This window comes from Thamnophis elegans, chromosome 6, assembly GCF_009769535.1.
Source record: "Thamnophis elegans isolate rThaEle1 chromosome 6, rThaEle1.pri, whole genome shotgun sequence".
In the NCBI taxonomy this organism is placed as follows: domain Eukaryota; kingdom Metazoa; phylum Chordata; class Lepidosauria; order Squamata; family Colubridae; genus Thamnophis; species Thamnophis elegans.
This window is the reverse complement of record NC_045546.1, coordinates 18,946,653-19,090,831: the sequence shown is the minus strand read 5'-3', so window position 1 is coordinate 19,090,831 and position 144,179 is coordinate 18,946,653. Positions and strand designations below refer to the sequence as shown.

Here is a 144,179-nt window from a genome sequence, read left to right as displayed (position 1 = left end):
AGACAGTTTAAGGTTGAATCTGGGGGGGTTTGAGGACGTAACAATGGAGTCAGATAGAGCATTACAGGCATTGATTGCTTTGCTGTTGAGTCATATTTTCTGCAATCCAGTTTGAAGCGGTTTATCTTGAGTTTGTATCGATTGTTTGCCCGTGTATTATTGAGGGTGAAGCTGAAGTAGTCGTTGACAGGTAGGACATTGTAGAAGAAAATTTTGTGTACTATGCTTAGGTCAGACTGTAGGTGATGTAGTTCCAGGTTGTCCAAGCCCAAAAATTTGGAACCTGGTGACATAAGGGATTCTACTGTGAGCAGAGGAGTGGAGGACTCTTCTCGTGAAGAGTACTTATTTCACTCCAAAAGGTGGGAAGGACACTCATACACACACAAAAAAGAAATCTTAAATCGAACATTTGGCCTTAAGAAACATAAGGTCAAATTTAATGGTCATTTTAATTTTATTAATGTGAAATTAAATTTAGTAAAGACAATTAACTGCCTTGTTTTTCCTATGGTTAGAATCAAATTTACAATTTGTTTCCCCCCACCCTTATCTATAACATCTTCCCCCTTGGAGAAGACTGACTGGAACTGTTCACCATATTCTCAATAAGTCAGCACTGTAGATTTAAATAAATCTTTGAATCATACAATATGTGAGACACTCAAACCTTATCCTTTTAATTTCCCATGTTGTACCCTTTTAAAAATGCACACACTTGTTAGATGTCATTCCAGATTCCATTCAGCATTTCTTTATGGTTTCAATTAAATATTTAACACTTAGATTGCACCATAATCCAAGTGGCAACCATTAATTTACTGGTTTTACTACACTGGAGAGAAGGCTCCACATTATTGTTGGACTGAAATTCAGCCAGTGAACGAAGTGACTGCCTTGTAACATCCATTTAGTCTGCCAGAAAGACAGCAAGGGAAAGGACTAGTGGAGGGGGGAAAACCCCACTAATTTTGGATTTCCTAATTAGCGAACAACTGTACAATAAAGATACAAAACATCTGAAATGTAATCCATTTGTTTAAATGAAAAGCAAAACATGATACTTTCTTTTTAATAGTCTTGCATCCTCAGTGCACTAATAACACTCTGAAAAGCTGCCTTGGCAGTTAGAACAGTAAAGATGCCACAATCCCTCCAGAAGAGTCTGGTATTTCAAAATATTTTACATAATTCATTTGGGGGAATTAAAGGCCATTCATTGACTTATAGACACAACAGGATTGATTCGAGAGGTTTTGCTCCTGAACTGGAAATTCTCCCCACTCCTTCATCTCAAAGCACACCAGTTCTCTGAGCCCCTGACACAAGAAGGCAAATCTCTTTCCTGGCAATACATGTGCAAAAATAACCAATTAAATAACTAATGTTTACTATCCTTGGCGACACCCCAAATCTGCTCTCTAAGGTGGGGCTTCATCCTCTTTCCTGGCAAATCTGTGCCTCACACAAACATACAGCTTTCTATAAAAATAGTGGTGGTGGGGGAATAGATAAACCTGTGCTATTGTAGTGGGCTGTGAGAATAACTTTGAGGGACACAAGAAAGATCCACAGCCTAGATCAGGGGTCAGCAACCCATGGCTCTGGAGCTGCATCTGGCTCTTTCATCCCTCTTCTGTGGCTCTCTGTCACCAGTTGGCACCACAGGTTTGAGAGGAGCTTGTTTGGGCTGGAGGAAGCATGGCGCACCAGGAGGAGACTCTATGGCATGGGGTAGATTTTCCGGTCAGCTCCACAATTGATAGGGCTTTTGGTTAGGACAGGTAGTGGAAAAAGGACTTCGTGCTGGGAAGAAAGCGGACTTCCGGTCGGCTCCAGAATTGGTGGGGAAAACAGACCACCAATGGTGGGGAAAGCGGACTTCCGGTCGGCTCCAGAATTGAATGGGGCCATCCGGTTAGGACCTTTGTGGCTCTTTGAGTGTTTAAGGTTGCCAACCCTTGGCCTAGACAATGGTTAGAAAAGAGATACCTTAGCCCACAGAAGAAATGGGGCTGGAGAAAGGATCTCCACCTGTTCCCTGGAAAAAGAAGGGGCAAGGGAGGGAAGAAGTGCTTTCAGGCTTGCATGATAATCTTACTGTAACCTTGTATATTTTTATGTATTTATTGCATTCATATGCCATCTTACTATTGACTGACTCTGGGCAACTATAAGGGCAGCTACCTTATAATAAAGGCAGTGGAGCACTCATTATTTTGACTTCCTACTTTGAAGAACCAATAACTGCTTACCCACAATACCTTTTTATTGGGTTTATTTATCTCCAAATGCCATTGGCTTGATATTGGCTAATAAAGGCAGGATTTTTCTTAGTTATTATGGAGGGAAACCTGTTTTTTTTTTAAAGATACTCGGCACTATTTCTTCAGTAGAAAGCTCATGATTGACTTTTTTTGTCAAATCTTTTCTTTCCCCCCAGGTTATGACAGGAGACAAACTAAGACTGACAACCGTAAACCGATGGTAAACTCAAGCTTGTCTTCTCTTTTTCATCAGAGCTAAGAGCTTTTTTCTTAGCGAGGTTTGTTGAAAGGATACTTGGAGCTGGGCATTTGTATGAGAATCCCCTTGGTGATAAAATGGCGATTACAAAATCTTAAGAAAGGAGGCCAAGGGGATGCAGACAGATTTTATTTTTGGAACTAAATGCATTTCCAGCTTACAAAAATATATAACAAGAAAGAGCAGTGTTAGATGGGCATTTACCAAACCCATGAAAACTTTGCCCCCAACAAGATACACAAACATACATGTATACCATTCTTTCATGTGCATTCCCAAGGCGTGTCTGCGGGGTGGTAAATATGATCAATATGGCCACAATCATGTGATTGAAATGCCACCAGTCTTTTACATGTCTTGTAATGCACCTAAAAGAAAGTGGACTTCAATCACATAGCTTGATTATCATCATGACTCATTTGCTACATGGACACTCCTGAATGCATAACTTTCTTTATTTGTTAACTTCTAGCTCACCTCTCACTATACATATATAATGCTTATGTATGGACTAGTAAGGAGATCCAGGGTAAAGGTCACCACATTCTTGGGTGACTTTGGGTCAGCCACTCATGATAGTCCAAGTGTTGTGGCTCCCATCAGCCAGTAGAGCTGGTTCAGACAGTGAGGAGGTTGGGGCCAGTTTTGGAGTCTGGGAAAGGCTCTGATGAGTGCTCTGCATTGGAGGCAGAGATGGGGCCAGGGCCATCCAACAGTTATCAGCAGCCTATGGACTAGTGCTAAGGAGTGCCAAGGAGTGGGGCAGAAGAACATCTGGAGCCAATGTGCACATGTGCAGAGCAGCCAGGACAAGGGAACAGTTAAGGAACAAGGGCTGATTCGGGAGGTGGACGGTGAATGGCCCCTCCCATAGGGAATAAAGAGGAGCGAAAGGGGAGGGGAGTTTGCAGGAGACAATTAGTTCAATTCATTAGGGTGAAGATCTGTTCCTGATTTCTTGCCAAGTAATTGCTGCTACAGTGTGGTGTTTGGATGATATCAGCCTGGCAGCTCTCCAAGCTTGATAAAGGTTTATAGTTGTGAAATCTCACGAAAGACTCTTTGCCGGGACTTTGCTGGAGAGGAATTCCCTTTAACTTAATTAAAAGAGGTTTTATGAGGACGAGGAGTCTGCTTCATGATCTTGGGAAGCCTAGGTCAGAACACCAACTTACCTCATAGGGTTATTGGTTGGGTGGAGGGGGAAGGAAGAAAGAACAATGCTGAGTTCCTGTACAAAAAGTAAGATTTTTTTATTTTATTTTATTTTATCAATTTCATATATACATTCACAATTATATGATCTCATAGCTGTTATTAATAATATGTATTTATAACAATTTTTCCCTACTGTTGACAATATACTTGAAGATTGCTTTTTTATCATCCCATAGATCCATCTTATCTTACAACGGTCCTACTTCTTCTTCCCTCCCTCCCTCTTTCCTTCCCTCGTTTCTTCTCTCCTACTCCCCTTCCTTCCCTCCCTCCTTCTCTCCTTCCCTCCTTCCTTCCCTCCTTTCTTTTCTCCTTCTCTCCTTCCTTTCCCCCTTCCTTTCCCCCTTCCTTCCCCCCTTCCTTCTCTCCTACATTCCCTCCTTCCTTCCCTCCTTTCTTCTCTCCTTTCTTCCCTCCTTCCTTCCCTCCTTTCTTCTCTCCTTCTCTCCTTCCTTCCCTCCTTCAAAAAGTAAGATTTAATCTAGCAAATAAATGTGTGGGATTTGGAGGCTTTTTAAAAGGAGGTCAACATGCATTAATGCCGAGAATGAAATATATGCAAAGATACACACAATTTCCAGTGGAAAAGAAATGAACTAGTATGAGAATAAAACAAACTGAACTTATGAACTGAAATAACCGTGAGAAACCTTGTTACATATTTAAACATTACACATATTCTGGTAATCTATATAAATTATATTCTGAATGTTTATTTTAATATTGCAGGCTCAGTGGCAAGAAAAATATCAATACAACAGGCATGTGTTCAAAATACAAACAAGCATCCATTATCTGAAAAATCTTCCAGATATACTAAACATCAAATGTGATAAAAGACAAATGCAAAACGAATACGTTAGAATTAAAAGCAGCAGCTCTCTGGTCATTATTCAAGATAGAGGCTAATTTAATTGAAAAGAAAAGATTGACTAAATTGACTGAGGTCACTACTGGAAAATTGCAAGTGCACATAAAATGCCTAACATAGTGAAATTCAAAGAAGTCTTCAGCTTTAATTTGTTATACCCAATGCTGAGGTGGAAAATTGGTCCTTCTCCAGGGTGCTGAATTTTTCTTAAGTTTTTAGTACTTTAGTGGGCTACAACTTTTCGTTTGTTTGACTGGTAAAAATTTGCCCACAAAGACTTTGTGCTAATATACTGTACATTAGGTGCACTGCAGCCATAGAAGGCCAACAAAAATTTTATTTATTTATATCTTGCTATTTTCATCTTTATCATGCTGTTTTTCTTTTCAATTCTATCACCTAATGCAGGGGTGTTCAACTCGATTTCATTGAGGGCTGTATCAGGATTGTGGTTGGTCTTGGGAAGATGGGTGGATGTGGCCTGGTGGTCACAGCCAATTGGGTGGATGTGGGTGGGGTGGACGTGGCCAGCTCGATGTCACTCACATCAGGGGCGCCTGTGGTGGTTCAGGCGGGGCTGGGGAATCCATTGTCTACAGCATATACCCGGTGGGCAGGGCAGAGGTAGCCCCTTGCTAGCTCCAGGGTGGCCCTGTGTATCTAAGGCTAACTACATTCTTGCCTGGAAGGCCACCACCAAGTTGTGGTTCAGTGCCCAGCTGAATTGGGGCTGAGGTGCTAGAGGCCGGTCCTTCGCTATTTCGAGGGCAGGCCAATGGGCCAGATCTAACCACATTGCAGGCCGGATCTGGCCCGTGGGCCTTCAGCTTGACACCCCTGACGTAATGCTACCTTATCTGAACACTTTTCAATGCAGATTTTTTCTGTTAAATTACTGATGATCCTGCAGTTAAATCTTAAGTGCTAAACTAAATAACTATTCATAAAAATCAGATTGCCCAGAACTGCGATGATATATTGATTCTTTGCCAAGTCTCATCTTTCTCTTCGTTTGAATAATTAAAAACTAGGATATGGCAGCAGGGATTATATTCCTTGCTTTAATAGGGAAAACTCAATATTAGAAAATAGAAAAGAAAAGAAAGGGAAAATAAGGTGGTGTTACAACAGGAGGAAGGGATGGTAAACAAAGCAACCCAAACTGTATATTATAACCTATTAAATGAAATAATAAATGTATAAGAATGATAAATGTAAAGAAGAATTATGTGAATGTATACTTAAAACGGTATGTAAGAGAATAAAAGAAATAAAAATTTTCTGAAAAAAAGAAAGAAAATATAGTATGTTTTATAAAATGATTCAGAATTAAAATATAGTACTTCTTTGGATTATTGGATATCACGTTCATGGAATTTTAATTCAAGAAGGAGTGGGCTTTTTTTTTATTGATGAAGTGCCATCAAGTCAGTGCTGACTCTCAGAGACCACACGGATAGACCTTGTCAAGGATGATTTGTCCCCAACTGAACCTTTCACGACTTCCAATGGTGCACCATTACCATTGTAATTAAGTTCATCTATCCTATTATTGGTTGTCCTATGCTTCTTTTTTCCTTTTATCTTTTCCAGCATGAATAGAATAGAATTAGTTATTGGCCAAGTGTGATAGGACACACAAGGAATTTGTCTTTGGTGCATAGGCTCTCAGCATACATAAAAAGTCACGATTAAAGACTTCTAAAGAGAATTCAGTCTTTAAATAATATGTTCAAAATATAATAATTTAACCCTGGTCATTTAGGTAAAAGAAGGTAGAAGGATAACATTACTCTCTCACCATTGAATGTTTCATCCTAAGCTATTAGAAGTTGTGGTGGTGCAGTGGTTAGAATGCAGTAGTGCAGGTTAACTCTACCCACAGCCAGGAGTTCCACCCTGATGAGTTGAAGATTGATTCAATCTGCCATCTTTCTGAGGTTGGTAGAATGAGGACTCAGATTGTTGGGGGCAATATGCTGATATTGTAAACCCAAAGAGTATTGTAAAGCACTATGGTGTGGTACAGAATTGTAAGTGTTATTGCTATTAGAACATACATCGAGGAAGTTAAACAGCATTTTGAATCAAACTCTTTCTATTCAAAAGGCATAGATGCAGATATATTAATATATAGATATAAATAAAAGCATTCTTGGATGGTATACATCTGGCATGTGGGTGTTATGATATATTCTAGGCCACTTGAAATGTTGTAATTAGTCTGATAAAAGTACTTCCTCTTTTATTCAATTTTTCTCATGTCCAAGATTATTTATCTCCCCCTCTCTTTACAGGCATATGAAAACTCACTACAAACTAGAATTATATATCAGTTTTATCTAGTCATTTTTAGTTTTGCATGGGGTCAGTCATAAACCTGTTCAATTAATTGGTGTCACTATTCTGTAATCTCAAAAAGAGGCACAAAAATTTGAATTTCTGTAAATCTAATTTTATATTCTGTGAGCAAGAAAGTTATTGCAAAACCAGAAATATTTGGGATCAAAGGGTAACTGTGTCCCAATCTTTGTATTTGTCGAGGAACACAAATTAGCTTAATTGGCTTAAGAAAGAGGACTGGACAAAATTCTTCAACATCTGTAATATGTAATCTAAGGTAATATCTATTTTTCCAGATGCTAGTTCATCTAGTAAAAGTCAAATGCTAAGGCATTGAAATAATGAGCTATGCTGACTCTTTTTAGGAACCATCTCCAGAGTAAATGCCACCGGAAAAGCACACAGCTCCACTGAATTGTTGTAAGAGCAACTGACAAATCCTCCAATGTATTCTATGGCCATCTTATGAAGGAGAAAGGTCTTTTGCTCTGAGACAATGTGTTATCACAACTCTGAGAGTGAAATGCCTCTTTTCCAGTTACAGTGCATTATGTGCCCAACCGATTAAACTGTTGATTTGTTGGACTGTCGATGACACACATTCCCCAAAATCAAGGGAGACAATGAAGGTATTGGACCAAGGTCTGGAAATTGTAATAGGATGGTAATGACGATAAACTGAAGCTGAATCATGCTCAAGACAAAGGTAAGGTGGGACTGGTATCTCATGGAAATGGGACCTGGTAAGTCTTCAGTCCTGGATACAGTGGTGGGCTATGACCAGTATGCCCCGGTACGGGCATACTGATGCCTGCTGGGAGCACCGGCTACTGTTCAGGTACGGTGCTCTGGAGGGCCCACCTGCCCACCCGCTGTCTTTACCTGTATTTGAGCTGTTCAGGGCTCGAATACAGCATGAGCACGGAGCGTACGGTGCCTATGAGACACTCTGCCGAGCAGCTGGAGCATCGTGGAGGCATCGTGGAATGTCACAGACAGTAAGTACTCATGCGCTGAGCCCCGTTGCACTGTACTGGTTGCAATGGGATCTGGAACCCACTACTGCCTGGATAGCACTTTCCTTTGAGGTAAGGAGACATGGTGTTTGTGGATATTTCTGCATTCTTCTCTGTGATTTGAGATTTAGTAGCATTGGTGGCTTAGAGTGCATCAGTCTGCTTTGTTTGGTCTAGCAATTCCAACTCTGTATGGATAGAGAACGCCTAGCCTCAGTAAACCCTTTGGTAAAGCCTCTAAATATGTACGTCCTTGAAGAACCTGGAAATTACAATTAGTACAGAACATGGCAATAAGGCTGTTGACCAGAACACCTTCCAGAAACTATGCAACATCAATCTAAATGGATTTCATTGGTTCTCTACCAATAGTTTGAGTAACAAAAGTGTCAACCCTGAAGCCATCTTGTAGCTTCAGTGTTGCCATACTGGAGCTGAGAAATAGGGGGGGGGACACTAGAGCTAGCTGTGGTTTTGTTGCCAAAATAAAATACTTTCTCTTGAGGTCCAAGGACGTTTTCACATCTGGCCAGAGGAAGGAGGAGGAGTGATGTCAATGGGCAACCAGACAGTGCCTTGATTGGACCATGTAACTGATTGTTTGGGGCTTGAGGGAATACTTTGACTTTTAATTAGGTGAAAACTCTGGAAACCTTCAGAATCGGTTTACACCAGATCTGTGACAATATGATATATCCAATAAAGCTATTCCTTGAGGAATCTACCTGCCTTGGAGTTTTGCTTGCTATGGGTCTATTTCTTGGAACCCTGACAAAAAGGGTTCCACCACAAAACTGCGCTCGACTAAACCGCGTCCGACTAAACCGCGTAGCTGACGTCATCAACAGGGCGACAACAGCGCCGAGACAGAAGCACGCTGTAAACCCTAAACCTAAAATTAACCCCTAAACCTAAACCTAACCCCCCTAAACCTAATCCTAAACCTAACCCTAAACCTAACCCTTAATCTAACCCTAAACTTAACCCTAAACCTAACCCTTAACCTAACCCTAAACCTAACCCTAACCCTTAACCTAACTCTAAACCTAACCCTAACCCTTAACCTAACCCTAAACCTAACCCTAAACTTAACCCTAAACCTAACCCTTACCTTACGTTGAATCGGCTTGCTTTCAAAGCACTATTTAAAGCACCCTTCTTTCTCCGCGCTGGTTGTTGTCGCCCTGTTGATGACGTCAGCGATGCGGTTTAATCGGGCGCGGCTTAGTCGAGCGCAGTTTTGACGGGTCACGGACAAAAAGTCCTTAAAATCCTGCCATCCCCACTAGGTATACCACATCAGAAAATCAACTTCACAGGAAGATCAGAAATAAACATCATTGGAATAGGCTATAATAATAGAATCTTGCAAGTCTGGTGTGCTTTACTCCCCTCCTTCTTATACTCAGTGAATTAAGGAAGTAATTTGCCTGAGCCATTTCCAAATATTATCTTGCTTCCAATGATTTATAGTTTCCACTCTTTTTGCCTTGGTAATAGTTCTTGCACTGTTCTGTCCCTTATTCTCTGTACTTCCTGATCACATATTCTGTTAGAATATTCATGACTGGGAGAGACATGGTAACAAGGTCAGCCAATGAATAGGCATAGCAACTAAGTCAGCCAATAGGAGCTTAAACAGATCGAAGTCTGTGTTGAGAATCGAAACTGAAACTGATCTGTCTGCTCTGAACTCTGAGATGAAACTGTTCTCTCCTGCTTGGGTTCTGTTTGGAACTTCTGCCATGTTGAAAGAGTCTACTATAGGGATTGTACATTTATTCATTTGTTATTAGGTATATAAAGAAGTTAATGAATCCAGCTGAATCAGTTATCTCTGTGTGCCTTCTGGATTTGATTTTTCTGCAACAAACTCTTGACATATTCTTTGAATATGCACTTGCTGCAACATTAAGAATTTGGTGGCTTGGGGATCCCTCAATACTCATTGATGAAACAGGTATAATATATTGGAATATCGAAGGGATCTGTGTTACCTGGGTTTGGACTTCCCTTCCATGGAAGCTAAAGTAGCATCAACATTACCTGTCTTTTGGTGCCAAAGTCTTGCATCTTTAATCATTGCTACATTTGAAAATTAGCATCCTTACTTTGACTGTGTCTTTTGACCCTTAAGTGTTCCTTTGTCAAGGTTGTTTTTATCATATGTATTTTAAATTAGTTTATTGTTTTACTTAGTTGTATTCTTTTATTTGGATTTAGGCATTGTAGCTTGCCACAAGATACAATCTCTTATTTTAGAGGACCTGGATCGTGGACAGGCTATAGATACTCTAAATAAGCATTATTTAAATTATTTACTTAATTATTTATTATTTAATAAAAAAATAGATCCTGGCCAATGCTTAAAAGTCTAGAAATGCTTATTTCCCCCAATTTAGTTCAATTGGCTGTATTAGCAACAATCATATAAATCAAGCTCTTTATGTGAACCTATAATTATAAAAATTCACGACACATAACCATAAAAAGCAAACTAGGCAACAGAATATTTGATAAATTCAGCCCAATATTGCCAAGTCAAGGTCACGAGACATGAGTATAATAACTAATAAAAACATAGGATGCTTAATCTTCAGTGACAATTCCTTCAATTTCACAGTGAAGGCACTAGGACTCGGCTTGTGTTAGATTTCCCCACTCCTTGCTGTGAGTCGAGTTATATCAACTAAAACATGAAAAGGTAAGATAGAAAAGGGGCAGGAAAAAAAAGCACTGGTTTTTCCTTAAATCTACAATCTTTTGCATCTTCCTATTTTACCACCATCCTCCCAACATGGTAAAGCCCTTTATCAGAATATAGTGAGTTGTCTTATTGTAGCTGGTAGATTCAGAGCCACCAGGCATGCAAATACACTGGGAGACACGAAGTAAATATTAGAGCCTGCAAATAAATTGATATATAAAAGTAGTTTTTGTCCAATACAAAAGCCTTGTCAGGCATCAAGCCATTAAGGAACTCTGTTGTCGCCACTTTATTCCCCTTTATAGTTGATCAATTTTACTGACTTAATTATCTAAGCATTCTCTCTCTCCCCCCTCTCTCTCCCTCTCCCCCTCTCTCTCCCTCCCCCCTCTCTTTCTCCACACACACACACACACACACACACACACACACACACACACACACAAATCCTTTCCCTCCCACATACACAAAGTTACAAAAGAAAGATGAGTAATGGCTTTAAGAAAGCAAGCTTCAGAGAAAAAAAGGTGTTAAGATTATAGTGCAGCTGTTTTATAGGTTAACTAAATGAAATACATGTTATTAAGAATAGTACATTTATATCAATGCAGTATATATTTTAGAACCAATGTTTAATGCATCACAAACTGCAACAGCTGTATAAAAAAAGTCAAAGTCTGATTTATAACTAAATTTAGCAGCCTGTCATTAAACTGGTTCACATGCATGAAAATGGTGTGCATTTTCTACCCATCATTCTTAATTCTGAACTTTATAATATCAAAATTAATGTGCTCATTCTAAAATTAGCAGAAGAATTAGTTGCTGTTTATTATCTACTGCTGTGATCTCCCACTTGTCAACTTCCAGTATTCTACAAAATAGGTCAGGCACAATGACAGAATTCCATATCAGCTATAAAACAATTGACTTGATTGTTACAAGGTGTTCATGGCAAGGGAAATTAAAACTAAATTTGAATAAGCAAATATATATGAAAAGGGAGTTATCCCAGTCTAATGTACGCAAAGTAAAATAAAAAACCATAAAACTTGTTAGTAATGCAAAGAATAGAAAAAATTGTACTAGTACTTTCACTTTGAACCTGCAATTCCTTGGCTATTTCACTTGGAAATAAAACACAATAAAGATGCCAATTTTGATGCCCTAAGGATTTGGTCAATTAAACACATCTTGAGAGCACCAGTTTGGGAGAAGCTATAAGAAAACCTATTGTTGAGTAAATATGCATAGGCTTTGGCTGTGTGAAAATCTGCAAATTTCCCAAACTTCTCAACATATACATTTAAGATGGTCTATAAGATTTCTACCAACTTTGGTGTACATGTTTTGTTAGGAATGTAATTCTAACAGTTGGGTTGGCAATATATAAACCATGTAACAATGCAATACCTGTTTCTTTAAAGCATACTGTAAAATGTGATTGGGTGCTGTTTTCCTCAATCGGCCATAAGAGGGAGCCAGAATGACTGTTAGCTCTCTCTGTTTCATTAGATGCTGGACTGATCTGATCTGAGTGCGGTGAGCTATTGTAAGTTTTGCAACTGTTAGCAAACTTTGTGTACTGGACTGATTATATGATTTTGGACTATGTAACTGGACTATCCCTTAACTGAAAGACATTGATGACTGGCTAAATTATCCCTGTATGACTTGGACTGTTTGATGGACTCTGATACCTCTATTTCCATGAAAGTAAAAGCTTATTTAAACTGCAGTGTCTCTGTATGCTGGTTTGTGTGTTCTCCAACACAACTCTCACCATGCTTCGCTGAACGTACTCGCTCTCCCAACGGGGAGCTTACCTAACATGTTTCATGAATAATTTCTAAATCCACAGAATACTATACTCTTACATTTCAAAAATATGAAAAGGGAAACCTTTCCGCATGGTATTGCACTATTAACAATGTAGGAATATATTTAGGAAGTAAACTTTTGTTGCCCCATCCATGCATTTCTAAGACTAGAATCTGAGTGTAGAAATCCCACTAAGGCTTGATAGAAATACCCGGATCCTCTGTTGTTGGAACACAGTGGATTTCCACAAGAGTGTAGCATCCTAAACTTTAACTACCCATCCTTGGATATACCCATATGCAAAAGTGAGATAGTTAGGAACCGTGGCACGACAAAACCGCGCTCGACTAAAGCGCGCCCAATTAAACCGCGTCGCTGACGTCATCAGCAGGGCGACAACAGCGAGCGCGGAGAAAGAAGGGGGCTTTAAATAGCACTTTGAAAGCAAGCCGATTCAAGTTAAGGTAAGGGTTAGGTTTAGGGTTAGGGTTAGGGTTAGGTTAAGGGTTAGGGTTAGGTTTAGGGTTAGGTTAAGGGTTAGGATTAGGTTAAGGGTTAGGATTAGGTTAAGGGTTAGGTTTAGGGTTAGGTTTAGGGTTAGGTTAAGAGTTAGGTATAGGGTTAGGTTTAGAATTAGGTTTAGGGGGGTTAGGTTTAGGTTTAGGGGTTAATTTTAGGTTTAGCGTTTACAGCGTGCTTTTTTCTCCGCGCTGTTGTCGCGCTGTGATGACGTCAGCTACGCGGTTTCATCGAGCGCCCTTTAGTCGAACGCGGTTTTGTGGTGGAACCGTTAGGAACATGCCAGCCATTTTGCTATTTGACAAAAAGTCAAAGGATAGCATTTTATCTGTACACCCACTTCCTATGAGGGAGATATGCAGGTTTTAACCAATAAACTAAATACATCTGCAAATAACACTTGTTTGCAATGTAGTGGTAAAAGACTTACGTTATAATTGAATTATCATTTTAGCCTTAGTGACTTTAGGTTTTTTTAAGGGATATTTGCTTCACTGTCCTGATGTGTCATCTTAAATAGATTTGTGTTTTCATTTTAAACCAAAATTACTCTCTACATCAGTAAATTTTATTTGTAGTGTTGCTGATCTGTAATTATTCTGCCAAAATTAAGACAACAACAACAAATGCTTATTGTTGAATAATTCTAAATTCAGTTAAACCAGGGGTGTCAAACTTGATTTCATTGAGGGCTGCATCAGGGTTATATTTGACCTCGGGGGGGTGGGGGTGGGGGTGGTAGTGGTTAGGCATGGCCCGCTCAATATGATTCGTGTTGGGGGAACAGTGGTGATCAGAGTGCTCTCCCAGCGAAAAGAGGTGCCCAAGCTCTGTTTTCGACTGTGACGGCCTTCTGCAACCCTCTGCCAGGTAAAAATGGAGCTCTGTGCAGCCCACCCAAGCTCTGTTTTTGCTGGCAGAGGCACCACGGGACGGTCCTTCGCTGTTTCCAGGGTGGCCCCATGGGCCATATCCAAGCACTTGCATTTGACACCCCTGAGTTAACTCTGATATTATACAGTATATGTCCAAGCACTATTTTAGTTAACATATTCAACCCAACTCATTGGAATCCAGTGCAATTTATGCTTTGGAGTCCTTCTTGATTCTCACTGACTGCTTGCAAAAAGTCCCTGCAGTTTTCTTGTCAACATTTCTGAAGTGATTGCCTTGTTCTTCCTAGGGGTGAAAAAGAAGGAATCATCCAGTTGTCTTTGTGCCCAAGGCATGACTAGGATACATAGTCTCCTGGTTCTAACTTCGTCCCTTTCATCACTATCCCATCTGAAGCTGAAGGCTTCAAGTAAAAACTGAATAGATTCTGCAAATTCTAAAGTGCTACATTTAGCACTCACACAAAAGGCTTCAGCAGCGGTTAATCTAAAAAGAAAATGAGTAACAAAAATTGAATATTATGGAAAGAGAAAGAAAGCATAAAAATTATTTACACCTCTGTTTTCCTATTTACTATACTGGAGTTATAGGGACACGATGGCTCAGTGACTAAGACACTGAGCTTGTCAATCAGAAAGGTCGGCAGTTCAGCGGTTTGAATCCCTAGCACTGCGTATTGGAGTGAGTTCCCATCCCAGCTTCTGCCAACCTAGCAGTTTGAAAGCATGTAAAAATGCAAGTAGAAAAATAAGGACCACCTTTGGTGGGAAGGTAACAGTGTTCCGTGCACTTTTGGCATTTAGTCATGCCAGCCACATGACCACGGAGACGTCTTTGGACAGCGCTGGCTCTTCGGTTTTGAAACGGGGATGAGCACTGCCCCCTAGAGTCAGGAATGACTAGCACATATGTGCGAGGGGAACCTTTACCTTTATACTGGAGTTACATTTTGGTTCGCTTCATTTCTATAATTGGGGCGAACCTTAATTCTTTTCATTAATCCATTCTTTTCATTAATTTTTTTCTTTGTATAACTGGCATTGTGGTATTAGTTCAGATTCTCATGAGGAATAAATATGTCAGGGTTTTTTTTTTAAAAAAGCAAACCTTTTTTAGTTTAGGGAGTCAAGATGACAAGATTTCTCATTTCGGTTCATAGAGATATCTCTGAAAATAACAGAATATAATTTTACCCAAAGTCTTGTCTGAACCCAAACATTATTGAAATTTTCTTAACAGATATGACTTTCAACAGAATATCTCCCATACTGATGCTATATCAGTATTTTGATGGATTACAATACAGGCAAAACTGCATTACTGAAATCATTCCCTTTAAGATAAATAAAATGAATTTCAAGAGAATGAAAGCTGAGGGGGAGGGGGGGAATAAAAATTAAAAATAGACACTTTCTTCCAAAAACAACATAATGAAATATCAAAACTCTGTTGTGGAAGAAAAATGGAAAATGAGGCACAGGAGATACAATACTTATTCATTCATGCAGTTTCTAATATCCGGTAGGAAACCATAGTGAGATTAAAGCATATCAATTCGGTGTCTTGTGTTAAACCTTATGGGAAATGCCTACTGAAAAAGAAGAAAAAAGATAGCATACTGTTTAACAGGGATATAGTTTAGTCTTCCAGTCCTATCATAATGAAAGCCAGCATGATGTAGTAGTTAAACAACTAAGCTTATCTCAGGGAACTCAAAATCATTTTGCCTTCATGCAACACGCTTATGCCTAAATCCAGATTAACAAAATAGGATTGCTGTGTTCGCATATCATGTTGTGGCCAAACAAAACATCAATTTCATGTTAACCTTGCCTAGTCAAGAATCTTGCTCTTATCTAACATATCTAGGACAATGTGTAGATACAAGCAGAGAAGCTGTGTAAACTACTAGTTTTCTATGGAGAAGAAATAACAAAACTGCATGCAGCTATGTTAACTACAAAATCTGATAATTGCCTTGATGATACTTGATAAACAGCATTATCTCCATATAAACAAATTGAAATTAATATCCATAATATGAATTGTCATGAAAACAAAAATCTACGTATTTTTTAGGGTAAACCTAAGTCTTGAAGCCTAAACTTTCCTCCTGCTAAATTCATGTAGTAGCCAAAATTAACTGGTATATATATTTAAAAAAAATGGGGAGGAATGCCAGTTCTCAAGTCCACATATCTCAGATCTTGGCAAATTTCTAATCCTGTTTCTCATAACTGAGAAGACTCTAGCTAATTGCCATTGTAAACGTGTTAAGCTTTAGATCCCAAAAGATAATTCTGAAAAATGACCTTGCTAAAACTGTGGAAGTAGAAACAGGCAATTAATAGCACACATATACTACAAGCCCTTCTGAATGTGTACCCTAATAACTTTTTTCATACCTTACAAACAATGAAATTGAAACCATTGTAAGGTTCACACATATTACGCCGTGACGATGCTAGACACAGAATTCTTATCGGTTCTGAGTCAAATTACTAAAATGGAAAGATGAATTGTTCTACTCCAGACTACAAATGAAATATCACATTCATGGGATTTAAAGCTAAGCCCACGGTCCCCACAATTGGGGGGGGGAGATACCCTGGAATAGCCTCGGTTCAGTGAACCCCAACAATTTCACCATGCAGGTTTCACCATGCCATTGGATGCTAAAAACTATTACTTTTCTTTGATAGATACTCCACCGTCAGTATTTATTCAACATTCAAAAATCAAAATAAAGAAAGGTATATTTGCAATTAGATAATATTATAGATAATATGAACAAGTAACTTTCTCTCAGGGGATAAATTACTTTTACTGCTTCTGATATAGTGGGGATCCACCACTTTTTTTTGTGTGGGGGTCACTCTATATAAGCTGTGTGCAGCTTTGTGCAGCTTTGTGTAGCTCACTAAGCCATCTATTAAGATCTGCCAAGATTCTGATAAACCTAATAGATTTTTCTCCCCATTCAGGCATTGCAAAAAATTTTTTGCCAAGCAGCTGGTGCACCAAAATACACAGCCACTAATTGGACACTTTGCTGGTTCCAGTTTTGCTTGTTGCTTTGCAAACATTAAACAGAGAAGGAAAAGTGACTACGAAGTCTGAATGTGAGATGGAAATGTATTTGGTTCATTTTTCTCCTTGTAACCTCACCCTTTTTGCTAACCAGTCAACTTTATGGTGAATTAATCATAAAGGCAAGGAAATTTTTATTCTTGAAGGGAGGAATTGTTTTTAAGCAATATATAGTTTTGAAATCACTGAGAAAAAGTCAGCGATAGCCACAATCAATCCCAGAGGCTCTATTGCTTCTAAGTTAATCAAAACATACCTCTTTTCTGTAGTTTCTCAAAACAGCAGTAAAGGCAGCTGAAAGTACTTCTCTGTTTCTTTTCTTTCATCAAATTAGGCTTTGACTACATGTGTGAATATACTGCCATTTTCCCCACATTCATTACCACATTATTTTTCTCTATTTCCAAGATACGGTAATTATTAACTGGATTTAGATATCATGCTTAGCCATGTTTAACTATAATTTCTTGAGTAACAATAAGTACAATAAGCTAACCATTAGGGGGAAAATTCTAATATTAAAAGTAGCTTCCTGGACAGAGGGGTGAATGGCAAAATGTAACATAATGGAAACCATGTGATTTTGAACTTTAAGCGATGGTTGGATTAGAAGACCACCAAGGTCCCTTTCAGCTCTGGTATTCTGTTATTCAGATGTCACAACATACACTGAATTTTCAAGCCAGTGCAGTTTGTGAGTGGACAATGATCTTACATCATGGTTTAAACTGAGCAAGTGGTTGGATTTAATGATTTATACAGAGTCAGTTCCAATTCTATGATAAACCAAACAAATGATGATTAAATAAATGTAAACCCAGTCACTAACATTGGGTATCTTACACATCAAAGGGACTGCATAAAATCTGGTCACACCTCTAAGGGTTTGGCTTGGCTTTTATGAAACCTTCTGAACAAAACAAGTGTCCCTGTGCAATGCAGTTTAACCGAAACAGACAAATTTTGAATGTGCTATGCAACCTTCTCTATAAAGACAATTCTCAGAGCTAAACATCATTAATTTATACAGGTTCATTGCAAACTTAGCTTCTTCAAGCTTCTTCAAAAATGTTTGTTTCATAATAGTACAGTCCAGTCTCTAGGAATATTGAAAAGGTAGCTCAGTGGTATGTGCTCCTGGGTAAATGTGTCTATAATGGCAAAAATTTATATTATAATCCTCTATAGATTTATGAAGAGTAAACCTAATTTTTAAAAAAGAGGGCATCCTCATGAATTAACACATCCAGCACTGAAAATTCCTAAGTAGTGAATAATAAGGATTTCTCCCCCGCCCTAACTTCTGATTCAGGTAAAAAGAATCATCAGTTTCACTAAGACAGATGATAAATCAAGAAGAGCAATTGTATTTGTAAAACTTGAAACAGGGATGTAACAAAATAGCTGTCTCAAATCCCTTTGGGAAGGGGGAAAAAAAACATTTCTAGTTTCAGGCCATTCTGCAATAAAACCAAAAGAAATCCTACACATTCTGAGTGTTATTGCTTTTGCCTGGGTTGTTTATGTCAGCCAGGATTTGAAAATTTGTTCAATTAATTTTAAGTGGAAAACCTCATTAACCTTCATAACACTTCACTAATAACAATAGTTTATGTGCTGCTCATGCTGAAGTATAAATAAAATATATCCCAGCTTTGCAAAATAAGTTAATTTCAAACTATGGGTTTTTACGCAAATGTTTCTTTAAAAAAAAACAACTATTGCTAAGTAAAAACAGACAGCTTTGCAAACGGATTGATGCTATTATTATTTGCATTCCAAATATAAAGGTCTTTCAAATTTCTTGACACATTCCATTTATACTTCGTCATAACCGTCAGTAGATCTATAGAAGGTACCACAAAAGAAAAAAAATATTAATTTCTGACATTGGAGAAGAATCCTTATTCCTTCATTACATTAGCATGAACTGCAACCTCATACCATTTGGCAACATGAGTTAAGAATTTGCTCATAACAAGTTCAATCCAGTTAAGCTGCTATCACTCTCATTGCTTCCAATGAAAGGAAATTAAATAAATCTTTTTAATATTGGGTTAAGGTACAACCTACTGAGCAGTTAAATCCCTTTGAGTTTAATTGGCTTTTCCCTCAGGTGCAGTGTGTAGTTTTAGAGCTTAAAATACTTGAACTTATATCAGCGGGCTTGTGGCACAATAGGGTTAATTTGGGGTAGATTGTGTCAAATCATTCTGCTCAAAACATAATTCACCAATAAATCAATACCGAACTCAATGAAATTTCAGTGCTAAAAGCCTAACTCTTGTTAAAGCAATAGAACCTAGTCTTCACATTTTTGACACATAGTCTCCTTAAATATGTCCCTGCCTTTTCAACTGCCAGTGAGGGGTCTCGTTTATTTTTATTATTATTTATTTAGTTAGTTTGTCAAACATATAAAAGGTAACAGGTGTAAGTATAAACATGGACATGAACACAGGAAATGGGGACGAATAAATGGGGACAATAGGACAGAGACGGTAGGCACACTGGTGCGCTTATGCATGTTCCCTACAAACCTCTTAGGAAAGGAGTGAGGTCCACGTTAGACAGTTTTAGGTTAAAGTTACGAGGGTTTGAGGATGTTACAACAGAGTCAGGTAAAGCATTCCGGGCATTGACCACTCTGTTGCTGAAGTTGTAGTTTCTGCAATCGAGTTTGGAGCAGTTTTACCTTTAGTTTGTATCTATTGGTGATGAGACAAACCTTTAGTGGATCAACAAATGGTCCATTTTTCTTTTTTTCCCCCTCTGTTATATATTTAATAGACACAACAATAAAATAAAATTAAAAAGAAAAAAAAAAGAAAAGAAAAATGGTTCATTTTTCAAACACCATCATTAACTAAAAAAAATTAGTTAATTTTTTAACTAAAAATTAAAACTAGACATTGGAAAATTTACTCCTTGCTACAGAATCTACTTTTCTATGTATAGCATATATGGTAATTAATTTAAATGGAAGCACATCATATATGGGTCCCTACCAGCACCCTGGAATGGAAAACAGCCAATTTCCAATATGTCCAACTAAAGTAAAATCTTACTGAGATCATTACAGGACAAGTCAGTCATAGATACTGATTTCAGCAAGACTGTGGTCTACCTTTGCAGAGATGGTAAACTTATTTCTACAGCATTTTACTTCTGCCTTCAAAGAATTCAAAGGAAAAACAAAGAAAGAAGAACTAAAAAGGGATGGATACCAGTAAATAAAAATGCCAGAAAGAAGATGTAGCATCATAAGCTTCTGAATTATTTTCACTGAGGATAGATAAGTTGCATAAAAAGAACCATATCCTTCAACAGTCTTGAATTTTATGGACACTTTAAGCTACTACAAAAGACCTGTGACATATAGGAATAGGTTCAGGGAATGGTAATAGCAAGAATAAAGAATAGCCGCCCGGAGTCCTCCGGGATTGGGCGGCCTATAAATTTAACAAATAAATAAATAATAAATAAATAAGAACAAGGAGATATTATGGCAAAGTTTAGCTTTGAGAAAAGATAACCAACAACTCTAACTGCCTTGTAATACCTAAAAAGGAGTCACACCAAGGATCTCCATGATCCTTTCCTATAGTAAGCTTAAATTATAGAAAGGCAGATTTCCATGAAATGCCAGCAAAACTTTTGAACTGTACTGTTTGACACTAGAACTAATTTCAGAAAGAGTGGTGGGCTTCCTTTCATCGGATATATTCAAGATAAACACCTGTCAAGCACAGTTTAATTGGGATTTCTGCAGGAGTTGGGCTCAGTTATCTGAATGGCTCCTTCTAGTTTTATGATTCTAAGCACTAGAAAGAGATTTCACTCAGCAGCAGTTTTTCAGTCTAATTGGTCAAGAGCGAAAGGAAAATCCAAGAAGCAAAGAAAAATAAGCGATAGATACTGAATCCCTTGCATTTTGATGCCCCAATGTCACTGCAGATATTATATGTTTAGACTTGTGCTATTATTCTCTGATAATTCTACCCACCAATGATCTTCTAAAGTATTACAATGATATTATCGAAATGTACATAATCTTGCTTTTAAAACAATTAGTTTCAATCACCATAGGGGAAAGACAGAGCCGGCAGAGCAATATTAAAGATAGAACATTGTATCGTATTAGTTTTTATTTCTGAATGTTTGTCTATGAAACGGCTCTTCTATTCTTTTGCAGTATATTCAATATTATCCACTTAGCTGGATATCATACAGAAGAGATTTTAGGAGTGTTAGTTCACCCACTTATGGAATTACTGATCAAATAATAGCTACTTATGTATTAAATACACAACGGGTGGCTATGGAAATCAAATAAATAAATATTTAATCAAGTAAAATTTATTATTGAAGCAACTTTTTAATTAAAAGGAAAGGTTCATTTTTAAAAAAAAAAAAGAAAATAAAAGTCACTCAGCTTAAGTACAGTTATGTAAAGTTAAACCTATTTAAATATTGTTATTTATTGCATTATGTTCTTTTTTTTTCTAGGAGTTCAAGGTTCATCTTGGCAGATCTCCCCTAAAGTTATCCCTACAACAACCATGGGAGAGAATGAATGGTCCAATATCATCCAGGTAAACTCTACGGTTGGTTGAGAACTGAAGTATAGTTATGAATATTTAGGATTAGATAGTCACAGCATAGTCCTGTGAAAGTTTCCTTTGCAATCTTTCAATGCAAATTCTTCGTTCCACATCTATGAATGGAAGATTGTGCCCTAAGGTTAAGTCTCGTCAACTGAAATTAATGGCACTTCAAAGGGTTTAATGGAAGCAGAATTGTTCTCCTTGTTATTAATATTAACAAACATACAGCACAAACCACTCATTCAGTTTCCACAAGCAATGAAGGATTATTTATCCAGGGGTGGGTGGATGGGGTAAAAACACAGCAGTCTTTTTTTTAAATGCTTTCCTGTTTTTTTAATAGATGGTACCTTAACACCAAACCTCTATAGTCCAGATTCACAAGAGAGATCCGTGAGGAGGGAAAAGAGTTATGCTGCCATTGCATTGTGTTCATTTAAAGGTTGGGTGGGGGGAACAAATATATCGTCTAATCAGGACAGTAGAAGACAGCTAAATATTACATCAATGCTGAAGTCATTTTTCAATAGGGCAAAATGTAAGTTTGGTTGGACCAGAATATATCGTAGAAGACAGTTCACAAGATGTATCAGGTGGGCGTCCCAGAGTGCCAACATCGGATGGTAAAATATATTACTGTACATCACCTTGGTGTTAGTCATTGAAAAGGTATCTTGATCCAGATTTAATGTAAGAAAAAGGCTGATACATTAAAAAAAAACAAAGCCTTAAAGAGAGACAGATACATCCCAAAACATTCCTATGAAGTAATACCTCCATTCTCTCTTATCGATATAGATACACAAGAAAAGCTCAACTGTTCTGCATTCACAATTTGCAAGACCTAGGGTATATAATACTGCAGAGAAAGAGAAAAAAAGTCATTGCCCCCCACAAAAAAAAGAGGATTGTGGAGATCGTTGGAGGGCGGAGATTGTTTCTAAACTTAGATATTGATCCTACAAAAGGGAAAACCAAAGCTAATCTCTAAAATTGAGAGTGGAAGAGTTGGAAAAGCAGAGGAGGAAGAGAGAACGATGACAGATTTCACAAAAAAAGGTTAATGCATTCTTGATTGTGTCAAATTGTACTAACCACTATTGTCCCCCATTGTCAAGTCCCAGGACAGGGTTTCAGATGCACCCTTAGAAACAGGCCTTCCTTTGCATCTTGCCAAAGTCTCCCTCAAGCTTTTCATTATTGTCAATAGATTTAAACCCAGTCCTTTCAATACCATTATAGGTTTGTGTAACCCACCCATCCCAAAAGAATTAATGTAAATTTGCTGTAATATATCACAGGAAACATTTCTGTATGTACATCCCAATAGGACAGCCCGAACCATTGATTTCAAGGAATATTGTTTTATATTTGGTAGCACTGGGCAGTTTTTCCTCGTCTTCTCCACTTGGGAAAGAAAAAAAGACCCATCCTTCTGTTTGCAAGAACAAAAAAAAAAGTAATTGAAGAACACAATTTAATTTGACATGCGTTTGAATACTGATGGGTTGGTTAGTTCTTTCATATATATTATCAATAATCATCATTATCTTCAAGATTATAATAATAGCCACTCAAATATATACAAACACCAAAAAAAAAAAGTCTTTTGGTGAGGTCCCCACAAACAGAAGTCAACAAAATCAAGACAATACCACTGTTTGCAAGAGCCCAGGAGTATCTGTTCCCAATTCCAATCTTTCCGGATGGGGATTCTGGGCTTCCGGGCCAGAAGGAGAAGGGATATTAGAATCCTGGGTGATTTTCCCTGGACTGGATGGTTCTTTTCCTTGGGGTATTTCATACGGATCCCCCACCTGGGTGCTGGTGCTGCAGTGGTCCCGCTCATACTCTTCTTGTGCCTTCTGCATTTTCCGCTTCTTCATCTTCCTCTTGTGGATGTGGAAAGTGATCAGGGAGAGAAGAATCAGGCAGCAGATGAGGGCGACCAAGACAATCAAGACAAAAGTGGAGGAGAAGGACTGGAAGAACTGCCCCATTGGCGTGATGCAGGTGCCGCTGGCGTTGGAAAAGCCAGATGTTCTATTCAAAAGGCAGGGGGGCAGGGAGTAGCCGGACCCTTTGGACAGCTCCGCCGCACTCATTGAGGAGGGTCTCGGGTTGATTTTTTTTGGGGGGGGGTTGCTTGCTTTTCCTTCCCCTGGAAAAGATCCCGCTGCAGATTTCTCCACCGAGAAGGATGCTCGCCACCTTACGCTAAGGGAGGGAATGCCTTGCCCAGCCCTTCACACCTCCCTCATTTTTCTTTGCTGGAGAAAAGGAAGATGGAAAATAAATATAAATAATCATTGTTCCCTGCCTTAAAACAAACCAAATAGACCACCCGGGAGGCAAGGGGAGGAGGGGGAAAAAAAACACCAAACCCAAACCCTTTCATCACCATTTTTTTAAAATCCTTTCAGCCACAGTATGATTCCACCCCCCAAAAAAGCACCATCTGCGAGAGGCGAGATTTTTCAAAGGTGAGAAACGCAGGACTGCATTGTATTCCTCCCGGCTGTCCCTCCACACCCGAGAGAGAGAGAAAAAGCTCTTTGTGCAAATTCGTGGGTCACGATTGCTGAGTGTCACGGAGATCCACACTGATACACCCCAGCCATCACGCCCCACATCCCCCCCACACACCCCACCCCCAATTACTCAGCAGCCCTAGTGAGCTCGCCTTACCTGACCATTCCAGAACCTCAAGTTCTGGAGGCTGAGAAAGTTTCGACGTTGGGCAGCTGGTGGGGTTTTTCTCTTTCGCCCTCCCACCGACTCCCCTTCCCCGGCACACCCGGCCCCTCTCCTGCATGACAGCTATATAACGCCCCCCTCCCTCCGCCGGCGCCTTCGGAAGAAACCCCCGCTGCAGCCTTTGTAGGAAAGGAAAGAAAGAAAAAAGAAAGGAAGGAAGGTAAAAAAGAAGGGAAAAAAAGAAGAGGGATGGCTTTAGCTCACCTGCTCCTTGGTGTCTGCGGAACGGGAAAGGAGGGGAAGGAAGATGGCAAGGACGCCCCCCGACCACGGGCTGCGGAAAGCGCTGAATGAAAGGGGCAAAGCCGCCGCCGCCGCCGCTTCTCGCCAAAAAGTGGCCTCTCAGCCTATAGCCAGCCCGGGCGGTGACGTCACGCAGGCAAGGTCTCCGACTGGCTGTGCTTCCCGCCGGTGTCGCCTCGCCGACACAACGGGGGGCTCCTTTGCGCCCCCCACCCCCACCCGCTTCCCCTCCCCTCTCCCGACGCGGTCTTTCTATCCACGCGCGCCCCCTTTCCCCCCTCCGTGATAGCGCGGCATAGAAGTGAGGGGAAAACCAAGCCAGCTTCAGTTCGAGATCTAGTCTTAAGCACTTCGGGCAAGTTAGCGCGGTCCCTGACTTTTGAAGTGAAGGAGGATCAGCCAAGCGACAGGCAGTCCTCGGTTTACGACCGCACTTGAGCCTCACATTTGTGTTGCTAGGGGAGACAAAAGTCCGCGTTTCGACTTTTCTTGCCTTTTCAAGGTACAACGACCGTCAAGGGCACTGAAAGAAGTGGCTTGTGATGGAGTTTTTCACACTTACGACCACTGCAGCATCCCCATGATCGCCTGATCAAAATTCAGCCGCTTGCCGACTGATCCGTAGTTATGATGCTTGCAATGTCCCAGGGTTATGGCAAGCAAAGTCAGCGAAGAAGCCACTTAGTAGCTTAACAATTGCCCCATTCCCTTAACAACTGTAGCAAGGGAAGTTGTAAAACGGGACAAAATCCACTTCAAAAACGTTTTGCTTAGTGACAGAAACTTTGGGCTCAATTGTGGTCTTAAGTCAAGAATTACCTGTACCGGAAACACATTGCCTTTTATGTTTTCCTGTCTCAATACGGCCTAGCAAATAAGATGCATGTAGATCTGCCTCAAGAGTCATCATCAGGAAGAACATTTAGGAAGAAATATTCCAAGAAGCAGACAATAATAAAACATGGGCGCGTAGATGAGATGGACTGGGCCTCACTGGCTCCCATGAGAAGGCTTTAAACCAGTGTTCCCCAACCTTTTTTTGGTCATTCCCCACCTAAGCATCTCTAAAATCCTGATCCTCCTCCCCCCCCCCCCCCCGGTGACATATAATATAATTCCTTACTTTACTCAAAAAGTGAACTCTACTCACCCGGAGGAAGCCTAAAAGGCCATTAACTTGGTTTAAACAAGGTTCAAATTGCCCCCATTAAAAATCAAATTGCCCCACTATGAGGCATGGGCTCCAAGCTGGGAACCACTGCTCTAAACTCGCAACCCTATTGTGCCACACCCAAGTTGCCTCACTAATGATGTCACCAACCTTTTCTCCCTGGATAAATCCCTTTCTGTTGGGAAGAGGCAAATGGCAATCCTCCTTCCATCTCTACCTTGACCAGAATTAAAAACCTTGCCTTAAAGACTTTCCTCAAAATATTCAAATAATGCATATAAATAATGAATTATACCTAATTAATTATATTGGCAATGAAGATATCAAAGTGGTAGAGGACACCTGCCTTTTGGGATCATCCGTCAACAGTAAAGGAGCAAGTAGTCAAAAGTGGACACTAGTACTTAATACAGCCCAAAGTACTTAATAGAGCCCAAAGTGCTTTTTTTCAAAAGGCAACTGGACTTTCTGGTTTTTCTTTGAAGACATCTCGCTTCTATGAAGACATTTCTCTGAAGCTTCTTGTGTCAGCATTCCAAATATCATCCAGATTTAAATCAGAATTCAAGGCATAGCTTTCATCAAAGTTCTAATTCAATAAGAGAGACATGTTGGTACAAACCAGTGGTGGGATTCAAATAATTTAACAACCAGTTCTCTGCCCTAATGACCAGTTGGATAAGTGGGGCTTGGTGGTCATGTGACTGGGTGGGCATGGCCAACTCAATGTCACTCACGTCAATGGGCACTTTGCCTTAGCTGTTATAATGTAATAAGGGTTAATGGGAGAGGCAGTTTCTGTAAGCAGGGCAATAAAGATGAGGCTAGAAACAACACTAAAATGTTTCCTTCCTGCCTTCCTTACAGGATTAGCCCTGTAAAGTGGAAAAAAACAAGAGGAGTTTTCTTCCAACAACCAGTTCTCTGAGCTGCTTAGAAAGTTAACAACCGGTTCTCCCAAATAGGTGTGAACTGGCCGAATCCCACTATGGAAACCCGAACTCAGATTTGGGTTTCCACAGTTTGTACCAACATATCTCTCTTACTGAATTAGAACTTTGATGAAAGCTATGCCTTGAATTCTGATTTAATTCTGGATGATATTTGGAACACTGACACTAACCTGAATCTCAAATTAAAATAAATTACCAGCAACCCCAGCACGGGGTGCTGGAGAGGGGTACTGACTCCAACACTGACCTGACCCAGTCAGCGTAGAATATCAGCAAATAATTAAGAGAAAGCCTTTTGAGAAAAATAAGCTAACAATGAATTGCTTCTCTGAAATTCTTCCGAAGTTCAAAGGAATTGGTGTGGGAGAGTAAATTTTCAGATAAATAGAATCTGGAAAGATGCAGCTGGAGGAGGGGGGAAGACATCTTGGATGAGAAGCAAAACATCTTCAAAGAAAAACCAGAAAGTCCAGTTGCCTTTTGAAAAAAGCACCTTTGGGAGAACCATGACCTGGATGACTGAGAATCCCCATAGATATTTACTTAATAGAGCAGCCATGAAGATCTTGGAAAATATATTCAAATGTTGTGTTGAATCATGCAAGCCATGGTATTCCCTATGACACTCTAGGGGAGCAAAAGTTGGACTTTGAAGAAGCAAATAAAACTTTGAACTTTGGTGTTGGGGAAAAAAAAGTTCCTGAGAATACCATGGATAGCCAAGAATGCAAACTGATGGACCATTAAATAAATAAATCCAGAGTTTTCACTTAAGGCACAAATGACCAGGCTCAAATTATTCTACTTTGAACACATCACACAAATACTTTGGAGATGATTCTAATGAGGGGGGAGAATAACCATCAGCATGATGGATGGATTTGGTTACAATGGTGATATATGCATCATTGAAAAACCTAAAAAAGCAGGTATGAATTCCTGATCTCAAGTCTAAACTCAATGAATCAAAATTTCTTTCTTTTTTTTTTTGTCTGCCTCTCAACAACAGGGAAAGAGCTCAAACAGGAACAAAAATAAAAGGAATCAAAATAAGCTAAACCCTCCTCTTTTAAAAAGCTTGCATGACAAGGGAAAACTACTAACCTTAGCTCCTTAACTGAATTGTTCCTTAATTTTGATTTTTTTTTTTTAAAAAGGGCTTTCATTATGTATGTATGCACTACTGTATTTAGACTGAGCTAATTTTCCTTTAATTGCTTAAGTGTATTGACTTCTTAGAAAAATGCTGGGGATCTAGATCTAGCAGTTGTGCTAAGCCTACAACGGACTTTAAATTGCCTTCCTGGGAGCCAGTAAACTCTAATACGGATCAAGATCTTCACATATTTTTTAAGAATGCTGCCGCCAACCTTAGGCCAAATTCAAGAAGATGGAGAGATGCAATAGTGCTTGGCTAAATTGAAAAGCTAGACTGGGCTACTGGAGAATAATCTAAACAACCTGTCCAATTGTGCTTGTGTGGGACCACATGATTCTGGTATACAGGTACTGTAAATTGGGCACAGCAATGGTTGCTTGAACTATATCAGTCAACGATGGCCATTCATGATGTCTAGCTTGACAGAATTGAGCTTCTGACTAACTGTAATGTACACTTTACTTTGCAATCAAAGCCAAAATAGCTTAATGACTGATTAAACAAGCATTGTATGCCTAGCAAACCAACTTATGATTGAACAGTGCTCCAAGTAGATGTAGATGCAAATGTAATTGTAGGACGCAACATAAAAGCCCACTCTTCTACACACGTGGATCTCCACAGCAGTGCTGATAAACTGCTTCAGTTTTATCCCTAGAGTGCTCTGAAATGCTTAAGTAAATATTACTTTGCATTTATTACTGTGCACATTGCTACACAAAAACATATGGCCCCCTAAATGAAGATGTAAAAGAACAAAAACGGGAAACTAGGAACGAACAATAGAATAGAATAGAACAGAACAGAATTCTTTATTGGCCAAATGAGATTGGACACACAAGGAATTTGTCTTTGGTGCATATACTCTCAGTGTACGTAAAGAAAAATAAAATAGAATACATTAATCAAGAATCATAAGATGCAACACTTAGCGATAGTCATAGATTACTAATAAGCATTTAAATTATACTAGGAAACAAAACAATACAAATGTTAAAGATACAAGCAATATGCATATAAGTGGAAAGAGATAGGTACTAGGAATGAGATAGGTACTAGGAAGGAAGAGAATATTAGTAATACAGTTTTAGTAGATAATTTGACAGTGTTGTAGGGATTAGTTGTTTAGCAGAGTGATGGCATTCGGGAAAAAACTGTCCTTGTGTCTAGTTCTTCTGTTGTGCAGTGCCCTAGAGCATCATTTTGAAGGTAGAAGTTGAAACAATTTATGTCCAGGATGTGAGGATGCGAGGGGTCTGTAGATATTTTCACAACAAGGAAATTAATTTGAATAAGAACATAGTAGAAGATGAGATTACTGTTGTCTTGCATAAGTATTTATATGTCCTCTTTATGGGCAGTGCATAGCAACGTTTAGTTCCAGGAAAGTGAACACTGCTGCACTGTTGCCATTTCCATTTTTTGAACTTTCCATAAATGCTTTTGTAAAAATCTTTGACTGCTTCCAGCCTTATATCTCTCCAGACTAGTACAATTTGTGTTATGCAGATAACACATACTGAAATCATAGCTCTTAGCCCTCTACAAATGGAGAGAGGAGGGCAAAAATGAGATGGCACAATTTCTAGTACAATATGATATGTGTATTAATATTCAGGGCAAAAGGTCACTTCTCTGATGATCACTTTCAGAGCAGTGATTGTGCCTTAAGAAGAGAATCCACTTGATTCTCAGCTGCATCACACATTAGCAGGGTTATCCAGTGTTTGTGGATATTGACCCAAAGGAGAAGAAAATAGAGATGTTAAGAAATACGCATATATACATGTCCATCATGCTATTCTATTTTAGAATAAATTCTTAAACTTGCCTAAAACGTCTTTCTCCAAGGATAGAGGGAAACTCAGTGTAATGAAACTTAACCTTTTCAAAGGTTCTTAAAGCCATTGAAAATCAATTTTGAGAAGTGATTAAGAAAAGATATATGTGAGTTGAAGGCTCCTAACTACGTCTTGGGCAAATATGGCTTTCCCTTGAACCCCAAAACCACTAGACACTGCTGCCTTTTCTCATGGAAAGTCACTGTATGGAGCACTTGTGGGCAATCACAGATCCTTTCCCTGCTCCAGATAGGATATCTAAGGCGCTGACTTGCTCCTCATTCTGCTGCAGTTGTTGGCTCTGCTCCCCATGGAGACATTTTCAATCCACCATTGTTTCTTCATTCATTCTTTCTAAGGCAAAGCAACTTTAACATACTCTTTCTATTCTGATCAATAACTATGCATTCAGTCCACATTCCTTTGACACCTATTTATTCTTGAATCAACCACCTTTTGTTTTAACACACGCATTTCTTAAGTAATCCATCCCCACTGCATTCAACACCCTTTTACATTTCTCCTGGCTTGCTAAATGTCCTTTCCACATGACAAACTGGCAAGTAGCATGCTCATACATATAATTTATCTTCTTTCGACATTCATACCGAAGAACAAACCATATTCTAACCACTACCTTTCTATTCATTCTACTTTCATGACTTAATATTTTTTCCATCCATTTGTACATGAATTCATATATTTACTCTAATTTTTCATAATTTATATCTAACTTGCAATCATTCACTCATTCTTTCTTTTCAAATACAAATACCTTATCTTTGATACATTAATTTTCAGAGCCCTACTCTTACAGCATCATACAGTCTGCATAACTCTCATTACAAATCATTCAGTTTCATAGCCAACCACACAGCATCATCTGCATAAAAATGCAATATTATCTGCATTCATGTTGACAAACAACACATTTTTCCCATCACCACAAGCATTATGCATTTATCCATAAATAAAACAAGGAGACATCACACAACCTTGTCTTACTGTTAGTTCAGTTTTGAAGCACAAGCGAAGCATGCCATGCTTTTATTCCTATGTATTTGTTACTTACATTGTGCATCAATTTTATCCCATTTAGCAACCAAACTTCAATTCCATATTTGTGCAAAGCAATTCATAACTCAAGCGCAATTTGAATTATGCCTCAAAACATCTACAATTGCGCCTTTTGTTGGACTGCGAGGCCCTGTGCTCAATCACTCACACCCTGGTCATCTTCCACTTGGTTTATTGCAACACACTCCACATGGAGTTACTCTTGAAGAGTATCTGGAAGCTACAATCGGTCCAGAATGCAGCAGCACAGTTTTGCAAGCTTCTAGGATGGCGCATAATGCAAGCCAGCTGCACTGGCTTCTGATCTGCTTCTGAGTGCATTTCAAGGTGTTAGTTATTACCTTTAAAGCCCTTTATGGCAGGAGTCCAGGATATCTGCAGAACCATCTTTCTCCAATGGAATTGGCCCATTCCACTCATGCTGGCAGAGATGGCCTATTGCGGATCCCATCAACCAAGGAATTTTGGATGGTCAGATCCAGGAGAAGAGCCTTTTCTGTCATGTTCTTTGCCTTTTGGAACATCTTCTCACAGGAGTTAAGATCTGCCCCTGTAGCATCCTGAGAAATGGAGTGAAGCATCCTGAGGAATGGTCTCGTAGCACAACATCTTGTCACCCTTGACTATTAGTAATCAGCTGTATAGTGCCTCTCAGCTCTAAGTTTAGTGACTTAGCTCGATCGGTTGTCTCAGCCCTAACATCCCATCCTTGTCGCCAGTATTCTATTCTTGGAACAGAGTGGGAAGGAACTGAGGCAAGACAGAATAACTTTAATGCTAACCATTTATTTCTAACAATTGCCGCTAACCAGTGATCAGCAACACCTGAATTCCCGTCTGACAGCTCTTTATATAGTCAGCTGTCAGACGGGGCAACCAATCAGGAGGCATCTCTTTCCCCGCTCACAAAGAGCGGACCAGAATGAAGCCTCAGGGAGCTACATTCCCCTTCTCTTTTAACCTTCAGGAAAAGCCAATATTATTTTAATTGTCATTAAATTAATTAGACATTTTTAGACATGTATTAATCAAATTGCACAACCAAGCCATAAGCAAATCAGATTCATATTTTAACATTTTTTTCTAGTGGTTCTGTACTATAGCAACCAACAAATATTCACATAGTACTTACAATTTACTTTTAATTCCACCCCCCTCTGGTTGCTAATGTTTATAGGATTCATTTCAATTTCACTTTTTAAAAGTATTTGTGACAGTCAGTGTCTTGGAATAGAAGAGCATAATAAACAAAAGTATTTTTTAAAACCAATTCCTTCTGCTCTTTGACTATAATAGTTGCAATTATTGCTTTCTGTTTCTCTATTACACAATGTTTCTGCCTTGTCTTTATTTTTGCAGCAATCAAAAAAAACTTTTTCTCATCCTCTTTTGCTTTTATTTTAACATTAAATAACAATATAATTCCAAACTCTTCTATGGCACTTTGGAACATAATTCATTTAATTCTGTTCCAAGCTTCCAAGTTTCTATATCAAACTTCCAATGCCAATTTTCTACCTGTTAGGTTTGGAGATTAATTTGTTTTCCAATGTTGTTTCTTTCTCCCCATGCACGATTTTTTTCCAATTCTTTCCCCCCCCTGAAAAATGCACTTTTCCCAAGTTCTGACACTACCAAATAATGTTATGTGCCACATTCAGAATCTCTGATTAGCCTTTTATCCTTCACTACTTCTTGCAGTCTTTCATCTAGACAGTCAAATAAATCAGACTATTTGATTTATTCCTTTTCCGTGTATATGTTTTGATGCATATGAATTAATTCATTAAATATGCTATAGAGAATGCGGAGATGGCCTTGATGAAAGTTTTCAACTGCCATGATACAAACACCAATTTAGCCTTGAAAGGAAGGTTGGTATCAGTAAGAGGACAAGAGAGTCTCTGTTATGCTTTCAAGATTCTGTTGTATCCTATACTAGCTGGATACCTGTGCTCCGCTATGAAATTATGTGTTTGGGATTGATAAATTGACACTTACAGCTTGAAAATTAATGAGTAGTTACAATTTGCCTCTCCTCTCCCCTTCTCTCCCTCAGGTTTGCCCAACAGAATCCTCCCCTATCCTATCCCCTCCCTCCCTCAGGCTTGCCCCACAGATGCCTCTCCTATCCTATCCACCTTCTCTCCCCCAGGCTGGCCCCATTGATCCTCTCCTATCCCCTTCTCTCCCTCTCAGGCTTGCCCCACAGAGGCCTCTCCTATCTTATCCCCTTCTCTCCCTCAGTCTAGCTCCTTAGCATCAGAGTGTTTTTCAGGTGGGGAGGGGGAGTAGAATGTCTAAACTCGCAGCCCGCAGGCCAGATGAGCCATGCGCTGGCCTCACCCATGCTCAAATGGCAGTTGGAACAGAATTCTTTTCAGGTGGGGAGGGGGGGCATCAGAGCATGTTCATAATAATATATGAAATACTAATGATCTAATGTACATCTCCAAAAATCCTTTCTTAGAGAGCACCTAGAAGCCAAGAGGGACATACAGTATGTGCCAAATTTCAAGTTTGTTGGCTTTATGGTTCTGGAGATTTTATAATGACGTGTGAGTGGTATTTCACACACACACACACATAAAGTGTGTGTGTGTGTGTGTGTGTGTAATATATATGATATATATATATATATATATATATATATATATATATATATATATATATATATATATATATATAACATATATAACATATATATTACATATATATATATATTACATATATATATATATATTACATATATATATTACATATATATGTAATATATATATATATATATATATATATATATATATATATATATATATATATATATATATATATATATATGAAATGGAGTTCCAGCATTATATATATGGAGTTCCAGCATTCCTTGTGGAATCTGTCTCCTCACTTGGCTTACCTTGAAGAGCTGACATATGAATAGACTTTTTCATGCAAAAAGAATCTATTTGGAATGCAATTCAATTTTTCTCACAGCAAATTGCTGGGTTTTTTATTACCATCATTCACCTGAGTATTAGTCCTATAGTTTCTGCACATCCTACCCAAAGAACTAGGGAGTGCCTGGTGACTGACCCTCCAACTACCCCAAGTACAGTATGAGGAGCCTTAGTTGCAAGCATTTTCTGTAACAACTCCCCATCTCCCCTCATGGAATATTTTGCTCCCTGAAGTACAGGTGGCCTCCTTCCTCACGGCCCCTCAGAAAGAGGTGAAAACATGGCGTTTCTGAAGGGCTTTGGGCATTAGCTACATAGTGTGGCCTCATTTTCTATCTCTCCATAATTGTAGTCTTTCACCTCTAGTTGCTATTTTAATTAACATTATTTACAATTTGAATTCTGTTTTCTAGTATATAAATTCTGTACACTTCCTAAAGTCTGGCTGGTTTGAGATGGTCAGATAAACTTTATATACAAACAAACATGCAGCTATTACAGTCTGGTTATTTCCTACTTTCTTTCTCATTTACAACTTTGTTGTTGTTGTTGTTGTTGTTGCTAGTCATGAAGTTGTGTCTGACCAATTGCAAACCCATGGACAACATTTGTCCAGGCCTTCCTGTCCTCTACCATCCCCCAGATTCTATTTAAATTCACGCCGACTGCTTCGATGACTCCATCCAGCCACCTTATTCTCTGTCGTCCCCTCCTTCTTTTGCCCTCAATCGTTCATAGCATTAGGCTCTTCTCCAGTGAGTCCATTTACAACTTAGATGATATCAATTCTTATTTTCTGACACGTATTTTAGCTCATTCGTAATGAAATTCATAATCTCATTTCCATCTCTATATTTATTACCTTCAGTCTGTAAGAACCGGTTATCTTCACTCAGGAATTTATATTCTTCTCAAAACATTTAACACACCCCTCCCCTCCCCTTCACCCCTCCCTCCCCTCCCCTCCCCAAATGCGAACTCTTACCATATAGATCTCTTACATTTCAGGTTGCAATTTTCTTGATGCCATGTGTCAACAGACAGCCTCATCATGGCTTTGGTCCCCTAAAGCCTTCTTTAGTAGTAAAAGTAATTTTTTGACTCAATTATTAACCTTTGCTCCATCCCTGCAACATGCAATATACCTGCTAATAGCAAGAGACCAATATCTTTTGCAGAAGAGTTTTGCAAAATTTGGGTCACAATGATGCAAAGCCCTCCATTGCTGCAAATATCTTCATACTTTTTTTTTTAAGGAAAACTAGTATTTCTTAATCTAAAAACTGCTTCTGCCAGGAAGCATACGATCCGCTGCATCCAAGCATATTCTAGGAGATAACATTCACTGCCCTGTCAAACTCAAGAATAATGAAATATACCTGGTGTGAAGGGCAAATGATGTGAAGTATAACAAGTAAGCCAGGTATCCATCCATGATATTCATGATAACATAATCACCCAATTTTTCTCGGAGGTTCTTGCAAAATCTGTTTGACTGATGGCAATGCTTTTCAAACTGGGAAGGGGTGGGGGAATAGCAAGCCAATTTGAGAGAGGTTATAGATTTCTGGGTGGTGAGAGGGCTTAAAAAGTGGTGGGTAGGAAGCAGAATATCTACTAATTCCTGACTCCATCAAAAGCAGAAGGAAATGGACCTCTGCTGCCCATGGTACATGGCCAATGAGTGATGAGTGATAGCAGCCCGGCTGCTTTTTGTAACCTCCAGGTTTTATTCACAATGGGAAATTAACACTGGAGCCAGGATAACCCCACATGCTAAGCCCCAAACAAATTTGCCGTGTTTTATGTGGACACAGCCAAAGTGCAAAACGTATCTCCAACTCTAGATTGCTAGAAGGATAGGCAAACAGGGATTTTAAAAAAAAACAGGGAGAAGAGAATCTGCATAGTTTTTTTTTATATATGACAGGTTTATTTCTCCTCAAATCTCCTTTTTTTATTGAAAAGTTTTAATAAATTTTACAGATATTTCCCTTCCCCCTTCCCTCCCTCCACCCCAACCCTGCCACTCCTCCAACCCTCCCTCCCCCCAAGTTCCCAGAGCAAAATACAGGATATAAACATTTAACAACCATACACTAACATAAGCTAACTAACTATAACATCTTATCTCCCTCTTGTACTTTAACTCCCCTTTTATTAAGCTAAATTTAGATAAATTATAACATTCCTTGTTCATTCGTAAGCTAATTGAAGTTCCTTAGTCCAATGTTTATTTTGAATGTAGTCAATCCATCTTCTCCATTCCAACCTGTATTTCTCATCTGGATAATGTTTCCAATATGCTGAAATTTTAGCCATCTCTGCTAAGTTTACTACTTTTAACGTCCATTCTTGAATAATAAGCAATTCTTCCTTCTTCCAGCAATCTTGTTGCCGTTATTAAATTCAGAATCAAATTAGTCTCTATAACTGTACAGTCTGTAATTATACCTAGTAAAAACAACTGGGGAGTGAACTTTATCCTCTTTTTAAGAATATTTTAAATAACCCACCATATTTTTATCCAAAATGCTTTAGCTTTTTTACAAATCCACCATACATGATAATACATAGCATCAACACAATCACACCTCCAAGATTTAAATTATAAATTCAGATACATACAAGCTAATTTTTTTTGGATCTAAATACCATCTATAAAACATTTGCATAGTTTTGAATTCCAGGGAAGGAGGTGGGAAGGAGCCCTTGCCATACATGGTAACTTGGCCAAAGGGGAGGAGTGGGCCAGGCCCAGACTGGGGCACCAGAGGCAAGGACCAGAGATTTCACCAGTAACTCTCCATGACCCTTGTATCACTGTTTTGGTAGCTGAAGCATCTCTCTCCCTCCCCCTCCCTCCCTTCAGTTTCTGTCTTTCTGTGTGAACAACACAGTACTGTGAGGCAGCAGCCAAAAGAGCCAACATGATCCTAGCTTGCATTAACAAAGGAATCTTTCTTTCTCTCTCTCTCCCCCTCCCTCTCCCTCTCTCCCTCTATCCCATCTGTTTCTGTCTTTTTGTGTGCACAACGCAACACTGTGAATCAGCAGCCAAAATACCCAACACAACTGTAGGTTGCATTAACAAAGGAATAGAATCCAGATCATGTGAAGTATTAGTCCTGTTTTATAAAGCCTTAGTAAGACCACGCTTGGAATACTGTACCCAATTTTGGTCACCATATTATAAAAAAGATATCGAAACTCTGGAAAGATTTTAGATAGGGACTAAAACATATGAAGAATGGTTCCAAGAATTGGGTTTGTCTAGTCTAGTGAAAAGAAGCATTAGGTGTGACATGAAAGCAGTTGTTGGAAGAAATGTCCTTCTGGGTTCGGCTCCAAGTGGGGAAAAAGACACTGGAGACATGGAGGCTGCTTGGAAAGATGGTTTTAATGGTGAACAGGACCACATGGCTTGAGCCCTGAACAGAAAAGGTGAACACATGCTTCAATGTTGGTGGAGAAGAGAAGAGAGAAGGCAAGGGGAAGCAAGGAAAGAAGAGAAGCTGAGTCCCTGGTTTTATGCCCTCTCTGGCCTTTGATCTTGAGATTGTATTCTGATTGGTTGTCAGACTCCCATGTGCCCATGCAGGGGCAACTCTCTAGGCTGTGTTTTGAATCCAGGTTTGGTTGAGTTCTCAGATGCCATGTGGCATGTTGGGTTATGCCTTAATCCCATCACTCTGGAACTGAAGGGGAGAACTCTTTTTATTATTTAAAGTGGACTAGCTCAGCTTTAATGGCTCATTGACAAAGGGGCATGGCCAGGAAGCTACAGGCAGCTATTCTGTCTTTTAAAACATGTTTCTTTCTTTTCACATCCAGATAAATATTCTGCCCTTTCAATATTTCCTAGAATATTTCATTTTTCTGGAAGAGGGCTGGGTGAAAACTTCCTACACGGTGTTGCAATATTTGAGGGGCTACCCCCCAAAAGAGGGGGTCAACCTATTTTTCAAAGCACCAGAAGGCAAGCTAAGAAACCATGGATGGAAATTAATCAATGAGAGAAGCAAACATAAAACTAAGGAGATATTTCTTAACAGTGAGAACAATTAACCAGTTAAACAGCTTCCCTTCAGAAGTTGTGGATACTCCGTCACTGATGGCTTTTAAGAATAGCAATAGCAATAGCAGTTAGACTTATATACTGCTTCATAGGGCTTTCAGCCCTCTTTAAGCTGTTTACAGAGTCAGCATATTGCCCCCACAGTCTGGGTCCTCATTTCACCCATCTCGGAAGGATGGAAGGCTGAGTCAACCTTGAGCCGGTAGATAGCAGTCAGCTGAAGTGGCCTGCAGTACTGCACCCTAACCACTGAGCCACCTTGGCTCTTAGAAGAGATTGGACAGCCGCTTGTCTGGAATGGTATAGGACAGAGGTGTCAAACTCAAGGCCTGCAGCAGAGGTGGGTTTCTGCTGGTTCACCCCAGATCGGGTGAACCGGTAGTGGTGGTGGCAGCGGGAGGCTCCACGCACCCACCCAGACGCTTCCACATGTACACAAGGGAAACAATAGTAAAATAAGCTAAAACCCACCACTGGCCTGCAGGCCGAATACAGCAAGCGGGGTGCTTAGATCTGGCCTGTGGGGCAATCCTGAAAAGAGAAAAGGACCGGCCTGCAGTGCCTTTGCAGTGAAAACAGAGCTCCGTTTTAGCTGGCAGAGCATTGCAGGAGGCCATCGTAGCTGAAAACGGAGCTTGTGAGGGCCCATTTTTGCTGACAGAGCACTCAGGCCACCACAGGCACCTCCGAAATGAGTGACATGCCCACTCTGGCCACACCCACTCAAGGACCCCAAGGTCAAACACAACCCTGATGTGTCCCTCAATGAAATCTAGCATGACACCCTTAAACTAGCATCTCCAGATTGAGCAGGGGGTTGGACTAGAAGACCTCCAAGATCCCTTCCAACGTCTTTTAATCTGCCTGCCTGCCTGCCTGCCCCTCTCCCTCTCCCCCCCCTCTCTCTCTTAAAAGTCAGTCTTGATTCTGGAAACTACATGGCCTACATGTTCTTCCCTCAACTGAAAGAGTGTAAGTCACCCAAAGTCACCCAGTCTCAGGTCTGGAGGCCATCTTTTGCATTAGGCCTTCATGTCTGCCACATTTTCTACTATGGAAAAATGGGAGGGGGGATTATATGGAGTATGGGAGATACACAGTCCAAATAACATCCCTTTCTCAGAGAGTCAAGGACATCTTGCCCTGTATCTGGAGTAGCGTGACTGGGAGGCATCTCCAGGTTGGGATAGTGCCTGATTGGACCACGTGATGGACATGTGGATGCTGGGCAGGGACTTGAACTTTCACTTGGGTGGGGGAAACCTGGAAACTTTCAGATTTGGGTTTTCCCAGTTGTGCCGATATGACATCTCTAATAAAATGGAACATTGGGGAAACTCAAGTCTCGGAGTCTTCTTTCATTGGGGGTCTTACTTGGAACCCTAACACCCAGCTGACTGCAATGAAGGCACGACCAGAATTCATGGTCCCCAGTTTCTAGTCTGGTGCCTTAACCAATACAGTCTAACTTAGTTCCTTATGCTGCCAATAATATCATTAATTAACATAAATTCATGTATAATTTAAGGAGCCATAAGTCATAGTGTCAGGGTACCAAGTAACACCCCCAATGAAATAATCACCATAGGTTTTTGAGTTATATTGGTTTAGAGTTCTGTTATCCCAGTCGTTATGATTTGTAATCTGCGGGATTTCACAAACAATGTATGAAGCAAACCAATTGTGAATATTCAATTAAACATTATTAAGCAACACAAGGGTTAACTCAGTGTATGAACCCAATCATAAAACCAAGAAAACAGAGTAGAACTGACTATTTCACGCTGAAATATCCCCATGAAATTCTTTATCTGGACAATGAGTACAATCAGAATAAATGCAAAACAATTTGAAAAACTGTAATGTTTTCCCTGCAGTTTTCAGAATGTCATGATTATTGATGATGGGATGGTGGTGGTTTGCATATATTTTCTGTGTAGAGATTTATTTACTTGTCCCAGAAAGGTCTTACTGGCTGATGAACTTCTGCACCTTGGAAAAGGAATAAATAAATCAAATTTTATTGTCTGTAATGTTGCTTGTCCTATTATAATGATCTTATTAAATCTAGGAACAAAGCAGGAATCTGAATTTGTTGCAAGGTTTAATCTTCACTTGAAAATATATTACTTTTCCAAGTACTTTTATGCTTCTTCAACCAAGCAGATCTAAGCAGCTTTAAAATAAAATGAAACATATAATTATAAATAACATTGGGAGATCAATTAAACTATAATTCAATAATCCTCAATATCTTTGTAGAACTTCTGAAGCATCAGTCACATCCTGGGTATTTATTTATCACATTCTTAATCCCCCAAATGCCCATTTTAAAGAGCCATGTTTTAACAGCTTTTTAAGTATCAATAGTGGAGAGGCAGTTCTTCTTATTAAAAGTCAATGAATCCACTGGAGTGTTAGCCGAGAAGTCTTGTTCCCAAATCTCCACTCACACTAACTCAGAAAGGTTGGGATTCTTAGCAAATATTCTCTTCCAGGTAGGCAAATGCTGTTAAAACAAGCAGCTTTGGAAACTCCGGTCTTTACAGGTATTTTGAATTGCACCTGGATACAGGTGGGAAAAATTGAACAGCCTTCAACTTTTTTTTCCATTTTTAAAAAAAAATGGTACCAGTAGTAGTTGAGAGATGCAGCCACTGTACCAGTATGGTGGCTCTTTTGGCCCACCTGCCCGCCCATGTTTCATACCTGTTTTTAAGGCAACCGGGCCAATTGCGCATGCACACCTCTGACACCTCCAACGAGCAGCTGGGCATCTCAGGGATGGTGGAGGAACATCCATGAACAGACCACAAGTAGTGTACTAGTAGCAAAGATAAGAGCAACCCACCACTGCTTTGTAGCATCCCTGTGATCATGTGATCAAAATTCAGATGCTTGGCAACTGACTCATATTTATGACGGTTGCAGTGTCCTGGAGTCATATTCCCCTTTGCGACCTTCTGATGAGCCAAGTCAATAGAGAAACCAAATTCACTTAATAGCCGTGTTAACTGCATTGATTCAGGTTATCTGAGGGACCGTCTCGTGCTGGTCACATCTACTCGACCCATCAGAGCAGGGAGGCAAGTAATGTTGTGGGTCCTGTCCCTAGGGAGATACATCTGGTGGGACCCAGAAGAAAGGCCTTCCCCGTGGTGGCTCCTTCTCTCTGGAACATCATTCCCCTGGAGATTAGACTGGCCCCGTCTCTAACACTCTTCAGGAAGATGCAGAAGACGTGGTTCTGCCAGTGGGCCTGGGGAACCCAGGAGCCTATGAAATGGCTTGTGTGATGTGGTGTTGCTGAGGTGGGGGGGCTATTATTTTAATTATTTTATTATTTTATTTTATTATTTTTATATGTGATGTTTTTATATTCATCCAAGTCCCCTTGAGTCGCCATGAGCAAATAGGCTGCAATACAAAAATGTCCCAAAACAAATAAATTCATTTAACAACTGTGACAAGAAGTTGCCCTAAATGGGGTGCAAAACTCACTTAACAAATGTCTCGTTTAGCAACAAATATTTTGGACTCAAACGTGGTTGTAAGTCGAGGACTAGCTGTATTACAATAGAATCTCTGAAAAGGTGACGTCATTTGCCAGATGGTCGAGCCACACACTAAACATCTGAGTGATGAGATGCTGATACACAGCCGCCCAGGTGACTTCACACCATTTACCAGAAAGCAGTTCCTGATGCCTGAAGGAGCCCTCACTTGACGTGAAACCAAATCATTTGGTAATGGCCTGTAAATCAAAAACTGTCGTGTACAATAGAGTTACTTGCAAACAAAGTCACAATTATTGCTAGAGGGTGACTAGCAACTAAGGCAAGGCTATTTGGTTAGGCCATAATAGTTAGGGAAGACCCCCCCGGGTCATTTCTCTAAATTTTCAGCTTGCATTTTTAAATATATGTCCCTTTTCTTCATTGTTTATATTCTTATATATGAATCATGGTCGTGTCTTTTATATTTTTATTGTTCCAGCCTTCCCGTAATACATAATTTTTATTGTTTTTAAGAGTTTTGTTTAATGTGTAATGTTGTAAATAACCGCAGGTCCTAGGGAATTGTGATTATCGGAAGCATTCAAAAATAATCAAGGATATATATAAAAAAATATCTCCAAGTTAAATTCTACCGTAGGTGATTTCCTGGATATTTCATGCAGCTTTCCTGGCCACTGTGCAGACATGGTTTGTCACTGCTTTTTAAAAAATGTATTTTTTTCAATATCCTCGTCTGAATTAAAAATGGATATTTCCTGATGGATGACCATCTACTGTAAGTGTCAGGGTTCCAAATAGCATCCAAAATTAAATCAGAGTAAAAGGCAAAGTAATGCTCAAAGTTCCAATTTATTAAGAGAGCTATGTTGGCACATCTGGGAAAACCCGAATTTGAAAGCTTCCTGGTTTTCCCCACCTAATTGATAGTTCATGATCTTGCCCCCATGCCTACAAGTCTATCACATGGTCCAATCTTCCACTGCCATGCTGGCAGTTCCACTCATCCAGTTCCAGTCAGGTGCAGAGGTGCAGAAACAAAGAATGACCTTGGCTTTCTAGAAAGGAATTTTATTTTAGCTACATAGCATCTACCTCCCTAAAATCCCCCCTTTCATTTTCCCACAATAGAAAAGGCATAGTACAATAATAGAAAGTGTGGCAGGCCAAAGATCCAAAAGGAATATGGCTGCAGGCACACACACACACACACACACACCGTGTTACATTATGTAGGTGCAATAAAACAGGCTATCTGAGGATTTGCTATTTTACCTTGATTATGTGATCTGAGTTCCTCACATTCACACAGCAAAAATATCTGCCATAATTTTCAAACAGGCCACAGGGGAATTTATGTAGGCAGGAGTGGGAATTAAATCAGTTAGGTTACATGACCACAGAATTGAATCCTCCTTTTTTGCATGTATAAGTATCCTCGAGTTATGATGGTAAATCAGCCTGGAGTTAGTCATAGGTTGAGGTGGTTGTTACATGGGTCTTCACCAGTGGTGGGATTCAAAAAATGTTTCTAACAATTCTGTGGGCATGGCTTGGTGGGCATGGCAGGGGAAGGATACTGTAAAATCTCCATTCCCTCCCCACTCCCGGGGAAGGTTACTACAAAATCCTCATTTCCTCCTGATCAGCTGGGATTTGGGAGGCAAAGAATAGATGGGGATGGGGCCAGTCAGAGGTGGTATTTAACTGTTCTCCGAACTACTCAAAATTTCTGCTACCTGGAAAACCCTCCCCTTGCCAAAGAGTCTTCTCCTGATGCACTGTGCTTCTCTCCCCCATCACCGGAGGCTCCTCTCAAAATTATAGTGCCGAGGGGTGACAGAGCCGCAGCAGAGGGAGGAAAGAGCCACATGCAGCTCCAGAGCCGCAGTTTGCTGACCCCAGGCCTATCTAAACCATTTATAGGATTAGCCAATTTGGCAAATACCAGAAACTGCTGACGTTAGAAGAGGTACCGTAAGTTTTCAATAATAGGGGTTAAGTTCTCATTTAAAACAGCTCTGGGTTAGCCAAAATAAGAGTGTTAATGATGGATTAATCATCACTTTCTGTGAAGAACTGAAACATTATTTATCTATCAGATTTATATGGCTGCCCATCTCACAGAAATGACTGGGTGGTGTATAAGGAACAGCTCTGCAGAACTAGACTGACTGACTAGACTGTATGAGTTCCTACAAGGTGTATAGAACTCCTTGCTGGTCATGTTTCTTCATTTTTGAGGTGGAAAACGTGGGAAGGAAACAATTTTGGCTTTTAAAAAAAGCAGGAAAAAATGAAGGCCCTCATGACACTTTTATGGCCATTCCCTGTTAAATGAGACCGAGTGTAGCAATAGGCTGGATGAGCTCTGTTTTACAATCACAATAGGGGGTGAATCATCATGATCCCAGCTGAGCTCGTTGTGTTTTTCATGAGTGATAAAGTTTGGCTCCCTTCTAAGAAACCCAAGTTTCTTTTTAATTGCAAGATTTCTTTCGTTAGACCAGCTGCATGGTCTGTGATGGCCCTTATACTCTTTGCAAAGTGGGCAATCCGGGACATTGAGAATGTTGTGGTAGACTACATTAGAGGACAGAGGGCAGGATGCAAGTGAATGTGGACATTGAATGATACTGTTATTCTCTGCTGAACTGGATTTAGGGACTGAAAATCAAAGTAATTAGAGTCTTTTATTACTGAATGAATGCTTACTGTTATAAGGCATGATTCAGAGGCTGACTCGGCTGTGGAATCTGATAATGTCCCTCCAGCTGAGCCTGCCCTTCAGAATGGTCAGCTTCAGGAACCAGGAAGCCAGGATTCAATGGAAGCTGATCATCTCCAGTTCAGCTGGGGTGGTCAGATGATGAGGCATAACCCTCAAGCTTCAGGCCTAGGTAAATCCAGAACCAAGTTGAGCAACGTTCCGCAAGTCATGGGTGTCAAACTCACGGCATCATGTTGCCATCACATGATGTTTCACAACATTTTTCCCCTTTGTGGAGCTTGGGTGGGTGTGGCCTATGCATAACGCATCCGGCCCGTGTGCCACCAGTGTGACACCCCTGCGCTAAGTAAAGCAGGGCTGTCAAAGTCAGGTCATCATGGCAGTGTCACATGACATATTGGGACTTCCCCCCCTTTGCTAACCTGGGTGTGGGCGTGGCCAGTATGTGACGCATCTGGCCCGTGGGCTGAGTGTTTGTTAACCCTGAAGTAACGGATGAGGTAATTTTAGCCAGTTGGCTACAGAAATTTGCCGTTTTCCCCAAAATAAGACCTCCCCGGATAATAAGCCCAATCGGGCTTTTTAAAAAAAATATACTTTTTTATTTTCCATTTTCATGACATACAATCACATGTATACTATTACATAGCCAATATCCTATTGTATTAAGTAGTAATTACATCAGTTCCTCTTGTCATCAACGCCCAAAAAGATAAAAACCCATTATTAGCTCTTCTGCTCTCCATACACCTCTTTCTTCTACCTCTCTCCTGCCTCCTTTCTTCCCTTCATCATCCTTCCTACTCTACTTCCCCTTCCTTTCTCCTTCTCCTCTCTCTACATTCCACTCCTCCTTATCCTCCTCATCTTCCCCCCTTACCCTCCCTCCTATCCCTCTCTTCCCATCTCTCTTCTCCCTTCTGTTTCCCACGCTTCCTCTCATTGGTGTATTTCCGCTTCTGAGCAAACTCCAATCTATGTTAATGGTGTTTATGCTTCCATATCAATATATTTAACATATCCTAGTTTTAAAGAAAAAATAAGAGAAGACAGTATACATGTGGAATCATATTACATTCCCTCATCAAACCTAATATATGGTGAGACTTCTTTATGGGATGTGTTTTGATGACTAAGCGTTCCTCAGTTGCCAAAGTACTTTTTGCATCCCTCTTCCTTTTCATCTTGCTGAAAAAGAAGATAAGGCTCTCAGGGGGTTTTAGACCAGAGCTGCACATAAGTTGATTGCAGATTTGCCCCCAATTAATTTACCTGCTATGAAACTTGCTTGTTACTAGGAATCCAGGCCAAGAGGCAAAAAATAATTTCGTCATACTGGCATTCAGTGCTGAATCTGAATAGTTCTGTAGCTTTACTTAAAATTGACAGTTGAGGCTCCTGCTGGGATTCCAATGCCAAATATAACACACTTTGTTAATGAAGAATGCATATCTTTCCCACAAGATGATAGCTCTCAATGTTGCAAGATGACTTCTAAGAAAAACTACATAACACTCTGATGTTGAAATCAACATTCAAACAGCCAAAGAATGCAATTGCTATGTTGATATTGCTAGAGAAAATAAATAAGATATGCCAGCAGGGGAATTCTAGGAATTGAACTTCACATGTATTAAAATTGCAAAGATTGAGGAAAAACTTATTTAAAGGGAGAATGATTGCCTTCTGGACAGTGGTGGGTTCCTGCTGGTTCGGACTGGTTCGGCCAAACCGGTAGTAGTTTGGCGGCCTGGGTCACTGGAACCGGCAGCAACCCAGGTCTGCCACATCCCCAAATTGGTTCTCCGGGTGGCACCATAGGCGCCACTATCTTTTTTGCTTCTGCGCATGCACAGAACAATTTATAGCACTGCGCTTGTGCGCATGCACATGGCATAGCCATGAGTGAATTGGCAGTAGTGACTGATGGAACCCACCATTACTTCTGGTGCTGCCTCTTATTCAGACCTAGAAGTACACTTAGGTTGCCCGAGCAATTTTAGAATGTGCTACAAGAGTCTACAGTATAATGTCTCTTGGAATACATTTGAAACCTTATCTGGACATGATCAGAAATGTTGGTGCAACGAATCCATTCTAAAGTACATGTTTCAAAACCAAGATTTAGAGATACAGTGGGAAAGGGTGATAGAAATATCATTAAACAGAGCCTTGAGCCACTGACTAAAAGGCAAACCTCTCTCCTGTTATCTGAATTCCTGCTCTCAAAAGCTGCTCAATATAGGGATTCTGTATCTGTAGGGCAATAAAATACATAGGTTGTCCTCAACTTACAACCATTTGTTTAGTAGCTATTCAAAGTTATAATGGCCCTGAAAAAGTGACTTACAACCAGTCCTCTTACATATGACCATCACAGTATCCCCATGTTCAAGTGATTAACTATTGAGCACTTGACCACTGGCCTGTATTTATGTCACTTGATCTCCATCTATGACCTTCCCAAAGGGCTTCTAATAAGCAAAGTCAATGGGGGAGCCAGATTCGCTCAATAACTGCAGTTGTAAAAAGAAAGTAAAATTGGGTGTGATTTCAGTCAATCAGAATACAGCTGGAAGGGACCTTGGAGGTAGAATAGAGTAGAGTAGAGTAGAGTAGAGTAGAGTAGAGTAGAGTAGAGTAGAGTAGAGTAGAGTAGAGTAGAGTAGAGTAGAATAGAATAGAATAGAATAGCAGAGTTGGAAGGGACCTTGGAGGTCTTCTAGTCCAACCCTCTGCCTAGGCAGGAAACCCTATACCGTTCCAGACAAATGGCTATCCAACATCTTCTTAAAGACTTCCAGTGTTGGGGCATTCACAACTTATGGAGGCAAGTTGTTCCACTGATTAATTGTTCTAACTGTCAGGAAATTTCTCCTCAGTTCTGAGTTGCTTCTCTCCTTGATTAGTTTCCACCCATTGCTTCTTGTCCTACCCTCAGGTGCCTTGGAGAATAGTTTGACTCCCTCTTCTTTGTGGCAACCCCTGAGATATTGGAACACTGCTATCATGTCTCCCCTAGTCCTCATTTTCATTGAACTAGACATACCCAGTTCCTGCAACCGTTCTTCATATGTTTTAGTCTCCAGTCCCCTAATCATCTCTGCAGGTCTTCTACTCCAGCCCCCTGTTCAATCAGGAGAGCCTATACCAGGGGTGTCAAACTGGGCCAGATGCATCACGCACAGGCCACACCCATCCCAGCTCCATGAAGGGGGGAGATGTCATGATACGTCACATGACAGCAATGTGATGCCACAGGTTTGACACCCGTGCCCTATACCATTTCAGTCAAGTGAGTGTGCAGTCTCTTCTAAAAAACCTCCAGTGATGAAGCACAGCTTGGATTATAAAAGCTGCTGGAATTTTCCTGAACTAGTCATATTAGTGAGACAAGAAATGGGTTTCTGTAGGGAGGATCAGGGAGGCTTTGACAAGGGTTTCTGTGTCAAGAAAGGTGACAATATATTAGCTCAACCGTGCGATTGAAAGCCCCACTCCTGCTTTTCTTACATGTGTTGCGCCATCTCTTTTATTATGAGAAAGATCACAAAGCTAAATTTCAGAATGGCACTTAAATAGTGCCTTATGGTAAAGACACAAGTCATTGATAGCATATCGCTGGTTTGAAATTTCTTAGTGAAAAAAATGTAACTTTATGGAGTAAAATTGAAAGGCGTTGATTATGATTGCCATATTCATAACCACAAGGGTGGCAATAAAGTCTATACAAAGCTATTATATAAGTGGGATGGACTCCAAGCACTGGAAATAAAAGATATCCAGATGTCTTTAGTGAATCTTGAGCATTCGTATTAGGAAATTAGAAATAAAAGAAATAAAAGTATTATTAGTAGAAACAAGCTGGAAATTTCCATCTTCAGCATAAAACTATTGTGGACATGATTTCCTTCCATCATCCTTCCATGACTTTCTCAAATACTTTATTCCTTTTATCTACAGTCACCAGGTCAGATATTCCAGACCCCTATAAATATGAGAGTTCCTTTTAATGTTGTTAAAATTAAACTCTCAAATTGAATGAAAATCTGCTGCTATCCCTCATGACAGAATGAAATCTGTCACTATTTGAGAAGATTGTTGCAGTGAAAATTATGATTTGATCCTGCATTACGTCTATTTTTCAGTCTGTTCCATATGTACTATCTAGCAAAACATTTATATCTTGGCAGTCTTTCTTAGAAAAAAAATATATCTGAAGAGGTAAATAATTACTTGTTGGACTAAACATTACAAAATACAAAGAAGGCATTTATTAATCTTTAATCTAGCTCTCTGTCTTTGTCAACTTTGTAATTATATACATGTTAGTAAAGAAATTGGCTATATTGCTTGGATGCAGATAGAAAACCTTTTCTTCCAGCTGAATTTGGAAATTCCCTCAGCTCTTTTATAACTCTGCACCTGCAGGATTTGGGCATTCCTGGGTAAAGCTTAGGTATCATGTATTCCGCCTCATCTTCCTTCTTTAAAAAGGTGGTCTCAATTTTTCTGCTGCAATTAAACATAAGTGATGTGAGCGTTGTGAAGAGAAGGATTATATTTGTAAGAGTCTGCATTTGATTAATATGGGTTCTTTTGGAGGAGCTGAAGTTTCAGTCATTTTTTTAAAGTGGGTTTTTGCCTTTTTCAGTCCATTTATCCCATCCACACACACACACCCATTCTTATTAAAAGTGAAGTCAAGTTAATTAATGCATGAGAACTTTGTATTGCTTCAAACTTGTAGCTAGGGGATTAATTCTCACCATTTGTAATTGACTAACTCCCATTTTAAAAACATGTCTAACTCTAAAAGCATTATGAAAAAACTGATCTTTTTTTTCAAATTCACAATGGAATGATCTCATGTATAAACAACCTTTCAAAACAACCTCACTTTTAGTTAATCACTGGTAGTATATTATTCCTATATGTCTGTATCAAATGTCTTGAAAAAGCTGTGTGTGAGAATGGACACATGCCTTCATATGTGCTTTACATACCCCATGATTAAACACTTTGGAAAAGAGATCTCACAGTCATGTTTATGAAGTTTTTCTTTCCTTTGTTCCTTCCTTCCTTCCTTCCTTCCTTCCCTCCCTCCCTCCCTCCCTCCCTCCCTCCCCCCTCTCTCTTTCTTTCTTTCTTTCTTTCTTTCTTTCTTTCTTTCTTTCTTTCTTTCTTTCTTTCTTCTTTCCTGAGAGTTTTTGCGGAATCAAAGTTTGGATTGTCATCTTCAGCCCTAAAGGTATCATGGAAGAATTGGCTGGTGGGAGTTTGAAATTAGAAAATTAGAAAAATTGACCTAAACTGTTAAGAAATTAAGAGATAGCAAAATATAAAAATAGATTTATAAATGCATGGTCTATATGTATATTCTTCTATGTAGAATGCAGATTATGGGCCAAAGTGCCCATAGTTAGTTGACACACAGAGATTAGTAGATAGCTAGGTTCTTTTTCTTTACTTATATAACATTTTTCCTTAACATTTCTGCTTGTTAAATTCTACTCTAGTTATTTCAGCCTGCTATACAATCCTGTCTAATCCAGTTTTATCTTCTTTCTTTCATTTATATTATTAGCCATACCTTCCAGCCTTGAGTCATCTTCAGACTTGATAAGAATCTCCCTCACCTGCCACATTGATAAAAATACTGAACAACACAGTACCTAGCATTGAACCATATGGCACTTCACTCAGTACTTTCTCCAAGCTGAATTGGAGCTATTAATAAGCCATTTTTGAGTGGGTCATGCAGCCAACGGTGAGTTCATCTAACAATGCTATCACCCAGCTCATATTTTACCATTTTATTAAATGGAATACCATGAGGCATTCTGAGGAGGCTATTTTGATGGGCCACATGAACCCTCTATGGCATTTCCTTTGATTCCCCCAAGTTAATAACTCTCTGAAAGAAAGTGAAAAAATAATGTGACATTGTTTGTGACAAACTGCTGGGTTTGAAGTGAAGTGTACCTTACGAAATTGCCATTTGTTTGAGGACTGTGCCTGCTGCAGATTTGCAACATTCCAAGTCCTTCTTTCCCATTTGATAGGGATGACATGTGTTCTCCCAAAACCTTTTGGGACCTCAGAAGTCATCCCTCCATCCCTTCTGAATGCCTCCTTTCTCTTTCTCAACAGCAAAACATCCGAGGTCACCAAGGCTGACTTCCATAACATTCCAAAACAAAGACTCACAGAAGAACGCCGTAAATGCAGGATATGGTGCCAGTCTCAATTATGGTCAATAAGCGAGGACTACTTATATTTAGGATTGCACTGGTACCGAGGCTTACTGTAGAGTAGAGTTGAGTAGAGTTTTGAATGTAAGACTGCAATCTTTGATATCTATCGCTGTGTTTCTATCTCTGTTTATTAGCAAGAACAACAATACTCTACCTATTTCACTAGATAAATCAATATTATTTCCCTTCAGGCTGCTGCTTGCATTATGAGCAATATAGGGAAGAATGGACCTTTTGAAAACTAAAATCAAGAATGCAAGTATGCATGAAAATGAAAAGGCAACTAATATATGCAACTCCCTGTTTCAGTTGCCATACAGCTGGAAAACATGTCAGTGAAAAAGCTGAGAATCTGTGTGCTAATTTTAGTTATACAGGATTTACTTTATAAAACCATTTGTCTTGTGTAGTGCTGAAGGCTAAATCTTTAGAGCCAGATGGTGGGCAAAGATTAATTAATCTGATAGACCAGGTGAAGAAGAGTTATGGTGGGGATACTACAGATCATTTTTAAATCTTTCCTGCATTTGGCAACAGTTGCACCATTTCCTTACATCGCTGAATAAATACACCTTTTACGAAAAGGGGAAATTAAATCTTCCAGCATGTGATAGTAAAAAATACTGTACATGTGCTTAGGAAATCTGTAATTTTTCATGTTTAATGTTTTGCAGACAGATTCATTACAACTAATACTAAGAAGTATAATCGTCTTTGACTTACAACCATTCCTTTTGCAACTGAAGTTACAACAACACTGAAAAAGTGACTTACAAATGGTCCTCACACTTTGAACTATATCTCCATATTCACATGATCAAAATCCAAGCACTTGGTAGCTAGGATGTATTCACAGCAGTTGTGGCATCCCAGGGTTGTCATTCGCAACCTTCCCAACTGGTTTCTGACAAGCAGAGTGAATGGGGAAGCCAGATTGTTTTAACAGCTGCATGAGCCAGACAATTGCTGTGATTGGCTTAATAATCATGGTAAAAGAGGTTGTACAGCCTTGCTTAACAACAAAACTTCTGGTTCCCAGTTGTGGTCATTAGTTGAGAACTTCCTGTAAATAAACAGATTTAACTCTGCAAAATGAGACTTCAGTTTTTCAGAGCACTGAAGAAACACATTCCTTTCCCATCTATGGAAAGCTGGGGAGGATTTTTAAATATTTAAATATCAGGAGAACCATTTTTCTTCAACAGCAAGCTTTAAGTGCTATTTAGATTTTCCTACATTATTATTCACCCTCATGCCTTCACTGAGATCATGTTTCCTAAAAAAAGAGTGATCTTTCTGAATGAGGGTACATTTATTATGTTGGCCAGGGGGAAGGGGGGAAACTCAACATTCAGGATGGCCAAAATTCATTAGTCTTTGAACCACATTTCAAAAGCCTTTTCCAATCCATCAATCTGATATCTGTAAGAATATTTTGCATGCACCTCAACAGACCTCTTGGAAATAGGGAGGGAGCAAGGGAGGGAAGGAAGGATAAGGTAGGAGAAAGAAAGAGAAAGGATATAGAAGTATCCTTTCCATAAAGTAAGGTAAGATTGTTGGAAGGTCAGGTGCACAAAAATAAATCTTTGCTTCTCCCTTCTACTAAAAATTTTCTGCAATTTTCTCCCTTCTTCTCCTCCCTTCAACTGCCATTTTCTATATTCTTAGTTAGACACAAGCAAGGATATGCCAGAAGAAGGCATAAAAAAAAATCAGGACTAGCCAGAATAATTTAATCGATGAAGTTTATTACATATGTAATACACATAAAATCAAACAGTTTGATTGCACTATCATGACCACTCTTTTTATCTTTTTAAACCGTAATCTGTGGCTATCCCCATATACTGTAGATGGAGGCTGTGTACGTAGGTCAACCTGTATATCTCAACCTCAGTACATTGATGAATAAAATGCTGATGGATTGCAATATTCTCTTTCCAAAAGAGTGAACTGTGAATTCCTCCAGCTCTTTAAAAATACCCTATGTAAACTGGGATGCTCTATCTTTACAGGTTCCAAAAATGTAGGAGAGGCAACTATTCAAATTCTTTCCAAAGAACAGCTTGCTGTCAAAGACTTGGACATCAACCAAAGATATCCAATATGCTTGCCAATAGAGGCATGTACAGAAGTGTAAAAAAGGACAAGTTATAGGTTGTGACTGCACATAGAAAGCTATTTATTTTCTTGGGCACTGTTAAGGCTCCATGGAATGACTGTTTCTTTGGGCCATTTGGGTTTCCATTTCACTTTTTTTAAACTTTTCACAGTGCCACACAAAATAAATACCTTGGGTATAATAACAGAAAAATATGAATTATTTATTTTATTTTTCAATCAATGCTCCTCCTAGAGAGGTTCAGAGTGGTGTACAAAAAGGAAAGAGAATACTACCAGCTTTGCTAAATTTGTTTATTCATAAACCATATTTATACAGACATTCCAGAGGTGGGTTCCTACTAGTTCGCACCTATTCGGTAGAACTGGTTCGTCAAATCTACCGAACTGGTTAGAAGAGGTTCCACCAGTGGACCCGGAAAGCAGGCCACACCTACAGAAGAGGTTCCAAATTTTTTTTGAAACCCACCACTAAGACATTCACTTCATTAAATATGACTGTGGGTGGTGTTCAACTAATAGTTAAAAGAACTGTTAAAATACTTTAAAAATAAAACAAATTAGATAATAAAAGATTGTGGGAGAATACCCACCTAAACTTAAAACTCAACTCTTCTTTAGGGGTTAGTGGAGGATCAGCTGTGGCAGCCCAGCCCCTGCCGCCTTTCCCCAAACCCGGACAGTGCTCCTCCTGCCTCCCCGGTGGTCCGAGCTGCAGCAAACAAAGCACCACTTCAGCGGTGCTTATCTCTAGCCAGGCTGCAAAGTACAGGGAGCAGAAACTAGCCACCACCGCCACTGCTACCCCGCTGTTGCTGGTGGTGGTGATAGTAATAGTACAATAGTAATGCATCTTCGCTGTATGTTCCGCCACACCCAGTCTCGTGGGAGGCGAAATGGGAGGCGCCCCACCAGCAGAGCCTCTGGGTGGAAGACAAGTGAAGGGCATAGTGGTGGGAGAGGCTGGCGGTCCTCGAAGCCAGCTCTCGAGGAAGGTGGCAGAAATGAGGCCCGGGGCTCACTTCCCTGCCTCCTTCCTCTGATAGTTTCCAGTGGCAGGTTGCTGCCCATTGCAGGTGCCCAGGGTAGCCTCGACCCCTGCCTCCTCACCACCTCCAGGCCCTTGGAACCTCCCTGCCAGTCCACCAACCTAGGGATGCTCCCAGTTCTGCTGGGCGGCCGCTCCTTCGTGCCCCATTACTGGCTGCAGTTGGGCTTTTGTCGGACCAAACCACCTGAAACCCATCTCTGATCCACACATACTGCAATATAAAACATAGCCTAAGTTAAAATACATAAAAAACTAACTCTGTGCATAACAATGGGCATAACAATCAGAAATGTGAATGCACATACACCTTGTATGTTTGCTAGGGCCATGTGAGGCCAAATAGCAATTTGAGACACAGGGGAGACATTAGTAGGTAGCATCTTACTGGCATTGACAATAATATGGGCATAGATTGCAAGCAATGCAAAAATAAGGAGGAGGGCAATGAATCTAGTTGGCTGGCGCACATGCATGTGCTGGAAACCAAACATTCATTTTCTGGCATGTGCATGCCCCTTGGGCAGCTCCTCTTCTGGATTGTAGCCCTGATGAGTGCGCACAGGCGTGCTCTCTTTTTGGCAGCCAGTGTTGTACCTGAATCTTGTAGTTAAAATGGTGATCAGCTGTGTAGCATCTGTAATGATCAGCAGGAAAAGTGTAACCAAGTTCATGGTTGTACAGTTTTCAGTTCTGTGGAGAACTCTTCCCAAAGTGGCTATAGTTTCTCTGTACAAGTTCCTATCAAAATCTACTGAATAAAAAAACTAGTCATTTTTGAGGAGCCAATGTTGCAATGATATGGACATGCGGTCTCGATGCTCCGAGACCGCAGCCAATACTTTTGCCACTGGGTGGTCCAGTCGGACCTAAACTGTCCCGAAGAGACGGCAAACAGGAAGAATACATCTTGCTGACCTCAGGAATATCGCAAAATCCCTGAAAGAAGCAAGAGAAGTTCTTCAAGTTGGTGACAAAAAATCCAGGCAAGGTTGACGAAGTTGGGGCAGCTTCAAAACAGAAGGATATGGAAAGAGAAAGTGTTTCCAGATGGTGAGAAACTTTTACTGTTTTAAAAAGAGACTGCCTATAAAAACTTAAAATTAATCTAAATTGGAGAACAGAAGAATCAAGCGGCGGAATCAAATTTGGAATGGTTTTGGACAGTGGTTATCTTATTTTTTAAATGCTATCTTCATGGATGGAATTTATGCAAGCCTTTTGAAATGGATGGATTAAGTTTTCTTCTATTTTTTCTTTTATTGTTCTCTGTAACCTATGGACTAAAGTTTTCCTCTTTCATTGCTGTGGATATTTTTCTAATTCATTTAAAGATTTGACTCTTTTTTCTAACTTGAAATACAAAAAAGATATAAAAGGAAATTAGATTTTCAACAGTATTACCACTGCTTGGAGGCTGGGAGGATTTGTTGATTGGAGTTTGTGTATTGAAAATGGAACACTTTTTTTCTCCACTGATTGTTTTGACTTGGCACTACAAAGTTTCACTGCTTGGCTACAGAGAGTGATAAGAAGGGAAGTACACAGATGTCCCTTTGAAGTATATTTTTAATCAGAGAAAAGTGAAAACAAATGTTCTTTGTGAATCTATGCTTTAATTTTATTAACCTTCCAAGCTAGAGCAGCTATGTTTGTTAGAATGGCATAATTTCAAAAGAAAATATAAATCTCAAGTTTGCAAAAGATACTTTCAGAAGTACAGAAATTATCAAATACGTATGAAAGAATAGAGAAAAAACTGGAAGATTTAGAGTATATAACAACAAAATATGATGAAGAAATTGAGGATATCTATCAAATGCAAAATGGGGTGGTTAAAACTCAAAAAAATCGAAGTGGAGAATGAATATAAAGAAATTAAACCTGCTGATATTTATGGTGATTGGTTTGTCTCTGAAAATGGAAAGAATGGAATACTGAAAGAAGAATTAAATGGAGAGGAAATTTATTCCAGCGGGCAAGATACAGAAGAAGAAAAAACCAAAGAATCTATGGATTTAAAGAGAAAAATTCTATTCAAAAAGCATTGATAACACTGCTGACAATCAAAGATAAGCTGAATAAGGAAACAGAAAGAGGGCATCAAGGTTCTATGAGAGATCTTATAAGCAAGGAGTTGCTAAGAGGAGTCTATACAAAGCTGACCAAGGAGATAATTAGAGGACTGGCACCACAAATAGCAGAAGATATGAGGCTGCTTTGCTATTGGAAAGATACAGGTTGATAGATGGAAGAATATAATTTAAAACTAGTTAAACTTAATGAATACAATACATATAGCCTAAATAAATAACTGATGTTACTAATGTATACAATGTGTAGTGTTATGATGAGTATAATTGGATATGAATATTGAATGGTACCATGTAAGGAAGATTAGCAATCCCTTTGGATTATACATAAAGGATAATAATAATAATAATAATAATAATAATAATAATAATAAACTCCGCCGTTGCGGGTCCCAAGCCCGGATGAGAAAGGAGGAGGGTTGGGGTCAGGTTGGCATCTGGTCCCGTAAAAAAAACCCGCCAACCCATACAATATGGTGAAAAAAACAAATAAGAATTCCATACCGCATCGGTCGTCGCGCGGGTTAACAAGGGCCGCGGCGGATGTTGGGGTCCCTGGACATCCATCGACAAGTGGGCTACAAGTGGACCAGCCAACAAAATGACAAAAATATAGTGCAGATGAAAACCGTGCCATAATGGCCTGTTACTACAACTCAGAGCCAGAAAAAAGAGGCTATTTAAAGCGAATGTATGAATTATGGAAACAACAATATCCAGATTCAAATGTTAGTGAACAACGACTAGCAGATCAAAGGCGATTTATTATACGGAATAAAGTGTTTAGTGAAGTTGAACATGAGGAAATTCAGGCAAATTGCAAAACCCAAAAAAACAATATCACAAGCGGAAATAACTGATATTCAAGACACAACTAAAGACATTATAGTAGAACTCCCAGAAGAAGCTCTCGGGGAGGAAATAACATCACCACCACTAGAACCAGTTATCACTGAACCAACTGATGAACTAACTCAAAAACAAAAAGAATTGAACGATAAGATCATGAAGCATTTCCTGCTTAATGAGGAAAGGCAACGTTTACCATCACTAAAAACTGTGCCTAAGAAAATTTTGGGCCCTATCATGAAAATGGTTAATTCAGTGTTTTCAACAATTGAATCGGGATCCATCTTGGAAACAAACCAGTTAATGTACAGCACACCTGTAATAGTTACTAATGAACTAGGCATTAAAATCAAAGTACCTAGTCACACAACAGAAAAAGCATCAAAGCCAAAGTGGAAAATCCGATTAGAACAAAAAGTCAAAAAATTAAGGGCAGATGCTAGTAACTTAAAGAACATGCATGAGCAACGGCTTAAAAACAACAAAATCATAGATCGGCTAATCAGACGATATAGATTGGATACAAGAAACATCAATAAAGCTGTAGAGATTGTAAAACAGCAGATAACAGCAACAGCTATAAAAATTGAAAGATATGAGGCACGAATCATCCAATATAAACAAAATCAGCAATTTCGATCAAACCAACGGCGTTTTTATCAAAGTCTTAATGTGAATGGTGACACCAAAAGTGAAAAACCAGAAAAACAGGCCACAGTTGAATTCTGGAAAGAATTGTGGGAAAATGCAAAGGACTACAACAAGGAAGCAAAGTGGATACATGACTTTGAGAAAAGCATTGGCGACAAACAAATGCAAGTATTAGAAATAACAACTGAGATGGTCAAAAATCGAGTTAAAAAGGTAAAGAATTGGACATCACCTGGAAAGGACAAATTACATGGTTTCTGGCTCAAATATCTGACCGGTTTACATGCAATATTGGCCAGGAAACTGAATGAAATTTTACAAAATGGCCAAATTGATGAATGGTTGACAACTGGAAAAACATAATTGATTCAGAAGGATGCAACTAGAGGAACAATACCTGAAAACTACAGACCAATAACATGCTTGCCAACAACCTTCAAATTACTCACAGGCATTATTGCAGATAACATTATGAATTATTTAGAAACAAACAACATCTTGCCAGTAGAGCAAAAAGGCAACAAAATAAGGAGCCGGGGCACAAAAGATCAGCTCCTAATTGATAAAATGATATTAGAAAATTGTAAGAACAGAAAAATGAACTTGAATATGGTCTGGATTGATTACAAAAAAACATTTGAGTCATTGCCACATAGTTGGATCATAAAATGCTTAGAAACAACTGGCATTAGCAAAATATTACATCCTTTACTGAAAAGGCAATGAAACAGTGGGAAACAGAGTTTGCAGTAGGGAATGAGAACTACGGAGTGGTTAATATCAAGCAAGGGATTTTCCAGGGTGATTCACTTTCACCTCTTCTCATCATCGCGATGATCCCACTATCAGTAACCTTAAAACAATGAAATTAGGCTACCAAACAGCCAAAGAAGCTGAATTTTTTTTTTCATTTATTATATATGGATGATTTGAAACTCTATGGAAAGTCAGTAATAGAAATCCAATCACTGACAAACACAGTCCGAGTATTCAGCACCGATATTTCAATGCAGTTTGGTATGGGAAAATGCGCCACTGTATCCATAAAAAGGGGCAAAATCACTGCATGTGAGGGAATTGAAATACCCAATGGCCAACTAATTAAATGCAATGAAAATGAAGCCTACAAATATTTAAGCATTCTGCAGTTGGATAACATCAAGCATGGAGAAGTAAAAACTATTGTCAGGCGAGAGTACACCAACAGAGTTAGGAAAATTTTGAAATCTAAATTGAATGGTGGAATTACAATCAAGGCCATAAATACCTGGGCAATACCAGTTATAAGATACACAGCTGGTATAGTTAACTGGACACAAGCTGATTTGGACATTTTGCACCGAAAAACCAGGAAACTAATGACAATGCACTACAGTTTACATCCACATGGTGATACTGAGAGACTATATCTGCCCCGAAAATCAGGGGGCAGAGGATTATTACAAGTGAAGCAAACAGTTGAAGAAGAAAAACATGCACTGGCTGATTATTTAAAAGAAAGTCAAGAACATCTATTAATCGAAGTAAAGAACAAAAATCTACTGAAGGCCCAACAGACGAAACAAGAATACAGAAAAGATGTGATAAAATCAAGAATGGAGAGTTGGCAGAACAAAGCACTGTGTGGCCAATTTCTGGAAAAAATAAAAGATAAAGTGGACAGTGAACAAACTTGGTTATGGTTAACAGGTACATTAAAGAAAGAAACAGAGTCACTAATCCTGGCTGCGCAAGAACAAGCTATCCGCACAAATGCCATTAAGGCCAAAATCGAAAAATCCTCTGATGATGCCAAATGCAGACTTTGCAAAGAAGCTGATGAAACTGTTGATCACATACTCAGCTGCTGTAAAAAAATCACGCAGACTGATTATAAATTGCGGCACAATTCAGTAGCACAAATGATCCATTGGAATTTGTGCAAAAATTATAATATTAAAACAGCAACAAACTGGTTTGGTTTGGTTTTATTGGTCTTGTATGCCGCCCACTCCCGAAGGACTCTGGTGGTGGGAACATCAGACTGAAAAAGTCACCGAAAATCAGATGGTCATGATCTTGTGGGATTTCCGTATACAAACGGACAAAATACTGGCGCATAATACACCAGACATCACACTGGTTGAGAAAAATAAGGTCACAATCATAGACATCGCAATACCAGGTGATAGCAGGGTCACCGAGAAGGAACATGAAAAAATCTCAAAATACCAGGACTTAAAAATCGAAATTCAACAACTATGGCATAAACCAGCAGTGGTAATTCCAGTGGTAATTGGCACACTGGGTGCTATTCCAAAAGCACTGGAATTACATTTAAAACAGTTAAAAATTGACAAAATCACCATCAGTCAAATGCAAAAAGCCGCACTGCTTCAATCTGCACGCATATTACGAAAATACGTTATGACGTCCTAGGCCCCTGGGTGGGGCCCGACTAATAACCAATGCCAAATCCGGCGAAACAACTGGCCCCTGTGATACAATTGTATAATAATAATAATAATAATAATAATAATAATAATAATAATAATAATAATAGAAGAACTAAGTTAGATACAATTAAAGTTTTGATTATTAGGGAGGAAATGTTATGATATAGGATATAATCAAATAAAAGAGGGATAAGAACAATAACGTATATATAGATATGGGTATAACATAAGGAAATTGGATGTAAACTTTATTGGAATGATTTGGAAAGGTGGATTAGAAAACTTTGTTATTAAATACCATGGATGTTCAGCTAGAATAGGACATAAGGATTTAGTATTAATGGAGGATTTTAGAAATAGTAATTGAAAGGCCAGTATGTGGTTATGTATTAAATTTTGGTATATTTTATGATGGACGCTTAAACAATTATAGTCAAATGAAAATGGAAAGATGATGATGGTGACATGTATGAATATTTGAGTTAAAATACTAAGTTAATATGAATTATGTTTGTTGACTGTGGAAGAGATGCACGAAAGTCTTTTTGTAACCAACTGATACATTTTCTATAGCATGTAAAGAAGGATGTTGCATTTGTTTTAAATTAAAAATTTAAAAAAATTATTTTAAAAAACTAGTTATTAGTTCCACTAAGCTATGGTCTTATTAGCACTCACCACACAACTATTAATATTTCCACTCAGGTTCCATATTGATGTTATTAAGTGTTCTATATTGTATATAGTTGTCAGTTGAAGTTCTTAGTCTGATCCTCTGGTGGAGCGGGCAAATACTCTCTCCTGAATAGTTGTGGGCTGATCAGCTTCCCTATAAAATGAGCTGTGTCAACTAGGGAGAAACAGTTGCCTCACAGGCATTAATTGAATAAAGAGCTGTTAGGGACTTCCGGTTTGGCGTCGCGCCGGAGCGACCTGCCGACAGATCCTCTGCTCGGTTCGCCCGGTCTTTGCACGAGCGTGGCCGTAGTAGGCAAGGTCCCTTTGAGGTGCGAGGACCTGTGGAGAGGGGAAGCATCGGAGCAGCGGAGGGAGAAAGGCGATCTCCCCCCATGAAGCGAGAGGCTCCCTCAGATCGCGTGCAAAAGAGGTCGGCTGATTAATGGCCGACCAGAAGACGTGACTGCCAGCCCTCAACAAGGAAGGGAAAGACAGCTGCAGGGAACGTTGCGGATTGAAAGACGGCAAACGTAAGACCTTGACTTAAAAGCCTAAATTTGAAGAGATTAATAACCTAACTGTTATGAGCACGGATACGTGTGTGGGCGCATTTAGTTGAAGCGGCCAGTAAAGATGGACAGGAAAGATCTAAGAGAGCCGAGTGGCGGAGCGGATAGAGAAGGACTGAGTCTTTGGAATATCTAAATCTGGAGGATTAACGGTGGGCGAGACGGAGAAGAGAAAGACAGTCGGCTGGATCTGCCCTCTTCGTGGGAAAAAAGGGAAAAAGGCTTGTGAGTTGCGAGGGTTTGAATCAACTTTAAAACTCTGATGAGGCGGTGCCAAGTTACAGATAGAGACAATAGAAGGGCGATATTATACTGACAATAGGAAGTGATTGATGGGTGAGCTCTAAAACACTTTCAGAAGCTCTGGCCTCTCCCGTCTCTTGACTCTTCACGCTGAAACGTTTTCTCCCTAGCTAGTGGACCCCTCCCAAATATTACAGAACTATTTGATTCTATACTGTATAGCTCTGCTCTAGTTTAACTACCTTGCTTGTCCTTCGGGTACTGTATAATTACTTAAACAGCAACCAGAAGGTACTAGATTTACAGTTCAAAGGGGGAGAGCCGAATTAACTTAAATGGCAACAAGAACAGTAACTTTAACCAAAGGGAGCAAAAAAGCAAACTCCTTTATCCACCCCGGTGAGGGAAAAGTCGCCTGAGGGCAGGCAGATGGGAGATAAGACAGCCTCAACTTCACAAGGCCAGGAGGTAACAATGGACTCTCTACAGGAGGCAATACTGAAGATGAGTGAAAACATCACCAAAGGCCTGGAGGGAGTAAAGAATGAAATGCGTGAAGTTAAAGATTCAGGAGCGTATAGGGGCTATACAAATAGCGTTGTCAAGAAATGAACAGGAAATCCAAAATGTTAAGGAGAGAACGGAAATAGCGGAAAAAAGAATAGACAAAACAGAGGATAAACTGGAATCTATAAACACAAACCTGGAGGAGGCCATCCTTCACCTAGAATTAGAACGATCAGCATATTATCTGAGACTACAAAACGTGCAGGAAGCCAGAGATGAAAATCTCCGGGAGTTGATTGGAGAAATTTTGGGACTAGTTCTTGACAGACCGAAAAACGAGGTCATTAACGAACTGGACGAAGTCTATAGAATCAATACAAGCTTTGCGAGACGCCATCGACTTCCGAGGGAGATTCATGTAAGGGTGCTGAGAAGACAACTGAGAGAGGACATTCTAAGCACAATAAGAGGGGACTCATTAACGTATAAAGGTAAAGAAATTCTCATCTTAAAGCAGATTCCCCGGAGAGTTAGAGAGAAGAGAAGGAAATATAACTTCCTCTCCTCACAATTAAACAGATATAGAATCCAGTTCCGATGGCTCCTTCCAGAAGGAATGTTATTAACATGGAGGGAAAAGAAGTACCGGATAGATACCTTGGAGAAAGCACAAGAATTCCAGGAACTTTTACTAGCAGATGAAGAGAGGTTTAATAAAGAAGGAACCTTAAGACAGGAGGATATTACAACTGAAACTCAACTGGAGGGACGAGAGACGGGAGAGGTCAGAGAGCGAGAGAAATATGGCAGAGAAGATTCAAGAGCAAGGTCACCAATTGAGACAAGATCTAAAGGTGCCCTCAAAGCGAACAACTTGTAAAGGAATTGAGGAATGGGAAACGAATGTACTATCAGCAAATATAAATGGTCTCAACATAACTTCCAAAAGAAAACGTGTACTGTTGGATCTAGTGAAACAAAAGTTAGATGTAATCTGTCTTCAGGAAACCCACATTAAAGAGAAATATAATAATCTGTTGGAATGTCCAAAATTAGGTAAAACATTTTGCTCGTCAGCACAAACTAGAAAAAGGGGAATTGTGATGTATATAAAAGAATGGTTGAACCCCAAATTAATACATGCAGATAAAGAGGGTAGAGTATTAATGGTGGAGATAATGAATGGTGGGGAAAAAAATGTACTAGTTGGAATTTATGCTCCAAACCAAAAACAAGAAAGATTCTATGTAAATCTATACAAGAGGATAAATGAAATAAAGTGGCAAAATATATGTATTCTAGGGGACTTCAACGCAATAGTAGACGGTAAAATGGATTATAAGGGTATACACAAGAATAGTACTAGAAGGAAACTACCAACTGCCTATGCAAATATGGTGAAGGAATTAGACCTCTATGATGTCTGGCGAACAATGAATGACAAGATACAACAGTACACGTTTTATTCTCAACCACATAATTCTTGGTCCCGTATCAATATGGTCTGGTCAAACCCGGAACTACTCATGGATACTGTAAACATTGAAATAACAACGAACAAGTGGGCCGACCATCACCCAGTCTTATGGCAATGGAAAGGGAAGTCAAGGATAAAAGCTAGGTGGACATTAAACCAGAACATATTACAAGAGAAACAATTTGTACAACTAATAGAAAAGGAACTGGGCTATTTTTTCAAAGAAAACGGTAAAGAGCAGACATCAACACAAAACGTTTGGGATACGATGAAGGCAGTCGTGAGGGGAACATCAATAGCCTATATAACAAGAAGAAACAAAATGTATAGGGGAAAACTTAATACATTGAACAAAGAATTAAGAGAGACAGAACTGCTGATTCAGAAAGAGCCAGACAATATTAGATACAGGGAAAAAGGAGAGTTAATCAAACACCAAATAAATTTGATCTCTCAAGAGGAAGTAGCACAAAACATTAAGAGAATGAAGCAGAACTATTTTGAACATGCAAATAAGACTGGGAGATGGCTGGCCCACAAAATAAGAAAAGATGAGGTTAAAAGAACTATTAAACAATTGAGCGGCGAGGAGGGGAACTTGAAACAGGAAATAGGGGAAAAGAAAAAGATTGTACAGAACTACTATAAGAAACTATACGAACCGGACAAAATCAGTGAACAAGACATCAGAAATTAGCTAATAAAGCAGAAACTTCCAGTCTTGCCGGAGGAGATGAGAGAGATGCTGGATAAGGAAATTACACAAGAGGAACTGAAAAAGGCCATTCAAAAACAAAAGAACAATAAAACACCTGGTCCAGATGGGCTTCCGTCGGAAATATACAAAAAACTTCAAAATACCGTAGAAGACAAATTATTAGAATTATTCAATGAGGCACTACAAAATGGTAAGGTCCCAAAATCATGGGGGGAAGCTTACATTACCTTAATACCAAAGGAAGAGGCGGATAGTAGTAAAGTTCAAAATTATAGACCTATATCTCTGTTAAACGCAGATTACAAAATCTTTATATCAATATTGGCGGAAAGATTAAAAATAATATTAAATCAAATTATTCATCCGGATCAAAATGGCTTTCTCCCAAAAAGACACATTCGGAACAATACAAGAATAATAATCAACACTTTGGAATTCTACGAAACAAGATCCGAGAAACAACTAGCATTAATTTTTGTCGACGCGCAGAAAGCTTTTGATAACTTAGATTGCAACTTTTTAATCACACAACTAAAAATGATGAAATTCGGCGACAAATTTATTAAGATTATAGAATCTATATACTCAGAGCAATCAGCAAACATTATAATTAATGGAGAACTAACAGAGAGGGTACGAATCGGAAAAGGTGTTAGACAAGGGTGTCCGCTCTCCCCATTACTATTTATTATGTCGCTAGAGGTTCTCCTAAATCAGGTAAGATTAAACCAGGAAATTAGGGGTTTGACTATAAAAAAAGAACAATATAAAACACAGGCCTTTGCGGACGACATGGTCTTTATTGTGGAAGACCCTCTAATTTCAGGACCGAAACTGATGAAGGACATTGAGGATTTGGGGCGTGTGGCCGGATTAAAAATAAATAAAGAAAAAACAAAAATGATTATAAAGAACTTTCCCCAAAAACAGATTGAAGAACTAGAGAAAGCAATGGAACTAAAGGTAACTAAAAAGATTAAATACTTAGGGATTTGGCTGTCTGCGAAATGCTCTTCTATAAAAGAAGATAACTATGATAAATTACTACGAAACATCCAAAAAGATTTTAAAAATTGGTCGAAACTACAAATATCATTGATGGGAAGAGTCGCAGCAATTAAGATGAACATCTTGCCCAAAATCCTCTACTTATTTCAAACAGCACCGGTCAAACTAGGAGAAAAAGTCTATAATGATTTGGACAAAATGGGACAAAATGGGACAAAATTTCGTGTGGAATGGCAAAAAGCCTAGAATAAAATATAAGCATCTACAGGATAAAAGAGCGCAAGGCGGAATGGGCCTACCGGAATGGAAAGCATATCATCAAGCAGCAACAACAACGTGGATAAAAGAGTGGGTAATGTTAGTCAACAAAAGAATCTTAACGATAGAGGGCCACGACTTGCAATGCGGGTGGCACAATTACTTATGGTGTGAGGGAAACAAAGTCCACAATTATTTTAGAAGACATCATTTAAGAGGGGTATTAATTAAGGATTGGCTGGAAATCAGAAGGAAATTTTACATCCAACTACCCAAATGGATATCCCCGATGGAAGCCCTGATATACCCAAATTTGATAAATTTTGATAAAATTGTTATTTACCAACAGCTGCTAGATGATCAAAATAAACTAAACTCCAGGGAAAATTTGGCTGAAATGGGAATAAACATTGATTGGTGGCCATATCTTCAAATTCAAAATAAATACAAATCAGACCTAGCACAATTTGGCTTTCAGAACAAGGACCAGGAACTGGATAAAATCTTAACAGGTCCAGACGAGAAATTAATCTCGAAAATATATAACTGCCTGCTGACTCGAAAAATGGAAGCAGAAAGAGTAAAAGAAGTCATGGTAACCTGGGCCCAAAATATCGGCCACACAATAGACCTAGATGACTGGGAAAGGGTTTGGGAGTGGAACCTGAAATTGACAAAATCGACGGCCTATAAAGAAAATATATACAAAATGTTCTACCGCTGGCATCTCTCTCCGACAAGACTGGCAAAAATTTCCTCAAAAATATCGGCCAAATGCTGGAAATGTAAAACAATGCTGGGCACGTACTACCACATGTGGTGGACGTGTCCGGTTGCCAAAGCGTATTGGAAGCAAACGCTAAGATGGCTGAATGAAATCTTGTCAATTAAATTATGTCTTAAGCCGGAAATCTTTCTACTAGGGATAACAGATCAAAAAATATGTAAAACCAATCAATACCTTCTCGTCCATATTTTGACGGCGGCAAGGATCGTTTACGCACAGTGCTGAAAAAGTGAAAATGCCCCCACTAGCACTATGGTGATGAACAAAATCTTAGAATTAGCAGAAATGAACAAATTGACGATGCGGATTAACGATAAAGAAGATACAGACTTTTATAAAGTCTGGGAGAAATTGTACAAATGGCTGGATGAGACAGTGAAGATTTAGATATAAAAGGAGATAGCTGACTAACTTAATACGATTTAAGCAACAACTCAAACAAACATTATACAAAAACTGAGGGACAAATGAGAATAGAAATGTATTAAAGGTGAGAATTCACCGTTGAGCAACTCCGCTAGACCACAACGTTGGAAAAACTTGAAAAGCTGATAGGTAATCCATTACAACTACCTGCATGGAATTAGCAACCTAGTTTCATTCTAGGTAAGGCGAGATGAGCAATGGGAGATGAAAATATCTTTTCATCCTGCATTTGGTAAATCTTGCCTTTTTTAAACAAGGAAAGAAAAAGAGAATCAGGTCGTCCTCAGTAGAGGAGAATAGGCAAATGCAACAACGGTTAGAGTGGATGGAGGGAGGGGTAGAAGGAAAGACAGGAAGGAGAGGAGAAAGGAGAAGAATAGGAGAAAGGGAAAGGCAGAGGAAGAATGGGAGGGAATGTAAGAGTAGGAAAGAGGGGAGGAATCGGAAGAAGGGGGGAAGGTTAAAGGGGAGGAAGAGTAAGGAGAGAAGGGAAAGGAGAGGTGGAAAGAAGGAAGGAGAGAAGAAAGAGAAGAAAGTGGGGTAGGAAGGAGGGAGGGAAGCAGGGAGGGAAGCAAGGAGGGAAGGAGGGAGGGAAGGAGGGAGGGAAGGAAGGAGAGAAGGAGAGAAGAAAGGAAGGAAGGAAGGAGTGAAGAAAGGAGGGAATCTAAGAGAAAAGAAAGAAAGGAAGAAAGGAAGGAGGGAAGGAGGGAAGGAAGGAGGGAATGTATGAGAGAAAGAAGGGGGGAAGGAGAGAGGAAAGGGAGGGGGAAGGGAAGGAGGGAAGGAGAAAAGAAAGGAGGGAAGGAAGGAGGGAAGGAGGGAAGGAGAGAAGGAGGGAAGGAGGGAGGGATGGAAGGGGAGTGGCAGAGAAGAAACGAGGGAAGGAAAGAGGGAGGGAGGGAAGAAGATGCCTAACTTTTGATGTCTATAACGATTTTGTTATTATGGAAATGTCTCGAAACGTAGTCAAATGTAAAGCAAAACAGTGGCGGATGTTGTATTGTCTTTTGCAATCTATTGGCTGTTGTATTTTTCTTTTACTAATAAAAAATAATAATAATAAAAAAAAAGAATAAAGAGCTGTTAGAAGTCACTCAAGTCTCACCTCCATTCTTCACCCAGAACATAACATCAAGCATTTACTGTTCTGTTCTGTTGCTGTAGCTCTCAGTTATGTCCACCAGCAGAAAAACAGGTTCTTCCTTCCAACCATGGGATATGCAAACCTTCTCCCCTGGGGGTTCACTTGAATAAACTAGGTGAGATGCACAGCTTTCCTTGCTTGAATGACCCGTGGTCACACAGGAGATGAATCAGCTGTTTGTTTTTTTAAAAAAACTTAAAAAAAAAAAGGCATAAATGCCATAACCGACTTTGGCTGTTTCCAGGCTTGGAATCTGATATGACCCCTGGACATCAGCCTTTTGCCACAGGTGCCAGAGAAGTCAAAGGCACAGTGAGTGCAAGCCACAACTCACCAGAATCCAAAGGGCCCACCTTCTTCCACATACAAGTACCCACGACCTGGGTACTTGAGAGACCGCCTACTGCCGATTACCTCCACTAGACCGATACGATCGCATAGATTAGGCCTCCTCCGAATTCCATCATCCAGCCAGTGTAGACTGGCAACTACCCGGAGGAGAGCCTTCTCGGTGGCTGCTCCGTCCCTTTGGAACGAACTCCCCGTGGAGATTCAGACCCTCACCACCCTCCAATCCTTCCGCGCCGCTTTAAAGATCTGGCTGTCCCGGCTGGCCTGGGGTTAAGATTCTAACCCCACTCGAATTGTGTGACTGTTGTGTTTTCTTTTTAATATGTTGTATTGTCTTCATGTTGGAACATTGTTTGTCCTCCCCCCCCCCTTTTTTTGAACTGTGAGCCGCCCTGAGTCCCCCCAGGGAAAAGGGCGGCATACAAATAAAGGGAAAATGAAATGAAATGAAATGATCTTGTTGATAAAATACTTTTAAATGGCTCAATATCAAAGTCCAAACAGATTAATTCACAATGTTAGGGATGGAAAAAAATCCAAACTTAGTTGGTTGGCTCTTGAATCTTGATAGGCATAAGTATATAATCGTGCAAAGTAAGAGAAAGCTGCTGGACAGACTTTTCCTCTCTTCTTAGGAAAACAGATCAGGAGAGATCAGCATATCAGCATAACTACTGAGCATGCTCCCATACTGTGATAGGACTATATGCAACCACCTATAGCCACTGGGTCCCACCACTACTCAATATTTTAAATATTAAGCAAAAACATTTAATATTTCCCAAATTCTTGATAATATCCAGAATAAGGTGCTACAAAGTTGGGAAGCTAAATAAGAATGTACGCATCATTTTCTGGATTGCTTCCACAGCTAAAGGTTGAAGAAAGAAAAGAAAAGAAAAGAAAAGGAAGAAAGGAAGAAAGGAAGGAACAAAGAAAGGAAGGAAGGAAGGAAATAATTTTTCCTGTGTCAGATAAACAATACTTGACCATGGAAGCTCTATCGAAGATTGTCAAATATTACTTTCCCCTCTCCACTTTCACCCTGATTGGATGCCCTGTTAAGGGGTAAAATGTAACTCAAGAAACTTGACACATTTCAGGATTTTAAGAGATAAAGCACACAGGCTTCTTTGACCAGCAGTGAGCCATGTCTGGAATGCCTGTTGTCTCAGGCAGATGATATACAAATCATTCTTGGGGGCAGCATAGCAAGAAAACAAGAGGTTAGCTAGGAAGAGAAAAGACTCGCCCTTTCCCTATACAAAGCTTTTGCCTTTTTGGGACTAGAACCAGTGGTGGGATTCAGGTAGTTCAGGCCGATTCAGGTGAACCACTTGTTAAATTGTTCCTTTTACAAGAATGCCCTCCTATGCATTATTTAGGATAAATCCAAACTAAAAGGCAAAGGAAAATCACTGAAATTTTATACACACTCATAATACCAAAAACAGAATATCAGAGTTGGATGGGACCTTCTTGGTCTTGTGGTCCAACCCCCTTCTGAAAAATTGTTGTTCAATTTCCTATTAAAGACTCACCCAGTAATGAAGCACTGTCAGTTTCTGGAGACAATCAACAGGAAGTTGATTGGACAGAATAAAAGTAACCTCTGCTTTGCATAGGAAATCAGTTACATGTAGGCAAACATGTTACATATTTGTCAAGGAAAAGGTTGTTTAGAATTCACAAAAGAGATAAGCCAGACCTCAAGTTGTATTAACAAACTTTTCTTATCTGGAGCTAGTCTCCAGCTTATCAGTTTAGGATTGTTAAAAGCTAATAAATCTGATCATCATTTCAAAAGAGCAGCTATGTTAATTAACAAATAATAAAACCCATGTTATTTGCCCTTCTGTCAGGGTAATGATGATTTAATAGCTGACCAGCTGCTGTAAGGCTGTAAACCAAGTTGGTGACATGAAGATGGTTCAGCAGGGTTACTGCCACTTTAAGAAGCTGTATATATAAGGGAGGCCAGGTGAGGGCATCACTCTCCCCTCGTGTATCTTTCTCTTCAGCTCCATTGCAGTTCTCCATGTAAAGTTGAAGATTGATTGCCTAGTATTTGCCTGATATAACACATGTGTGTATGTATGTGTATGTATGTGTATGTATGTGTATGTGTGTGTGTATGTGTGTGTATGTGTGTGTGTATGTGTATGTATGTGTATGTATGTGTATATATATTTAATTATTCATGTAATAACTGCAGCAAGAATTGTGTTTGCACAAAATTGGAAAATGGGAAAAATTCCCTCAGAGGGAGAGGTAATTAAAAAAATATTAGACTGTGCAGAAATGAACAGATTAACATTGGCAATTAAAGAGAAGGAAGAATCAGAGTATTATAAGATATGGGGATGTTTTTATCACTGGATGGAAAATGAATATAGACAAAAAGAAACAGAAAATTGAATAATTTGGAAAAGAACGCAGAATTATAGGGGAGAAGTTGAATTAAAAGGCAATTGAAATGTAAAGGTAAAGATAAAATAGAGTAAAAATGATGTAACTGTTAAATATTATGACACAAACATTGTACCCAGATGACACAGTGTAAGATTAATGATGTAAGAGTGGTTATGGGGGAGGAGGATTTAGTCACAGCCTATAGTCCCGTGATGGCGAATCTATGGCATGCATGCCAGAGGTGACACGCAGAGTCCTCTCTGTGGGCACATGCACCGTCGCCAGCTGCTCTTCTGGTTTCTGGTACACATGTGTTCATGAGTGCCGGAGTGTTGGAAAATGGCCTGAAAATGCCCCCCCCCCCCCCAAACAGCCAAAAACAGCCAAAAAAACCCAGACCGTTTTTCAGGCTGGTTTCAGGGTGTTTTTCAGGCCAGTTTCTGGGCTGTTTGTCAGGCCATTTCTGGGCCTTTTTTGGGCTGTTTTTTGGGACAGTTTCCAGGCCAGTTTTTCAGGCCTGGAAAACAGCCGGAAAACACTGTGAAAAACAGATGGAAAATGGCCTGAAAAACAGCCAAAAAAACATGCATGTGCTCTGGCCAGCTGATCTTCAGGTTTCCGGCGCTCCGACGCACACACATTCACTTGTGTTCCAATTTGGGCACTCGGTGCCGAAAAGGTTTGCCATCACTGCTATAGTCCGTTGATACCTAACTCAACATTCCTAATTCTTAAACCAACAATAACTTTTACATCCTTTCATTTCACTTTTTTTCTGGGCATCAAACAGAGGACTTGTCTACAGCATATTATTTACTCATCAATTAGAGTTATGTAACCACTTTGATGGTACTCTGGTGTAAATCTTAAATTAGTATCTTGTTTTACTAACATGGTCTTAATCAGGGGTGGGTTCCTACTACAGTGGTGTTTAGAACTGGTTCCAGCTCCCTCCCCCCGCCCATCCGCACATCATCAAGATGAAGAGTGAGAGAAGGAATTCTGGGAGTTGAAGTCCACAAGTCTTAAAGCTGTTAAGTTTGAACACCCTTGGGGTTTTTTTTCTAAAGGGTTAAGAGTGCAAGGGTCTTGTAACTTGACAGCTTTAAGACTTGCACACTTCAATGCCAGAGTTCCTGAGCCAATATTTTGGTTGCTAAGCAAGAGCGTTGTTAAGTGAGTTTCACCACATTTTACAAGTTGGCCATGCCCACCCAGTCACATGGCTGGCAAGCCACTCCCACAAAGCAGGCCACAGCTACAGAGGAGGGTCTAAAAAATTTTGAAACCCACCACTGGTCTTAATTCTCCAGAAACATTCCCCATAACTGATGATAATGTTACTGGTGAACAATTTCAGATACCGTATGTATGGATTTTAAAATACAAAACTCAAGTACTATCCTTAATCTCAAAAAAATGTGGAACAGTCTCCCTTCTTATGTTACTTCATTATACCAGCATTTGCCATTATATGTTTGCTTTTCACATATCGCCTTTTATTTTTATTTTTTAAAATATCACTAAGTATCATATCACTAAGATTACACACTATAGTAGACACTATTCTATTAAATAAACAAATTGTAGGATTATATAGATGCTGACCTATATTTAATAATGCCAAATAAACCTTTATTTTTGTTTCTTTATTTTTGTTTCTTTAGTTTCTCTTCTATTAAACATCTGTGTAATAACTTTACTTACCAGACAAATAAACTGAGATTTATTACTTGTCATGAAATGTAACAAAATGACATGTTGCACAAACACCTTTTATTCTACCAATAACATGACTAGCACTGAACTTATTACATTCACAGATGTTATGATATTGTGAATTTATTTATTCATCATACTTATATAGAATACTAATTTAACATTAATAAATGTTATCACCTCATAGTCAATAAATCTGTTCTAACCAGAGAGCAAGGATTTGAAAAAATCATTACTAGCCTGGTTATTTGACTTGGTAATTTTTATATTTTAACGCAGCCCACAGTTGTTTACAAAATTATTTACATCCCATTTAACTTCAAACCAATAAAAACACAGGTGTATTGGTTGTATATATAAATAGGGAAACATAGCCATCAAGCTATTCCCTTTTGGGGTAAACAATGCCTTGCAACGCCTAAACGAGGAATAACAAATAGTTAAGCCAAATGAATTAAAGCAAGGCGTAAGAAAGAGAAAGGGAATTATTGTTAAATCTAGCTTACATCAACATTATCCGTTATGGTCTCATACTTTCCTACCCCTGAAAGATGTCCTTGTTTCAACTATATCCATAAACCATGTCATGCGTTGTCTTTTATTCCTTAAATTTCTCACTTCTCTTTTTAAAAACTCTCACCTGTTTTAGCTAGTTAGGATTTTCTCAGCATTTCTTTTCATCTTGACTCATTTTTTTCTCTATTCCTCTGTATGTATCATGCTTATCCACACACACAATTCCTTCCAATTACACAACCAGATCACATCAATGTACTTTTTTCATTCTGGTTATTCACTTTACGTTCAATCTACATTCATCACCCATTCATAATTGACACTATTTCTCCTTGTCTTAAAAGTGTACTTGTTAACTAAGCTATGATTGTTGTATTCCGTTTATTTTTATGGGTTTTTTTCCCCTGATTTGCCATATTCTCAATTAAAGCTGTCCCATTATATATGTGGTTTTCCCTGCTGACTGTAAAGACAACATTAGTCAGTTGAGATACATTTTGACCACTGCAGAAGTGCAACCAATACTCATTTTATCTCATGCGTGCTTATACTACTCTATGCAATCTACTAGGATCTCTATTTTAGAGACTACCTTGCAAGCCAACATGTTATTTCTTGCTAATGGAGAGAGCATGCATTGCAGATAGTAACACACACTAAGGACATATTGTTTTCTTTTTTTTAATATACCTTATTAGTGAAGCACAATATTATGTCCCTTGTCCTGAAATAGCGAGGAGTCACTCTTTTATAATTTGTCACCTATTAAAAGAAAGTCAGACTTGAATCTACTTTAACCAGCATTGATTATTACCATTGCCATACTCTTGGCTCTCACAGTTGATCAAAGACTGAAATACTATACAGAATTGCTGTATCAGTCACATGGGCAGCATAGAAATTTATTAAATTAATACATAGAGTTCTTCAACCCATTAACAAGAATAGGCCCCTATTTTTATCACAATAGAAAGAACATCAGAACTTATTCCCAGGCTAATGATGCAGTTAGAAGTAATACATTTCCAAGTAAAAATAGTAAACTTTGAACGTTGACATGTATAAGGGCTAATTTTTTTTTGGGGGGGGGGGGGACAATATTCTGACTACCACCATATGTATACTACATCACAACATATATATTATATATTCATACATGTATACATATGTGCATGTGTGTATGTATATATGTATATATTTATATTAATGCCATGACTACTGCTGCTTCTCCTTCCCCCTCTTTCTCCTCTCTTCCTCTCGGAATTCTGTTTTTTGACATTGCATTTGAAATATAAGTGACATGCTTTGAAAACTGCTCATGATTTGGAAATAACAATGCTCCTTAGCCACAATGAGATGCAGTAGACATTATCTTAATTGAATTTGAAACTTCATAGTACACCTGGTACAGGTGCAACTTTAAGCTTGAGCTGATGAAAACCCACCTTCACAAAAATTTGTTTATCCAACAACATGTTCAGATTACGCATAGTCCTTGGAGCATGATGTCAATTGGAACCAAGATTGCTGTCACTAAGTGAGGCAGTTGAAAAGCATGGCATCATGTGATTGCATTGCTTAGTGATGGCAGTTCTGGATGTCAGTTGAGGTCATAACTACAAGACCCTCGTGTTGTTAAATGGGAAGAGGTTACAGTCCTGATAAGGAGTGAATGAGGGGGCTGCCACAAAGGGTGGGGAAGACTTTGAGAGAGTCAATGCATGCTATGTATGAATGCAGGGATACTGGGGGTACTGACCAGAGTAACTTGAAACCTTACCTGCTGGCTTCCCCATTGCTTGGGGAAACCAGCAGGAAATGTCTCAAATGGTGATCATGTGACAATGGGGCTCTGCAATAGTCATAGGTGTGAGCTGATTGCCGGGGACCTGAATTGCAATTATGGGACTGTGGGATTAGTGTAACCGCCAGAACTTCAAGGATCGGCCCTAAGTACTGCTGATGTGAGATATAAGATTATCTCCCTTGTCAAGGTCAGATCACACATTGGTGTTCCTGACGCTCTCGTATGGAGACCCCCTCCACAGGGAGGCTGGTTAGCTCCTTTCTCTGAAGCAGGTCCCAACTTTCAGAGAAAGCTGCTTGATAGGGAGTGAAAGGTCCAGCCTTTGGCTGCTATTCTGTGGTGTACAGTAGAGCTCGGTATTTTTCCACTCATTTTCAACATCAAAACTGATGGATGAAAGAATCCTTCACCACAGGTTGACGTATACTGTATATTGTGTGCTGATAACACCCAACTCTAGATTTCTACTCTTGGTGACCCTAGTGATGCTGTAGTGCCCTTTTGTGGTGCCTAAAGACTGTCAGGGGGACAACAGGCTTCAAATGAACCCTGGTAAGACCAAAGGGTTTTGTGTACATGGGGCTCTGAGATCCAGGATTTTGTCATCTTTAGCCCTGAATGGGGTGGCAATCCCCAGAAAGACCCAGTCCACAACTTGGGGGTTCTCCTGGACTCACAACTCCTGTTTGAAGAACGGTTGGCAGTCATGGCCAGAGTCCCTACGCTCAGTTGTTCAGTTGTTAGTCATCTCTTGACTGGACTATTGTAATGTGCTCTTCCTGGGCCTACCCTTGAAGAATATTCAGAAGCTTCAGCTGGTATAGAGTGCAGCAGCGTGGGAACTTTGGAGGCCCCCCAAATGGCCCCATTGAGACCACTGCTCCATGAGATGCATTGGCTACCAATATGCTTCCAGATGTAATTCAAGGTATTGGTAATTACCTTGAAAGACATTCATGAGGGTCCAATGGGGTGAAGGACATCTCACTCCACTGGAATTGGCCTATACCACTCATGATGACGGAAGAGGCAATGCTGTGGGTGCCATCAGCCCAATTATTCTGGTTGGCAGTGGGGAAACGGTGCAATGGAGTTAGTTGATAAACAAACACAATATAAAATTGTGACGGCATCAATTCCGCACATGTAGAATATATATATTAAAATGATTAATTAAATTAATACAGGTAGTCCTTGATTTACAACCATCCATTTAATGGTTGTTCAAAGTTACAATGGCATTGGAAAAAGTGGCTTTTGAACCGTTCTCACACTTATGACCGTTGAAGCATCCCCATAGTCACTTGATCATATTTCAGGTGTTTGGCAACCAGCATGCATTTACAAGGGTTGCAGATTCTTGGGGTCTGGGGATTGCCATTTACAACCTTCCTAGGGAGCATCTGACAATCAAAGTCAATGGGGGAAGCCAGATTCACTTAGCAACCACAGGATCCATTTAACAGCTGTAACGATTTCCTTAACAACCACAGCAAAAAGGTTGTAAAATGGGGCATGATTCAACTAACAACTAGCTGCTTTGCTTAGCAATAGAAATTTGGGGCTGAATTGTCATCCTAAGTTATGGTTATATTATTTCTATGTACAGCAAAGGCGTCAAACTCAATTTCATTGAGGGCCACACATTGAGGGTTGTGGTTGACCTCAGGGAGTTGGGGGGACATAGCTGGGGTGGGTGTGGCCAGGGTGGGCTTGGCCAGCTCAATGTCACTCACATTGGTGGGAACCTGTGATGGGCCAGGAGGGCTGAGGGATCTATTGTCTCCAGCAGAGGAAGGTGACAACAGGGTGAGCCGCAAACTCTTGTCCACCAGAGGAGCTTCATTGTCCCTCTCGGATGACTCCTGGATGGTGGTGCAGACTACCTGGAGCCCTGGGCATTGGAGAGTAAGCACCCAGCCCGGCCCTCAAGCTCCCAGAGTATATCCTAATTTTTGATTCACTATAGACTCAAGGGAGTCAACAATCTAAAATAATATATAACTTTCCAGAGTGAAGGGCACTGCCATAGAGAAGCCTATCCAGCAGCAACTGCAACATAGTATTACTATCCACTGCAGAACATGATTCTACAGGAAGGCCTAAACTATAATATAAATGATGCCAATCAACTGGAATTCTTTGCAGTCTTAGAAGAGCGTTCAAAACCACAGGACTTCCCAGTGAGATCCAAGAAAATATCAAACCAGCCATCAAAGGACCAGACTATCATCCTACCAGCAGGAAAAGCCAAATCACAGTGGGCCCTCCGGACCACTGTACCACAATAGTACCTGGTGCTCCAGCTGCTTGGTGGAGCGCCATACGCTCCATGCACAGAAGCCCCGAAAACTTCAAATATCGGTAAGGAGCGCAACCGGGTGGGTGGGCCCTCCAGAGCACTGTACTAGAATGGTACCTGGTGTTCCTGGCAGGCACCGGTATGCCCGTATCGGGGCATACCGGTCAAAACCCACCATTAGTAGAATAGCAATGTTTGAAGTGCCAACATTAAGGGTATAATTTACACTTGAGTAATTAACCTTAAGACTTGAATCCATTGACAAACCCAAACCATAGACATCATGGAGTGATCACAATATATACAAAAAGCAAAAGAATTACTCGAATTACATCCCAGTGAACATCTATGCCATACAGAAATTAGATAACTGGATAAAGAAAACTCTCAGCAACCTCACCAAGAAAGGCCAAATAACCAAAGAGAAACTGGTAGACAAGAAGCAGTGGGAGGGACCTATCCTCCCCACACATCTACGAATGTCCCAAAATACATAAATCTGACATACCTCTCCATCCAATTGTATCATTACCAGGGACCGTACCGGGGTGTATCGGTCGTAACCTACCACTGGTAGAGTAACAATGTTTAAAGTGCCAGTGTTTAAACATATTACTAACACTAGAGTAAGTAACCCTAAGACTTGAATCCATTGACAAACCCAAACCATAGTCATCATGGAGTGATCAATATATACAAAAAGCAAAAGAATTACTAGAATTACATCCCAGTGAACATCGATGCAATACAGAAACTAGACAACTGGATGAAGAGAATTCTCAGCAACTTCACCAAGAAAGGACAAATTACCAAAGAGAAACAGTGCTAGACAAGAAGCAGTGGGAGTTCCAGTCCTTGATGAAAAACTTTATTGTGTAGTACAGTGGTGGGTTCTGGAGCCTGGTGCAACCAGGATCCCGGTACAACCAGAAACTAGACAACTGGATGAAGAGAATTCTCAGCAACTTCACCAAGAAAGGACAAATTACCAAAGAGAAACAGTGGTAGAGAAGAAGCAGTGGGAGGTCCAGTGGGAGGTCCAGCTCCAGAGGACTTCAAATACCGGTAAGGTGCAACCAGGATCCCAGTACAACCAGAAACTAGCGAACGTGATGAAAAGAATTATCAGCAACTTCACCAAGAAAGGAGAAATTGCCAAAGAGAAACACTGGTAGAGAAAAAGCAGTGGGAGGTCCAGTCCTTGATGAAGAACTATATTGTATAGTACAGTGGTGGGTTCTGAATCCCGCTGCAACCAGTATGTTACAATGGGGCTCCGGTGTCCACCACATGAATGTGTGCAGCGTGCATGTACGCACTTACCACCTGCAACATTCTGCAATGCCTCCTTGACACTCCAACTGCTTGATGGAGCATCGCATAGATGCTGTATGCTCCATGTGCAGAAGCCCCGAAAACTTCAAATACCGGTAAGGAGCACAGGCGGGTGGGTGGGCTCTCTGGAGCACTGTACCAGAATGGTACCTGGTGCTCCAGCTGCTTGGCAGAGCATCATGCAGGCGCCATATGCTCCAGGCACAGAAGCCCTGAAAACTTCAAATATTGGTAAGGAGCGTGGCCGGGTGGATGGGCTCTCTGGAGCACCATACAGAAATGGTACCTGGTGCTCTCTGCAGGCACCGGTATTCCCAAAACCCACCACTGCTGCTCTCAAAGTGCATGCAGACAAGCCCCAACATTTATCCCCAATTCGCAGGAAAGAATTCTCATTTCAGCCTCAAAGCCAAACCCAAACAAAACGAAAGAGAAAATGGAATTCAAACTTTCTGCAACGGTCCCTACTGAACTTTCATTGCAAAAGTGAAATTTCCAAGAGCACCGGTGCCAGCAGTGTATTGGGGAGACTTGCCTCTCCAGAGCTGCTGGGCACGAAAGACGCCAACACCGCTCGGGGACTCCGCAGCCAGCTGTCCGGGAGATTCCGCTGAAGCTGCTTCCGCATTTGCTGGCTGCCTGACAACACCGTGCCCGGGGTGAGAGCGCCATGGCTGCCAGGAGCTGGGCGGCTGCCAGGAGCTGGGCAGCTGCCAGGAGTTGAGCTGCCAGGAACTGCGTAGCCCACCCGCTGAGAAACGCCGAAGCTGCTGAGTATGTGACCGGCTGTGAGCATCGTGGCCTGTGATCGCCGCCGCTGCCAGGAACCGTGCGACCCGTTTGTTATGGCCACCTGAGAATGCCGCGGCCAAATTGAGAACACAGCGGCCCGGACTCGGAGGGCGCCGGGGCCGCCAGTGAGCGCCGCAGAACTTAAAGAGCCAATGTTTTTGTGATCATTTTTTCTTCTGTTCCAACTTAAAATAAATCAGGAATTAAAATTACAGGGAATTGAATTAGGCTGGTGGCCGTGCCTACAAATTCAAGCAAGATACAAAAGTACTTAGAACAGTATGGATTTCAAAACGAACAATAAGAATTGGAGAAAAGAGTAAGAGGAACAGAAGAAAAAATGATCACAAAAACATTGTCTCTTAAAATTCAAAATAGAGGAGGAAACCAGGAAGGAAACAATGATAATTTGGGCTAAAAACTTCAGGTATAATATTGAATTGGAGCACAGGAAAAAAGTATGGGGGGAAAATTATAAATTGACAATGTCGGCATCCTATAAGGAAAACATTTACAAAATGTTTTATAGGTGGCATTTACCCCCGGCGAGATTGGCCAAAATGTTCCCAAATAGATCTCCAAACTATTGGAAATGTAACCATCAACAGGGGACCTTCTATTATATGTGTTGGATGTGGCCGAAAGCCAAAGAATTCTTCACTAAAATTCAAATATGGTTAGAAAAAATAATAGAACAAAAATTGACATGAATCCTAAGCTGTTTCTTCTAGGAATAATTTAGTAAGGATATCCAATATTTAATGCTTCATATAATCACATAAAACGAACAATAAGAATTGGACAAAAGAGTTACAGGAATAGAAGAAAAAACAATCATATAATCACTGCTGCCAGAATTTCATATGCCCAAAGTTGGAAACTAAAAACTATTCCATCAAAAGCAAAAACCATAAAAAGGTGTTAGAATGTTCAGAAATGGACAAAGTAACGATGGAACTAAGAGATAGAGAAACAGAGTACTACAAGATATGGAACAGGTGGAAAAGAGATGTAAAATATGTAGATGTAAGAGATGTATGGAACATGTAGCAAACACTCTGAAAGAAGAAGTCCCATGTTGTGAAGGCAATAGAGATGGAACTATTGTATATAGATGTATATATTGTAAAAATGAGAAAATATGAAACAAAGAAGAATATGGATAAAATAATAGAATGGAAAATGGAAACCCGGAAATCAGAAAAAGGGAATACCGATAACAGAAAGCTGTAAAAGTGTAATTGTGATTTTAATGTTTGGAAAATGTCAAATATTTTTTTTTTAAATAAGGGCAGGAGGGCCTTTGCACAACTACAGCTTGCACACCAATTATGCCCTTTCCTGGACCAACAATCCCAATGAAATTGTCCAGGTAGGTGAGATCCAGTGATGTTTTTTTAAAGGAGGGGATGAACCAGGGCTTCCTTAAAATCATCTGGAAATGTCTCCTCCTCTAGTGATGTATTAAGCACCGATAAGGACTCAGCCACTAGTCACCATCTTGGAGGCTTTTATAGCATCAAGGACCCTGCTCACTTCATCAGGGCCAACAGGATCCAACCATTCCCACATAACAGGGCAAGACCTCTCCTTGGGCATCTCACATGGACTAGGTCCACACACGGGAATGAATCTGAATGACCCATACAAAGTGAGCATATTGCCCTCAACAAGCTGGGTCCTCATTTTACTGAATTCAGAAGGATGGAAGGCTTAAGCTGGTTGTGATCAAACTATTGGCAGTTGGCAGAATTAGTTTGCATTCTGAATTCTAACCACTGCGCCATTCTCAGTGAGAGATCTGCAGAGAAACCCATCAGTTTCAAAATAAACAGCATTGCCCAATCAAGCATGCATATGCTCATGAATAGCTAGCTAGATAACAATCTATTTCTATTCTTCTGTAATCTAAATCATTACAAAAACAAAAGTTCTAGATCTGGGGTTTTCAACAGGTCTAAACAGAACTCTGGCAAGACTTGAGTACCTCTGTGTTTGGGGTTCTTGGTCCATGAAAAATTGCCGCCTTTGGTCTTGAATGGAGAGACATTGCCCCAAATAGACCCAGTGCATAAACTGGAGATTCTTCTGGACTCGTGATTCCTGCTTGAAGAGAAGATGGCAGTCATGGCCAGGAGGACCTTTGCATAACTGCGGTTCACACACCAATTATGCCCTTTCCTGGACCAACAATTCCTACTCACAGTCATTCAGCCCTATGCCCTGCAGCCAGCTGAAAAATATACCAAGGTTGATGGTATCAAAAGCTCTTGAGAGGTCAAGGAGAGTGAGGATGGATGTACTACCCACATCTCCCTCCCACCAGAGATAATAACAAGTGCAACCAATGCTGTTTCTATCCCATAACCAAGTCTCAATCCTGACTGAATGGGATCCAGATAATCTATCCATCCAGGACCTTCTGTAGCTGCCAGGCCACCATCTTTTCTAACACCTTCCCTAACAATGGGAGGTTGGAAACTGGATGAAATTGTCCAGGTAGGTGGGACCCAGTGATGTTTTTTTTTAAAGGAGGGGATGAACCAGGGCTTCCTTAAAATCATCTGGAAATGTCTCCTCCTCTAGTGATGCATTAAGCACCTATAAGGACTCAGCCACTAGTCACCATCCTGGAGGCTTTCCCAGCATCAAGAACCCTGCCCGCTTCTTCAGGGCCAACAGGATCCAACCATTCCCACATAACAGGGCAAGACCTCTCCTTGGGCATCTCACATGGACTAGGTCCACACACGGGAATGAATCTGAATGACCCATACAAAGTGAGCATATTGCCCCCAACAAGCTGGGTCCTCATTTTACTGAGTTCAGAAGGATGGAAAGCTTAAGCTGGTCATGATCAAACTATTGGCAGTTGGCAGAATTAGTTTGCTTCGGATGGACCTGGACTCCAATTGCGCAGAGCCAGCCGGGATACCGGGGGAAGGTCTTGAACGACATCTCTGGACTGACTTTCAACCTGTTGCTCCTGATGAAGTGGACAAGTGCTGGTGAGTGCTGCCACGTGTATACTGGACCCGTGCCCCTCCTGGCTGGTCGCGAACAGCAAGGAGGTGACGCAGAGCTGGATCCAGGTGATGGTGAATGCTTCTCTTTGGGAGGGCTTCTTCCCACCGGCATTGAAGATAGTGGTGGTGAGACCCCTCCTGAAGAAGCCATCGCTGGATCCAGCCAGTTTGAACAACTACCGTCCAGTCTCCAACCTCCCCTTCATTGGGAAGGTTGTTGAGAAAGTGGTAGCCTCTCAACTCCGACGGTCCTTGGATGAAGCTGATTATCTGGACTCCTTTCAGTCTGGATTCAGGCCTGGCTACAGCACGGAAACCGCTTTGGTCGCACTGACCGATGATCTTTGGAGAGCCAGGGATGGAGGTCATCCCTCCATCCTAGTGCTTCTCGACCTCTCAGCGGCCTTCGATACCATCGACCATGGTATCCTTCTGCGACGGTTATGAGAGGTGGGGGTGGGAGGCACCGTTTTTTGGTGGTTCTCCTCCTACCTCTCAGACAGGTCGCAGTCGGTGTTGGTCAGGGGGGAGAGGTCGACCCCTAGGCCCCTGAAATATGGGGTTCCTCAGGGTTCGGTCCTATCCCCCCTCCTGTTTAATATCTGCATGAAGCCACTGGGTGAGATCATTCGATGGCACGGGATAAAATACCATCAATACGCGGACGATACTCAGTTGTATCTGTCCACCCCGTGCCAACTCAGTGAAGCGGTTGACATGATGTGCCAGTGCCTGGAGGCTGTCAGGGTCTGTATGGGCGTTAACAAGCTTGTGCTCAATCCAGACAAGACCGAGTGGCTGTTGTGTTTCTCTCCCAAGAATTTGGTTAGTATTCCATCACTCAGGCTGGGGGGTGAAAATTTACATCCCTCAGACAAACAAAAATGAGTGGCTATTGATGCTGCCTCCCAAGAATAGTCCAGACATTCCATCCCTTAGCCTGGGGGGTGAAATCTTACACCCCTCAAAGAGGGTCCGCAACTTGGGTGTCCTCCTGGATTCCCAGCTGACATTAGAACACCACCTGTCGGCTGTGACCAGGGGGGCTTTTGCCCAGGTTCGCCTGGTGCACCAGCTGCGGCCCTATCTGGACCGGGAGGCACTTCAAATGGTCACTCATGCCCTCGTCACCTCAAGGCTCGATTACTGTAATGCGCTCTACATGGGGCTGCCCCTGAAAAGTGTTCGGAGACTACAGTTGGTCCAGAATGCAGCCGCACGAGTGATATCGGGTTTACCTAGGTACACCCATGTTATACCTATCCTCCATGAGCTGCACTGGCTTCCTATTGGTCTCCGAACGCGCTTCAAGGTGCTAGTTATTACTTTTAAAGCCCTACATGGCTTAGGACCTGGATATCTGAGAGACCGCCTCCTGCCACATACCTCCCAACGACCAATAAGATCTCACAGGTTGGACCTTCTCCAAGTCCCGTCGACCTGACAATGCCGGCTGGCGGCTCTTCGGGCAGGGCCTTCTCTGTAGCTGCTCTGGACCTGTGGAACAAACTACCCGTAGAGATCCGGACCCTTTCCACTCTCTCGGCCTTCCGAAAAGCCACTAAAACCTGGCTGTTCCGGCAGCCTGGGGCTGTTGAACAATATCCAGCCCCACCCAGATGGAATGTATGGTGTGTTGTTTTTTAAATTGTATCTCATATTACTTTTTAACTTTTATTTTGATCTTTCTGTAAGCCTCCCAGAGTCCTACGGGATTGGGCGGTATACAAATTTATTAAATTGCCAATTTCCAATTGCTTGGCAGAGTTTCATGCAGGCCCCATACGCTCCATGCACAGAAGCCCCGAAAACTTCAAATATTGGTAAGGAGTGCGGCCGGGTGGATGGGCTCTCTGGAGCATCATACAGGAATGGTACCTGGTGCTCCCTGCACAGGTGCTGTATGCTCCATGTCCAGAAGCCCCAAAAACTTCAAATACTGGTAAGGAGCATGGGCGGGCGGGTGTGCCTTCCGGAGCACTGTACCGGAATGGTACCTTGTGCTTCAGCTGCTTGGCAGAGCTTCATGCAGGCACCATACGCTTCATGCACAGAAGCCCCGAAAACTTGTACCAGGGCGTACCAGTCGTAACCCATCACTGGTAGAGTAGCAATGTTTGAAGTGCCAGTGTTTAAACATATTACTAACACTAGAGGAAGTAACCCTAAGACTTGAATCCATTGACAAACCCAAACCATAGTCATCATGGAGTGATCACAATATATACAAAAAGCAAAAGAATTACTAGAATTACATCCCATTGAACATTGATGCAATACAGAAATTAGACAACTGGACGAAGAGAATTCTCAGCAACTTCACCAAGAAAGGAGAAATTACCAAAGAGAAACAGTGGTAGACAAGAAGCAGTGGGAGGTCCAGTCCTTGATGAAAAACTTTATTGTGTAGTACAGTGGTGGGTTCTGGAGCCTGGTGCAACCAGGATCCCGGTACAACCAGAAACTAGACAACTGGATGAAGAGAATTCTCAGCAACTTCACCAAGAAAGGACAAATTACCAAAGAGAAACAGTGGTAGAGGAGAAACAGTGGGAGGTCCAGTGGGAGGTCCAGCTCCGGAGCACTTCAAATACCGGTAAGGTGCAACCAGGATCCCAGTACAACCAGAAACTAGCGAACGTGATGAAAAGAATTATCAGCAACTTCACCAAGAAAGGAGAAATTGCCAAAGAGAAACACTGGTAGAGAAAAAGCAGTGGGAGGTCCAGTCCTTGATGAAGAACTATATTGTATAGTACAGTGGTGGGTTCTGAATCCCGCTGCAACCAGTATGTTACAATGGGGCTCCGGTGTCCACCACATGAATGTGTGCAGCGTGCGTGTACGCACTTACCACCTGCAACATTCTGCAATGCCTCCATGACACTCCAACTGCTTGGTGGAGCATCGCATAGATGCTGTATGCTCCATGTGCAGAAGCCCCGAAAACTTCAAATACCGGTAAGGAGCACAGGCGGGTGGGTGGGCTCTCTGGAGCACTGTACCAGAATGGTACCTGGTGCTCCAGCTGCTTGGCAGAGCATCATGCAGGTGCCATATGCTCCAGGCACAGAAGCCCTGAAAACTTCAAATATTGGTAAGGAGCGTGGCCGGGTGGATGGGCTCTCTGGAGCACCATACAGAAATGGTACCTGGTGCTCTCTGCAGGCACCGGTATTCCCAAAACCCACCACTGCTGCTCTCAAAGTGCATGCAGACAAGCCCCAACATTTATCCCCAATTCGCAGGAAAGAATTCTCATTTCAGCCTCAAAGCCAAACCCAAACAAAATGAAAGAGAAAATGGAATTCAAACTTTCTGCAACGGTCCCTACTGAACTTTCATTGCAAAAGTGAAATGTGAAAGCAGAAACAAGAACAAGAAAGAACAAACTGGCAGGAGGTGAGGGGCTCTGATCTAGGTCACAAAAGCACCAAGGGGAGCAGAAATCCAGCACAGTAACGTGGAAGAATTGCCTTTTTTATTGTCCTTGGCTTCTCAAGATCATTGACGTAAGGATGCATGTGCAAGGAAGATGGCTGCTGAGCCTTCCGCTCCGGCTCTGCCTATGTAAAAATATCTTGGAAGAGGCGAAAATTGTGTCCGGGAGCTAGGCTAACGCGGAGGCTGAGGACGAACAATTTCCAAGAGCACCGGTGCCAGCAGTGTATTGGGGAGACTTGCCTCTCCAGAGCTGCTGGGCACGAAAGACGCCAACACCGCTCGGGGACTCCGCAGCCAGCTGTCCGGGAGATTCCGCTGAAGCTGCTTCCGCATTTGCTGGCTGCCTGACAACACCGTGCCCGGGGTGAGAGCGCCATGGCTGCCAGGAGCTGGGCGGCTGCCAGGAGCTGGGCAGCTGCCAGGAGTTGAGCTGCCAGGAACTGCGTAGCCCACCCGCTGAGAAACGCCGAAGCTGCTGAGTATGTGACCGGCTGTGAGCATCGTGGCCTGTGATCGCCGCCGCTGCCAGGAACCGTGCGACCCGTTTGTTATGGCCACCTGAGAATGCCGCGGCCAAATTGAGAACACAGCGGCCCAGACTCGGAGGGCGCCGGGGCCGCCAGTGAGCGCCGCAGAACTTAAAGAGCCAATGTTTTTGTGATCATTTTTTCTTCTGTTCCAACTTAAAATAAATCAGGAATTAAAATTACAGGGAATTGAATTAGGCTGGTGGCCGTGCCTACAAATTCAAGCAAGATACAAAAGTACTTAGAACAGTATGGATTTCAAAACGAACAATAAGAATTGGAGAAAAGAGTAAGAGGAACAGGAGGGGAGGAGCTGCCGCCGTCGGGAGCTCAAAAAAGCTCCTGCCAGGACTCTGGTTCGTATATCTTATAAGATCTATAGATATCTCCCCTTTCTGGCAGAAAGGGGCAGAGAGGAGGTCAGTTGTTAGGATCTCTTTGTAATTCATAGCTTTTTTTTTGCTGTGAATGGAGAAGAGATTCAACATTAGCTGAGCCTTTACTCCGGCCAGTTTTCCGCGCTGCCTTTTTTGCAGCCTAGGCAGATTGCCTCCCCCCCCAGGACAAAGCTAAGCTATTTAAAAGCCAATCCGGGCGGGGACCATTCCCGAGGAATTTCTTCTATTACTATTTAAAATACCAGCTTCAATTTCGCAAAAGGCTCCCTTTCTTTTTTAGCTGCGTCACAAGATGGCGATCTCGTAGCTTTTGTGTTTGATGTGACGTACCTAGTAAGCCCTACCCTCCTGAAGGCTTCTCCGTACTAATTGCTAAAAGATTAACTGAGGGGAGCACAGACTTTGATTTTTGGCTCGCTTGATTGCTTGTCTTTTATTTTTATTCTGGAATGGCTCCCAAACCTAAACAGAAGCGCTTCCTTAATAACATATCTCCAAAAACTGCTATGAAGTCGCTACCCTTGTCTCCTACACCCTCCACGGGAGATTTGCTAACACAAGAATTCCTTCTCAAAACGCTTAATGATTTCAGACAGGAGATTAATCAACTGATATCGGATTTATGTGATCAATTTGATGCTAAAATTGCTCAGGCAAAGCAGGATATGATCGGAGTAATGACAGTCATGACAGATTATATTGCTGAAACAGAGGACAAATTGGAACTTTTGGAAGAAACTAACCTTAATCTGATATCAAAAATCCAAACGTTAGAACAGGAAATTGAATCTGCCCAAAAAGAACTTGTCATGATAAATTATAACAAGGCTGCCTTTGCCATACGAGTTAGAGGACTGCGTGAAAACCAACAGGAGAATTTGAAACAGACATTCTTTGAGGCTTTCAGTCGCTTGGTGGGAAGTCCGGGACTTAACTTTGATTGGCAGATTCAAAGAATTTACCGCCAGAATTCCTGGGTAGCAAAACAGCGACAGCTTCCGAGGGACATAATAATATACTTTACTACAAGGGAATCTAGAAATGAGATAATACAGAGGCTTTACGGAAAGAGGTTGATAATTGATGGGGAGGACTTGATTGTTTTTAAAGAGATACCATTTCAAATATTAAGAACAAGAAGACAGTACGCTTTCTTAACCGAAGAACTCAGAAATTCTCAGATTCCATACAAATGGGAAGTCCCAGCTGGTATTACAGTTACATTTGGCAACCAAAAACACCGCATTAACTCCGTCTGTGAAGCCCGAAAATTTTACTACGAGACCCTGAAGGCGGGACTTCCTGATTCATCCGGATCTGGGGAGAGGCAAGGAGAAGGAGAAGACAAACAGCGAGACACGTGGCTACAAGGTGGAGGGTGTTGTTTTTCTCTTCCGGAAGGGCAGAAGACTAAAGAATAAAGACTAAGCGATGTTTTTAAAGTTTTATGATTTCTGTCTGGGATAAAATGGAAAAGTGGCATATCGATGATGAGACATGGAGACTGAAAGAAGCGTTGCTGATTGTGGACATATATTGTACAGAAGTTTTGTCTGAACTCTAACTCAAATTGTGCATGAACTATTTTCTTAGGCGAGGAGAGCGGAAATTGTGATCTTTTTGAGTTGCGGTTTGGGACGAACGGAGTTGGGAGGTGCGTGGGAGAGGGAAGGGCAGCGAAAGTTTAATTAGATTACCTGGGGCTAGAACGCAAGCTGATGTTTGTTTGAGTTGCTATATCAATATAAAGTTAAGAAAGACTGGTCGGAGAATCTTCAGGAAAGTGGAGTAAACATGGGAGGAGCAATGAATGTGGATAAAATATGTATGTGGATATGGATAAAGGCAGGGTGGAAGGTAAAAAATTTATATGTGGAGGTGGGTAAGGATAGAAAGGGAGGTGTTGGAAATGAAAAATGAAAGAAGTATTTGAGTTTAATGGTGTTATAGAAAGGTTTGGATATTTGGATAAAAAAGAGATAAATTACAAAGCAAGGAGACTTTTAGTTGGGGAATTCTAATTGATCAACTTACCTGGCTCTAATACAGTTTGATACCCTGCAAGTAGCAAAATAATCGAAATTTGGAATGAGTCACATTGTTTAAGATTTACAGATAATGGGAAGCTGTGTTAACGTAGTGGGTTTATTGACCCTTTTTGTTCCTTTCTTCTTTTTGCGTGTGAGTGTGGGTGTTGTTTATTTCTTATTTTCTACTATTTTTCCTTTTTCTTTTTGGCTTTACTTTTATTTTATTTTTTTAATTTTAAAGTTAGCTGGCCTTATTATACTCAAATGCTTGTTAAAGAATTATGCCGGGCATGGGACCTGCGAAGCCGTAAGGGGGTTAGGGAGGGGGGATTATAGGGGGGAGGGGGGAGGGTGGAATTACAGTTTCAATCCTTAGAACAATAAGAATTCACTTGTGTACTGCGGCTCGTTTTTCTTTTTTTTTTCTTTTTTTCTTTTTCTACTTTTATTGTAAAAAACAAATTGAATTGTATGGATACACCAAAGTGAGGAGAAGAGGGAAAGAGAAGGGAGAAGTAAAGAGGGAGTGAGAGGGAATGTATGGAGGGTGAAATGGAGGGAGGGGGAGATGTCTGAGGGGGTAGGGAAGTAGAAGAGGGGAATGCTGGAGGGGTGAAAGGAAAGTTGGAGGGGGAGAAGAGAGGGTGTATGGGGGAATGAAGTGTTATGTGGGGTTTTTTTTTTTTCTTCTTCCTTTTTTCTTTTTTTTTTATGCACAGTATATAAGTGATTGTATAAAATGAAAATGAAAATGAAATAAAAGATATATACAAGAAGAGTAAGAGGAACAGAAGAAAAAATGATCACAAAAACATTGTCTCTTAAAATTCAAAATAGAGGAGGAAACCAGGAAGGAAACAATGATAATTTGGGCTAAAAACTTCAGGTATAATATTGAATTGGAGCACAGGAAAAAAGTATGGGGGGAAAATTATAAATTGACAATGTCGGCATCCTATAAGGAAAACATTTACAAAATGTTTTATAGGTGGCATTTACCCCCGGCGAGATTGGCCAAAATGTTCCCAAATAGATCTCCAAACTATTGGAAATGTAACCATCAACAGGGGACCTTCTATTATATGTGTTGGATGTGGCCGAAAGCCAAAGAATTCTTCACTAAAATTCAAATATGGTTAGAAAAATAATAGAACAAAAATTGACATGAATCCTAAGCTGTTTCTTCTAGGAATAATTTAGTAAGGATATCCAATATTTAATGCTTCATATAATCACATAAAACGAACAATAAGAATTGGACAAAAGAGTTACAGGAATAGAAGAAAAAACAATCATATAATCACTGCTGCCAGAATTTCATATGCCCAAAGTTGGAAACTAAAAACTATTCCATCAAAAGCAAAAACCATAAAAAGGTGTTTGTCCATTTCTGAACATTCTACGTAATGATGGAACTAAGAGATAGAGAAACAGAGTACTACAAGATATGGAACAGGTGGAAAAGAGATGTAAAATATGTAGATGTAAGAGATGTATGGAACATGTAGCAAACACTCTGAAAGAAGAAGTCCCATGTTGTGAAGGCAATAGAGATGGAACTATTGTATATAGATGTATATATTGTAAAAATGAGAAAATATGAAACAAAGAAGAATATGGATAAAATAATAGAATGGAAAATGGAAAACCGGAAATCAGAAAAAGGGAATACCGATAACAGAAAGCTGTAAAAGTGTAATTGTGATTTTAATGTTTGGAAAATGTCAAATATTTTTTTTTTAAATAAGGGCAGGAGGGCCTTTGCACAACTACAGCTTGCACACCAATTATGCCCTTTCCTGGACCAACAATCCCAATGAAATTGTCCAGGTAGGTGAGATCCAGTGATGTTTTTTTAAAGGAGGGGATGAACCAGGGCTTCCTTAAAATCATCTGGAAATGTCTCCTCCTCTAGTGATGTATTAAGCACCGATAAGGACTCAGCCACTAGTCACCATCTTGGAGGCTTTTATAGCATCAAGGACCCTGCTCACTTCATCAGGGCCAACAGGATCCAACCATTCCCACATAACAGGGCAAGACCTCTCCTTGGGCATCTCACATGGACTAGGTCCACACACGGGAATGAATCTGAATGACCCATACAAAGTGAGCATATTGCCCTCAACAAGCTGGGTCCTCATTTTACTGAATTCAGAAGGATGGAAGGCTTAAGCTGGTTGTGATCAAACTATTGGCAGTTGGCAGAATTAGTTTGCATTCTGAATTCTAACCACTGCGCCATTCTCAGTGAGAGATCTGCAGAGAAACCCATCAGTTTCAAAATAAACAGCATTGCCCAATCAAGCATGCATATGCTCATGAATAGCTAGCTAGATAACAATCTATTTCTATTCTTCTGTAATCTAAATCATTACAAAAACAAAAGTTCTAGATCTGGGGTTTTCAACAGGTCTAAACAGAACTCTGGCAAGACTTGAGTACCTCTGTGTTTGGGGTTCTTGGTCCATGAAAAATTGCCGCCTTTGGTCTTGAATGGAGAGACATTGCCCCAAATAGACCCAGTGCATAAACTGGAGATTCTTCTGGACTCGTGATTCCTGCTTGAAGAGAAGATGGCAGTCATGGCCAGGAGGACCTTTGCATAACTGCGGTTCACACACCAATTATGCCCTTTCCTGGACCAACAATTCCTACTCACAGTCATTCAGCCCTATGCCCTGCAGCCAGCTGAAAAATATACCAAGGTTGATGGTATCAAAAGCTCTTGAGAGGTCAAGGAGAGTGAGGATGGATGTACTACCCACATCTCCCTCCCACCAGAGATAATAACAAGTGCAACCAATGCTGTTTCTATCCCATAACCAAGTCTCAATCCTGACTGAATGGGATCCAGATAATCTATCCATCCAGGACCTTCTGTAGCTGCCAAGCCACCATCTTTTCTAACACCTTCCCTAACAATGGGAGGTTGGAAACTGGATGAAATTGTCCAGGTAGGTGGGACCCAGTGATGTTTTTTTTTAAAGGAGGGGATGAACCAGGGCTTCCTTAAAATCATCTGGAAATGTCTCCTCCTCTAGTGATGCATTAAGCACCTATAAGGACTCAGCCACTAGTCACCATCCTGGAGGCTTTCCCAGCATCAAGAACCCTGCCCGCTTCTTCAGGGCCAACAGGATCCAACCATTCCCACATAACAGGGCAAGACCTCTCCTTGGGCATCTCACATGGACTAGGTCCACACACGGGAATGAATCTGAATGACCCATACAAAGTGAGCATATTGCCCCCAACAAGCTGGGTCCTCATTTTACTGAGTTCAGAAGGATGGAAAGCTTAAGCTGGTCATGATCAAACTATTGGCAGTTGGCAGAATTAGTTTGCTTCGGATGGACCTGGACTCCAATTGCGCAGAGCCAGCCGGGATACCGGGGGAAGGTCTTGAACGACATCTCTGGACTGACTTTCAACCTGTTGCTCCTGATGAAGTGGACAAGTGCTGGTGAGTGCTGCCACGTGTATACTGGACCCGTGCCCCTCCTGGCTGGTCGCGAACAGCAAGGAGGTGACGCAGAGCTGGATCCAGGTGATGGTGAATGCTTCTCTTTGGGAGGGCTTCTTCCCACCGGCATTGAAGATAGTGGTGGTGAGACCCCTCCTGAAGAAGCCATCGCTGGATCCAGCCAGTTTGAACAACTACCGTCCAGTCTCCAACCTCCCCTTCATTGGGAAGGTTGTTGAGAAAGTGGTAGCCTCTCAACTCCGACGGTCCTTGGATGAAGCTGATTATCTGGACTCCTTTCAGTCTGGATTCAGGCCTGGCTACAGCACGGAAACCGCTTTGGTCGCACTGACCGATGATCTTTGGAGAGTCAGGGATGGAGGTCATCCCTCCATCCTAGTGCTTCTCGACCTCTCAGCGGCCTTCGATACCATCAACCATGGTATCCTTCTGCGACGGTTACGAGAGGTGGGGGTGGGAGGCACCGTTTTTTGGTGGTTCTCCTCCTACCTCTCAGACAGGTCGCAGTCGGTGTTGGTCAGGGGGGAGAGGTCGACCCCTAGGCCCCTGAAATATGGGGTTCCTCAGGGTTCGGTCCTATCCCCCCTCCTGTTTAATATCTGCATGAAGCCACTGGGTGAGATCATTCGATGGCACGGGATAAAATACCATCAATACGCGGACGATACTCAGTTGTATCTGTCCACCCCGTGCCAACTCAGTGAAGCGGTTGACATGATGTGCCAGTGCCTGGAGGCTGTCAGGGTCTGTATGGGCGTTAACAAGCTTGTGCTCAATCCAGACAAGACCGAGTGGCTGTTGTGTTTCTCTCCCAAGAATTTGGTTAGTATTCCATCACTCAGGCTGGGGGGTGAAAATTTACATCCCTCAGACAAACAAAAATGAGTGGCTATTGATGCTGCCTCCCAAGAATAGTCCAGACATTCCATCCCTTAGCCTGGGGGGTGAAATCTTACACCCCTCAAAGAGGGTCCGCAACTTGGGTGTCCTCCTGGATTCCCAGCTGACATTAGAACACCACCTGTCGGCTGTGACCAGGGGGGCTTTTGCCCAGGTTCGCCTGGTGCACCAGCTGCGGCCCTATCTGGACCGGGAGGCACTTCAAATGGTCACTCATGCCCTCGTCACCTCAAGGCTCGATTACTGTAATGCGCTCTACATGGGGCTGCCCCTGAAAAGTGTTCGGAGACTACAGTTGGTCCAGAATGCAGCCGCACGAGTGATATCGGGTTTACCTAGGTACACCCATGTTATACCTATCCTCCATGAGCTGCACTGGCTTCCTATTGGTCTCCGAACGCGCTTCAAGGTGCTAGTTATTACTTTTAAAGCCCTACATGGCTTAGGACCTGGATATCTGAGAGACCGCCTCCTGCCACATACCTCCCAACGACCAATAAGATCTCACAGGTTGGACCTTCTCCAAGTCCCGTCGACCTGACAATGCCGGCTGGCGGCTCTTCGGGCAGGGCCTTCTCTGTAGCTGCTCTGGACCTGTGGAACAAACTACCCGTAGAGATCCGGACCCTTTCCACTCTCTCGGCCTTCCGAAAAGCCACTAAAACCTGGCTGTTCCGGCAGCCTGGGGCTGTTGAACAATATCCAGCCCCACCCAGATGGAATGTATGGTGTGTTGTTTTTTAAATTGTATCTCATATTACTTTTTAACTTTTATTTTGATCTTTCTGTAAGCCTCCCAGAGTCCTACGGGATTGGGCGGTATACAAATTTATTAAATTGCCAATTTCCAATTGCTTGGCAGAGTTTCATGCAGGCCCCATACGCTCCATGCACAGAAGCCCCGAAAACTTCAAATATTGGTAAGGAGTGCGGCCGGGTGGATGGGCTCTCTGGAGCATCATACAGGAATGGTACCTGGTGCTCCCTGCACAGGTGCTGTATGCTCCATGTCCAGAAGCCCCAAAAACTTCAAATACTGGTAAGGAGCATGGGCGGGCGGGTGGGCCTTCCGGAGCACTGTACCGGAATGGTACCTTGTGCTTCAGCTGCTTGGCAGAGCTTCATGCAGGCACCATACGCTTCATGCACAGAAGCCCCGAAAACTCGTACCAGGGCGTACCAGTCGTAACCCATCACTGGTAGAGTAGCAATGTTTGAAGTGCCAGTGTTTAAACATATTACTAACACTAGAGGAAGTAACCCTAAGACTTGAATCCATTGACAAACCCAAACCATAGTCATCATGGAGTGATCACAATATATACAAAAAGCAAAAGAATTACTAGAATTACATCCCATTGAACATTGATGCAATACAGAAATTAGACAACTGGACGAAGAGAATTCTCAGCAACTTCACCAAGAAAGGAGAAATTACCAAAGAGAAACAGTGGTAGACAAGAAGCAGTGGGAGGTCCAGTCCTTGATGAAGAACTATATTGTATAGTACAGTCGTGGGTTCTGGATTCCGCTGCAACCAGTATGTTGCAATGGGGCTGTGTCCACCACAGGAACATGCGCAGCATGCGTGTACGGACATACCACCCGCAACATTCTGCAATGCCTCCATGACACTCCAACTGCTTGGTGGAGCATCGCACAGGTGCTGTATGCTCCATGTGCAGAAGCCCTGAAGCCCCAAAAACTTCAAATACAGGTAAGGAGCACGGGCGGGCGGGTGGGCCCTCTGGAGCACTGTACCGGAATGAAACCTGGTACTCCAGCTGCTTGGCAGAGCTTCATGCAGGCACCATACGCTTCATGCACAGAAGCCCCGAAAACTTCAAATATCGGCAAGGAGCGTAGCTGGGTGGGTGGCCCCTCTAGAGCACCGTACTGGAATGGTACCTGGTGTTCCCGGCAGGCACCGGTATGCTCGTACCGGGGCATACCGGTCGTAACCCATCACTGGTAGAGTAGCAATGTTTGAAGTGCCAGTGTTAAAATATATTACTAACACTAGAGTAAGTAACCCTAAGGCTTGAATCCATTGACAAACCCAAACCATAGTTATCATGGAGTGATCACAATATATACAAAAAGCAAAAGAATTACTAGAATTACATCCCAGTGAACATCGATGCAATTCAGAAACTAGACAACTGGATGAAGAGAATTCTCAGCAACTTCACCAAGAAAGGACAAATTACCAAAGAGAAACAGTGGTAGACAAGAAGCAGTGGGAGGTCCAGTGGGAGGTCCAGCTCCGGAGCACTTCAAATACCGGTAAGGTGCAACCAGGATCCCAGTACAACCAGAAACTAGCGAACGTGATGAAAAGAATTATCAGCAACTTCACCAAGAAAGGACAAGTTGCCAAAGAGAAACAGTGGTAGAGAAGAAGCAGTGGGACGTCAGCAACTTCACCAAGAAAGGACAAGTTGCCAAAGAGAAACAGTGGTAGAGAAGAAGCAGTGGGAGGTCCAGCTCCTTGATGAAGAACTATATTGTATAGTACAGTCGTGGGTTCTGGATTCCGCTGCAACCAGTATGTTGCAATGGGGCTGTGTCCACCACAGGAACACGCGCAGCGTGCGTGTACGGACATACCACCCGCAACATTCTGCAATGCCTCCATGACACTCCAACTGCTTGGTGGAGCATCGCACAGGTGCTGTATGCTCCATGTGCAGAAGCCCTGAAGCCCCAAAAACTTCAAATACCGGTAAGAAGCACGGGTGGGTGGGCCCTCTGGAGCACTGTACCGGAATGAAACCTGGTGCTCCAGCTGCTTGGCAGAGCTTCATGCAGGCACCATACGCTTCATGCACAGAAGCCCCGAAAACTTCAAATATCGGCAAGGAGCGTGGCTGGGTGGGTGGGCCCTCTAGAGCACCGTACTGGAATGGTACCTGGTGTTCCCGGCAAACACTGGTATGCTCGTAGTGGGGTGTTCTTGCCATAACCCATCACTGGTAGAGTAGCAATGTTTGAAGTGCCAGTGTTTAAACATATTACTAATACTAGAGTAAGTAACCCTAAGACTTGAATCCATTGACAAACCCAAACCATAGTCATCATGGAGTGATCACAATATATACAAAAAGCAAAAGAATTACTAGAATTACATCCCAGTGAACATCGATGCAATTCAGAAACTAGACAACTGGATGAAGAGAATTCTCAGCAACTTCACCAAGAAATGACAAATTACCAAAGAGAAACAGTGGTAGAGAAGAAGCAGTGGGAGGTCCAGCTCCTTGATGAAAAACTATATTGTATAGTACAGTGGTGGGTTCTGGATCCCGGTGCAACCAGAAACTAGACTACTTGGTGAAGATAATTCTCAGCAACTTCACCAAGAAAGGACAAATTACCAAAGAGAAAGAGAGACTCTCTACCGGCTTTGGTTGATAACATAAGCCTAGTACGGACTCTGTGAGCCTGCGCAATTTTTAATTTGGTATGTTGAGTGTATGGGATTGTATGTGATAGTGTGAATGACCCACTTTTATTATCATTATTGCTGTATTTTTGTGTTTTTAACTATTGCGTGGGGATTGTTTGTGCGAGTGCCTGAGTATGTTTGATTCGGAGGACCTGCCGGGGAATGCGGGGGTCACCGGGGTGGTTGGGGGGACTACGGCCACAGGAGAGGGTCGGGGCATTGCGGTCATAACAGGGAGAGGCAGATACGGCGGGGACTTTAGGGCTGGCCATTACCGGGGAAGGAGGGCTCGCTACATCACAGAGATCCCTCCTTCCGGCCCTATGAGTCCCACTCCGAGGTCAGATGGCGTGTGTAATCAGGACCCTGGTCTCAGGCTGTTGTCGCTAAATGCCAGGTCTGTTGTTCACAAGGCTCCCCTCGTCCGGGACTTAATTTTAGATGAGAGGGCAGACCTGGCATGTATTACTGAGACGTGGCTGGGCACGGAGGGAGGAGTCCCCCTCGTAGAGATGTGCCCAGACGGATTTCAGGTGCTTCATCAGCCGAGAGCCCAGGGAAGGGGTGGCGGTGTGGCTATCGTTATCCGGGAATCTTTAGCACCTCGTAGGATCCCTGCTCCGGAGCTTGTTGGGTGTGAGTCCCTACTGGTGAAGTTGGACCTCAAGGGTCAAGTGGGTCTGCTGCTAATGTACCTGCCTCCCAACTGCGTTGCAGCAGCCCTCCCCTCGCTCCTCGAGTCGGTAGCCAAGCTAGCAATTGAGTTCCCCAAGCTTATGGTTCTGGGGGACTTCAATTTGCCTTCGCTCGGTGAACACTCTGATGGAGCGCAGGAGTTCATGGCCTCCATGACAGCCATGGGCTTGACCCAGGTAATTCGGGGCCCAACCCATTCAGCGGGTCACATGCTCGACCTCGTATTCCTCTCGGAGCAGTGGACTTGTGATCTTGGTCTGAGGGGTAATGAGATCATACCCCTGTCGTGGTCAGACCACCCCCACCGTAGGGAGGAGGAACCGACCAGGTGGTTCCGCCCCAGGCGACTTATGGACCCCTTGAGGTTCCATACGGAGCTTGGGGTTATTCCTGATACTCTCGCCCACAGTTCGGCGGAGACTCTGGTTGCTGCCTGGCACTTGGCGGCATCAGAGTCTCTTGACCAGATTGCGCCGCTACGGCCCCTCCGGGTCGGCGGATCCCGGAGGCCTCCTTGGTTCACCGAGGAGCTCCGGGAGAAGAAGCGCCGGAGGAGACGCCTAGAGCACTTGTGGAGGTCCGATAAGTCCGAATCGAACCGAGCACTTCTGACAACATGCACCAAGGAATACATCAGGGCATTGAGGACAGCTAAAAGAACATATATTGCCACCTTGGTTGCCTCCGCTGAGTCCCGCCCAGCCGCCCTGTTTAGGATAACCCGCTCCCTCCTAAATAGGAGGGATGCGGGGGACCCCCTACAGGGTAAGGCTGAGGAGTATGTCCAGTTCTTAGCGGACAAAGTTGCTCGGTTTCGGTCGGACTTGGATCCAGCCGAGACACAGGGGGATAACTTGGCAGACCATCTCTGGTTGAGTTCCAGGATGTTGCCTCAGGGGATGTGGACAAGCCCATACGAGCTGTGAGTGCCTCCACCTGTATACTGGACCCGTGTCCCTCCTGGCTGGTTGCCAACAGCAGTGAGGTGACACGCGGCTAGATCCAGGCGATCGTTACCGCCTCCCTTCGGGAGGGGCACTTCCCCGCCGCACTTAAAGCGGCGGTGGTGAGACCCCTCCTGAAGAAACCATCCTTGGATCCAGCCGTTCTTAACAACTACCGTCCAGTCTCCAACCTCCCCTTTGTTGGGAAGGTTGTTGAGAAGGTGGTGGCCTTCCAGCTTCAACGGTCCTTGGAGGAAGCTAGTTACCTTGACCCCTTCCAGTCCGGCTTCAGACCTGGTTACAGCACAGAAACCGCTTTGGTCGCATTGACCGATGATCTCTGGAGAGCCAGGGATGGAGGCCATGCGTCCATCCTGGTTCTCCTTGACCTCTCAGCGGCTTTCGATACCATCGACCATGGTATCCTTCTGCGACGACTGTGGGAGGTGGGAGTGGGAGGCACTGTTTTACAGTGGTTCTCCTCCTACCTCTTGGACAGGTCGCAGTCGGTGTTGGTTGGGGGGCAGAGATCGTCCCCGAGGCCCCTAACTTATGGGGTGCCGCAGGGCTCGGTCTTATCCCCCCTACTATTTAACATATACATGAAACCACTGGGCGAGATCATTCGGAGGCACGGGATAAAATACCATCAATACGCGGACGACACACAGTTGTATCTGTCCGCCCCGTGCCAACTCAATGAAGCGGTGGACATGATGAACCGGGGTCTTGAGGCCGTTAAGAACTGGATGAGAGCTAACAAACTGGTACTCAACCCAGACAAGACCGAGTGGCTGTTGTGTTTTCCTCCCAATAATTTGGCCAACGTTCCATCACTCAGGCTGGGGGGTCAAATTTTACACCCCTCAGACAGGGTTCGCAACTTGGGAGTCCTCCTGGACCCACAGCTGACTTTTGACCATCATTTGTCAGCTGTGACCAGGGGGGCATTTGCCCAGGTTCGCCTGGTGCGCCAGTTGCGGCCCTACCTGAATCGGGAGGCCCTCACAACAGTCACTCGAGCCCTTGTGATCTCTAGGCTGGAATACTGCAATGTGCTCTACATGGGGCTGCCCTTGAAGAGCATCCGGCGACTTCAGCTAGTCCAGAATGCGGTCGCGCGAGTGATTGTGGGCGCACCACGGTTCGCCCACATAACACCTATCCTCCGCGAGCTGCACTGGCTACCTGTTGATCTCCGGGTGCGCTTCAAGGTGCTACTTACCATCCATAAAGCCCTCCATGGTAGTGGATCTGAGTACTTGAGAGACCGCCTTCTGCCGATTACCTCCCTTCGACCCATCAGATCGCACAGTTTAGGCCTCCTCCGAATTCCATCCGCCAGTCAGTGCCGACTGGCGACTACGCGGAGGAGAGCCTTCTCAGTAGCAGCTCCGACCCTTTGGAACGATCTCCCCATGGAGATTCGTACCCTCACCACCGTCCAGACCTTCCGCATAGCCCTTAAGATCTGGCTATCCCGTCAGGCCTGGGGATAAGATCCTAACCCGCCCCACCCGAATGTTGAATGAATGTTGTGTTTTACTGTTTTATTTTATTTTATTCACATATTTTATGTTTTGTCTTGCACTCCTTCCCACGAATTGTAAGCTGCCCTGAGTCCCCTCAGGGAAAAGGGCGGCCTATAAATGACAAATAAAACTAAAACTAAAAAACTAAACAATATATACAAAAAGCAAAAGATTTACTAGAATTACATCGCAGTGAACATTTATGCCATACAGAAATTAGACCACTGGATGAAGAAAGCTCTTAGCAACCTCACCAAGAAAGGCCAAATAACCAAAGAGGAAGCAGTGGGAGGGACCTATCCTCCCCACACATCTATGAATGTCCGAAAATACATAAATCTGACATACCTCTCCATCCAATTGTATCATTAGCAGGGACCATACCGGGGTGTATTGGTCGTAACCCACCACTGGTAGAGTAACAATGTTTAAAATGCCAGTGTTTAAACATATTACTAATACTAGAGTAAGTAACCCTAAGACTTGAATCCATTGACAAACCCAAACCATAGTCATCATGGAGTGATCAATATATACAAAAAGCAAAAAATTACTAGAATTACATCCCAGTGAACATCGATGCAATACAGAAACTAGACAACTGGATGAAGAGAATTCTCAGCAACTTCACCAAGAAAGGAGAAATTACCAAAGAGAAACAGTGGTAGAGAAGAAGCAGTGGGAGGTCCAGCTCCTTGATGAAAAACTATATTGTATAGTACAGTGGTCGGTTCTGGATCCCGGTGCAACCAGAAACTAGACTACTTGGTGAAGATAATTCTCAGCAACTTCACCAAGAAAGGACAAATTACCAAAGAGAAACAGTGCTAGATAAGAAGCAATGGGAGTTCCAGTCCTTGATGAAAAACTTTATTGTATAGTACAGTGGTGGGTTCTGGAGCCTGGTGCAACCAGGATCCCGGTACAACCAGAAACTAGACAACTGGATGAAGAGAATTCTCAGCAACTTCACCAAGAAAGGACAAATTACCAAAGAGAAACAGTGGTAGAGAAGAAGCAGTGGGAGGTCCAGTGGGAGGTCCAGCTCCGGAGCACTTCAAATACCGGTAAGGTGCAACCAGGATCCCAGTACAACCAGAAACTAGCGAACGTGATGAAAAGAATTATCAGCAACTTCACCAAGAAAGGACAAGTTGCCAAAGAGAAACAGTGGTAGAGAAGAAGCAGTGGGAGGTCCAGCTCCTTGATGAAAAACTATATTGTATAGTACAGTCGTGGGTTCTGGATTCCGCTGCAACCAGTATGTTGCAATGGGGCTGTGTCCACCACAGGAACACGCGCAGCGTGCGTGTACGGACATACCACCCGCAACATTCTGCAATGCCTCCATGACACTCCAACTGCTTGGTGGAGCATCACACAGGTGCTGTATGCTCCATGTGCAGAAGCCCTGAAGCCCCAAAAACTTCAAATACCGGTAAGAAGCACGGGTGGGTGGGCCCTCTGGAGCACTGTACCGGAATGAAACCTGGTGCTCCAGCTGCTTGGCAGAGCTTCATGTAGGCACCATACACTTCATGCACAGAAGCCCCGAAAACTTCAAATATCGGCAAGGAGCGTGGCTGGGTGGGTGGGCCCTCTAGAGCACCATACTGGAATGGTACCTGGTGTTCCCGGCAAACACTGGTATGCTCATAGTGGGGTGTTCTTGCCATAACCCATCACTGGTAGAGTAGCAATGTTTGAAGTGCCAGTGTTTGAAGTGCCAGCCTGGTGCAACCAGGATCCCGGTACAACCAGAAACTAGACAACTGGATGAAGAGAATTCTCAGCAACTTCACCAAGAAAGGACAAATTACCAAAGAGAAACAGTGGTAGAGAAGAAGCAGTGGGAGGTCCAGTGGGAGGTCCAGCTCCGGAGCACTTCAAATACCAGTAAGGTGCAACCAGGATCCCAGTACAACCAGAAACTAGCGAACGTGATGAAAAGAATTATCAGCAACTTCACCAAGAAAGGACAAGTTGCCAAAGAGAAGCAGTGGTAGAGAAGAAGCAGTGGGACGTCAGCAACTTCACCAAGAAAGGACAAGTTGCCAAAGAGAAACAGTGGTAGAGAAGAAGCAGTGGGAGGTCCAGTCCTTGATGAAGAACTATATTGTATAGTACAGCGGTGGGTTCTGGATCCCGCTGCAAACAGTATGTTACAACGGGGCTCTGGTGTCCACCACATGAATGTGTGCAGCGTGCGTGTGCGCACTTACCACCTGCAACATTCTGCAATGCCTCCTTGACACTCCAACTGCTTGATGGAGCATCGCACAGATGCTGTATGCTCCATGTGCAGAAGCCCTGAAAACTTCAAATACTGATAAGGAGCACGGGCGGGCAGGTGGGCTCTCCGGAGCACTGTACCAGAATGGTACCTGGTGCTCCAGCTGCTTGGCAGAGCTTCATGCAGACGCCATACACTCCAGCCACAGAAGCCCCGAAAACTTCAAATATCAGCAAGGAACGTGGCTGGGTGGGTGGGCTTTCTGGAGCACCATACAGAAATGGTACCTGGTGCTCTCTGCAGGCACCGGTATTCCCAAAACCCACCACTGCTGCTCTCAATGTGCATGCAGACAAGCCCCAACATTTATCCCCAATTCGCAGGAAAGAATTCTCATTTCAGCCTCAAAGCCAAACCCAAACAAAACGAAAGAGAAAATGGAATTCAAACTTTCTGCAACGGTCCCTACTGAACTTTCATTGCAAAAATGAAATGTGAAAGCAGAAACAAGAACAAGAAAGAACAAACTGGCAGGAGGTGAGGGGCTCTGATCTAGGTCACAAAAGCACCAAGGGGAGCAGAAATCCAGCACAGTAACGTGGAAGAATTGCCTTTTTTATTGTCCTTGGCTTCTCAAGATCATTGACGTAAGGGTGCATGTGCAAGGAAGATGGCTGCCGAGCCTTCCGCTCCGGCTCTGCCTATGTAAAAATATCTTGGAAGAGGCGAAAATTGTGTCTGGGAGCTTGGCTAACGCGGAGGCTGAGGACGAACCATTTCCAAGAGCACCGGTGCCAGCAGTGTATTGGGGAGACTTGCCTCTCCAGAGCTGCTGGGCACGAAAGATGCCAACACCGCTCGGGGACTCCGCAGCCAGCTGTCCGGGAGATTCCGCTGAAGCCGCTTCCACATTTGCTGGCTGCCTGCCCGGGGTGAGAGCACCGTGGCTGCCAGGAACTGGGCGGCTGCGAGGAGCTGGGCAGCTGCCAGGAGCTGGGCAGCTGCCAGGAACTGCATGGCCCACCCGCTGAGAAATGCCGAAGCTGCTGAGTACGTGACCGGCTGTGAGCATCGTGGCCTGTGATCGCCACCGCTGCCAGGAACCGCGCGACCCGTTTGTTATGGCCACCTGAGAACGCTGCGGCCAAATTGAGAACGCAGCGGCCCGGACTTGGAGGGCGCTGGGGCCATCAGTGAGCGCCGCAGCCTGAGACCGCCGCGGCTGCCAGGAGCTGAATGATCCACCTGTGGGAGAACACTGAAGCTGCCAAGAAGGAGGCCGCCTGAGAACGTTGTGGTTTACGAACGCTGCAGCCCAGCGGCCCTGGAGGACATTTTGGAGGAACCTGCATGGGGGACCCCGATACTACTGTGACTGCCACTAATCACGGCGGTCTCAGCTGGCTGGGGGTCCGTCTTGGGGGGCCCCTGACCCCTGCTTTTGTTGCCTGACTACCCAACCGCTGCTGTGCTGTTGGGGATTTAGGACTAGGGTCAGGGTTAGGGCTAAGGTTAGGGCTAGTTAGGGTCAGGGTTAGGGCTAAGGTTAGGGCTAGTTAGGGTTAGGGTTAGGTTAAGGGTAGGGGTAGGGGTAGGATTAGAGCCAGGCTTAGGAGGGGGGTTAGGCTTAGGGCTAGTGTTAGGGTCAGGGCTATGGCTAGGGTTAAGTTCAGGGTTAGGGCTGTTTAGGGTTAGGGTTAGGGTTAGGGTTAGGGCTAGGGTGGATGTGGGGTTACTAGCCCGATGGTCTATTGGCTTTCTGGCGCCGCCTAAGAAGGTTGCGGCCCAGTTGTTGAGAGGGGTTTCCCCCTCCCTCTCTCTTCCTCTCCCTCCCCCCTCCAGCATGGATTCTGACTGCTGGGGAGACCGTGCTCTGTCCATTGTTATCCTGGCTGTTTGTCGACCATGACCGGCCTTCCAACTATCGTTTCTATAACTGTTGCCGTTTACGGTTTGCTGGCCTTCCGGCCACCCTTGCCCCTGCCTTTGTCCTCCGGAACATCAGTGGGGAGTGAGCCGAGTCTTTGAATTCTATCTCTGCCCCCCCCCCCCGGATCCCTGTTTGGGCTCCTACCTATTAGTCTGCGTTTCCATCCCGGCAGAGAGGGCAGGGATCAAAGAAGATGTGGGCAGGGAGTGTGCTTTTTAACTCCCCCAACTGTTACAAACGCACTGTCTACTCCAAACTCTTGGACCTCACTCTCCCTGTTGGAGAAGATTGGGACATCAGTTTCCTCTTCCTTACTAGGACGTTTTTGTACAAACTCAATTTTGCACTATTGCGCAACTTTTAATGGTAGGGTGAGTGTATGTGGTATGAGTGTGACTGAATGATTGTGCCCACTTTTATTAACTATATTGCTGTATTTGTGTTTTTAAATTGTTCCATGGGGATTGCTTGGTAGTATGGCTGTGTATGTCTGAGAAGGCTGGGACCACAACCTGGTACCTCCTGCACGGAGTGCTTCTGCAGAAGTGTTAGGGGGGCCCAGGCCTAATCCCAGCCTTAGGATGACTGATTCAAAGGGCCTGCCAAAGAATGCGGTAGCTATGGGGTTGGGGGTGGGGACTACGGACACGGGAGTGGGCCGGAACATTACAGTCATGACAGGGAGGGGCAGGTATGGCAGGAACTTCAGGGCTAGCCATTACCGGGGAAGGAGGGTCCGCTACATCACAGCAATCCCACCTTCCGGCCCTATTAGTTCCACTCCAAGGCCAGATGACGTGAGTAGTCAGGGCCCTGGTCTCAGGCTGCTGTTGCTAAATGCCAGGTCTGTGGTTGACAAGGCTCCCCTCGTCCAGGACCTAATTTTAGACAAGGGGGCAGACCTGGCATGTATTACTGGGTAAGGAGGGAGGAGTCCCCCTCACTGAAATGTGCCCAGGGGGTTTTCAGGTGCTTCATCAGCTGCAACCCCCGAGGGTCTCTAGTTCCTCATAGGATCTCTGCTCCAGAGCTTGTCGTGTGCGAGTCCTTGCTGGTGAAGTTGGACCTTGGGGGTCAAGTGGGCTTGTTGCTAACGTACCTGCCTCCCAACAGCATTACAACAGCCCTCCTCCCGCTCCTCGAGTCAGTAGCCGAGCTGGCAGTTGAGTTCCCCAAGCTTATGGTACTGGGGGATTTCAATTTGCCTTCGCTCGGTGAGCACTCTGATGGGGTGCAGGAGTTCATGGCTTCCATGACAGCCATGGACTTGACCCAAGTAATTCGGGGCCCGACTCACTCAGCGGGTCACATACTCGACCTCGTATTCCTCTCGGAGCAGTGGAGTCATGATCTTGATTTGAGGGGTACTGAGATCTTGCCCCTGTCATGGTCGGATCACTTCCTACTGAGGCTTGACTTTTGGAGGCCAATCCCCCACTGTAGGGAGAAGGAACCAATTAGGTGGTTCCACCCCAGGCTCCTGATGAACCCTATGGGTTTTCAGACGGCACTTGGTGTAATACCTGATGCTCTTGTCCACAGTCCGTGGAGACCTTGGTTGCTGTTTGGAACTCAGCGGCAGCAGGGGCTCTAAACCGGATTTTGCCTTTACGGCCTCTCCGAGCGACTTCACCAAGAAAGGACAAATTACCAAAGAGAAACAGTGGTAGAGAAGAAGCAGTGGGAGGTCCAGTGGGAGGTCCAGCTCCGGAGCACTTCAAATACCAGTAAGGTGCAACCAGGATCCTGGTACAACCAGAAACTAGCGAACTGGATGAAGAGAATTCTCAGCAACTTCACCAAGAAAGGACAAATTACCAAAGAGAAACAGTGGTAGAAAAGAAGCAGTGGGAGGTCCAGCTCCTTGAAAAACTATATTGTATAGTACAGTGGTGGGTTCTGGATCCCGCTGCAACCAGTATGTTGCAACGGGGCTCTGGTGTCCACCACATGAACGTGCGCAGTGTGCGTGTACGCACTTACCATGCGCAACATTCTGCAACACTCCAACTGCTTGGTGGAGCATCACACAGGTTCTGTATGCTCCATGTGCAGAAGCCCCGAAAACTTCAAATACCGGTAAGGAGCACGGGTGGGCAGGTGGGCCCTCCGGAGCACTGTACCGGAATGGTATCTGGTGCTCCAGCTGCTTGGCAGAGCTTCATGCAGGCGCCATACGCTCCATGCACAGAAGCCCAAAAAACTTCAAATATCGGTAAAGAACGCGGCTGGGTGGGTGGGCCCTCCGGAGCACCGTACTGGAATGGTACCGGTCGTAACCCACCACTGGTAGAGTAGCAATCTTTGAAGTACCAACATTAAGAGTATAAAAAACTCTAGAGTAAGTAACCCTAAGACTTGAATCCATTGACAAACCCAAACCATAGTCATCATGGAGTGATCACAATATATACAAAAAGCAAAAGAATTACTAGAATTACATCCCAATACAGAAACTAGACAACTGGATGAAGAGAATTCTCAGCCCCTCCACCAAGAAAGGACATATTACCAAAGAGAAACAGTGGTAGACAAGAAGCAGTGGGAAATCCAACTTGCTTGTATGGGCAGTATATGGTAATAAAAACGAATATTCTACCAAAGATACTTTTCCTATTTCAAAACATTCCTATAAAACTAGAGAAAGAATATTTTGGAAACTTGAATGTCAAAAATTATATGGCAAGAAAAGAAACCAAGGCTTAAGATGAAATTACTGCAGGATTCAAAAGATAGAGGAGGATTTGATTTGCCAGATTGGGAATTGTATTATTAAGCTGCAACAATTACTTGGGTTAAAGAATGGATATTGTAACATAATAAGAGGTTATTAACATTAGAGGGCCATTATATTCAATCAGGGTGGCATGCATTTTTGTGGTATGAAAAACACATGGCACCCAATACTTCTAAAGGCACTATATACGATATTGCTCTATTGGTGGTATGGAACAAAATTAAACAACAGAACTGCACGAAAATCCTGAATTGGCTCTCCACTTTAGAAGCACTGGTACATCCCAATCACATTAATCTGGAGAAAATTGTCTCATACAAGAATAGACAAAGGTACAATAAAATATGGCTACGCATACTGTATGTCACTTTCAGAGTCAACACAATCAACAAGCCAAAAAGGAAACAAAAAGACCAAACTGTCCCACCCATTAATCAACACACAGATGAGCCTAAATTAACATAAAGAATAACAATCTAGAAGTAAACAAAACCCCACCCAAGGATTTGCCAAAAAAGTTAATATAAACATCCCAACCAACAAACCACCAGGAGCGTAGTGATTCACGTTTGCACGCTAGGTTGGAAGTTAGAGGAAGTTGTGTTGAAAATCTGATTGTTGCTGTGAGGTGGAGGGAGCTGTCATTCACTCCAGCTGCTTGACAGGGACATGGAAGGAGGCCCCACCCTATTGGACCACCTGTTAAACAAGCTGGCAGTGCTGTCCACCAGTTTAAAAGAAATCAAAACAATCTTGCACTACATTAAAGAAACATTGTGCCTAGATCATGGAAAGTAATTATTCCCCATTTTAGTCTACACCAATTAGTCTACACTTCTCCGGTTCTTGGCATCACAGTTTAAAAGGGAAAATCTACCTGGAGGGTAGGGTTTGGTTTCCAGGATTTTTATGAAGAAGAGTTTTATAATCTGAGCATGTCAAGTTAATAAAAAGTGAGCTGGGAAGAACAGTTCACTGCTGAAACCAAGGATCTAAAACAGGACATTAAAAGGAACATTCAATCTGCCTGCAGCAATGGTAGCCTTGCTCACGTTGAATGTTTCAATTGGTTGGCAAGCTGCAAATGGTTTAGTGGTCTCCTGAATTCAGAAGTTGGTCTAGATCAGTATCTTTTCACCTTGGTAATTTAAAGATCTGTGGGCTTCAACTCCTATAATGCCCCAGCCAGTATACATCTTAAAGTTGCCAAGAATGAGAAACACTGACCAAGGAATGGGTAGGAACTGAACCCTAACAAGACTGAGTACCCCTGGGTTTGGGGTTCTTGGTCCATGGAAAATTGCCACCTTTCATCATAGATGGGGAGACACTGCCCCAAATAGACCCAGTGCATAATCTAGGGGTTCTCCTGGACTCATGACACCTGCTTGAAGAGAAGATGGCAGTCATGGCCAGGAGGGCCTTTGCACAACTGCGGTTTGCACACCAATTATGCCCTTTTCTGGACCAACAATTCCTACTCACAGTCACTCAACTCTATGCCATGCAGCCAGCTCAAAAATATACCAAGGTCGATGGTATGAAAAGCTGTTGAGAGGTCTGAAGAATTGCGACCATAAAAATGAATATCCTACCCAAAAAAATATTTCTATTCCAAACTGTACCAGTAAAATTAGGGAAAAATTTTTTCATGGAACAAAATAAAAGAATTTGAAAATTTATTTGGCTGAGGAAAAAGCTAGGTTAAAATTAAAATTATTACAGGACTTTAGAATCAAAGGAGGATTTGGCCTTCCAGATTGGGAGCTTTACTACCAGCAATGGTAACATGGCTCAAAGAATGGATAGTACTTCAAAATAAAAGAATATTGACAATAGAGGGTAATGATTTACAGCTGGGCTGGCATGCTTTTATCTGGGAGGGAAAGAGGAAAGTCCATAAGTATTTCCAGAGACATCAGGTAAGAGGAGCCTTACTAGAAATATGGATGAAAATCAAAAGAAACTTCTACACAAAAATTCCCAGATGGATATCAACCATGGATGCAATTACCGTATATACTCGAGTATAGGCCGACCCGAATATAAGCCGAGGCACCTAATTTTACCACAAAAAACTGGAAAAGTTATTGACTCGAGTATAAGCCTAGGGTGGGAAATGCAGCAGCTACCGGTAAATTTCAAAAATAAAAATAGATACCAATAATGTTTTTGAATATTTATTTCAAAGAAAAACAGTAAACTAGCGGTGTATTCAATGAAATACTTCACTCACCTCATGATGCTGATGTCCCGCTGTGATGATGATGTCCCGTGCAGCCGCGGGAGCGATGTCCCGCCTCCTATGACACACAGCACAGTGATTCCTATCATTGGATCACTGTACCAGAGGAGGTGGGACATCGCTATGTGGCTGCTTGCCATAACAAGGAGGAGGTGGGACATTGTTGCAGAGCGGCAGGAGGGGGAGGAAGGGGAATCGTAAGACAGACCTGCATTACATTAGAACGTGAGGAGGGGGGATGGTGCGGTGCGCGCTGCGCGGCAAACTGACACAGAGGGAGGGGAAACTCACAGGGGCACTGGGCCATTCACGAGTGTCACCCAGCGGCATGGCCCCGCCCCTTTTTCTCCTCCATTTCGGGCAAATTTTTCACTGACTCGAGTATAAGCCGAGGCGGCTTTTTTCAGCCCAAAAAGTGGGCTGAAAAACTAGGCTTATACTCGAGTATATACAGTATCTACCCCAATATAATAAATTTGGATATTGACATATAAGGAGTTATTGGATGGGCAAGGAAAACTTAAAATAAATCAGGAATTAAAATTACAGGGAATTGAATTAGGCTGGTGGCCGTGCCTACAAATTCAAGCAAGATACAAAAGGACTTAGAACAGTATGGATTTCAAAACGAACAATAAGAATTGGAGAAAAGAGTAAGAGGAACAGAAGAAAAAATGATCACAAAAACATTGTCTCTTAAAATTCAAAATAGAGGAGGAAACCAGGAGGAAACAATGATAATTTGGGCTAAAAACTTCAGGTATAATATTGAATTGGAGCACAGGAAAAAAGTATGGGGGAAAAATATAAATTGACAATGTCGCATCCTATAAGGAAACATTTACAAAATGTTTTATAGGTGGCATTTACCCCCGGCGAGATTGGCCAAAATGTTCCCAAATAGATCTCCAAACTATTGGAAATGTAACCATCAACAGGGGACCTTCTATTATATGTGTTGGATGTGGCCGAAAGCCAAAGAATTCTTCACTAAAATTCAAATATGGTTAGAAAAAATAATAGAACAAAAATTGACATGAATCCTAAGCTGTTTCTTCTAGGAATAATTTAGTAAGGATATCCAATATTTAATGCTTCATATAATCACATAAAACGAACAATAAGAATTGGACAAAAGAGTTACAGGAATAGAAGAAAAAACAATCATATAATCACTGCTGCCAGAATTTCATATGCCCAAAGTTGGAAACTAAAAACTATTCCATCAAAAGCAAAAACCATAAAAAGGTGTTAGAATGTTCAGAAATGGACAAAGTAACGATGGAACTAAGAGATAGAGAAACAGAGTACTACAAGATATGGAACAGGTGGAAAAGAGATGTAAAATATGTAGATGTAAGAGATGTATGGAACATGTAGCAAACACTCTGAAAGAAGAAGTCCCATGTTGTGAAGGCAATAGAGATGGAACTATTGTATATAGATGTATATATTGTAAAAATGAGAAAATATGAAACAAAGAAGAATATGGATAAAATAATAGAATGGAAAATGGAAAACCGGAAATCAGAAAAAGGGAATACCGATAAGAGAAAGCTGTAAAAGTGTAATTGTGATTTTAATGTTTGGAAAATGTCAAATAAATTTTTTTTAAAATAAGGGCAGGAGGGCCTTTGAACAACTACAGTTCGCACACCAATTATGCCCTTTCCTGGACCAACAATCCCAATGAAATTGTCCAGGTAGGTGAGATCCAGTGATGTTTTTTTAAAGGAGGGGATGAAACAGGGCTTCCTTAAAATCATCTGGAAATGTCTCCTCCTCTAGTGATGTATTAAGCACCGATAAGGACTCAGCCACTAGTCACCATCTTGGAGGCTTTCATAGCATCAAGGACCCTGCTCACTTCATCAGGGCCAACAGGATCCAACCATTCCCACATAACAGGGCAAGACCTCTCCTTGGGCATCTCACATGGACTAGGTCCACACACGGGAATGAATCTGAATGACCCATACAAAGTGAGCATATTGCCCCCAACAAGCTGGGTGCTCATTTTACTGAATTCTTACTGAATCAAGTGCAACCAATGCTGTTTCTATCCCATAACCAAGTCTCAATCCTAACTGAATGGGATCCAGATAATCTATTCCATCCAGGACCTTCTGTAGCTGCCAGGCCACCATCTTTTCCAACACCTTCCCTAGCAATGGGAGGTTGGAAACTGGATGAAATTGTCCAGGTAGGTGGGACCCAGTGATTTTTTTTTAAAGGAGGGGATGAACCAGGGCTTCCTTAAAATCATCTGGAAATGTCTCCTCCTCTAGTGATGCATTAAGCACCTATAAGGACTCAGCCACTAGTCACCATCCTGGAGGCTTTCCCAGCATCAAGAACCCTGCCCGCTTCTTCAGGGCCAACAGGATCCAACCATTCCCACATAACAGGGCAAGACCTCTCCTTGGGCATCTCACATGGACTAGGTCCACACACGGGAATGAATCTGAATGACCCATACAAAGTGAGCATATTGCCCCAAACAAGCTGGGTCCTCATTTTACTGAATTCAGAAGGATGGAAGGCTTAAGCTGGTTGTGATCAAACTATTGGCAATTGGCAGAATTAGTTTGCATTCTGAATTCTAACCACTGCGCCATTCTCAGTGAGAGATCTGCAGAGAAACCCATCAGTTTCAAAATAAACAGCATTGCCCAATCAAGCATGCATATGCTCATGAATAGCTAGCTAGATAACAATCTATTTCTATTCTTCTGTAATCTAAATCATTACAAAAACAAAGTTCTAGATCTGGGGTCCTGTGGGGGGGAAAGTTTTCAACTGAAAGGTCCTGCAACCTGAAAAAGTTTGAAAACCCTAATCTAGATAAGTCTAGATAAGCTGTTAACTTTAATTGGGAGTCCAATACGCTTTGTTAGAGCAATGAAGGAACATGTATCTTTGCTCAAGAAGTAGATGCAGTAATGTGAAAAACTGACAGTTGAAAACTTTTCACCTGGTGCTCTCTACAATAAGTTTGCATCTTCTGTATCTTAAAGTATGGATCTTAAAGAATGATAAACACTGACCTAGATGGGGAAGGAACAGGTCGAAACAGAACCCTGGCAAGACTTGAGTACCTCTGGGTTTGGGGTTCTTAGTCCATGAAAAATTTCTGTCTTTGGTCTTGGATAGGGAGACACTGCCCCAAATAGACCAAGTGCATAAACTGGAGATTCTTCTGGACTCGTGATTTCTGCTTGAAGAGAAGATGGCATTCATGGCCAGAAGGGCCTTTGCACAACTGCGGTTTGCACACCAATTATGCCCTTTTCTGGACCAACAATTCCTACTCAAAGTCACTCAACTCTATGCCATGCAGCCAGCTCAAAAATATACCAAGGTCGATGGTATGAAAAGCTGTTGAGAGGTCTGAAGAATTGCGACCATAAAATGAATATCCTACCCAAAATTTATTTCTATTCCAAACTGTACCAGTAAAATTAGGGGAAAAAACTTTCATGGAACAAAATAAAAGAATTTGAAAATTTATTTGGCTGAGGAAAAAGCTAGGTTAAAATTAAAATTATTACAGGACTTTAGAATCAAAGGAGGATTTGGCCTTCCAGATTGGGAGCTTTACTACCAGCAATGGTAACATGGCTCAAAGAATGGATAGTACTTCAAAATAAAAGAATATTGACGATAGAGGGTAATGATTACAGCTGGGCTGGCATGCTTTATCTGGGAGGGAAAGAGGAAAGTCCATAAGTATTTCCAGAGGCATCAGGTAAGAGGAGCCTTACTAGAATATGGATGAAAATCAAAAGAAACTTCTACACAAAAATTCCCAGATGGATATCAACCATGGATGCAATTATCTACCCCAATATAATAAATTTGGATATTGACATATAAGGAGTTATTGGATGGGCAAGGAAAACTTAAAATAAATCAGGAATTAAAATTACAGGGAATTGAATTAGGCTGGTGGCCGTGCCTACAAATTCAAGCAAGATACAAAAGGACTTAGAAAAGTATGGATTTCAAAACGAACAATAAGAATTGGAGAAAAGAGTAAGAGGAACAGAAGAAAAAATGATCACAAAAACATTGTCTCTTAAAATTCAAAATAGAGGAGGAAACCAGGAAGGAAACAATGATAATTTGGGCTAAAAACTTCAGGTATAATATTGAATTGGAGCACAGGAAAAAAGTATGGGGGGAAAATTATAAATTGACAATGTCGGCATCCTATAAGGAAAACATTTACAAAATGTTTTATAGGTGGCATTTACCCCCGGCGAGATTGGCCAAAATGTTCCCAAATAGATCTCCAAACTATTGGAAATGTAACCATCAACAGGGGACCTTCTATTATATGTGTTGGATGTGGCCGAAAGCCAAAGAATTCTTCACTAAAATTCAAATATGGTTAGAAAAATAATAGAACAAAAATTGACATGAATCCTAAGCTGTTTCTTCTAGGAATAATTTAGTAAGGATATCCAATATTTAATGCTTCATATAAATCACATAAAACGAACAATAAGAATTGGACAAAAGAGTTACAGGAATAGAAGAAAAAACAATCATATAATCACTGCTGCCAGAATTTCATATGCCCAAAGTTGGAAACTAAAAACTATTCCATCAAAAGCAAAAACCATAAAAAGGTGTTTGTCCATTTCTGAACATTCTACGTAATGATGGAACTAAGAGATAGAGAAACAGAGTACTACAAGATATGGAACAGGTGGAAAAGAGATGTAAAATATGTAGATGTAAGAGATGTATGGAACATGTAGCAAACACTCTGAAAGAAGAAGTCCCATGTTGTGAAGGCAATAGAGATGGAACTATTGTATATAGATGTATATATTGTAAAAATGAGAAAATATGAAACAAAGAAGAATATGGATAAAATAATAGAATGGAAAATGGAAAACCGGAAATCAGAAAAAGGGAATACCGATAAGAGAAAGCTGTAAAAGTGTAATTGTGATTTTAATGTTTGGAAAATGTCAAATAATTTTTTTTTTTTAAATAAGGGCAGGAGGGCCTTTGCACAACTACAGTTCGCACACCAATTATGCCCTTTCCTGGACCAACAATCCCAATGAAATTGTCCAGGTAGGTGAGATCCAGAGATGTTTTTTTAAAGGAGGGGATGAAACAGGGCTTCCTTAAAATCATCTGGAAATGTCTCCTCCTCTAGTGATGTATTAAGCACCGATAAGGACTCAGCCACTAGTCACCATCTTGGAGGCTTTCATAGCATCAAGGACCCTGCTCACTTCATCAGGGCCAACAGGATCCAACCATTCCCACATAACAGGGCAAGACCTCTCCTTGGGCATCTCACATGGACTAGGTCCACACACGGGAATGAATCTGAATGACCCATACAAAGTGAGCATATTGCCCCAAACAAGCTGGGTGCTCATTTTACTGAATTCAGAAGGATGGAAGGCTTAAGCTGGTTGTGATCAAACTATTGGCAATTGGCAGAATTAGTTTGCATTCTGAATTCTAACCACTGCGCCATTCTCAGTGAGAGATCTGCAGAGAAACCCATCAGTTTCAAAATAAACAGCATTGCCCAATCAAGCATGCATATGCTCATGAATAGCTAGCTAGATAACAATCTATTTCTATTCTTCTGTAATCTAAATCATTACAAAAACAAAAGTTCTAGATCTGGGGTCCTGTGGGGGGGAAATTTTCAACTGAAAGGTCCTGCAACCTGAAAAAGTTTGAAAACCCTAATCTAGATAAGTCTAGATAAGCTGTTAACTTTAATTGGGAGTCCAATACGCTTTGTTAGAGCAATGAAGGAACATGTATCTTTGCTCAAGAAGTAGATGCAGTAATGTGAAAAACTGACAGTTGAAAACTTTTCACCTGGTGCTCTACAATAAGTTTGCATCTTCTGTATCTTAAAGTATGGATCTTAAAGAATGATACACACTGACCTAGATGGGGAAGGAACAGGTCGAAACAGAACCCTGGCAAGACTTGAGTACCTCTGGGTTTGGGGTTCTTGGTCCATGAAAAATTTCTGTCTTTGGTCTTGGATAGGGAGACACTGCCCCAAATAGACCAAGTGCATAAACTGGAGATTCTTCTGGACTCGTGATTTCTGCTTGAAGAGAAGATGGCATTCATGGCCAGAAGGGCCTTTGCACAACTGCGGTTTGCACACCAATTATGCCCTTTTCTGGACCAACAATTCCTACTCACAGTCACTCAACTCTATGCCATGCAGCCAGCTCAAAAATATACCAAGGTCGATGGTATGAAAAGCTGTTGAGAGGTCTGAAGAATTGCGACCATAAAAATGAATATCCTACCCAAAAATTTATTTCTATTCCAAACTGTACCAGTAAAATTAGGGAAAAAAACTTTCATGGAACAAAATAAAAGAATTTGAAAATTTATTTGGCTGAGGAAAAAGCTAGGTTAAAATTAAAATTATTACAGGACTTTAGAATCAAAGGAGGATTTGGCCTTCCAGATTGGGAGCTTTACTACCAGCAATGGTAACATGGCTCAAAGAATGGATAGTACTTCAAAATAAAAGAATATTGACGATAGAGGGTAATGATTTACAGCTGGGCTGGCATGCTTTTATCTGGGAGGGAAAGAGGAAAGTCCATAAGTATTTCCAGAGGCATCAGGTAAGAGGAGCCTTACTAGAAATATGGATGAAAATCAAAAGAAACTTCTACACAAAAATTCCCAGATGGATATCAACCATGGATGCAATTATCTACCCCAATATAATAAATTTGGATATTGACATATAAGGAGTTATTGGATGGGCAAGGAAAACTTAAAATAAATCAGGAATTAAAATTACAGGGAATTGAATTAGGCTGGTGGCCGTGCCTACAAATTCAAGCAAGATACAAAAGGACTTAGAAAAGTATGGATTTCAAAACGAACAATAAGAATTGGAGAAAAGAGTAAGAGGAACAGAAGAAAAAATGATCACAAAAACATTGTCTCTTAAAATTCAAAATAGAGGAGGAAACCAGGAAGGAAACAATGATAATGTCTCCTCCTCTAGTGATGTATTAAGCACCGATAAGGACTCAGCCACTAGTCACCATCTTGGAGGCTTTCATAGCATCAAGGACCCTGCTCACTTCATCAGGGCCAACAGGATCCAACCATTCCCACATAACAGGGCAAGACCTCTCCTTGGGCATCTCACATGGACTAGGTCCACACATGGGAATGAATCTGAATGACCCATACAAAGTGAGCATATTGTCCCCAACAAGCTGGGTCCTCATTTTACTGAATTCAGAAGGATGGAAGGCTTAAGCTGGTTGTGATCAAACTATTGGCAATTGGCAGAATTAGTTTGCATTCTGAATTCTAACCACTGCGCCGTTCTCAGTGAAAGATCTGCAGAGAAACCCATCAGTTTCAAAATAAACAGCATTGCCCAATCAAGCATGCATATGCTCATGAATAGCTAGCTATATAACAATCTATTTCTATTCTTCTGTAATCTAAATCATTGCAAAAACAAAAGTTCTAGATCTGGGGTTTTCAACAGGTCTAAACAGAACTCTGGCAAGACTTGAGTACCCCTGTGTTTGGGGTTCTTGGTCCATGAAAAATTGCCGCCTTTGGTCTTGAATGGAGAGATACTGCCCCAAATAGACCCAGTGCATAAACTGGAGATTCTTCTGGACTCGTGATTCCTGCTTGAAGAGAAGATGGCAGTCATGACCAGGAGGGCCTTTGCATAACTGCGGTTCACACACCAATTATGCCCTTTCCTGGACCAACAATTCCGAATCACAGTCATTCAGCCCTATGCCCTGCAGCCAGCTGAAAAATATACCAAGGTTGATGGTATCAAAAGCTCTTGAGAGGTCAAGGAGAGTGAGGATGGATGTACTACCCACATCTCCCTCCCACCAGAGATAATAACAAGTGCAACCAATGCTGTTTCTATCCTATAACCAAGTCTCAATCCTGACTGAATGGGATCCAGATAATCTATCCATCCAGGACCTTCTGTAGCTGCCAGGCCAGCATCTTTTCCAACACCTTCCCTAACAATGGGAGGTTGGAAACTGGATGAAATTGTCCAGGTAGGTGGGACCCAGTGATGTTTTTTTTTAAAGGAGGGGATGAACCAGGGCTTCCTTAAAATCATCTGGAAATGTCTCCTCCTCTAGTGATGCATTAAGCACCTATAAGGACTCAGCCACTAGTCACCATCCTGGAGGCTTTCCCAGCATCAAGGACCCTGCCCACTTCATCAGGGCCAACAGGATCCAACCATTCCCACATAACAGGGCAAGACCTCTCCATGGGCATCTCACACTATTTCCACACACGGGAATGAATCCGAGTGATCTACAAGCCACTTCATAATGCGCTAAAGCCCTCTCTAAGCAGTTCACAGAGTGAGCATATTGCCCCCAACAAGCTGGGTCCTCATTTTACTGAGTTCGGAAGGATGGAATATTTAAGATGGTCATGATCAAACTATTGGCATTTGGCAGAATTAGCTTGCATTCTGTATTCTAACCACTGCACCACACTGAGTGAGAGATCTGCAGAGAAACCCATCAGTTTCAAAATAAACAGCATCGCCCAATCAAGCATGCATATGCTCATGAATAGCTAGCTAGATAACAATCTATTTCTATTCTTCTGTAATCTAAATCATTACAAAAACAAAACTTCTAGATCTGGGGTTTTTAACCCTGAAGTTGTTTGAGTGATTAAGGGGAGGAAAATCAGTACAACACAGCCCATGTTCTTCTATCACAAGAGCTTTAACTTTTGATCAGGGGTCCTGTGGGGGGGAAATTTTCAACTGAAAGGTCCTGCAACCTGAAAAAGTTTGAAAACCCTAATCTAGATAAGTCTAGATAAGCTGTTAACTTTAATTGGGAATCCAATACGCTTTGTTAGAGCAATGAAGGAACATGTATCTTTGCTCAAGAAGTAGATGCAGTAATGTGAAAAACTGACAGTTGAAAACTTTTCACCTGGTGCTCTCCAATAAGTTTGCATCTTCTGTATCTTAAAGTATGGATCTTAAAGTTGCCAAGAATGATAAACACTGACCTAGATAGGGAAGGAACAGGTCGAAACAGAACCCTGGCAAGACTTGAGTACCTCTGGGTTTGGGGTTCTTGGTCCATGAAAAATTTCTGTCTTTGGTCTTGGATAGGGAGACACTGCCCCAAATAGACCAAGTGCATAAACTGGAGATTCTTCTGGACTCATGATTTCTGCTTGAAGAGAAGATGGCAGTCATGGCCAGGAGGGCCTTTGCACAACTGCAGTTCACACACCAATTATGCCCTTTCCTGGACCAACAATTCCTACTCACAGTCACTCAACTCTATGCCATGCAGCCAGCTCAAAAATATACCAATGTCGATGGTATCAAAAGCTTTTGAGTTGTCAAGGAGAGTTAGGATGGGTGCACTACCTCCATCTCGCTCTCACCAGGGATAACAACAAGTGCAACCAATGCTGTTTCTATCCCATAACCAAGTCTGAGTCCTGACTGAAATGTATCTGAAATGTCCAGATAATGTATTCCATCCAGGACCCTCTAGAGCTGCCAGGCCGACCAGCTGGTTCCGCCCCAAGCGACTGATGGATCCTGTTAGGTTCCAGACGGAGCTTGGGGTTATTCCTGATACCCTCGCCCACAGTTCAGTGGAGACCCTCGTCGCTGCCTGGCACTCGGCAGCTTCGGAGTCTCTAGACCGGATTGCGCCACTACGGCCCCTCCGGGTCAGCGGCCCCCGGAGGCCTCCTTGGTTCACTGAGGAGCTCCGGGAGATAAAGCGCCGGAGGAGACGCCTAGAGCACTCGTGGAGGTCCGATAGGTCCGAGTCGAAGCGGGCACTTTTAACAGCATGCACCAAGGAGTATATTCGGACTCTAAGAACAGCAAAAAGAACATATATTGCCTCCTTGGTAGCGTCCGCCGAGTCCCGCCCAGCCGCCCTGTTTAGGATAACCCGCTCCCTCCTAAATAGGAGGGAGACGGGGGACCCCTACAGGGTAAGGCTGAGGAGTATGTCCAGTTCTTGGCGGACAAAGTTGCCCGGTTTCGAGCGGACCTGGACTCCACCCCAGTAGATCCAGCCGGGACACAAGGGGAAGACTTGGCAAACCATCTCTGGGTTGAGTTTCAGGAAGTTGCCTCTGGGGATGTGGACAAGGCTATGCGAGCTGTGAGTGCCTCCACCTGCATACTGGACCCGTGTCCCTCCTGGCTGGTTGCCAACAGCAGTGAGGTGACACGAGGCTGGATCCAGGCAGTTGTTACCGCCTCTCTTCGGGAGGGGTACTTCCCCACCGCGCTTAAGACAGCGGTGGTGAGACCCCTCCTGAAGAAACCGTCCTTGGATCCAGCTGTCCTTAATAACTATCGTCCAGTCTCCAACCTCCCCTTTGTGGGGAAGGTTGTTGAGAAGGTGGTGGCTCTCCAACTTCAGCGTACCTTGGAGGAAGCTAACTATCTTGACCCCTTCCAGTCTGGCTTCAGACCCGGTTACAGCACAGAAACCGCTTTGGTCGCATTGACCGATGATCTCTGGAGAGCTAGGGATGGAGGCCATGCTTCCATCCTAGTTCTCCTGGACCTCTCAGCGGCTTTCGATACCATCGACCATGGTATCCTTCTGCGACGACTGTGGGAGATAGGGGTGGGCGGCACTGTTTTGAGTGGTTCTCCTCCTATCTCTCGGACAGGTCGCAGTCGGTGTTGGTAGGGGGGCAGAGATCGTCCCTGAGGCCCCTAACTTATGGGGTGCCGCAGGGGTCGGTCCTTTCCCCCCTACTATTTAACATTTACATGAAACCGCTGGGCGAGATCATTCGGAGGCACGGGATAAAATACCACCAATATGCGGACGATACACAGTTGTATCTGTCCGCCCCGTGCCAACTCAATGAAGCGGTGGACGTGATGAACCGGGGTCTTGAGGCCGTTAAAGACTGGATGAGAGCAAACAACCTGATACTCAACCCAGACAAGACCGAGTGGCTGTTGTGTTTTCCTCCCAAAAATTTGACCAACATACCATCACTCAGGCTGGGGGGACAAAACTTACACCCCTCAGAAAGGGCCCGCAACTTGGGAGTCCTCCTGGACCCACAGCTGACTTTTGACCACCATCTTTCAGCTGTGACCAGGGGGGCATTTGCCCAGGTTCGCCTGGTGCGCCAGTTGCGGCCCTACCTGAATCGGGAGGCCCTCACAACAGTCACTCGAGCCCTTGTGATCTCCAGGCTGGAATACTGTAATGTGCTCTACATGGGGCTGCCCTTGAAGAGCATCCGGAGACTTCAGCTAGTCCAGAATGCGGCCGCGCGAGTGATCGTGGGCGCACCATGGTTCGCCCACATAACACCAATCCTCCGTGAGCTGCACTGGCTACCTGTCGATCTCCGGGTGCACTTCAAGGTCCTACTCACCACCTATAAAGTGCTCCATGGTAGTGGATCTGGCTATTTGAGACCGCCTTCTGCCAATTACCTCCCTGCGTCCCATCAGATCGCATAGAGTTGGCCTCCTCCGTATTCCATCCGCCAGTCAGTGCCGACTGGCGACTACTCGGAGGAGAGCCTTCTCTGTTGTGGCTCCGACACTATGGAACAATCTCCCCGTGGAGATTCGTACCCTCACCACCGTCCAGGCCTTCCGCACAGCCCTTAAGAACTGGCTAGCCTGTCAGGCCTGGGGATAAGTTTACTTTCGCCCCTCCCGAATGCCGAGTGAATGTTGAGTTTTACTGTTTAATTTACTTTTGTTCACATCTCTTTCTGTATTGTCCTACACTCCCTTTCCCCTTTGATTGTAAGCCGCCCTGAGTCCCCTCAGGGAAAAGGGCGGCCTATAAATGTGCAATAAATACACAAAAAAAATACACAGGCCACCATCTTTTCCACAACCTTCCCTAAGAAGGTTGGTCATGATCAAACTACTGGCAGTTGGCAGAATTAGCTTGCAATATTGCATCCTAACCACTGTGCCACACTCAGTGAGAGATCTGCAGAGAATCCCATCAGTTTCAAAATTAACAGCATTGCACAGTCAAACATGCATATGCTCTTGAATTGCTAGATAACAATCTGTTTCTATTCTTCTGTAATCTAAATCATTACAAAAAGAAAAGTACTATATCTGGGGTTTTCAACCCTGGAGTTCTTTGAGAGATTAAGGGGAGGAAAATCAGTACAACACAGCCCATGTTCTTCTATCACAAGAGCTTTATCTTTTGATCAGGGGTCCTGTGGGGGAAAAGTTTTCAACTGAAAGGTCCTGCAACCTGAAAAAGTTTGAAACCCCTCATCCCGAGAAATCTATATAAGCTGTTAACTTTAATTGGGAGTCCAATATGCTTTAATTGTTTGAGCAATTAAGGAACATGCATCTTTGCTCAAAAAATAAATGCAGTAATGTGAAAAACTGACAGTGGAAAACGAGGGCCAAACTTTTCATCTGGCATTGTCCAATAAGTTTATAAATTTAATCCACTTAGCTTCATGTGGAAAGGATTGCCAGATCGATGAATTAATAATGCTGCAAAATTACACATACTGGGAAAAAGCGAACTGTTATAATTTGTGCCACAAGACTGGAGTTGAAACACCTGCTAATGAGAAGAGAAATAGGAAGGGAACTGGTTTCCTTTTTGTAAGAAAAGACAACAAGTTTTTAACACCTCGTTTTTGGAAGCTCTGAGATCTAACTGATGAGAATCTGGCAAGATAATTAAAGAGGGATGAATTAAAGATCAACTTGGAAAGTGCCAGGATGGCAGGAGCAATATTTAAAAATGTAGCCTCATTAGTACAGAAAGAAAACTAATGAGATGAGCTGTATGACTGACATTATTTGTTCAAGCTTGTCAAATCCAAAATTCTTTTCAGAATAACTGTATGCAGCAACAGGCAACAGAAATGAAGTAACTAGAAACTGATGCTTCTTAGAGAATTCTTCACTGCTAAAATCCACTTTTTTGAAAGGAATAAATATGGAATAAAGTCTTGGAAAGCTTAAAGATTAAACGTAATCCCCAAATTCTTCTATAGATTTTTCTAAATGGCATTATATTGAAATGTTCTTGTTTGTGTGTTTATTAACCAGAAGAAGAGAAATATTTTTTATCATTCAACATTAATGCCCAATGGAATGAATTCAAATATGGCCCTGCTTAGACCCACTTAGTAAATGGAAATATTTTCCCTTGTTGTGGCCTGTTGGACACCGGCCTCTCCAGCAGCCAAATCAGAGGAGGAAATGTGGGAGTGGGAGTCAGCATCAGGGCAACCTGGGAGCTCCAAGGGGGAAGAGGGAATGGAGCTTGCAGACAGAGAAAGAGACAGAGGGGGAGTCTGGGCCATTTGTCAGCCCTCAGATGGAGAGTCAACAGTCCCCATGTGTTGTGACTTAGCAGCAGCTTGCTGTGAGTTGCATCGGGATGCAGGAATAATGAGCAGCTGTTGCTCGTTAGGGTCGTCTTCTGCAGATAAAAGATGGATGGTGCCACGCCTTAGTTGCAGAAGTCAGCGTTCATAGTTCATCATGTGTGGTTCATCGTTTCGAGATTCAAAGAGGCACTTGGATAAGTGATTTGCTTTCTGTAAACCTGGTTTGCTGTAAGAGCTTTTTGTTTTTGCTTTTGCTTTGTAACTTTTTGCAAGAGACTTTATCTACGTTTATTTTTGAGCTCGCAGCCAGCTTGAGCCAGGACTGATAAATATATTTCCTTTGAAGTTCTGTCTGACTGTCATTTGTGAACGAGCGAAGAGGGGGGTCAGAACACCCATGTGTGGAGCTGACTGATGAGGAAGAGTAGGGGCCAGTGCCTGATGTGTGGATGCGCAGAGGAGAGGAGAACAGTGGAAATCCATATGCCAATTCTTGGGACAGAAGAGCCACCGCTGCTAATGAAGCCCCATGTTCTGGCCCACCAACAGTCAGCAGAGCTGGCAGCATATTCAGACAGCGAGGAGATTGGGGAGGAACATGGGCCAGTCTTGGAGTTTGGAGAAGGCTCCGATGAGTGCTCTGCATCAGAGGCAGAGGTGGGGCCAGGGCTGTCTGACAGTTATCAGCTGCCTTTGGAGTCAGACATCAGTGAGGCAAACAAACATCTGGAGCCTGTTCCCAGTGTATGCATGCAAAGAGTTGCCAAATGAACAGCTAAGGAACAAGGATCAACTTGGGAGTAAGGCTTCAGGTGGATGTGAATCATCCCTCCCATAAAAGAGGAGTGAAAGGGGATGGGGGTTTGCAGGAGACAATTAGTTCATTCCAATTAGTTCACCATGGTTCATTCGACCATGGTATCCTTCTGCGACGACTGCGGGAGGTGGGAGTGGGAGGCACCGTGCTACGGTGGTTCTCCTCCTACCTCTCGGACAGGTCACAGTCGGTGTTAGTGGGGGGGCAGAGATCGTCCCCTAGGCCCCTAAATTATGGGGTGCCTCAGGGCTCGGTCTTATCCCCCCTACTATTCAACATCTACATGAAACCGCTGGGAGAGATCATCCGCAGGCACGGGATTAGATACCATCAATATGCGGACGATACTCAATTGTATCTGTCCGCCCCGTGCCAACTCAATGAAGCGGTGGACGTGATGTGCCGGGGCCTTGAGGCCGTTATGGACTGGATGAGGGTTAACAAGCTTGTGCTCAACCCAGAAAAGACCGAGTGGTTGTTGTGTTTCCCTCCCAAAGATTTGGCTACTGTTCCACCACTCAGGCTGGGGGGTCAAATTTTATACCCCTCAGAGAGGGTTCGCAACTTGGGAGTCCTCCTGGATCCACAGCTGTCATTTGACCACCACTTAACGGCTGTGACCAGGGGGGCGTTCGCCCAGGTTCGCCTGGTGCGCCAGTTGCGACCCTACCTGAATCGGGAGGCTCTCACAACAGTCACTCGGGCCCTTGTGACCTCTAGGCTGGAATACTGCAATGTGCTCTACATGGGGCTGCCCTTGAAGAGCATCCGGCGACTTCAGCTAGTGCAGAATGCAGCCGCGCGAGTGATTGCGGGTGCACCCCGATTCACCCGCATTACACCTATCCTCCGCGAGCTGCGCTGGCTACCTGTTGATCTCCGGATGCGCTTCAAGGTGCTATTAATCACCCATAAAGCCCTACATGGCAGTGGATCTGGATACTTGAGAGACCGCCTTCTGCCAATTACATCCCTGCGACCGATAAGATCCCATAGATTAGGCCTCCTCCGCATTCCATCGGCCAGCCAGTGTCGGCTGGCAACTACAAGGAGGAGGGCCTTCTCAGCAGTAGCCCCGACCCTTTGGAACGAGCTCCCCGTGGAGCTCGTACCCTCTCCACCGTCCAGGCCTTCCGCATAGCCTTGAAGAACTGGCTCGCCCGTCAGGCCTGGGGATAGGATAGTTGCCCCTCCCGAATGATGAATGTATGTTGTTTGCTATTTTATTACATGTTGTCCTACTGTCTGTATTCCCCCCCTTCCCAGTTTTTGTGTGAGCCGCCCTGAGTCCCCTCAGGGAAAAGGGCGGCCTACAAATTCTAATAAAATTCTAAAATTCTAAAAAAAAATTCTGCATTCTTGCCAAGCATTTCAGCATCTGAAAGATATCGGCCTGGCCACTCTCCAAGCCTGATAAAGGTCGATAATTGTGAACTATCTTGAAAGACTGTGGGAGATGAAAGACTTTGCTGGAGAGGAATTTGCTGTAAATTAAATAAAGGGGATTTATCGGGACGAGGACTCAGCTTCGTGCTGCTGAGGAAGCCTAGGTCAGAACACCCCACCATAGCTCTGGGAATAAAAGGCAGAGAGCGGAGATGAATATGTGTGGCAGACAACTATTCATCTTCCAGACAGACAGACTTGTTAGCCTGCATTGAAAGAGAAACTTTTTGTCGGGGTTGCCGGGACTCCTAATAAAGGAATCTTTGAATTAACTTCAGAGGGTTTGTCATGTTTGGGGATCTGGATTAGAACACCCCCATTATTATAAACTTGTATAAAATTATCCAAGAGGATGATCTCAGCATCAAAACATACCTGCTTACAAATATATAACATTATAGATAGTCCTAGTTTAGCCACTGCCTTGAATAGTGATCATTTGCAGTTTCAATAGTGATGAAAAAGTAACTGTGACCAATACCCACATTCATAATCTTGATGAATTTGTAAAGCAAAGGGAATTGAAGGAGGATTGGAAGCACAATTGCAGTTTCACTTAGTGACTGCTTGGTTTAAGAACTGAATTGTTACCACCATTATTAAAGTTATTAAATTGGAAGAGGCGATCGTCCATTTAGAAATGGAAAAAGCAGCCTTCTTTTTGAGGTTCCAAAACGTAGTGGAAAACAAGGATGAGGACTTACTAAAGATCATGATAGAACTATTAGCAGACACCATCCAGAAACTATACAACTATGCAAGATGGCATAAATTACCAAGGGAGGTCCATGTGAGGTTCTCCGGGAGGGGGGGGGAAACAAGAGATGAACTTATACAAGAAGACAAGAGATGAACCAATGACCTATAAAGGAAGAGAAATTCAAACACTAAAGTTATTAAATTTTCCATTAGCAAGTGCCATAAGGTAATTATGGGGGGGGGGGGTTCACCTGAATTTTTCCTTGCATAGCCTCATTGGGTTATCTTCAGAGAGAGGAAAATTCTATTACCTCTTCTCTAGTAATGCATGTATTCATTTTGGGGGGAGAGGGGTAGGAATGGAAGAACAACCCCCCCCCAAAAAATATTGCGACCTTTGCAGAAAACGTGTTCCAATTCCTTGACTGCATATTGGCCAAAGCATCTGGCAAGTTTTGGGGTTTTGGATTTTTTTTTTTTTACAAAAGTCACATTCAAATTATATATTTTGGCAGTTTCCTTTCCAAGAGAACTTTCCTAAAGAGATCATCTACCAATGATGACTAAGCCCTTTAGAAGCTGTTTCTTAGAACAGCTTGACAAAATGTTCTCTGTAGTTTTTCATTATTGTTATAATGCCAAGACAAAAATGTAAGTGAAATACCTAATATATGTCAAACGAGGCTCCATTTACACTCTTCCTTTTATAAACAAAGATGATTCATGCCTTGTGAAACTGATGAACAATGGTAACATCTATTGTTTGCTTCACTAATATATTGTTTATCACAAGCTGAAATATTTGTTGATTCAGAAGGCAGGGAAACGACAGAATCTTTCCTCCACCAAATGCAGAATATGTTCAAACTCTAGCATTCATTCATCTGTTTGTTCATTTTCAGCTGCCTTGATCTGCCACTCAAGAGCCGATGCTCTTTGTAAACCATTACAAAATGAAATATTTTCTCTACTAGAGTACCCTAATCGTTCTCCCTCAATGCAAAAATATGTAGAACTGTATTGCTCCAGTTTTTAAACAATTGCTGAACATTATAGTATGCTGAATAAGTATAAAAGGAACGGTCCAATATTTTCTCGATACTTACTTCAGCAATATTTCAATCACTCAATCATCATAAATGTCCCAGCCTTACAAAATGATAACACAGGAAAATTCTGCCGATTGTAAAAAGCACTGTGTCAGCTGAACAAGGCTTCTTGCTGAAGATCAATGGTGACTACCACCGGAACATTATTGCTTGGAAAGATCGCATGGCATGTTGCATGACTTGACCAGTGTTGCGCGACTTGACCAGTGTTGCATGCCAGGATGTCATATTAGTGCAACAGATGTTGGTGTTAGATGCCTCATTGCCACATGATTTATGATAGTATAAAGTCAAGGTGCTGCAGAGTTTTAAAAGGGAACTGGAATGTGGAAGAGCAAAGTGGATCCAGGACTGACAGTTCATCTTCAAAAAAGGTTGATAGTCTAGTAAATGTTGGAAATGTAACCAAAAATCTGCCACATAATTACCATTTGTGGCAGACTTGTGTTAAAGCAAGAAAAAATAATGGGCAAAAATGCATATCTGGTTAGGGGGAAAAATGGCAGGAAAACATGTAGATCTTAAACCTGAGCGTTTTTAAAATTAGGTATAGTACCAAAAAAAATTGATAAAGTGTATATTTAATACTGCATGTATTAGCAGGAGCCAGGATTGCATTTGCTCAGCATTGGAAAAATGAAGAAATACCACTAGATGAAGAGATAATTAAGAAGACATTGGACTGTGCAGAAATGGATAGACTTACATTGAAGAGTAAATAGAAAGAAGATACAGAATACTATCAAACATGGCCTTTATTTTATGCATGGCTGGAGGAAAGGGGTAAAGATTAGGAACATAATTGGTATTGTTAAGCAATTAAAATAACCCAGACAACATGATGTTTATTAAGCACTAATTAAATGTAATAGTAGAAAATTAAAACGTAAACTTTTAAAAAAAAAGATTACACATATTGGATCAGATTTGGAGGTCTGGAATGGAGCATAGATAAAATCCCTGTGCTTCTTTGTGAACCATCAGGCAACTCAAACAAAACAACTGTATGACAGAGAAGGAATGGTGGAAAATGAGAGGAACAGATACTGTCTCAGTGAGATTCTATGGGCTCCCCAAGATACGCAAAGTAGGAATCTCCGTAAGACCTACAGTAGTGCTACAAGACCCCCTCTATATATATAACCTGGCTAAATGGCTGTTGCAATGCTTAAGCTTCCTGATCCAACCCTCGAACAGCACAGTCTCATCATCCACACAATTTCTGACAAAACTGCAAGGCTTAAATGTGGCTCCTGATGAGATCATGGCCTCCTTTGATGTTGTGCCCCTATGAACATCCCTCCCTCCCCATTTAGCGTATGAAGTAATAGATAGAAAACTAGAAGAGTAAAATACAGATCAAGAATGAAGGAAATAAATAATAATTTACTCTTTTATAAAAGTGTTAAATGTATCAATAAGCTATAAATTTCTTCCTGTTGCAAATTAATCACCAAATGTGCTCAGTAAAATAAGTATATGATGACTTGCTAAAACTAACTTCTTTTGAAAACAAACATATGGCGAGTCAAGGCCACCATTTGGTGAGATAGGAACATTCATCACTTAGGGCGAAACAACAAGGAGACACAGATAAGATGACTGGATTTCTGCAGGAAGGGTCATGCTGACCCTTTGTAGTGTAAAATTAAAGGAATGACTTAGTAGATGGGGGCTTATTAGGTGTGGCATGCATTGGGTAGAAAGTATAAAATGTAGAGCTTGAGTATTGTTTTTTGCGCTCCTTGTACTCAATCCATTTGTGAAGGGTCTGGGAGGCCACACTTGCAACCACTATTTCATTTCTATTCAATAAACCTTTGAATTGTGAACCAGACCTGTGTTTGCATTGTGAAAATTGGGGTTCAACATCTCACAGGAACAACCTAACAAATCACAGAACAAATCATGCAGCTACTTCAACACCTTCTTCACATTCAAAAGTGAAACATATGAACAAATAAAAGGGACGCCTATGGGATCCCCAATATCAGGAGTCATTGCAGAAACAATCCTGCATGAATTAGAACACTGTGCATTTCAGAACGACAGACCTAAATTTTGGTGCCGCTACGTGGATGACACATTTGCTATCATCAAAAGAAATGCAGTTAAAGACTTTCATGCCATACTGAACTCCATCTTCCCCAACATACAGTTCACAATGGAGGAAGAAACAGCTAGGTAAATTACCATTTTTAGATGTCAACAGACAAGAGGCAGTCTAGAAACTACAGTTTATCACTAGGCCACCAACACCCCACCCATTCTGAATTTTAACAGCAACCATCCACTGTCACACAAAAAGAGTTGCATCAGAACACTCCATGGCAGGGTGAGAACTGACTGTAGTACTCAGGAATCCAAACAGCTAGAGAGCAGGTACCTAAGTGAACAATTCAAGCAGAATAGGTACCCACAATCATTTGTCACAAGATGTCTGCACAACACAGTGGGGAGAGAGAAAAAAAGAAAAACAAAGTATAAGACCAACCACATGGCACACCCTGCCATACATCTCCCCAAAATTGGAAGCTGTAGAACACAGCTTCCAAGATCTGCAAGTGGGCATTGCATACCACCCAGAAGCTAACCACCAAATTGCAAAATACAAGCAAGCAGTCAGATGAGGAGACCCAAACTCATTGGTAGCCTCACACTGCAATGAACAAGGACACACATTCAATTTTGTAGATATTTGGACGATCAAGCATAAAAACAGCCAGGGAAGTGATGGAAGCCTGGGAAACAGGTCCCTTGTCAGTCAATAGGAGTGCTGATTTAACACCAGCCTATCAAGTACTTAGAAGGTGAGGGCTGGTCAGCACAAACAAATGACAGCTAATAACTTAAAAGCCAGCCATCCGTCACCCCAACCAACATCTAAAAAGCCACTTACAACAGGCATTATAAATACCACACATAAGACCATTCTGCTAGAGAGAAGTTCCTTGAAGACAGGTTCCAGCATCAGTCCTAAAACTTGGAAAACAAAACTTCTGACCCAGATTGGACCCTTAATTTTTTTTTATTCCCTATCCTGTACTGTGGAATTAAAGAGATCAGGTCCTGATCTTCTGTGTGATATCCTTTTGAAGAATGCTGTCATAAGCATCTTATCTCCTCAAGCCTAAAGATTCCTAATTACTTCAGTCTCTTTTCATAGGCTCACTGTCTACTCCTCTGACCATTACCACTACATTCTTTGAAAGTACTGTTTTTCTGGAATCCTTTTTGATATGCTATCAAGAAATGAAATAGTACTGGAGTATTGACTGACACAGAGTAAGATGAAAAAATTATTTCCTATAATTTAGGAACTATGATACCATACAGTTGTATTTCTCTTGATTACATCCATGTTCTACGTGCTGACTCACATTGAGTTTCTAATCACCAGCTATTCCAAAAATTGCTTACACATATGCTATTACAAACCAGATATCTCACATACTATAACTAATGATCTAATTTTTGTTTCCTAAGTGAAGCCAACAAAAGTGTGTATAGTCAAGGCTATGGTTTTCCCAGTTGCAATGTATGGCTGTGAAAGTTGGACCATAAGAAAGGCTGAGCGCCAAAAGCTGAACTTTTGAACTATGGTGCTGGAGAAGTCCCCTGTGAGTCCCTTGGACTGCAAGGCAATCAAACTGGTCAGTCCTAGAGGAGATCAATCCTGGCTGCTCTTTAGAAGGCCAGATCCTGAAGATGAAATTCAAATACTTTGGCCACCTAATGAGAAAGAAGGACTCACTGGAGAAGAGCCTAATGCTGGGAAAGATTGAGGGCAAAGGAAGAACGGGATGATAGAGAATGAGGTGGCTGGATGGAATCACCGAAGCAATAGGCATGAGCTTAAATGGACTCCAGACGATGGTAGAGGACAGGAAGCCTGGAGAAATATTGTTCATGGGGTCACAATGGGTTGGACATGACTTCACAACTAACAACAACAATGCTATTACCAAACCAGATATCTTGCATACTATAACTAATGATTCTAATTTTTGTTTTCTAATTGAAACAAAACAGCTCTCTGGAGAAGGCTCCAATGCTGGGACCTGTGGAAGGAGGAAGAAGATGGCCAGCAGCAAGATGAATGGGCTCAGTGGCAATGGGTGTACACAGTGGCAATGGGTGTACACAGTGGCAATGGGTGTACCTTGGAGGATATGATAGACCAGGTTATGGATAGATACTATATCTGCAAAGAGTCACCATTGACTTGATTGCAGATCATGAAAAATAAAAAAAATGAAAAACAATGGATTTGTCTGCATTTAAGAAATGTTATTTTTCACCCGTTTCTTTAGATTGTCATTATTATTTTGAATGTCATTTCTGTTTTTCTTTTCTTTTTTTACCATATTTATTGTCCCACTTGCAAATCCTTACTCCTTCATTCCACTTATTAGTGAAAATGGAGGCTATGAAATCCAGCATTGCACATTGTGGCACCCCACTCAATATGTAACTCCACTTTGATAGGGTCATTTTTGATGAGCTCTGAGTAGGATTTTCAAGCCAGTTATCTACCCGTCTAATTATCATGCCACTCAAGTCATTTTATTTAGTTTGCTAATTAGAATGTCTTAGGTGCTTTGTCAGGTACACTACTGCATTCAACGTATGTTATGCCCATAGCATTCCACAATCTGCAAAGGCAATTACCAGCTAAAACAATTAAATAAGTTCCTGACAAAACCTTGCTGACTTCATTGCAATTATTACAAATTAATGACTGACTGGTATGTCTGTTGTTCTCTGGATCCTTCTTTTCTTCTTTTCAAAGTTAGCGGCAAAACGTGTCCCTACCTACCCCACCCCAGTTCTTGCAGAGATAATGTATAAAGATAACATATAAAAGTCCATCCAAACATGCATTATGTTGAGAGTCTCAATAGGCACATGGAATTGACCCCTCTTGATCCTTGCATTTTCAAAAAGTCTTTGACAAAGTTCTCCATCATAGGTAGTGATCGTAGAATCAGGGGAGCTGTTTTTTATGGATTACTATCTGGATGGCAAACCCTCCAAAAAGATTGAGAAGGAGTAATTGCTTCAGAAGAATTTTTGGGTCATGGTAATCTCTGGGTCAAGATCAGTGGTGGGTTTCAGCTCCCATTGCAACTAGTACGCTGCAACGGGAGCTGGGCATGCACCATGGACAGGTGTGCTGCACACGCATGCGCACCCACCACCTGTGACACTCCATTATCGCACGTGCACAAATGGCCCATTTCCTTCAAATACAGGTAAGGAATGAGGCCGGGTGTGTTGGCGGCCCTCCAAAGAACCGTTGCAGTATGGTGGCTGCTGCTTCCGGCAGCTTCCGGTGGCTGCATTATTAACAACGCCCGTACCGGGGCGTACCGCCTGCATCCCACCACTGGTCAAGATTCGTTAGAAAATGGTTAAACCAGTGGCAAATTTGGTTACATTTAACCAAGTTAAATTGGAGCAAAGTAAATGGAAAGTGGTGGACATGGGGGCAAAAAACATGTAGATGCAAATGTACTGATACAATCTGAACTGTCTGTTCCAGTAGAAAAATCCAGTAGAAAAATCTAGGTCATATGCCTGCAGTGCTGCATTTAACCACTGCGCCACCTCGGCTCTTAACTGATGGGCCCATCCCAGATGCGCGTATGCGTAGAGAGGAAAGGAGAGGAAAGGAGAGGAAAGGAGAGGAGAGCAAAGGAAAGCAATAAGCTGGATCTCAGGGAAACGCAGATATGGACACTAACCAGCCCTTCCCTAGGTGGTAAATAAATAGTAAGGGTCTGGAAGGGGCTGGTTGTCTCAGACAACCATTCATTTTTAAGATACAGCAAAAGAAGAATGGGACGACAGAGAATGAGGTGGCTGGATGGAGTCACCGAAGCAGTAGGTGTGAGCTTAAATGGATTCCAGAGGATGTTAGAGGACAGGACAGCCTGGAGGAACGTTGTCCGTGGGGTTGCGATGGGTCGGACACTTCACAACTAACAACAACAACAAGCTTATCATTACTTGCTAAGGCAAATACAGAACAAATACAGCCACATTTGTAATACTCTGTACATTGGAAAAAAGATATAATACAACTGGAAAAATATGATGATAATGATCAAAAGCTTCAGATCACTGGCTTTCCATATGAGAGAAGGCTACGTTGTTTGGGACACTCTAGCTTGGAAAGAAAGGCAAATGAGGACATGATTGAGAGGTACAAAATTATTCAAGATAGGAAAAAGTAGGCTGTGGGGCGGGAAGTTATTTTCCCCTCTCAGAACTCTAGGAGTAGGAATCATCTAATTAAACTGATTGAGAGGAGATTTAGAACAGACAAAACAAACCAATTTTTCACATAATGAATAATTAACCTGTGGAATTCATTAATGTAAGACTGCAGTGAGGGTAACTAATATGGATGGGCTTTAAAAGGGAGACATATTCAAGTTTATTACAGTTATTGACCAATGTTTTATACACATCTAAAAATATAAAGGATTGAGGACATTAGAAAGGGCAGTGGATATATTCATGGAGGATAATTCTATTAAGGGTTTCTTCCTGAGATTAAATGTTACTTTTAGGAGAAGCAAAAACTTGTCATCTTTTTCTGCTTGGGAAGAAAACCAACTGGGTACTGTGAGAAAAAGAATATTGAACTGAGGTCATTGTTGGATCAAGGAAGGTTATTCCTATATTCATAATCTTAACTTATTCTATTTTCCCCAATTGTCTTGTAAGAAGACTGAACCAAAATAAGAATTGAATAGCACTAACAACATTTCCTATCATCTTTGAGCAGCTGGTAGCGGAGACTAAATTCATTTTGTTTTCCTTTCATTCTGAATATATCTGAAGAAATATATCTTTTTAGCTCATTCTCCAGATACAACTCATTCTGAGTTTTAGTTTTCAGGCCACATCTTTCAATTCTAACTTTCTTCTGGATTTCTTCATTGATCTGTTTCTCTTTCCTCCCATCTGAAATATCCTTTCTTGTTTCCAGATATTCTCTACACTTTCTGGATAGCTAGATTAGTTTTTTGTGGTGTCTTCCATTTTTTTCTTCTTCACTGGAATTGTTTGCAATTCTCTTCTCAGCACCTCCATTTCAAGGTTATATACTATATATTGTTGTGAAATGCACTTGAATATTCTTATTTATTTGTATCAGCAAATGTCAACATCTGACTTGCTGTGTCTGGACTCATAAACTAGGTTGGGTTAAGCCTGATTATTACAGAGATTGGAAACTGCCATGGAATAGCAGAGTGAAATTAAAGAATACTTCAAGAAGCCAATGGCAAAGAATTTCTGTACTGCTGCCAAGAAAACTGAAGAAATATATTGGTGTAGTCACGAAAAGTCAAGCTTGACTTGAGAGCATATTTGCCTAGAGAACATACATATTTAAGCTGATCAGCTCCTAGAAAATGTCTCTTCACATTCAGCTGATACACTCCATATTTCCTACATTATTCTTATCCTTGTTGATTTGCTATTCTCCTCCTGTTTGATTTGGATTTGCATTGCTCTGTAGTTTTCCTTCATTCAACCTCTTCAGTCTTATCGTGACACGGTTCTAATAATCCGAAGTGTAAAATCTAAGATAAATATGCTAGGCGAAAAAAAAGTTTCCAAAGCTTTTTGAATAAGAACAAAAGAATCAACTGTCTTGTCTTATTTTATTTACAGTAGTGCCTTGAGAGAAAATGCAACATTGATCACAGTATTGGGTTCCAACAAGTGTAACAATCCGGGCTAATGTGGGTGAGGAAAGCAAGATTCATTCACAAAAGTGAGCTGTGTGGTTGAAAACAAAGGAATTAACACAGGTGCAAATGGCTATGTTACATCCATTGCAGCAGACAATGTATGACCTTGAAGAGTGACCTCCTGCTATAATGTATGTGTCTGAATATTGTATCTTTCATAACATCATTTCTGGAGGACTATAGTTTTCCTTATTTTGGTTAAAGCCCAAGGGAAGGTATTATGAGGCAGTCTGCCCTTCAGCTTTTTCATGGGAAGAGATTTGGAATGAGGGAAAGCTAGAACAGAAAGTATCAGTCCTTGTCTTTAAAAATCAGTAAAGTTAAAACTATGAGCACAAGCATCCTACGAACAAGATATTTAAAATGGGGAAGAATATTTTTGACAAACTGCCAAGTGGATTTCAGCACACTGTAGCGTATTTCATTGTTAATATATTGTTATGAATGTTCAAGGGAGTTATTAATAATATATGACAGACAGGTTCTGGGCCATTAATGCAATCCTTTGCATCACCATTTTGGAATTCGTTCTGTTGGATTAATTAGACTTCTATTGGTCTAATGCAGTGTTTTTCAACCACTGTGCCGTGGCACACTAGTGTGCCGTGACATAGTGTAAGGTGTGCTGTGGGAAAAACACTTTATATATAGTCAATATAGGCACAGAGTTAAATTTTTTTAACATTTTCTAATGGTGGTGTGCCTCGTGATTTTTTTCATGAAAAAAGTGTGCCTTTGCACAAAAAAGGTTGAAAAACACTGGTCTAATGAATTTGCTCAGATTGCAGAATACAACTTTCCACTTTGTTCTTGTTCAGTTGAAAGTATATTGATAGAGATGTAAATTTTAATTCTCAATTAGAAATGAATTCAGTCTTCCAAAGAACTGTATTCAAACTTGTCAAGCCTCCGGCAAGACTTATCAAGTTCCTGGCAAGCCTAAGGAAGCAAGAGCAGCACAGATTTCAGAAACTGGGATAAATAAAGAATCTTGAAAACAGTAAGAGGAATTTTCTAGCTTTGATTATAGTGAGTTCATTAAAAGCAAAGCCTTTCTGAAGGACACTTGGCTATAAAGACAGGAGCTCAGCCAGCTCTTGCTCAGTTGCCTGGAGACCACTGGGCCTCTGAAGATGCCAGCTACCATTACCAGTTGAAACGTCAAAAAATCTGTTCTGTAGACCAAGACCTAAAGACCTTTATTAAACCCCAAAGCCCAGCACTGTCCAAGAGATACTGACCACGAAGGCTTAGACCATCATATTCTCTTTGAAGAACGTCTTCCCATTTCTTTCAGTAGCTGGACTGAATTGACTTTCTGAGGCAAAAATTCAAATACTTCTTCCTCAGCTTTTCCTCACATGGAGGAACCTCCACAAGGAAAGAATACAATCTCTTTTCATTTTCTCATCTGTGTTTCGGCTGCCTACAGACATTGGTCCTGTGATACATATATTCATACAAATAGAGGCCTTAGTATGTTTCCTTTCGCTTTGCTTTTTGGAAGCTTTTTTCCCTTCATGGCTGCTTCTAAAATCCTTCAGATATTTTACTTTGTAGAGAATGCTTAGATTTGGTTAGGAAAACAAAGGGTATACCAACAATGCCTGGGAGCTTCTGCAAATGGGCCACAGACCCAACAACTGACATTTGAAAACCTTGTTTTTACCTCATTCATTTGCCAAAGCAACTGAGTCCATCAGGTTCCAATAGCAGTTGAAATCATTATTTCTTATGTTCAGAAAATAGAGCTGTTTCCCAGACCACCCTTATTTTATTTTACACAGTGATCTGAGTATTTCTATTGTATTGAATGCATCTCAAAATTCTTGACTTTTTCATTTCTTTCATTCATATTTGGGAGGGGGGATATTACCCTCCCTTTTTTTGAAACTGCTTGTTACTTCTGCTGTACTAAGAATTTAGATCCCAATACACGAGAATAAACCAAACCTGTATTCTTTATTCAAGAAATGAAAGATATTCCTAGTACAAAAAGCTTTCTTGGGATTTTTAAGACAGGGTCACCTCAGCCAGACAACACTAGTTTGTTTCCTTTCAAACCGGGAACACAACTTATGTCCTTTGTGTATTGTTTTATTTTTTGTAACTGAAAAGCAACTTAAAGCTTGTCAGAGTGAGAACACCAGGTCAGTGCAAGACAATCATCACAGACCTGCATCTCTGTACTGCTCATGCTTTTTGTTTGTTTGTTTGTTTTATGTTTTTTATTGTCATTTATAGGCCGCCCTTTTCCCTGAGGGGACTCAGGGCGGCTTACAATTAATGGGGAAGGAGTAAAAAGAAAAAAGAGCCAAGGTTAAATGCAGCACTGCAGGCTACTGCTAGATCAGCAGGTCAGCGGTTCAAATCTCACCGGCTCAGGGTTGACTCAGCCTTCCATCCTTCCGAGGTGGGTAAAATGAGGGCCCAGATTGTTGGGGGCAATATGCTGACTCTCTGTAAACCGCTTAGAGAGGCCTGAAAGGCCTATGAAGCGGTATATAAGTCTACTGCTATTGCTATTGCTATCCCTGTGACAATTAAGAGGAAAACCCATCCAGCAGAACTTTGATGCTGCCAAGTCAATATTGCAATTTTTACAGATGCCATAACGTTCGCGAGATACTCTCTTCTCCTTTTTCTGTTTTCTAAAACTCCAGGCAAGATAACTCCTTCTAATTATTTTGCTTTTATCCATTTTGGCCCCACTCTAGGCATTTCAGCAATGGGAATATATTAGTGGTGGGTTTCAAAAAATTTTCTAACCTACTCTGTGGGTGTGGCCTTTGTGGGAGTGGCTTGCCAGCCATGTGACCTGGTGGGAGTGGCTTGCCGGCCATGTGTTCTCTCTCTCTCTCTCTCTCTCTCTCTCTTCCTTTTGTCTCTGTCCCTTTTTCCTTTTTTCTTTCATCTCTCTCTCTCGCTTTTTCTTCCTTTTTTTCTTTATTTATTTCTTCCTTTCTTTCTCTTTCTTTCTCTTTCTTTCTTTCTCTCTCTCTCTTTCTCTTTCTTTCTCTTTCTTTCTTTCTGTCTTTCTTTCTTTCTTTCTCTCTCTCTCTCTCTCTCTCTCTCTCTCTCTCTCTCTCTCTCTGTGTGTGTGTGTGTGTGTGTGTGTGTGTGTGTGTGTGTGGTGGATTTAAAAAATTTTTGGAACCTCTTCTGTAGGTGTGGCCTGCTTTCCAGGTCCACTGGTGGAAACTCTTCTAACCGGTTCAGTAGATTTGATGAACCGGTTCTACTGAACTGGTGCGAACTGGTAGGAACCCACCTCTGGAATATATCCAAATGTCCATGATTTTTCTGTGAAGACTATAAAAGACTAAGTAGAATGGTGAGATGCCCTACAACAATTGCTTAATACAGGCAATATTAGTTGGTGGGGTGTAATAAACTTGTAGCTACTACTTGTGTTTCTTTTCTAATTCTAGAAAATTCTAGTTAAATAGCCAAACAAGAGCAGGACTAAAATGGCTATTACTGTTTTTGGCTGGTTGGCTGACCCATGTTGGTGAAGTTGGTTAAGTGTAAAGAGCAGCTGTTTCCTTAGGATGGATACCTGTGATTAACCCATATTGTTTCTTTATTAAAAAAGGAATCTTCTCTGAAACTGCTAGATCAGTTCCCACTGTGTTTCCTTCAAAAGCTTGCTACATGCAAGCAAAGCAATCTTAGAATTCAGATCTCTGTACGCCATTGATTACTCTGCTCTAAGAACTTTTGATGCAAATACAGCTGCTCCAGAGAGAGAGAGACTATGACAATTCAGGCCAATTATTGTAGCATCACACCCACCCTGATGTAACAGGCAAAAGATAAGGAGAGAACAATATCCATCCATCAGGAAGTTCATGCTACACAAGAAGGAAAGAGAATATTCATACAGAGGCTAGGTTATAAATGAAGATAGGGATCTTTTAGATAAAGTTCTAATCTTCATTACCAATAGGAAATGAATTCTATGCTGATCATGTGATATTTTGTCAAGGGCACCAGTAAGTAAGCAATTTTAATACATTTTTGGGCTAGTGAAGAGGGGAATGTCATTTCAAGCAGTGAGTAACATTTCAGAAATGGCACAACTCATTACCTGCTACTGGAAAGGTGTCTATGACTACACAGCAGCCATGGGCTGGCATGATAATGTAGGAGAGACAGAATTGTTGACATACCAGCCTTAGGAGTTTAGAAAGCAATAAAGCTTTGCTACTATGGTGAGAACCTGGGGAAACCCAAGCAATTTATTTTCTATTTTTGTGTCAAGTGGAAGAGATGCGTACTTAGACCTGGGCCTGAGGGGGTTGGAATGGGGGATTTAGTTATTGCCTGGCAAGCAAGCAATGTTTGGCTGACAGTTTTCTCTTCTGCTTCTTTTTGCCAGAAAGAGCAAATGTGGATTAGCTGGGAGGTTCCTGTAAGTTCTATACATTTGCAAAAACATGTGTTCCTAGAATCTGATATCCAAATAAATCTGAAAATATGTTGTGGCCACCCAGCGGCCAGAGGAGCTGGCAGCAGATTTGGAGGGTGAAGAGGTTGGGGAGGAAGATGGGCCAGTCCTGGAGTCTGGGGAAGACTCTGATGAGGGCTCTGTATCAGAAGCAGAGAGAGGCCCAGAGCCATATGCCAGTTATCAGCTGCCTTCAGAGTCAGACATCAGTGAGGCAGACTAACAGCTAGAGCCTGTTTCCAGTGTGCACATGCACAGAGTTGCCAGATGAAGGGAACTGCTAAAGAACAGGGATCGACTTGGGAGTAAGGCCACAGGTGGACGATGAATGGCCCCTCCCAGAGGAAATAAAAGAGAAGTGAAAGGGGAGTGGAATTTGCAGGAGACAATTAGTTCACTTAATTGGTTCATAACTCTTCCAAGACTCCTTGCCAAGTTTTGCAGATATCAGCCTGTCAGCTCTCCAACCAAGATGTGAATGAGCAGAATTCACAGGAAATTAATAAAAGGGGTTTTTGTCGGGACAAGGAGTTTGCTTCATGCTCTGGGGAAGCCTTGGTCAGAACAAAATATTCAAAAGAGAGGGGCTCGAGCCTGGATACATTTCGAAATGGATTACAGAAAAGCTGGATGATGAAGCTACTGGTTGATTCAGACAGCCTGTGAGACAGTAAAACAAATACCTTAACCCACCTTCCACTTTAGTGAAAATGTATAAAGCTTTCTTAATTCTATTCTTTGAGGTTGTTTGGCATTTTTTCTAGCCAGGACCCCTTTTCTTGGAGAGCCTCAATAAAAGGAAAGAAATCCTGCATCTTGTGTCTAGTGTTCATCATTGGCTTCGGCACAAAGCTCAGACCAGAATTGGGGAGAACATCAGTACTTGCATTTTTTTAATGAGAACTAGGAAGTAATTTAATAACCATAAAAAAGTAATTCATACCAACCTTCCTCCTTATTAACTATGTACTTCCACTATTAGCAGAAAACTATCCCCTGAAGGTTTTCACATCCTGTGATCCCATCCATGTTTCTTCCAGCATTTCAATATGTTAACGTGTCAATGTGCATCATCCCATCTTTACTCCCCGTTTTACAAAGTATCATTGCCAGCTCAGCCTCTGATGCGGAGAACGAGCTGCTGCAGGATGAATGTAAGGATTTGCCTCTCCTATCTCAAGAAAGCAGAACTCTTGAAATAGGCAACATTTCAAAAGGAACCACTGTTGGGAGATGATGATAGCAAGAAGAATAGGCAGGATCTGAAGTTCCCACTCCAAATCATTAAGATAAACATTGTAGAAATCCCTCCCCCTTTCCCAGTCTGAGGCACACAAATCTATAGGTGTGCCCAGCCAGAGGTGTGCCAATCCATCCTTGGACTCCCCCCCTCCAGATTCCTCCTCAGATGTCAGCTCAGGAAAGTATGAGCCTATTCCTGGCACATCAGGAACTGAGTTGATTGAGACTCTGAATAGCCGACTGGAAGACATTTAGAGGAGGCTTCAGCTGGGGAAAGCATGCAGCGGCAGATGGCCAGCAAAGAAGAGGAGGAGAACTGACTTCTGTACCTGATCCGAAAACAAACAGGGCAGAGAAAGCCCCACCCATCTTGATGGGCTGCACTGGGGACCTGGCTATCATAGCTGTGTGTTTTTCATTGTTGTATTCCCTTCTTCACTCTGGATTGACTCCATGTTTGGAATTGATCCATGCCTTGACAACTCTGGACCTTTTTTGCCTTGTGAACTCTTTTGGGTGTGGATTTAGGTTTGTTTGGTGGAATTATTTTGTTTGAGCAACTTTCAATTGCTTTGTGGATTATTGGGCCATTGCTCTGTGGACTAACCCTGGCCTACTTGTGGCTGGATTTAATTAAGACAGTTTTGAGTTTTGATGCAAGGAATTGCTAGGGATTATTAATAAACTTACTAAGCCTCAGTTACATGTGTGTGTGTGTGTGGATGAGCAGGGCAGCACACATCCTTAATATTCACCCAAAATCAAGTTACGAATTATGTCTTCACTTGAGCTACAGTGGTATGCATGCCAACAAAATGGGACTTAATTCAAGACAAACCCTAAGAACGATGTTAATACTTTTGCACATTGGAGGTGATTATATTTAACTGCACAGACCTTATTAATATAGTAGCTTTTATTGCTAAAATGAGAATACAGTATGGCCTTAGCAGCTGTAAGAATATGAAGGTCTGATAGCAGAGGTATAAAAAAAACTAGCTGAAAGGATTAAACACAGAAGAAAGTTTCTAGGACTGCAGTTCAGATTCATATCGTGATTAACTGAACACTTTCTTATCAGGCTATTGTTTGGATCAATACCCATCACACTTATGATGGCTGTCAGTAGAATAAAATGTCTCCAAAGGGCTCAATGGATTTAAGCCATTATTTTTTTTAAAAAAAATGATTGAAACATATTTTACTTATTTTTAGCCCAGTATCAATTTTTTTTACAAGCCTTTAAACTATTGGTAGCCTCTTCTTAAATTATGTGACCTGGGTTTGCACATCACTTTGGAATTACTTTTAATGAAAAGTAGGCTAAATTTCTTATAACTAAGTAAGCCATCCTATCAAATCGTATGATTTGTTTACTTTTCATTATCGTGTATGAACACCATCAATCTTAGTTTATGGAACAAGCCATGGCTTAGTACATTCTTGTTAAATAGGGATCGATTGAAGAGGCAGGATGAGTTGTTGCGGAAGAAAGAGTTTATTTTCAGTCAAACACAAGCTGCCTGACAGCTCCCTCTTTTTACCAGAACTGTCCAGCTCATTCAGTCACTGTCAGTTCACTGACAGCCAATCACTGTGACTTTAGTTGTTCCTTCCTTAGTTATGGTTTAGTCTGATCTGTTAAACCTGCCCAAACTTGTTTCCTTAGGAAAAAGAGCCATTGTTGCCTGTTAGGATATATACTCCATGAATGGATATTGTTCTTTGAGTAATGCGGGAGGAAGGAAGGAAGGCAGGAAGGCAGGAAGGCAGGAAGGAAAGTCTGCACATGCGCACAACGTTAGTAAAGGGGGAAAATTCAATTTTTGCAATGAAGATTGTTCTGCACATGCACAGAACCGAAAATCAAGATGGCTCCATTGATGATAGAACCGTTTGGGGGGGGGGGGGTGGCAGGCCAAGTTACTACCTACTCGGCCGAACCTGTAGAAACCCACCTCTATACTACAACCATCACAATTATGCATCAGTTGCCAAGCATCTGAATTTTGATTACATGATCATCTGGAAGGGTCATAAATGCTGGAAGGGTCACAAGTGTGAAAAATGGTCATAAGTCACCTTTTTCAGTGCCATTGTAACTTAGAACAGTGACTAAACAAACTGTTATAAATCAAGGACTACTGTACATTAAAACATAAATAAATTGAAAGCAAACATTAACATCTAAGGATGCATGGAGAAGGTGGCTGCTGAGTGGGGAGGGGAAGGAGATGGGATTTGCCAGAAATCCTAAATTTGCAGCAATTTTGTTTCTACTTTAGCCTTGTCATCATTTTTCCTATTTTTCAGCAGCATCTCATTAGCTCTACTGAAGGCAGGAGATAGTGTACATATATTTAGAGTATGCGGGGGTGTATATAGTTTCAGATATTTATAGGCATCTAATAACTACACAGAGAATTATGTTACTATGATGTTACCAAGTAATATTTTCGTATTTGACATTGCGGGCTATCCTGGCTACGTTCTTGTTAACTTCAAAATAAACTAATTTTCACACAGTTCACTGACATTTCTGGATTCAACCTACTGTTTCAGACTTCATCTTCATAGTTTTAATTTGTAAAATGCTAAAGCCAACCAGAAGTAGCGCCTGCTGGAATCCACTTCTGGTGTAACCATGGGAAACAGTCACATATGTGAGGACTAGTCACAATTTACTTTTTTCAATACTGTTGCGATTTTGAATGTTTGGTAAACAAATCGCCTTAAGGACCACTTGTAATTTATTGCTGCAGTCATTTGGATGTCAGTTCCTAGTCTTTTCAACCATGGGCCTCCCTGACATTTTCACGTGGCCCCCAAGGAACCTTTTCTCATGCTTATGTGACTAAACTGTAGTCTTGGGAGATTTTCAGTCATCCAGCTCATAAGTCTTCTCAAAGGTGGTTTGAGGGGAAAAAACAGTCAAGGTGTCTTTTGGAAAAGCACTTTTGAGACAAGCTGCAGTCATTTCGTTTTCCTGCCGACTTGCCTCGTCTCCTCTGACAGCAACATCATATTATTTAAAAATAGGCAGTACAATCTCTTTCCCATTTTACTTATTTCAGTTTAGTCAAATTCTCTGTCTTCACTGTGATTGCTAAAATATATATGTTTATGTTTTATGTTTTTTTTATTTGATATGTTTGCTGTCCATCTCACCCCAAGGTGACTCTGGGGAGCTCACAAAGATTTTATTGTATCAATGATTGGTTTAAAATGTTAGCATGTCAAAGCACTTCCGCCAGTGCTTGTGGATATTTTAATGCTCAGGAAGGCAAGAGCACGTCAAATTCTGGTATTGAACTGGCTTGTCATTTTTAAAAAAATGGAGCCATTGGGTTTGCTTTTAATTTTTCCACCTGGGGCAGGAACCAAATTTTCCATTTGCAAGCACTTCCAAGAGGAACAATTTCACATACATCCATCATTATAGCAATAGCACTCAGACTTATATACTGCTTCACAGTGCTTTACAGCCCTCCCTAAGCGGTTTACAGAGTCAGCATATTGCCCCCAATATGTGCACCCACAAACCACACTCAAAATATTATTTACCCCACATGGGACAGGGAAAATGGAACTGAAGAACTCTGCCTCCAGGGGGTATAATCACCACAGAAGACAACAAACAGTACAGAGTGGGAAAATTGCATAGGTTTATTGAATCAAAGGTTGAACAAAGCTTGTTCCTTTAGTACCTTTCTTAATCCCAGCGCTACTAATTAGAGGTAAGCAGTGCTGATCAACAGAATTTTCCCAACAGATGTAAACAGAGAGGTCATCTAAATTAGAAATCTGATGGTTACCAAAAATTGTCCTGCAACTAATTATTTCCAGAAAATTTTCCCGCTATGGAAAAGAGAATGAGAGAAGTAGCAGGAAAAAGCAGCATACAAAACAGCAAGCGATAGAATAAGAATTTTTCTTATGCTCTTAAATCTTTGCACACTGTACAACAATACTATACAGAGTGGCTGGTTTTCATGCGATTGTTACAATTTTGGAAGATAATTTAGAGAGAGCGAGAACCACTTCGATGTGGTGATTAAGGCACCAGTCCTAAAACTGGAGACTGACTTCTTGTCCTCCCTTAAGCACAAAGTCAGGTGGATGAACTTGGGCCAGTCATTCTCCCTTAGCCCTAGGAAGCAGGCAATGGCAAACCACTTCCAAAATCTTGCCAGACAACTGCAGGGATGTGTCCAGAATAGTTGCCAGGAATCAGTATGGAAGGGAAGGGACCATTCTTGATCATAGAAATTTCATCAACAAATTCCTGACCATATTTTTATTTGACCTTTTTCTGATCTCGGATCCATCATTTCTTCAGCTGGACTCTGTTCTTCATTAAACTGAGTATAATGAACTGCACTGAAGATGTTACTTGGACTGATAATAAGATGCCCGCAAGCAAACAACCAAGTTTAGAGAGCACTTGGGACTCCAAAATTCAACCCTGAGCTCCATATATTCCCTTCTACTGGTATTATTCATTAAACTCATTATTATCCATCATGATTATTAGAAATGGTCATTTGCTGGATAATCCTGCAGAGACACTGCAATTCAATTAAATATTGTTTTGTTTAACTAGCCTATGATTTCTCCAAGTCTAAAATATCAAACTCTAATGTCCCCAGCAAATTGAAAATAAAACTAAATTTAATTTAACTAAAAATAAAGCATTTTTTTACTTTATAGAATCAAAGCAGAGGTGATATGATTCTCCTAACTGTAATAGATGTGGCTATTGATTGAATTTTCAAAATTGCCCAGATTATACTATTGTTAAATAGTTGAAATATATATTTTATTCCAGTTACACACTTGAAAGAAGTATTTTGGAAATGGAAAGCATACAGCTCGCATTATAAAAAAAAATTGTGGGGCCATTTTCTGCCTATTCAGAGCAGTTTTTAATCTGATTTTTTTTCTGATGGCTTCACATGCATAGCTTTTCATTTTGCTTTTCTTTATTCTTAATTGTCAAGGAATTGGAAAAGTTCAGCTTTTATTCTTCAGGTGCAAAGCTTCCAGCATTTGGTTAATTGCACGCTTTGATCTGAATTGTCATT

At 41.7% G+C, this 144,179-nt stretch overlaps 1 protein-coding gene across 1 annotated transcript; it reads right to left on the bottom strand.

Annotated features, from left to right (window-relative positions):
* Positions 1–23,255: 23,255 nt before the first annotated feature.
* Positions 23,256–23,717, bottom strand: C6H11orf87 (chromosome 6 C11orf87 homolog). Its single transcript, XM_032219742.1, has one exon. It carries the CDS (start codon positions 23,715–23,717, stop codon positions 23,256–23,258), a length of 462 nt encoding a protein of 153 aa, XP_032075633.1.
* Between the last annotated feature and the right edge of the window lie 120,462 nt (positions 23,718–144,179).

Excerpts from the sequence above, each read along its gene's own strand:
- C6H11orf87 (XM_032219742.1), bottom strand. The coding sequence starts at position 23,717 with ATGAGTGCGGCGGAGCTGTCCAAAGGGTCCGGCTACTCCCTGCCCCCC.